Below are 144,179 nucleotides of genomic sequence, written 5' to 3' on the forward strand. Positions count from 1 at the left end.
AACAAATTAATTTTGTTGTGTGTTTTCACTTAAAACATATAAATGATATTATTATATACACCTAAAAATGCAAATATATTAACATATTTATCAAAAATTAATAATAAAATGATTAAATATAAAATAAAGTAAAAATATATATTTTTGGTTCGGTTCGGTTTTTATGGTTTGGTTTTTCATTAGAAACCAAAACCGAACCACAACTTTCAGTTTTTAGAAAACCAAAACCAATGTTTTTTGGTTTTTTCAATTTTCAATTTTTTCGGTTCAGTTTTCATGGTTTTTTCGGTTTGATTTTTGCTCACTCGTAAGCGAAACCATATGTTACTTGAAGTAGTTTGTGCCTTTGTGGTCCACTGGTCATGAATTGTTTTTGCATAAATACCCCCTAACTATTGTGTTTCACCTTGGAAAGTTAATTGTTTGTTATTTATATCATTACAGACAAAGACAATAGTATAAATGTATAATAAGCTACAAGATTAAATTACTTGGCCAAATACATTATATTAACGAAAACTCAAACTATAGCTACAAACTCTAACTATAATCTAATTTTAACAAGTACACTAGTACATTATACATCCAATGTCCACCCACACTCTCTCCTTTAATTGTGTTCTTGAATGTTCATATTTGATTTAAGATCGTTTAAAGTTGATCCAACTTTATAAGTAAAGTTGATCCGACTTTATAAATAAAGTTGGATCAAATTTGATAATTGGAGTAAAATTAATGGTTAAAATTAAAATTTAATGTTTAAATTTTGACCTTTTATTTTAATCCAAAAGGAAAAATTGATCCATTTTTACCTATAAAGTTGGATCAACTTTAGAAGATCTCGATCTATTGTATTTTAAGAATTGGTGATAAAAGTATAAAAGTGAAAATATATAAGGTACATAACAAAAGGGTCGAGATCGAGGAGATCAAAAGTTGTCGATATTCATGCATTTTATGTTTGATCGTGATGTTAAATTTAGAATTAAAATAGTTTTATAAAAAAACAATTTTTTTTAAAAAAAAAGAGTAGTTGGAGCCTTGGAGGCAAACGATCTTCAAAAGGTAAGTCAAGTTGGTGATATGAGGAACGATTTGAAAGTTATAAAAAGGAGGCAAACGACCTTCGTCGCAGCATTGTACATGTACGTACCTCTCAAATGTTTAATATAAATAACATAACCAAACGAACATTAATTTATCTATGAAAAAAATAATGTTCATGAACAAATTATTGGATATTTATGAATATATATATGTATGAATGTGTGTTATATTCATATTCGTTTATTTGGTTAATTAACGAACATCTTTTTCATGTTAGTTTGTTAAACTAAAAAAAATGCATACGAGCGTTATGAAACATATAAATATTTTCGAACGTTCACCTTGTTTATCTACTCATTACTTGGTATTATGGTATAATCTGTTACCTTAACATGTATTAATTTGTTTGTTACGCCACGATGGCAAACCAAAACTTTATGCATGTACTTCTTCTTAACAATAAACTAGTGTCTTATTTTATCCATTTAGAGTTTTGACATGTATTAGTATCTTCATGTATGGATAAAAATAAGATATACACAAATATATAACATAAACTATGAATATTATGATTAAAAACTATTTTAACTAACTTTTTTAAAGCCATAAAATTCATGGTGCCATCATTTAATCCTAGTGGGTGGACAGTATCATTATGCAAATAAATTACATACCAAGTGCATTAATATTGTCTTTGAAGAAAAACCCACCAAAGCTACACAACAACACTCTTGTTTCCTTTTGTTAGCCTTTTCTATATGGCACTTGGCACATGATATATACGAGTAATATATTTATCTAAAGGGTATAAAGTTTTAACAGTTTGTAAAAGTCAATAATTCATAAATATGAATTACCCCTTGTCACTCTTCAAAATCTCTTTAAAATGAAGGTTAGATAGTAGTTATCCATCTTGGTATTGTTCAATCAAACTTGTAGTGATGAAAGGTTTAGTTATTCAAAGATATTCGAACATTACTAAGATTTGCTCTTTAGGATTATTATAATCATGAATTGTTTTATTGTTTACAAATATTGAAAGTCGATGTAGGACTACGCCCGACAATATCTTCTTTACTTTTATTACCGTATAACATTAGCATTTTTAAACTGACATACTAACTGATCACAACAATGTTGGAACCACGTTAGTGTGACCGTCACTGATCATCTATCATTCCTGATATGATAATTGACGATAACTGAAATCCCTATGTCTAGCTAAATATATTATGGGCGTATTTACTCTTAGAGACGTAGTATAGGGTTTCCCATTAGGTGATTGTAACTAAGAGGACTAATGGTACACACATTAAACACCAGAAGGGTTGAATGTGTAAATACTAAAGGGTTGAATGTGTAATTACTCTCATTATAAATAGAAGGTAATTAACCCTAAGTTAAGGTTAATCACACACACATAATCCCACACAAATTCGTGTGTTTACTCTTCTCTAATTCGTGCATCATGTTTCAGCCGAATTTATCATCCCATTATTACTCAATCACCTTGTTATGGGAACCCGAAATCAATAGCAATTATGCTTCAATGTTCTTACAGGTTCCACAGGACGATTGGGGATGTTTTATTACTCGAATCGAATCATGTTTATTCCAACAAACAATTCACTTCTTTAATCACTTTATTTTACACGTGCATATCCATATACATCGACTAAGACACCCCCCGACGTTCCAAACCGACAAGTCAAAATGAAGAGGCAGTGCCAACGACTCACAAAACCTAAAATCACTTCAGTCAAACCAAACTAGGAGGCAATCAAGAAGAAGGCAGGTAAGATAACTTTGGATTTAGACACTAATCGTACAAATAAATCTCCAATTAATTACGGTCAATAGCTTCAGTTCAATTAATTACTTTTTGGATAATAATTAGTTAGAGCTTTAACTTGGTATAGTAAAACAAACTAGGAGGCTAGTCTTTAGGTCACTTTTGACCTCGAATTGAAGCTTGATCATATATATCTTTATCATGAGCTATAGATCGATGAAATGTGGAGCTAATATGTTTGCTATATTAGTTCATTGATCACACTATCTTTATCATACACATGAATCTCTACATGATCTGAACCAGGAGTCAATTAGACATTCAACATAATATATACACCAACACGAGTTCTTATACCCTACTCGATCGATATGAAGACACATTCTGATGAATAATTTAATGGTGTGGTGGTGGTACCAGTTGTAAGTTATAATGGAGCACTAGGAAACCAAACCCTATTAAAAAGGAAAAGTCGTGGTCATTCATTTGTCAAAGTGCATATATATGAAACAAGACAAATTATACTAGAGAACCTATTTGACTAACCCAATCGGTAATTTTATCCTTCACAAAATCGGCTGTTTTCCGATTTCCGAAAGTGATGGCACACAATCGGCTATATAGTATATATTGATATATATATATATATATATTTTTTTTTTTTTTGGTTACCTATTTGACTAACCCAATCGGTAATATACTTTCATATCATGTACGTATTTCTTTTTATAAATCATGCTTGGTAAAGTCTAAAAAAAGTTGTTGCTATGAAACATCTTCAATTCAAGATAGTTAGTTTTGAGTAAGTAACTAATTTTCACTTGTGATCAGTGATCGTCAAGTAATTAATATATAAGCCATCTATAGGATAGCATCGCTAATTCTTAGTTTAGATGTGATCTTGATGTAGTCATGGGGCTAGTCTATGTTGGAATATGATCACGTAAAATGAACGTATGTCCGAAAAGTATTTAAGCCTACGGGGTCACACCTCAACGTGAATGTAACTATAAATTAATTAATATATTAAATGTGATTTATTGATTAATTTGATCACGAAAAACTAACGGAGGTTCGTTAAAAGAATTAAAAGTTAACGGTACTTAATTAACGGACTTAACGAAGAAGATTCGGAATTAGGAAACAATTAGGAAACCCCTTGATGTGTGAAAATCTAGTTAAATTAAAATCCTATAAATACTCCGAATCGTTTACCACACACAATCGGGCAGTGGACCCGTTCGTATGTAATATAGATTGAAGTAAGTAAAGGTTCGTTCCACAGAGACTAATAAGAGTTAGCGAGTTTTAGGTAATTTAAGAAAAGAGTTTGGTTTTTAAAGACACCACGTCATATTGATTTTAATTTAAAAGTTAGTTGATTGAAAGAGTCAGAAATTCCGTAGAATTTATCGGAAAGAAAATTGTCTTAAATCAAATAAGATGAGAAGATCATCCACTTCGATTCCATGATACACTTTATTTATGTTGCATATATTTAAAGTACCAATTCAAATATGTTGATTTTATAACCGAGAACTAACAAAGACTCACCCCGTACCCGTCAAGTTTGTTACTTTATTAAATTCCCTTAATTAACTAGTTCCATTACTAAGACCGGTACCCCATGACGCCTTTCATAACTTTCCTAGCCAATTAATTGTTTTGGTTAATTAGATAACAATTGTGTCTATTGATTGTACCCAACCATTAACCCGTTAACCCTTATTAACTATCAATTACTTCCTACCGTACCCGTCATAGAATCAATTGCTTCTAACCAAGCAATCAAAATAACTTCTACACAACCTAGTTACCACTGAAGTTATGCAAAAACTATCCGCAATTGAGAGTTAAATAACAAAGAATTAATAAGCTAAGATTACGACACAACGTTAAATCAAATCAACTTGAATTCAAAAGATTTATGCAACCATTATTCAATGTATCACTTCATCTTAGTGGATGACGAATTATTTAGCTACTCATAATCAAAAACAAAGAACAAAGAGTAAAAATATAGAAGAACATATTGTACCAATGTGTAGAAAACAAGTAAACGCTAAGAAAATCGACAACCGAATGCTTTGGAGATCACGAACAACCCTTAGACCTTGATGGACGAAAAAGCTGCTAAGAATACCCCCAAAGAACCCTTAAGTCGACTAGAATTGATTGTGTGTCGAATGGGAGGGTTATGGCCTTGTATTTATAGAGTTTGCAAGAGGTCTTCACAAACCAACCTACAGGTGCGACGCACCAAGCTTCAGGTGCGGCGCACCTGACCTTGTTACCAAATTTGAAACTGCCCGATATGCGACGCACCACAGGGTTGGTGCGTCGCACCTCCCTGCTTTCCAACTTCTTCCAAGTTTCTGAATAGAAAATGCTCCGCACCTCCTAACATGGTGCGACGCACCAACCTTGTTTTCAGCCAAAACTTGTAGTTTCCATTCCATCTTCACTCGTATGCGTCCACGAACCATCCCAATGCATCTTAAAGTCTTCCAACAGCTGTTTCTAACCATTTTACCTGTTCTAAGCCTGAAATCACTAGCAACACCATCAAAGCATCGAATATACATATAATTTACACATAATTAAGCTTAACACGTCTTTGAAACGATACGAGAATACGCATATAAATGGACATATCACCCCTCTAGAATGTTCTATAGGGGGCCCGGTCGACTAGGGCTTAAAAACCCTCAAGACTTGGTTATTAAGTTTCCTAATCCTATAAATACAAACCTATGTTTATTTGTTTTACATACAATTAAATCCAAAGGGTTTTTCTCTCCTCTTTTCTCTCTCCCTCTCTCGGCCGAAATCAAACCCACAAAGGGTTTTGATTTTCGGTTCACTTAGCTAGGAAAAAAGGTTTTCGGGTTTAAGCAAAAGGTTGTTCGTGATCAAGTACTAGCATACACACGTTCCACCGTTGAGTGTGTAATCGTAGAGAGGTTAAGTTAAACCTTGTTCTTGTCTTCAATCTCTCCATTATAAGGTACAAATTCTATTCGGTTAATTAGTTAAACTACATAGATCTTGTCTTCCGTTGCGTGCTTTGTGATTTGTTGTGATAATTAGTTATATAACCCAACAGTGGTATCAGAGCCTACTATGTATGTTTTTTGATTACCAAAAGATCAAAACTTGAAGGGGGGTTAGGGTTCTTGATCTTCAATTTTCGAATATATATAATTGTTTTTGTAATTTAATTACATTATTTAATAAGAAAAAGGTTTTATTTAATATATATATATATATATGTGGTTCGAAAATTTTTTCCAGAAAATAAATAAAAAAAAACTTTTTTTTAGGGTTCCTAATCCAAGTTTTGATTAATTACATGTTTATGTGATAAATTGTATGTAATTATGTGTTGTACCTTTATTTTTAATTGTTAAAAAGAAGTAAAAATCATGAATTTTTCATGCAAATCATTCATGATTCTCACTTACATATATTGATATGAAATCTTGATCATTAGGGTTAATTATGCTAGATAATTGTATAATTAATTGTGTGGCAATGTGAATTTTTCGTATAAACTTTCTGTTTTGCGACAGTTTACTAAAAAATTCATATCTTTTAATCCATAATGAGTTAGAAGTTGTGCTTTGAACTGTAGATTATCAACACATAGGGCTAAAACTTTGTAGTTCTGGTAGAAATCTGAATCTGACCAGAAACAGGTCTAAACAGGTCGTGAAGCTACTGGAATTTCCAGAAAGCTAACTACGTGATTATATGATAATAGTTTGTGTTGTACATGTTTAAGGCTTACGCAATCAAGGCGACTTGATGTATGTGGTCCTCTTCTTTGAAGGGGGAGCCAGATTAGACATAAATAAACCATAGTGACATGTTTAGGTGGCCTACCATAACTCGTTGCATGCTTAATAGTTATAGCTTATAATTTTGCATATTTATTGAGATATAAATTGTGATGTAAAATTGTTTTGAGAAAAGATAAACTTGACTAAGCAATATCGAAATAAAAGATTTTTTAATAAAATTGGAGTCCTACGACCTTGAGATACACCGGCTCACCCATTTGAACAAACTCTAAGAGAGGTATAAGCCGGAGTGCGCTAGCCTTCTAAAAGGGCGGGTTTTTAAATCGCGTTTATCGCATACCTTTGCCCTTGCGCTTCTTTGTGCGTTCAAATGGAGCTACCGAGCTCTCTTGTGTTGCTAAGACTATACAAATAATTTTATTAAATATTATGTTTAGAAGATATGCATGAATCTTCTAAACATAACTTTTTGATCACATATCAAATTGTATGACCCAATAAACTTAAGTCATTGTCATCCAATTTGTCAAGGACACATGGGGTCGTTATTTTACTCACTGGTACACAGTGGTGAAATGACGATTGCATGGCAAAACCCATTCACTGGTACACAGTGGTGGTTAATTTTGCACGTTCTTAGTTGGACGACTTAAAGCGAGTTAAGCGGTGAGACCTTGACCCGTGGCAAAAGATGGGACAAAACATGACTACTAAAGATCGCTTGATGAATCGAGCGTCTTACGTAGGTCCCATACTTTCTAGGAATTGCACTTGTAATGCAATTACTGATCGTCACTTACCTTTTGAGTGCAATCATTTCTAGCAGATCAACTGATGAAATGGTTGCATGTCAATTGGATCCTAGCCTTGATGAGATTAATTGTTTATTCCATAAACATTTGGGTAATTAATTTCTCAAGGATTGATTATCGAAAATACTGATTTTTGAACTTAATCTGTTTTGTAGATGGCGATGAATCCCTCCACAAACACCAATACTTTTCGGCAAAAGATTGAAAGGAAAAGTCTTTCTGGACAAAACTCAAATGATCTCATTCATAGACCGAGAATGGTTCTAAATAACTATGAAGTCCTTGATGAGGAGAGATTAGTTGTTCCTGGAATTGGTGCTGCAACTAATGAGTTGAGTGCAACCGATACCGCGGTTGGAAGGCAATATTTGTATGATTTGCATAAAGCAATTCTTAGCCTACAACACAAGCAAGGAACACCAGTTGGACCTCATATACTAAAATTGAAAATGTATTTTGAGGAATTGGAAAAGCTGGATAATGCTTATGCTCCTCCATTTATGATTGGAATAATTCTCAAGTCACTTTCTAAAGACTTTGAGAATTTTGTGAGCAATTATCGTTTACATGGGACGGGTAATACCGTTACTGAACTCCATGCTATGATAATTGAGTATGAAAAACAGCTTCCAAAGAAATTTCCAACACCCCAAGTTCTTGCAAGAAAAGGGGGAAAAGTCCAGAAAAGAAAACAATCAATCGCCAAGGGCAATGAAATGCCTTTAACGAAAAGGGGTACAACGACTAAAGACCAGAGCTGTCATCATTGTAATGAAGTCGTGCACTGGAAGAGGAACTGTCCTAAGTATCTTGCCGAGCTGAACTCGAAGAAGAAGAATACTAGCGGCGCTAGTACTTCAGGTATCTTCACAATTGAATTATTTTCCTTAACTAAGCGTAAATCGTGGGTTTATGACACTGGCTGTGGAACTCACATCTGTAATGAATTACAGGGGCTTAGGAAAAGGAGGAAACTGAAGCCCGGAGCTTTGCAGTTGATAGTGGGCAATGGTCTACCAGCAGCTGTTGAAGCAATTGGAGAATTTCATTTAGTTCTTCCTTCCGGTTTAATTATTGTTCTAGACAATTGTCATTATGCACCTTCTATTACTAGAGGTGTTATTTCAGTTTATTTGTTGAAAGACAACGGATTCATTAATGTTTTTAATGATATTGATATTTCAGTTTCTAAAAATAATGTTCATTATTTTGATGCTATTGCTTTTAATGGTATTTATGAAATTGATATGCGTGATTGTGTTTCCAATAATTCAATGTATAATGTTAGCAAAGAAGCCAAGACTGACTTGGACTCTACCTATCTTTGGCACTATCGTCTGGCACACATTGGCAAAAACTGCATTGAAAGACTTCAACGTGAAGGGATCTTAAAATTGAATGATGAATCATTTGATAAATGCGAGTCATGTGTTTTTGGCAAGATGACACGAAAACCCTTTAAGCATACGCCAGAAAGGGCTAAAGATCTTCTTGGACTCATTCATACCGATGTTTGTGGCCCATTTAGACATATGTCAAGAAAAGGAGCTAGCTACTTCATTACTTTTACGGATGATTTCAGTCGTTATGGTTATGTTTACTTGCTTAAACATAAACATGAAGTCTTTGAAACATTCAAAGAGTTTAAGAATGAAGTTGAAAATCAACTCGGAAAATCCATCAAGATTCTTCGTTTGGATCGAGGTGGTGAATACTTAAGCCAAGAGTTTAAGGATTATCTTAAAGCGTGTGGCATTGTCCAACAACTTACTCCTCCATACACTCCTCAGCATAATGGAGTGTCTGAAAGGAGAAATCGAACCTTGCTAGACATGGTGAGATCAATGATGACCCGTACAACTCTCCCATTTTCGTTTTGGGATTATGCTCTAGAGACTGTTGTACGCATTCTCAATATGGTTCCAACCAAGAAGGTTGACAAGACACCGTACGAATTATGGCATGGTGATGTCCCTAATTTGTCTTACTTAAAAGTCTGGGGATGTGAGGCACTTGTGAAGCGCGATACGCCTGACAAACTTCAACCCAGAACTACTAAGTGCATCTTTGTCGGATACCCTAAGGAAACGATGGGTTACGACTTCTATGATCCCGCCAAAAACACTGTTCGTGTTGCTCGTTATGCTGAATTCTTTGAAAAGAAGTTAGTTCAAGAGAACAGTGGGAGGATTGTAGAACTTGATGAGATTCAAGAGAAAGATGGGTCACCTTCTGAAGATACTAGCAATCATCAACTTGGGGGGAAAAATGTTCAAAGTGATGAACCTCAAGTCGATGATAATGAAGCGATTCCACTTCGTAGGTCCGAAAGGACAAGATGTCCTACCGAAAGACTATGTCCGATGGTAGAAGAAGACGTTGTTGGAGATCTCGATGAGCCTCTGAATTTCGAAGCTGCATTATCAGATCCGAAATCTGATAAATGGCTTGAAGCTACGAAGGTGGAAATGAAATCCATGAAAGACAATCAAGTCTGGAGCTTGGTTGATCTTCCACAAAATGCTCAGACTGTTGGGTGTAAGTGGATCTTCAAGAAGAAGACTGACATGGATGGAAATGTACACACCTATAAAGCTCGTCTCGTGGCAAAAGGTTATACTCAACGTTTCGGCGTTGATTATGAAGAAACATTTTCTCCAGTCGCAGACATTAGAGCTATTAGGATTCTCTTAGCCATAGCTGCGTACTATGATTTTGAGATATGACAAATGGATGTTAAGACTGCCTTCTTAAATGGTTACTTGGATGAAGAAGTCTATATGGATCAACCGGAAGATTTTATTGATCCGAAACATCCCAACAAAGTATGCAAGCTTCAAAGATCCATTTATGGACTAAAGCAAGCATCAAGAAGTTGGAATAAACGGTTTGATGAAGAAATCAAAAAGTTTGGTTTCGTTCAAAATCCCGATGAGCCATGTGTATATCGCAAAGCTAGTGGGAGTAATGTTACTTTCCTTGTCTTGTATGTCGATGACATATTAATCATAGGAAAACACGTTCCAATGTTGCAAGATGTTAAATCCCATCTTGGAAAGTGTTTTGCCATGAAAGATTTAGGAGAAGCAACATTCATTCTTGGAATCAAAATCTATCGAGATAGATCAAGGCGATTAATTGGACTAAGTCAGAGTGCTTATATTGATAAGATCTTGAAGCGATTCAAGATGGAGAACTCTAAGCGTGGGTCTATACCTATGCAAGAAAAACTTAGTTTATCTGTCAAACAAGGTGCTTCTACACCTAGTGAGGTAGAGCGTATGAGTAGAATTCCTTATGCTTCGGCTGTAGGATCTATTATGTTGGCGCAAAACATCGTAAGCCGATATCAACAGAATCCCGGTGAAAGCCATTGGATTGCTGTTAAAAATATTCTGAAGTACCTACGAGCTACTAAAGATATATTCTTGGTGTATGGAGGAAATCCAGACTTAGAGCTCAAAGTGACCGGATACTGTGATGCTGGATTTCAAACTGATAAAGATGACATGAAGTCTCAATCAGGATTCGTCTTCGTTTTAAACGGAGGAGCTATGGAATGGAAAAGCAAGAAGCAAACACAGTCGCCATGTCTGCAACAGAGTCTGAGTACATTGCCGCCTCAGAAGCCGAAATGGAAGCAGTCTGGATAAAGAAGTTCATTAGCGGGCTCGACGTGATCCCCTCAAATGAATTACCCACTGATTTGTACTGTGATAATACAGGTGCATTAATCATTGCCAACGAACCCGGAGTTCAGAAAGGTGCCAGGCATTATGCTAGACGATATCACTATGTTCGAGAGCAGATCGAACTAGGAGAGATCAATTTACTCAAAGTTCACACAGATTTTAACTTAGCTGATCCTTTCACGAAAGCTTTGTCTAGGCCCAAGCTTGAAAGGCATGCCGATGGCATAGGACTTAAATTAGCTAGTTATTTCATGTAAATCTGTTGTTACGGTATTTGGATTAGGGATGTTAAACAACTTATATTTTCTATAATGAAATAAAGTACTTGATATGTTTGATTTCATTCAATGTTAAATTGTGTCCTATATTTTCATGTTTAATCCTTGAATATTTCATTTAATATTTTATATATTATTGAATATTCTAAATTGTCCATTGTCGATTAATTATATGGGAATATAATTAAACGAAGAAAAATGTGAGTGATTGGTTATATTCTTGGAATATGTAATGGATGGATCCCACCAAACTCACATGATATCCATAGCGGATGCATATCGGACTACCCCACTAACGAACTATCACTTTATGGATCATCGTCATTAAGTGAAATTCGCAAATGGTTACTTTTATTGATCCTTTGACTTGAGACACAAGTAGGTCAGCATATATGAATCGTACTTACTTGATATAGTTCTAACTCACCTGAATAAGGGGGTACATAAAGGGCTATTTTCAGAAAGCGTCGTGAAATATGATGACTGACATGTGTAGTCAATATAGGATTTGTTCCTTCAATTTGAAATTGAAGTATGATACCGTTTGGCGCCCTCATTAGGACTAATTAAGATGTTTGCATGGCCGTGCCCAAATAAATCCAGATTGTCCTCGATTATACTTGGTAATCATTAATTAGTTATAGAATGAGAAACATAATTGTTAAATTATGAAATGATCTCGATCTATATTCATATTTAACAAAGGTATCTGAAGAAAGGGATAATAAATGTCTTGACCATTTAAACAGTACTTAAATGTTTTTGGGAGCATTGGGGTGTTGCTAGACGCTTACCAATGTTATTACCTTCATTCGTTACGAGCTCAAGTGGGAGCTGTTGGAATATGATCACGTAAAATGAACGTATGTCCGAAAAGTATTTAAGCCTACGGGGTCACACCTCAACGTGAATGTAACTATAAATTAATTAATATATTAAATGTAATTTATTGATTAATTTGATCACGAAAAACTAACGGAGGTTCGTTAAAAGAGTTAAAAGTTAACGGTACTTAATTAACGGACTTAACGGAGAAGATTCGGAATTAGGAAACAATTAGGAAACCCCTCTAGAATGTTCTATAGGGGGGCCGGTCGACTAGGGCTTAAAAACCCTCAAGACTTGGTCATTAAGTTTCCTAATCCTATAAATACAAACCTATGTTTATTTGTTTTACATACAATTAAATCCAAAGGGTTTTTCTCTCCTCTTTTCTCTCTCCCTCTCTCGGCCGAAATCAAACCCACAAATGGTTTTGATTTTCGGTTCACTTAGCTAGGAAAAAGGGTTTTCAGGTTAGCTAGGTTTTCGGGTTTAAGCAAAGGGTTGTTCGTGATCAAGTACTAGCATACATACGTTCCACCGTTGAGTGTGCAATCGTAGAGAGGTTAAGTTAAACCTTGTTCTTGTCTTCAATCTCTCCATTATAAGGTACAAATTCTATTCTTTGGTTAATTAGTTAAACTACATAGATCTTGTCTTCCGTTGCGTGCTTTCTGATTTGTTGTGATAATTAGTTATATAACCCAACAGTCTAGCGATTAGTTGCATCATTTCGCAGATCTTTAATTAAGTTATTAGTTACATACAACTATGTATCATCCTCCATTTATTAATTCTTAGTTTAGATGTTCTTTGATTTTACGGTAACAAGTAAATTATTAATATGATCTTTTTTAAAGATATATCATTTTTCTTTAACCACTCAACTGGTCTTTACATCATACTAATATAAAGTATTAAATAGTCTTTCTTTTATATTACAAAATTATATAACAATTTAATTTCTATGTTGAGATTGAGTTCGCAGCCTACAGACCAACACAGTATAAGTATAAACTATAACAAGTTTAACAACTTAATCAATTCGCACATGATAGGTTTGTTGCCCATTGACTATTTATATTTTTCGGTGAAGACAAAACTTTTGTCTATTCCTACATTTGATTTACAAAATGATAAACCAAGGAATATATTTCTTTTATAAAAAGGCATGATTTATATTTGTAATAATAATTCTATTTGGACTAGGGCTAGGATAAATATAGTATTTGTATTTTGTGTCCAAAAACGTGTCGACCGAATTTGGATTCACTAAATTGGGTCCACAGGAAGCTACGTAGACCCTCTCCCATTTTCATGTGTAATTTTGGGTCCGGCTACGTGCATACTAGCAATAGACAGCTTTCAATTTTTTTTTGACCAATACACCAAACAAAAATGGGTTGCTCATATATCGGTCCATATACCTTCTAATTTTTGCATTTTTGACACTAAGTAAAAAAGTATGAAGCTTGGTTTTTGTTTGTGCATTTTCACGTCATATATTATTGATATAGTAATGAAATGAAGAAATAGGTTGCATTCCATTGATAATGTTTGATTCAAAACAAGTTTTAATTCCAAAAAAAGAGCATATTTCAAACCCATATAAGGGTTGATAAGGGTTGATAGTTGATAATTAAATTGATTCTTATTGTGAAGTATTAATCAAAACAATCTAGCATAAAACAAACAACATGATTTATATCAGTGATAAACATCTTGACCTCTAAAAACAAAGGTTAGAAATTTAATTTTCATCCAATACAAAAGTTGAAAGTCCTTTTCTATCATTTACTCGTAATTAAGTAGAATCTGAAAGTAAGATCTCTTAACCTCTCTTATATAACGTCGAGTTATTAGGACCAAAAACTCGTAAAATATAACATGATCAATTCTTTTCTTTCCTTAAGCTACACAAATCTATCACATAACAAACTTAACTTTATACCAATAATAATAAATTAGAATTCTCTTATGAGATACAGTACATAAGTATAAATATGATACTTAAAAAGATCATAGCTTTACGTTGTTAAGTGGTTATACAAAATCGATTTATACAAACTATCATATCTTTTTTCATTAACAAAAGCGATTTATACACAACTTGAAGGACCACAAATATAACTTCAAATTTCTTAATCATCCCAACCAGGCAACTACTAGACCACCATTTTTCTTCCCTCCACCGACATTCTAAATCTATGAATTCCCAAAATCCTTCTTTTGCATTTTCATCGTTCCCTCAATTCCCAAAACCCCATTTTCACTAATCTTAATTTCTCCATCGATTTCTTTCCATTTTTCACCAATCCAACAATATCTCACTTTGTTTTCATCTCAAATCCCATAAAGCTACAAACTTTCATTCAATTCCTTACCAAAAACCCCTAAATCCTTCTGACCCGATTAAAGATCCGAATTTATCATCAATGTTTTACTTTTTTTTCCATTAAAGCTTCAAACTTTATTTCAATTTCTTACCAAAAACCATAAATCCTTCTGACCCGAATCAAGATCCGAAATACCCACCAAGATTTTATCATTTATTGTGTACAAAGTTACAAACTTTTATTAAATTTCTTACCAAAACCCCTAAAATTTTCCGACCCGAAATCATGTTGGATCGGATTTTTGGGACCCGCCGGACCCGGCAATTCCAACGGCTTTTACGGAATGGTAAGGTAACAATCCTATGTCTTGTTCTTACAATTGTCGTCCTACGTGGCAACTTAGGTGCCGGGAAATTCGGAACCCCAGAACAGGATTTTAAAGAGATCAGGGAAACCTTTTATCAGTATCGAGGAAAGCGATCTGAGCCTCGCCGTGTTTTGGAGGAAATTCAGACTGAAACGACGTCGTCTGATGGTAATGCTAATAGTAATAGTAATAGTTATGCCGAATTTGATATTAATAAGTTATTTGTTGATGAAATTAGTAATGATGATGTTAAAAAGAACCCAAATGAGCCTTATAGTATCGGCCCGAAGATATCGGATTGGGATGAACAAAGGGGGGAATGGTTGAAACAAAATCCGGGTTTTCCGAATTTTGTTAATGCGGGTAAGCCTAGGGTGTTGTTAGTAACTGGTAGTTCCCCCAAACCGTGTGAGAATCCGGTTGGTGATCATTACTTGTTGAAGAGTATTAAGAACAAAATTGATTATTGTAGGGTACATGGGATTGAGATTTTTTATAATATGGCGTTGTTAGATGCGGAAATGGCGGGGTTTTGGGCCAAGTTGCCGTTGATTAGGAAGTTGTTGTTGAGTCATCCTGAGGTCGAGTTTTTGTGGTGGATGGATAGTGATGCTATGTTTACTGATATGGCGTTTGAGGTACCGTGGGAGAGGTATAAAGATAGGAACTTGGTGTTGCACGGTTGGAATGAGATGGTGTATGATGATAAGAATTGGATTGGGTTGAATACCGGGAGTTTTTTGTTGAGAAATTGTCAATGGTCGTTGGATTTGATTGATGTTTGGGCTCCCATGGGGCCGAAAGGAAAGATTAGAGAGGAGGCAGGGAAGGTTTTGACTAGAGAGCTTAAAGATAGGCCAGTTTTTGAAGCTGATGATCAATCGGCAATGGTTTATATATTGGCTACACAAAAGGATAGATGGGCGAATAAGGTTTATTTGGAAAATCATTATTATCTTCACGGTTATTGGGGTATTTTGGTTGATAAATATGAGGAAATGATTGCAAATTACCATCCTGGTCTTGGTGATCATAGATGGCCGCTTGTTACTCATTTTGTCGGTTGTAAGCCTTGTGGGAAATTTGGTGATTACCCAGTTGAAAGATGTTTGAAACAAATGGATCGTGCATTTAATTTTGGTGATAACCAGATTCTGCAGATGTATGGGTTTACACATAAATCACTTGCTAGTAGGAGAGTGAAACAAACTAGAAATGATAGTAGTAATCCTCTTGAAGTGAAGGATGAACTTGGTTTGCTTCACCCTGCATATAAAGCTTTCAAGGTACCGTCATCTTGAGTACCGAATAGGCTGCTTTGATGTTTGAATTAGTTTGTTGTTTCCACGCATGAATTGGTATCGTGCCCTAAGTTATGATACATTTGGATTTTGTGTCGTTCTTTTATTTGTCAAAATGTCATAGCCTGTTGGTTGCATTGAAATTTTTCTTGTTATTAGCCACGTTTAATTTATATATGGAAAGCAAACAAATAGCTCGAGCCAACTTTGGTTACATGTTTATTATCTAGACTACTTTAGCTTGTTCTATGTAACCTGTAAACATTCTGAAATTGTTCTTCAATTATTTCAGACATTAGTTGGCTTAATCCCATTACTGTTAATGTGATGTTTTGTAATGCCAAATATGAAATGTCTAATTCTTACTTTCATTGTATTATTATTGTTTCACTTTGGTTGGTCCTTTTAATTGATGTCTATGGTAATTGGTGACTGAGCTAATGATGGTAGCAATGAAATGGGAAATAAATCGTTTATTTGGATGAATTGATTATTGTATCAAAGAAAACCATTTCTCACATGTTTGTGTCAATTTTCATTCACTAATTTGACTTCTTTCTTGAAATGTGAAGAATCTTACAAACATTGTTCCAACTTAGGTTTAACCCACAACGTCGTGGTTGATGGAATGATGGGTCACATTCACCCTGTATCCTTAGGCCAAAAGCCTTTTTGTACGCCAGTTTGACTAGTCCGCTGAGAACAAGTTCGTACTGCTAATCTTCATAGGAGTCCTAGCTTCTAGGCTAAGCTGTCATACTTTCTGCTAATCTGGTAGATACATATATCAGCAGGTATCGGTTGGCCGTAAAAAGAATAAGATTTTTTGGATTCGGAAAAGCTGATAAACATTTGTTGTATCAGTTTAGAACGGTCATTTGTCATTTCATTTCCTTACTAATAGAGTTGTTATTATGAATTTATGAAGCTGTACTTAGTCTGCAAATTCAAGCAACAGGGGCTTACAATACAACAGAAAATAATGACAGAGTATAGTTTTGATAGTTCTTTTATTTTTTTTTATTTATTATGAATGTTGTCAAATGTCAGGGTTGGATCATACCTCATGCTTGTTTAAGTTAGAGAACATGGTGATCATGTAGTGGACTCAAATAGATCTTGATTCATTGCAATCATGGTTGACCTGTCTAAAACTCAGATGAGATCTTAGATACATGAAATTTTGAAAATTATTCTTGTGATAGTATACTAATATTGTTGCATTTGAGTCAATGGGATCGGTCCAATCAAAGAGAGAGTGCTCATTAGATAGCCAACATGATGTCCATCTTACATCAACTGCACATGATAATAGTAGTTAGAATTCATGCTAACCCTGTTGACAATTTGGCATGTGATTTCTTCAACCGCAAACATAATTTCACCGGAAAAGAAGTAGCAAGAAGTTAAGATTACAATACATAAAATTAGCCGAAACAAAAACTCCAACCTCAATAATGAACACCTAAAAGTAAACCGCTAACTGGATGAACAACTCCTAGAAAACGCCTTAAGAAAGAACCACATTTGGATACTGCTACTTTGAAGACAATCCAAAACAACATAGTATGTGATTCATTGTCACTCAGCACCTGGTGCAGGACATCTGTTAATTCGTCCGTTTGCATGTCAAACTCAAAAGGATTTCTGAATCGGCTGTAAGATCTACAATTATCTGAATTAGACTCTGAATGTGCTTCAAAGATGCATTTCTTGATAAATTGTGTCCCAGGAACCACATGTTATGATCATGTTTCTTCAATGCTCCTTGATTATAATGTCCTTGATGCATCTCTGCCATTGTCGTTGACCACAACCGTAACACACCTTTCCCTTGTTGCTCTAAGTTTGACATAGCAGTTTGGATCGTCAACACCAACATATACAACCGTAACACACCTTTCCCTTGTTGCTTTAAGTACTACCATTTCCCGCAGTGATGCTATTCCGGGAATGCCTATGTGATTGTGCACCAATTTTGAAGAGGAACACCCTTAATTCTTAAGTAGCCAGGCTAATTGTGTAGCATCTTCCTTAATTTCTTGGCTCTACACTCTACTCCTAGCTCACTCGTAGACCAGTTATATAACAATTACAGGCTACAACGTCATTTCTTTCTATCATCGCAAAAAAGAAACCTTATAACCAAATTAACTCGACTAGTCCTCGAATCATCCCTAGTCAAAGAACAAAAATGAAGGTGGTTCAACCCTAGACATCTTTAATATCTAGGGTAGTCGAGTCAAACGAATTTGTAGTTATCAAATACCTTACGTAATGACTTAATTGTGTTGCATGTGATATAAAATGATACCAACGATAGCCAATCCTATGCTTATGGGCTAAAAGTGTCTCACGCAGATGCGGTATCAAAAAAATATTTTAGAAGGGGAAAATTTAAAATTCCATGAGAAACAAATCTAAAATAGGACAAAATGTCAAAAACCTATAGGAAAACTTTTAAAATATATAACAAAATTTAAATTTCGAGCAGATTATTAGCCACCCAGAACAAAAAGGAGAAGAGAGGGTTTCAATGTTAATTTTGTATTTGAAAAAATATCGTCAATAAGGGATGAATTTATATTCGAAAAGTGACAAATGTTTGTGAGGCATTAGAAAGAATGAAAAGTATATAAGTGACTATTTAAGAAGTTTCGTCTCGAGAGTATTAGAAATTCGAATTGTTAAAATCAAGATCCTAGCTTTGAAAAACAAAATGATTCTATCTAGCTAACTATTTGACCTAGAGTTATCTTTCTTATCCTTGTAACCAAACACACCCTTTTCTAGTATCACCCTTTGTAAACCAACATAGCTCTTCAAGGCATCGATCAATGTAACTTGTTTCTTTTCATTTACAATTTACTTTTTATGACTTCTATCATATATGTGCAACAGCAATTTGACTAAAGGTGACGACGTAAACGTCTACAAGGTCAATTTATGAGTGTAAAATTTGAATTTTAAATGTGCAATCGTTTATCAAAATCCGCAAACAATGACATTTGGTAAATATTAGCATTTGCGTATTAACAAAATATTAATGCATGTACCAAATTTGAATAGGAATCCGTAAGCCTTGTAGTCGGTGAAGTTCACAAAAAGAAAGTTTATGTACATACGAATAGATATACTAATTATTTTTTAAAGATAATTATATCAAAAATAAAAATAAAAAAGTTTGAGTTGAGCTCTAATATACTTGCTAAAAAAAAAAGAAAATTGACATCCCATCCGTGGCTACCAAAAAGTTTTTTTCTTCTTTTTATATAATGAATGGGCTTTCGGCCTTGTTACTTACTTATACAAGTTTTTATTAATTCAAATTCTTGATCATATATAAATTTCTCTCATTTACCAATCAATTTTTAGGCGCTTGAACAAGTTTGTGGTGATCTAAATTCATGACCAAGTTTTTGGTTAGCTAAGTCTCAAGTTTTTGGTTGATATTAAATCCTGATCAAGTTTTTAGTCGATTCAAATTTTTATCAAGTTATTGGTTAATTAATCAAATTTTCCTCATACCATTTTGCTTAGTCAATATAACATTCAAAGTCTAATATAAAAAATGTATAATAAAAACTTTAATAGACCATTCGCCATCTAAATCTTTAAATCATATAACGAATGAGAATAATGTGATGTTATGTACTTGAAACTTAGGTATATAATCTTTTACATGTTAATTCCTTAGTCTATAAAAAAATATGAAGTTAGTTATATAATAAGAGTAATGATATATATATCTAAAAATATGTTTAACACATTCAGTTGATGATGACATATGTACTTTACTCATTTTTTTTTAATCTTCAAGATCAGATTTTTTACATATTTTTAGGCTTATTATTCAGGCATATCAATATTTTTCAAATTATATATAAACTAATTTTATGTTTTTTTTCCTTTTAGGTGTGTTACCATTTTCTAAAATAAAAATAAAATAAATAGAAAAAGATCAAGAGTGAGCCAAAGCCAAGAAACAAAGCAAGCAACTTAACAAGCAAAGAACAAAGAGAAAAAAGAAAAAGAAAAGCGTAGTGATTGCATTGCGGTTGCGGCCTCTCTCTCTTTAAAAATCTCCCTCTCTCATTAACCCCATAAACCCTAGCTTCTTTTTCACTACCCCCCCCCCCCCCCCCCCCCCTCTCTCACACACACACATATATATATACACATATATCTAACATATATATATATGCACACACAATCTTGAAATACAGATAGATATAGATAGAGATAGGGATACAGAGTGAGATTCAAAAATGGATACGGAAAATCTGAAAAAGACCACCCATCAAGATTTCACTGTTGAATCAATCACTTTACTCGCTTCTAACCCCACCAAGCTTGTTTCTGGTCCTCTTTCCGCTGTTTTCGGGTCGGGTTCTGGCTTCCCGGAGCTCCAGTTTTTGTTTGAGTCTGAAGGCCAACAAGCTCTCCACTTTGACCTTCGAACCACTAAGGTGTATACACACACATACATATATATATATAATTGTAGTATAGTATATGTATGTATTAATGGATAACTGACCAATTAGCTGTCCCTCAGTGAACAACATGATAAATTGTGAATCGCATAACATTATGCTTATAGTAACATTCGGGTTGCGATACGAACCCCTGACCTCTATTTTTATGCTGCGTGTCCCCCATAGAAACCTAGAGGAATGTATTAGATGTGTATATATGTTGTCAATATTTGATAAAGATTTGAAATTTATGATAAAGTTTGAAACTTTAGTTGTTTATTTGAATTCTTGTCAATCTAGGTGTTTTTCTTGATGTTTGTTTAAGCTACAATGTATCGAGGAATTAAGGCATTGATCATATGTGTTTTTTTAGTACTTAATGTTGGATTAGGGTTTGATGTGAATCATTGATTTAGTTTTGTAATTATGATGGTTGAATGCATTTCAACATTGCTATTCTGACATTGTTATACTGAGTGCTTTTTATGTCAGAATCCACCTTGCAAAAGTATGTGCTACTTGAGTTGTAAATTTGACTACTTTTTTCCTTGAGTTGATTAGATTTCATGTTTTGTGTTGTGGGTCCCTAAGTTATGGATGATAAGTTGAGTGAAATGGATTAAAGTTTTTTTTTGGTCTGTCTTGTGTTTTTTACACTCATTACTGTTTTTGGTGTTTCAGCTTCTCAGCTTAGGTGAATTACAATCACTTTGTGTATCCGAAGGTTCTGAAATCGTCAAAGAGGTATTTGTATAACTTATGTATTTACTTATTTTTTAGTTTATTTGTTTAAATGATAGGTCAAAATGATTTACTTTGCCAAATGCATACACTAGAACATGACTATTAATATACTTACGTTGAATCAGAAACATTATTCAAAGGGAATCACAATTCAGTTTAAGGAAGAGGAGGAAAGTAGATCTTTCCATGTCGCATTTGAGCAATGGAAAAAGAAAATAGTTATTCAAGGTTTGTAAGCATCATACCGTATCTTGAAACTCTTGTTATTTAATCTTATCTTGTGAATTTATATTGCTTCTTTTTGTAGGATCAACTTTACCAAATGGAACAGTTTCTTCTAAAAGCAAGTTTGATGATAAGATAGAACCATCTTCTGCTAAAATGTATTTCCATTACTATGGGCAACTGCTTCATCAGCAAAATATGATGCAGGATTATGTGAGAACAGGTCAATACACCACCTTGTTTTCTTTTTGAGGCGTGCCACATTGTGCTTATAATATATGTTAAATTACCAATTCCTTATTAAGCATGTGGCTCATGAAACTTTTGGGATCTTAGCTAAAATGCATGATAAATGCTTCTTTTTTAGGATCCTACTATGCTGCGGTTATTGAGAACCAAGTAGATTTTGCCGGGAAGGTAGTGGTTGATGTTGGTGCTGGAAGTGGCATACTATCATTATTTGCTGCTCAGGTAATCGGTTATAGTAAGACGATCTACTGGAGACAGTATTTGGATGTGCTTCACTGCTTATGTATTTTGAAATTGTAAAAATCAGATGTTTTAGTATTCGGGAATTTTTTGAACTATACAAGAATTAAAACATAAAATGACCAAAAAAGGTGTTTGGTCAAAATGGATATTCTGTGCTGTGAATTCACAGCAAAACTTCTACCAATTAGGCTGTAAGAAGAGTATATAGGTAATTTTATATTTTTATTTCACTCGTTGATAATCAGCAGTTTTGTTGTGGTTTTAATCCGAATTTGAATAAAACTGATCATTACAACTTCAAGTCATGATAATAAAGATAGTTGGTTTCTAAGTGCAATTCCAAGTACCGCCTTACAGATTCACATACTCCACTACTAGCATCATATTTGTGATGTCATGTAATGACTAACCACACTTTTCACTTGTTAGGCTGGTGCAAAGCATGTTTATGCCGTGGAAGCATCTGAAATGGCCGACTATGCTCAGAAGCTTATTGCCGGGAACCCTTTATTGGGACACCGAATTACGGTCAGTACTCTTACTACAATTAAGTTACTTGTAATGTCAGATGTCTTATTCTTGGGGGCACGTTGTAATTATGTAGGTTATCAAGGGCAAAGTTGAGGATGTAGAGTTGCCCGAGAAAGCCGACATATTGATATCGGAGCCTATGGGTAAATTCTTTATGGCATTTTTTTTTGTAGAATTGTAATGCTGTATTGTCAATTGGTTGTTTTTAGATGTTTCCCAGTTATCTTCTTTTTTCTTTTGACAGGCACCTTGTTAGTGAATGAAAGAATGCTCGAGTCCTATGTTATTGCAAGAGACCGGTTTCTTGTTCCTAATGGGAAAATGTTCCCAACTGTTGGAAGGTGATATAACTTAATAATTGCGTTATTATTTCATTATTACCAAATAGTCTGCTTAAGCAAGAAGGTTGAGATACAACCTTGTGATATAAACCTGACTCTTCTATATATGCCTTTTAAAGAGTATGCAGCTATGCCTTTTAAAGTGTATTGGATCGAAACACATACTTGATGCTTTTTATCACATCTTTTTTATTGGGTTATTTCATATTTGCAGAATTCACATGGCGCCATTCAGCGATGAATATCTCTACGCTGAAATTGCAACCAAGGTATGAAAAGCTTAATCGTTGTTGTCTGAATTGTTTATTGTGACGATGTTTTCTCTGATCTTTATAGATCAGCAGTACCTTGATATTATGTGTATAAAAGGGTTTCGGTATTCATTGCTGTATTGCTGGAATATACATAGTTAATTGTTGCTTCTTGTTATGCAGGCTCTATTTTGGCAGCAGCAGAACTATTATGGGGTTGATTTGACCGCTTTACATGGAACTGCATTCCAAGGATATTTTTCACAGGTTTGTTCTCCTTTCCATGCAATAGAAAATAGGGCAACACATATGGGATTGATGTCCCCAAGAGTTTTTCTAGAAGCTTGTTATGTTTTTCTAGAAGTTGTTCTGCGGTAACTCCTTTTTTTTCTTCTTTTCCTTTTGGGAAATTGATGTCTGTTAGAAAGTTATTTTGTTCATATTCAGTTTTTTTTCTTTTGAAATTTATGGTTCTTTAAAAAGTATGTGTATCACTGATTAGATCAAGAACGAACAGGGATGTAGTGTCACTAGTGTGCCATTTGATTCAATAAGGAATGTGTTGCTAGTATAATTGAGTTCGTGATATATATTCAATTAGACTACACACTTTCAAAAATGGCATAAACGATGGTGATACGGTGTATATTTTTCACTCATCATATTATATTAATTGCTGAGATTTATCTATGCCCTAAATCTGATGAGGCTTACAATGTGTTGGTGTATTAATGCTATTTGACTTCATGAATGCAAGTCTTGCAATGTTTTAACGGTATGAAAAGTGGCAAAGCAGCTAGGAAGCACACCTCTACTTTGGAACTGAAACTTAGAATGGCATTAGCCATTGGCATGGAGAAGTTGGGGCAATGCCCACTTGAGCTGGTTTGTTGATCTTTAATTTTAGTGGTGGTAATTAGAACCCATACATATGAATACGGGTTCGTATGAATTGTAATTTATTAAAAATGGCTAACAGATTAAACAGAAATTATCTACAAGGAAATTAGTTCCAGTGGGTCAAATGACACCGACAGTGTATTCAGATGCTTTTAACTGCTTAAATTGTTAGATCTACAGACTCCAATAGTTATTATAATAAAATATAGTATTTCCTATTGTATTCATTAGTATTTATGGGTAGATTTATAGGAAGTCAAAATGTGTTTTGCAGGTCAATATTAATTGTCATTCTAGACACTTCTGTTTCTCTCATTTAAAGTAATATTGTGTTTGTTACTGTTTGCAGCCTGTGGTTGATGCTTTTGATCCAAGGGTATTGGTTGCTCCTGCAGTTTCCCATGTGATTAATTTTACTACAGTCAAGGTATTCCGATATTTAATTGTTATTAAGTAGATAATGTTACAGTTTGATGTGCTGACCGTCTTCAAGATTCGGTCTAGAATGTGTTTTCCATAGCTGAACTTGGTCTTTTTGTGACCTTCAGCGTTCAAAGATATTGTGCTATTATAACCCCAACCTCTTGCACATAATAAAACACAAACTTATACTAGTCACACATTTTGAATTTGAGTGTTTTGTTTTAACCACAACCATTTTTTTGCCCGTTTCAAGTTTCTCACCGAGTGAACCTGTGTAATCTTATGTTCAGGAAGAAGATTTGTATGACATTGACATTCCGTTAAAATTCACAGCTTCTGTGGGCACAAGAATACATGGTTTGGCATGTTGGTTTGATGTTCTTTTTAATGGCAGGTTATAATTTCATGCTTATAACTTGTTATCTTGGCTTCTACATCTCGCATAATTTTAATCGTTCTCTACTAAATAACTCTATTAATTTTCTTTGACATACAGCACTGTACAAAGGTGGCTGACAACAGCTCCTGGTGCACCCACAACACATTGGTACCAACTACGTTGTGTTTTGTCTCAACCCATATATGTCAATCCTGGGCAAGAAATTACTGGTCAACTTCACATGATTGCACACAGTGCTCAGAGTTATACGATTAACTTAACCATGTCAGGTTGGTTAACAAGTGTTTTTTATGTTTCTTTTGCCGTCTGCATTTGACATGAACTTACTACTACCGCCAAATATTTATTATTTAGAATTTATGACAATTACTCTATTCAAGCACTAGAATGTGGCATTTACAATTTGAAGTCACAATTATCATATAACTTTAATTAATCCCATATGATAATTTGCAAGTTGTGTTGTGTAGCTAAAATGTGGGGGCCTGGTGCTGAGCAAGGAGGAATACTACAAACATCAAGCTGTAGATTTGATCTAAAAGAGCCATATTATCGTATGTCCCAACCTCAAGCCTACTCAACGTCTCAAGATCAGCAGCAGCCAAATCAGCTGTTACAGTCGCAGGTATCGTTACCTTCAAAACATACTCCAAGTCTCTTTCTCTCTCTCTCCTCCCTATCTCTCTCTCTCCCTCTCTCTCTCTCTCTCTCTCTCTCTCTCTCCCTTTCTCTCTCCCTCTCTCTCTCACCCTCTCTCCCTCCCCCCCCACTCCCCACTCTCTCTCTCTCTCTCTCTCTCTCTCTCTCCCTCTCTGTGTGTGTGTGTGTGTGTTGCTGTTTTTTGCTGCAAAGGATCGGTCAAAGCTTGACTATACTATGTTTAGTGACTGTCGGTTGCAATATTTACAACCCTCACAACAAGATGTGTCATGTGTGACGATTTACTTATTAAAGTTAAAATTCTCGGTTCTTGCAATTGTTCCAACTTAATAGTTAATACTTAATAGAGCCTTTAGGCTACCCTGTTTTTTACATTTTTACATGCTACTTTTGTAAATTACGAGACTATCCGTTTTTTAAAGAAGAAAACAGAAGCTTTTGTTTTATGTAGGCTCATAGGCATCAAGTCATATGTTTGAATCCCATTAGGTGCTGCCAGTTATTTGGGGTCACACCCATGGACCATAATAACTGCTTCCATGGGCGGAGATAGTTTGGGTTGGGTTGGCAGAAACACTTTTTGACCACATAAAAATTCTAGAAAAAATGAAGTGTGTTAAACATGATTGCAATAACTATACTAAGTTAATAAAAACAATTTAAATAAATTTAGGAGGTTTCACGTGTAAACATGCACCCTTGGCGAGCTTTCAGTCGTTTTGACCTGTTCTTTTTTAAACTGATAATTTTACCCTTATGTTCCATTAGAGAGAGAGTTCCAATTGCCACCATTCGGCAGGGTGACTAAATTTCGTTAACTCAAATTTCAGGATTTACAGCTTCAGTCTCTGGATGAAGATGGACCTGACTTTATCCAACAACCTTTAAATGATTCCAGCGTCCAGATTCACTGACTCCTTTTGGAAGCAATGCATTTTTTTTGGATAAAAGGTTACCCTGGTTAGCATAGAAGAAATGCATTTGAGACCCACACATGGTCAACACAATCCATCATGTAACATTATACAAGGCACCGCAAAAATGTCAAGCTGGTTATTTCCAAGACAGCCCTTCACTCTTGTGTATCATTTCAATGCCTGTAAATTAAGTTGAGTTGGTTGACTTGTTTATTTTTTTAGTGTTAGCACCTCCTTTTGCTATAAAAGCTGACAATAATTAATTATTTAATTTAGCTTCAGTAGAAAGTCGAGTTTTGTGCCAATGAGTTCATTTGCTCGCTTGTGACATTTTAGAGAAAAAAAAAAAAAAAGACCAGTCCTTTCAGTTTTTACTATTTTATGGTCCTTTTTGGTGCTGCAAATACCCTTTGGAACGTAGTTTCTTGGTTTTAAAGGCCAAAAGAATCTTGCTGGTGCCAGTTCAGACTGTTTGCATCCCTTGAGACCTCACAAAGTGTAGAGGATGCAATTCTATTGCATCTGCAACAGTAATTTCTTGAAGTTGAAGCTCCTTGTAGCTTTGGTGGATTACCTCCCAGATCATGTACGCTTAACATACTTGATTTTAAGACAACTGTGGTACCGGGTCAGGGTCTCCCATTACCCTTCTTTTTTACTTGATTTTAAGACAATGAGCGACAATAAGCAGTGTAGTATGCCCAATGCTAGACTTTGTTGGTTGTGTATATTTAAAAAGATCTATAATTACATCGAACAATACACACTAAAAAATTTAATAAAATACGACTTGCCTATAATGCTTCTTATATGATCCAGTCATCCAACACACCTGCTATTATTTTTAGGAAAATACTATCAAGTAAAATTATCATAATTATGGCAAGTGCATGTTAATAGTGGTGTACAAAAACCGGTTTTTACTCAACCCGATCTGAACCTGACCCGGTTTTTTGGTCAACGGAATCAAAATAGGGTTTGACCCAACCCGACCCGGTTTAAAACTGCTTTGGGTCAAACTTTGACCGGGTTTTGTTTGATCAAAAACCGAACCCAACCCAATCTCAACCCGGTTTCAACCCAATAAAAAAAAAAAACGAAAACCCAAACCGGTTAGTAACAGCCAGGTTGGACCAAACCCGGTTGTTGACCAGTTTTGAGTTTGGGTTCCAACCCAGTTTTTTATACACCTCTATGTGTCATGGAGTATTGGAGTCGGTATTGGAATAACATCAATCCATCATGTATTGTTTTAAAAAGAGGCAAATATAATCATGAGATCTGAGAAGATCAAAATTTGCACCCCTCTATCCCCATGTGATTTTATGTACCTTTGTTGCTCATATGACATTGGTGTTAATTCCTGGTTTGGTGACTTGGTCCGTTCAATTATGAATATTTTTATCCATTTAAAGATCAATCGGATGAAGATTCATGTTCCTCTTAAAAGAATGACATGCATTTCAAGAATTTAATTAGCAAGCAACATTTGAAGTGGATATCTGAGATTTATAAATCTTGGGTGGAGAAAAAACTGATACAAGAGTAAATTACATTTTCCGTCCCTAAAGTTAGCACGTTTTTTACTTTCAATTCTTAAAGTTAAAAAATATCAATTTGTATTCCTAAAGTTGGCAAAGATTTGCAATCGTGGTCCTTCTCATAGACGGCGTTGATTTTTGGCCGTTAACGTGCTAAACACGTGAGGGTATTAATGTTTTTTTCACTTTACACTTGAGCGACTGAAAACGCAAAACGTGCCATGTTTAGGGACGAAAATTCCAATTTACTTTGTCTGTTATCATCATCTTCATCTCATCTAAATCCAACAGGCACTTTTATTGGTCATCTTCTCCGGCTAATTTCCGACACATATCTGGCAACAACAAAATTTTTCGACGGGCAAATGTCAAATTGTAACTCAAAATAAGAAATATTCATTTAACTCTAGCCACAACCATCGTTGGCCACCACGTAACAACCCTATTCACACCACCTGAAGCACAATAATGCCACCACCTATTCGCGACAGCAGGAAAAGTTGCCAAAAAACTGAAAATCACGATTTCTCTCTCGTTGCTTCGAATCGGAACACGAAACCAATACCAAAATGTTCAGAATTGAATTCCAAACAAACTCTTGCCTATTTTTTTTGTTCAAAAAGCTTCACCGGAAAACTCAACAATTCGGTGGGACAAAAAAAATTCACAATTTCTTGTCCGTTTATTCGAATTAAAACTCCAAACCGGTACCAATATACCTAAATTAAACTCCGCACAAACCCAAACCAACAAAGATCCGATTTTTGCCCCATTACTTGATATATATTTTAATTTACAAAAGCATTAAAAGAATAAATTTCAATTTTCGTCCTCCAATTTGTCACGTTTTTGTACTTTTCGTTCCTGTCAAAAAGTAAATGTCGCTTATCACGTGTTGATCACGTGGGGTGAGTTAACAGAAAAATTTAGCGCTAGGACCTTAATTGAAAAAATTAGCCAACTTTAGGGATGCAAATTGATATTTTTTTAACTTCAGGGATTGAAAGTGAAAAACGTGTTAAATTTAAGGGGAAAAAAAGTAATTTAAAGGTGATTATTCAGACATTGATGCCACAGTAGCACTCCTAGTGTGTGCTTCATGCCTTATCACTAATAAAAATCAAGCTAAAATGCATACAACTATGCCAAACTTCGCAACACAAAGCAGCACTGAGATTTTTTGAGAGCAAACTATCAATGTTGTAACAAGCTCCATGATACAACATTAGTTAAAAGTGGTTTTCATGCCAATCCCAACACCAAAGAGAATGGAGTACCAGAAACAACTTGCACTAGTACTTACAATCTTAGTGGGCATTTAATATTATCTTTTTTTTTTCCTTTCAAAATCCTATCATGGCAAGGAACTCAAACAAGGAACCATGTGGGACTTTTACAATCAAAAAGTACCATGAACCGTGTATATTGAAGACGTATAATGTAACACATTATAAAGAAGAGAGGTATAAGTTGTAAAAAGACATCAATAATGAAAATACAATAAGAATTCTATTGCAGAAACATTAAAGACTCTGCATCCCAGATTGTGTTTCATGATTTAGTTGAACTATGTAAATGTTAAAAAAAAAAAATTGAACTATGTAATTTTAACTGATAGAGCTCGCTCAACTCTAATGAGATCAAATGTATTTCCTTACCATGAAAATGCAATCCGTTGTTTGGACAGAAAAATGCGGCCAGAAGCACGTGCAATCATAGTATTTTCTGCTTTGATTTGATTTTCTACTTCACCATCATTACACTAAAACAAAATTTAGATTATCGAGTTAGAGAGGTTAAGAGGTGGCAATATTGACCAATCTGTTAACTAAGAGGTCTATTTAAGTAATGTTTATCATAACAAGTCAAATGGATAGATAAAGTAGCTGGAAAGAAAAGTCCCCCCAAGTTATTTTTAGATGAGTAAATTACACTTTTTGTCCCTGAAGTCGATACGTTTTTTACTTTTTGTCCCTTAAGTGAAAAAATTACAATTTTGACCTTAAAGTTGGCAAATTTTTTCAATCATCGTCCCTTGTCAAACGTCGTTAAGTTTCAGCCGTTAAGTCGGACACGTGCAAAACACGTGAGGGACTGAAACTGCAAAAAATGACAAGTTCATGGACGAAAACTGAAATTTACTTTTCTGTTGTCATCATCTTCATCTTCTCCGGCTGACTTTTGTCGGAAAATACGCCGGAAAACTTAAAATGCCGATATTTCACTCGTTTCTTCGAATTAGACCACGGAACCACCACCAAACTTCTCAAAATTAATTTCCGCACGAATTCTAACAAAAAAAATCTTAAAATGCCAATATTTCATGAAATGTAAATGAAAAGCATCGTAAATGAAATTTTAACCAAGACCCAGTTGACCAAAAAAATCAACAAACTAGCATGGAACTTATACGAACTGGCAACTTTAAGTGCGAATAACTTATAACCAAAACGAGATCCAATGAATCGGTTGTCACACCCGAATTCTTTGTACCTCAATCTACTAATTTAACTATTGTAACAACTTAATAACCTTAACGATTGACCTATAAACTATATCGAAATTCTTAAGATGAAACTAACATCTAACTAAATCGCCAAAAATGAAAGGTAATGAATCGCTATAAAACTTAACATAATACTAGATGAATATGGAATAATGAATGAGGCACACCATTGGTGTCTTAGTGAGGAGCACGTACACCTAATCCAACATAGACTTATTTGCAAAAACAGAAATATTGCATTCTTGGAACAAGCTAAATCGTACACAAATATTGCTCAAAATCATTGTTATGGGTATTTTGAGTTTTCCGGCAAGTGTTGAATCTGAAATCTTTTGGTTATGATTCGTGCGGAAGTTAATTTTGAGAAGTTTGGTGGTGGTTTCGTGGTCTAATTCGAAGAAACGAGTGAGATATCCACATTTTAAGTTTTCCGGCGAAATTTCTAGACGACAGTCAGCCGGAGAAGATGAAGATGATGAAAACAGAAAAGTAATTTTCAGTTTTCGTTCCTGAACTTGTCATTTTTTCAGTTTCAGTCCCTCACGTGTGTTGCACGTGTCCGACTTAACGGCTGTCCCTCACGTGTGTTGCACGTGTCCGACTTAACGGCTGAAACTTATCGACGTTTGGCGAGGGACGATGATTAAAAAAATCTGCCAACTTTAAGGTCAACATTATAATTTTTTCACTTTAGAGACAAAAGGTGAAAAACGTGCCAACTTCAGGGACGAAAAGTGTAATTTACTCTTTTTAGATCAACCATGAACAAGAGTTGAAGCTTGTGACCAAAGCTAACAATATCACTTTGGTGGATGGGTCTTACAAATAAAACATCCAAAATCATCTTAATCAGAATTACCTACTGAAACTATATAACCTTCGTAAATCATTTTTCACACTAATCTATTCTATAACTTTGAATAAAATGTGTTTTGGGTCTACTTGGCCCATACAAAAATACACCCTTTGTGATCCTTTACCCTAGCTGTCCACATTTTTACCTCTAGAAGGATTGTAGAACACTGAATACAAAACTATTATTGTCAAGAGATTACCTACATTTCAACTCACAGCTGCAAGAGCAGGAAGTGGCTGCCCAGCAACAACATCATAGCAACGTTTACAAAGTGTCGGATGATCAAGAAAAGAGCCAACTTGAGTTGAGAAGTTCCAGCATCTTTCACACTTTGAACCTTCGGCACGTGATACACCAACCCATATTTTCTTGTCTCCTTGAATTAAATATTCCCCAGAGTATGGTATATCTTTGCTTGGTGCGTCCTCCAAGGCAGAAAGAATCTCAACCTGCAGTAAATGCAGTAGCCAAATTTAACACTTCAAATGGTAGACTGGTAGTCAAACATAAGATTAGGAGTTTAGGTTGTATTCTAATAATCAAAGGTTTTAGCTACCAGTAATAAATTTGAAAATGGAAAAAAGTGATCGCGGGCCATCCCTACCCGCCCTGCTTCACCAGTTACCAAATATAATAAGTTTCAGCATAACCTGTTTAGACTCGTTTAGATTCGGTGCAGTGAGAATACCTGAGATGTTATGAATATGCGGTGCAGTGAGTCTGCATCAACTTTAGCTTCACACATCTTCTTTAATCTCACAGCAAGGTTATCATCAGAACTATGGAGGTACACCTTTGCCTCCAGGCTAGAACCAATTAGTTTGCCAGTTCGAGCAGTCTCCAATGCTTTGTTTACCTCAGTTCTCAGCTACCATAATCATACAAATTAGGAGGCAGTGCTACAAAATTGTTTAAACACAAATAATAAAATAATCACACTTCACAATTACCTCAAGTATTTTCCCCCATAAATCAATTTCTTCTTCAGGGAAGGCAAACCATCTTTCATTTACTGTGGGCCATTTTGACTCAAAAACAAACTTGGCTACCTCATTGTTGTCAATATTATACTCGAATGGGAGATTTTGCCACACATCCTCCGCCAAATGAGGTAGTATTGGTGCAATTACTCTCGCTATGGAGAGTAGATGAGCTGCAAGCACTGTTTGACAACTCATTCTTGTGAAACTTGAAGCACCCCTGAAGTATAATCAACATTTCAAAGTCAGAACTCATCTGCCTAAAAAAATCTCAACATAGTAAAATTAAGATTAGAGAACAAAGTTTTACCCAACATAAAGGCGATCTTTGGCAACATCAAAATAGAAATTTGAGAGATCAACAATGGCAAACCGTTGAATGATCTGAAAAGGAACACACATGTTTATCATGGAAAATATAAGGTACCTTTCATTTGAGAGATGTGGAAAAACTCGAAAGTGAGATGACTTTTACCTGGAAAATTTTGAAGAACTGATAGCTCTCGTAGCTTTCTTTGATATTTTTCACAACATTTTCAAGCTGAAACAGAGCATGCTGATCAATCTCAGGAAGTTCCTCATATGCAATAGCATTTTCAGCCTGCAAAACAAAATAACGATATAAGAATGCATGACCTATATAATAATACATAAAAATCACTGTGAACCTACTAAGTGTATTGTAAAACACAACATACTCTCCAATCATGAAGATTTCCCAATAGAAACCGTAATGTTCCTCTCAGCTTTCTATATATGTCAGACATTTGACGGAGGACTTGCGGACCAATAAGAACGTCTCCTGTATAATCTACACTTGAGACCCAGAGCCGAAGCACATCTGCACCATAAGATGGTGCTTCCTGGAAAAACAAATTGGAAATCGTTAATGAATATTTTAATGGATTATCATTACTGATATTCAAAACAACCGCTCACCTCTTGATTCTTCCCCCCTTCAATTATAGTACGTGGATCAACGACATTGCCCAAAGATTTACTCATCTTAAAACCCCTCTCATCTAAAACAAATCCATGGGTTATAACCCCATAATACGGAGCTCTTCCTGCCATAATTATCAAAACAATAACAATAAATATATTGAAATGAGTAATGGTAGACTGGTAGTTGCAGTGAGAATTATAACAGCAAAGTAATACCAAAGCCAATATCTAACAGAAAAAATCAAAAATTACAATTAAGGTAGTACAACTCAATGCTCGATTAAGAATCTGCTCATAGTTACCGTACCTTTTGTTGCAACACTAGTCAGTAAAGAACTTTGAAACCAACCCCGATGCTGATCGGTACCTTCAACATACAAATCTGCAGGATATCTTAGGCCATTTCTAGTTTCCAAAACAGCAGCCCAAGAAGAGCCTGTAATTAGCTCATGTTTAAAAAGTCAGATTACCTAGAAGCTGTGTTCTTATATACGACATAACATGTGAATGGCATAGCTTGCATTATCATCTATAACAATTTTGACATAAATAAATGATGTTTTTTGGTCATGGTCACCAGAGTCCTGGTATCTATGAACACTTGCAGTTTACATTTAAGCTCCAAAAATTCTCAGAAAATGACATCATTTGCATACAATTAGCAGCAGTTAATAAGGAGTATGCTATGCTCAACCTCTACTAGCCAGAAAGATACCTGAATCGAACCAAACATCCATGGTATCAGTTCCCTTTACATAATTAGATGCTTTATCACGATAACTTTCTGGAAGCAACTCTTCTACAGACATGTACCACCATGCATCGCTACCCTTTTGGGAAATAATTGCTGCCAAACAAAATGATCAAAAGATACATTTCATGTTAGTTAGTCCGTACTTGGCAGTGAACTAACATACAATAAGCCAGAGAAAGATGTTCAAGCACATAAAATAATTAAGGTGATGTGCCCTTACATTTTATATGATCAACAGTCTCTTCATTCAACAAAGGTTCCTTTGTCTTGGCATGATAAAAGACTGGAATTGGGACACCCCATGTCCTCTGACGCGATATACACCAATCTGAACGGCTGGAAGTCATTGTAGAAATTCTGTTTTCTGCCTGAACGATAGACATTATCTCAGATTAAACTGTTAACCATAGATCATATAACATGAAGAGAACAAAAAATAATCAAAAAGATAAATCAACTCCTCCCTGTTATTCAAAGAATGATTGATTATTACAGGCAAATTTTTAGAAATAGCAAACTGGTGTAATATTACTAAAAGCACAACCAAGAGTCAAATGCAAAATGAGCGAATTTCTAACATATATGCTGTTATCAGCTGTTGAGTTAAAAAGGATCTACATTTTCAACTCCAACCAAAGAAAATGTTTAGTATCTCAGCGGGCTGATCCTGTTATTCATTTACTTATTCCGAGTGTATGCCAAAAAGTTAATTACCTTAAATGCATAATGAACTCCATTCATCATTTTTTAGTGATCTTTATAAAACTCTATATAAGGAAGTAAGAATCTAAAAGAGTATTTTAGCCTCTATATAAGGAAGTAAGATTCTAAAAAAGAGTATTTTAGCCCTCGAGCGACCTGCAAATCTGATGTAGCAGTAGCAGGTAAAAAAATTTAATTGCATAGAAACCAATGGGCTTGACTGGGATATGATTTGCTCCTAAAAAGGTAGAAAAACAATTTATGTAGTTTTAATAAATTCTGCTTTTGAACTTCATGTATGCAACATAAGAAACTTAGTTGCTCTTTGATTCACGATTCTCCAGTTTACTATTATTCGACTGTTCTGCAGTTTATCTCAACTTGTTAAACTCATTTGTTAGTTTCATCCCTGTCTCTTTAGTTGATTGGCTATATGATGATTGTGTTCCACCTTTTAGATAGTCTTCATGGTGTTTATACCTATGTGATACTGTTTTGTTTATGGTGTTCCGGTTTCATTCTCATTGTTGCTAATGCAAAGGGACTTTCTAGTTGCTCCATACTTCAGTTCTCGTATCATAAGAACATGGAACCAGATAAAAAAAAATCCTAATTTATAATACATTGTATGAACTTCAAACAACCGAATCCTGGAAGTGATCAGTTTTCAGTTACCAAGATATATATATTTAAACATATATATATATATATATATATAATATATTCTTGTACCTGTGATGGGGTCCATGTTACTTGGTTAATCGCATCCATAGCAGCATCTCTAAATCCTTCAACAGACGCAAACCATTGTGCTGTTGCCCTAAAAATGGTTGGTTTTTTGGTTCTCCAATCATAAGGATATTTGTGCTCTAATGAGAACAGTGACAATTAGATTAAATCATTTTGATGTTATTAAAGAGTGCAGAAATTTGATATCGCTTGTCTGGATGAAGGATATGACTTACTGTATGGTTCCACCATGATAATTGATGAACCTTCATCCAAATGATCAATTACAGCAGCATTTCCATCACCTAATACATCAAGCCCACTAAAGATCCCAGCTTCTTGAGTGAACTTTCCTTCATCGTCCACTGGGGATACTATAGGTAGACCATATTTTAACCCAGTTAAATAATCATCCTGCCCATGACCTGGGGCTGTGTGGACCAGCCCAGTTCCTGATTCTGTTGTGATATAATCTCCTCCAATGACAACGGGACATTCTTCCCCACTTATTGGGTGTGCATATCTATGTACACAACACTAGGTTAGTAAGTAATTAATAAACGCTTTAAGCGCGATTAAGCGTTAAGCGTTCCTAAGCGCTAGCTTAAACGCTGTATTGTACATTAAGCGTAGAGTGTACATAAAGCGTGCGATTTTTAGCGCTTTTTCAATAAGCGCTAGGCGCTAAAAAGCGTAAGATTTTTGAAAAAAAAGCGTTCTAATTTTTGTATTCATCTCCTTGCTGCTGTAAAAAGTGAAGATAAAAGTGATTAGGGCTCTTAGTTTAACCTTAGAACCTTTAAGCAACCTACTTTTGAATACCTATCTGGCCATCTTCTGTGATTTTTAGTTTCTAGCTGTTCTGTTGTTTTGCTACTTAAAGGTGCCTATGCTACATAAAAGAGTTTTTGATATACATATATAATGGCATTGATGGTATTTTATATATAATGGTGTTTTAGTATTATTTATGTGTTATAAATACTATATATAATTTATAATATTTTCATAAAAGTGTGCGCTTCGCGTACGAAAATCTCACCGATTTTCCGCTTAGCACTTTACGCTTCGGAAATGGACCTTATCGCTTTTGTGCGCTTAACGCTTTTTAAAACCAAGGTGTCAATTTTGTTTCAAATTTTAAGGTTTTAAGTACTTAGAACGTCAGATATAATAACAAAACCTTATGATATTACATTCTGACAACACTGTAATAGTTTATATAAAATGCTTTGGGAGGCTTTATGCATTAGAAATAGACTTTGGGCGACTTTCAACACATTTGACCTGCTTTTTCTAAGCTCCTCCTATTATTCTACCAGTTTGAAGTGATAGAGATAAAAACATAGCCAGAATTGATCGATTTACAAGTAAATGTTGAAATTGTCAGCTTTAATCCAGACATAACGTACCTGCAATTTTCAAGATCTGAACCCAAAACTGTTTTTTTAACAACAAGCTTCACGCCCCATTTGGCTTCCAGTGTTGGCACAAGGTCCAGTGCAACAATGAAAAATGGTATCAGTTGGGCTTTCAAAACACTACCAAACCTTCTCTTCCCGTCTTCAGAAGATGAAGCAACCTCAGGTGAATGGGGCTGTAATTCAACAATTGCATACTGGAGCTTGGAATTCACTGCAACAGCTGAAAAATAACAACAGGAGGTACAGATAAACATGTGGATATATGTAGATAAATAAACTTAAGTACATGAGCACATACCAGCATTGGCAGGAATAGTCCAGGGAGTGGTGGTCCAGATTGCAAGGGACAATTTGGGAAGAAATTCATCAAGTAAACCACTTTTTGTTGGAGTATTTAATACTTTAAAAATTGCATACATGCTCTTTGAAACATGGCCTTCCGGATACTGCATGAAACTTTCCACGTTTAATAGTAGTAATATAAGAACTACCAAAAGCATATGAAAGACGTACGAACTTTCATTTAATTAGTCAAGTAACAAGAACTGATATTAAACCTAAAAAAGGTATGTTGATCCAGATACCTCTAACTCAGCCTCTGCAAGAGCAGTGCGGGAGGAAGGACTCCAGTGCACTGGCTTTCTACCACGATATATGTACCCTTTAAAAACCATCTGGCCAAACACTTCAATCTACAAAGCCAAAGGGTCGGATAATAATAATAATGATAATAATAATAATAATAATAATAATAATAATAATAATAATAATAATAATAAATACAGTAATATACGAGCAAATAGAAAAGCTTCAGGTGATACCAATTTTTAAAAAATTGACTATGACTGTAAACTGGTTACCTGAGCAGCCTCATATTCTGGATCAAGAGTGAGATAAGGATGATCCCAGTCAGCCCATACTCCAAATCTCTGTGGTCAGACAGTAAAGATACTTAGTGTTCTATTAATTCTTAATATGATACTCTGTAGTAATAACAAAACAATCAGCATCATCACCTGAAGTAGTGATAATTTAAAAATGTAACCAAAATTTGGATTTCACAAGTAAATTAGTAAAACATTTGACCTTATGTGGGAAATAACAAATTCGGAAAGAGAACCAAGTGTTGCTCTTTTTCAGTTGTATGAGTTGGTAGTATCAAATATTAACTGACCTTGAATGATGCCATTTGTGACTTTACAGTTGCTTTGGCAAATTTAGCTGCTTTGGCTCTCAACTTTATTGGTGTTAACCCCTTTCGAGCATCTTGGTCCAATGACTGCAACACTAAAACAATTCAATACGAAAGTACCCGTGGTTAAAGCTAGAAGGTACAAGAAAAAAATTAAACCAATGAAACCAGCAATGCAGTTATCACTTGCCTTTTAACTCTATTGGTAAACCATGGCAATCCCAACCAGGAATGTAATGTACATTATAGTTTTGTAGAAGCTGTTACAAAAGTAACAAAAAATAATAAAGTTGGGATACATATCCATTGTATATTTGTAGTTTATACACATATAAATCATATTAAGTACTTTACATAGTATATCACAACTATTGCAGTGTCAACTGAATGTTGCATCCATACCTTATACCGGTTAATAATATCCTTTATAATCTTGTTTAATGCATGTCCCATGTGTAAATCACCATTAGCATAAGGAGGGCCATCATGAAGAACAAAACTTCCCTATTAAAAGCAGAAGTAATATCAGATAAGATTAAAGAAAGGAATCTTATAGCACAAAAGACGAATTTTAAGCTTCAAAACTGACCCCATTATTTTTTTCAGCAACTTTCTTAAAAATTTGATTTTCATCCCATAATTTCTGGATTTCTGGTTCCCTTACAGCAGAATTTGCTCTCATACCAAAAGTTGTTTTAGGAAGGTCGACAGTATGCTTGTACTTTCCATCTCCTTGCTTTGTTCCTATATAATGGAATACAATAATCAGAATGATAAGGAAAACATTTAGATTTTTACATGTCTGTAGTCATATTTACCAACTACAGAGCTCTAAAAAAGTTGTAATCAAGTATGCACCTTTGGATTCTTTCTTGGCGGCCATTACAGGTCCACGAGACCTTCGCTTTGACTGAGTGCAAAAGGCTTTTCTAGGAGAAATATAGCAATATGTAAAATGGAAGATAGATGAAAGCTCAATGGACGAGCATCTTCGGAAGTCAATGATGTTAAAAGAAGATGACTTTCTAAAGGATGAGCAACTTCTCAGTGATAGAACCTAACAGTTTTTGTAGAACAAGATCAGTTAAACACTATGAAGCGGGCAAGAAAAATTATGACACTCAAAAGTTATGGAATTTCAAAAGACCATATGAAACAATAAACAAAATTTTTCATTATTCTGATCTGAAGTATATGCATACTTTAATAAAAGGAAAGTTAAAGATGATATTCACATAAAAAGGCTTTTTTTTAAATATTATGCATTGCTAATCGTAACTATTAAAGCTATAAAATTTGTATGTATGACCTCTTTTTGTACTTTCGCCCTGCTCATTAATTATATTATATACCGACTTATACATACAAATATATGAAGTTGATTCATCCATACACACAGATGCAGACAGCTTAAAAAGTTCACCTTTCAAACAATAATCTTGAAACAAGTCATGGAACTAACCCATGTCTTCTCTAACTTAACTTGCTCTAAAGTTATCTTGATATTTCACCAATTAAGTCAAATTCGATCAAGTAATCAAAATTTGACAAATCCATAACTAGAAAATACTTCAATTAAAACCGAATAAGCAATTTGCAGTGCAATCTTTCACATGGGCATTTCATCAAACACTTGGCATGCAGCTAAATTAGCACGAAAAAATATTATTGATTATAGACTTACTGTATGAGAAGATTGCATCGCCATTGTAGCTGGGGTTTGATTTGTATTTAGGACTGTGGGTGTTGAAGGAAAGTGTTTATAGGTTTTTCATGTTTTGGTTCATTTCATTTTTTTCAAACAAAGAAAGGAGAGGGCTTGGTTTTTGGATAAGTGGTAGCAGGGGAGTGAGTCTCTGTGTGCCCCCAATATCTTTAGATTCTAATTCTATCACACGAGTGTACAACAACAACAACAACGGCCCGACTAAATTTTGGTTAAGTTCCAACTTTATTGATGATATAATAAAAGGGAGACTAAATTTATTGATGATATAATACGAGTGTATTTTGGTTAAGTTCCAAATTTATTGATGATATAATAAAAGGGAGACTAAATTTTGAGAATAGTTTTTATTTTTTATAAACTTATCTGGTGTCAAATAAGATATTATAAACGGCACATTAGTATCACATCATTTTATTCGTGTTAATTATAACGATGTAAGTTATTATATTTAGCTTATGATCTCTGTATGTGAGAGATAATATATATAAAATGTCTTTTCAAAAATTCAGTTGTGTGTGATGTTATCCTAGATCCTACGAAACCAACCCAGCTAATCTCCAATAGTGGATCAGGATCCAACCCGGTCAAAAAGGCTAAAGATGGTATCGATTTTCCACCCGCATAAATTTTATGTGAGAGATAATATATATATATATATATATAAAATGTCTTTCCAAAAATTCATTTGTGTGTGATGCTATCCTAGACCCCACGAAACCAACCCAGCCAATCTTTAGTAATGGATCAGGATCCGAACCGGTCAAAAAGGCTAAAGATGGTATCGATTTTCCACCCGCATAAAAAAGATGACCAATTCAACACATTTTAGTTTATTTGTTTGTTTCTCACGTGCATCCGTCATCTATAACCATTATGTTACAGTTACTTTTTTATAAGACAAGTAAAGACCACTTTTCCCTTCAATTTTACATTATCTTTTATTATATAAGTTGTATTTGCACTTTAGAATAAGAATAAGTGAATAAATATTTTAGCAGTTTTATTTATGGTGTGGCATGCTCTATCAATGTGGTGCTTTCATTGCATCTCAACATGCCTCAACGCAATATACTTCCAACCCAGAAGATCCAATGCAATTTAACTTGATAAGTTCGATCAATTCCTCGCATCGAACTCAACCAACTTTCAAAAGCCTGAATGAATTGCTTTCAAAACCGTTCATTGACACCACTTCTATCCACAGCCAAACTGCAACAAATTTCCAACACCTCCAAAAACCAAAAACAAAAAATCACCATCTTCCCTCTTCACCTTTGGATCCATACCCTCCACCAACGACTCTCCATCTAGGCTTTAAACTAATCTCTGTCACCCCAAACTTCAACTCACCACGTTTGATGGGTCTAACCCATTATACCGGATATTTCAAGGTGAAAACTACTTCTCATATTACTAAAGAAAATACGGGGAGTAAAAAGAGACTTTTTGCACTATAATATTTCTTCACTTATTCAAAAATGCAAGTACAACTTATATAGTAAAAGGTAATGCAAAAATGAAGCGAAACATGGTCCTAACGTGTCCTATAAAAAAAGTAATTACAACATAGTGGTCCTAGATAATGCATGCTCGTGAGACCGGAGATTGGCTGGGTGGTTTCGTGAGGTCTGGGACCACATCAATGTGTTTGGGAGGATGGGTGGTGTCGGGGGAGTGGATGATCAAACCATCATGTACGAATATATTAAGAGCTCTTCTGGGTGTAACCTCCAAAATTATATGTTGTTACTATAGAATTTTTGTAATAAGCAATGCTATGGTGAGAAATAAATCTTTACTAACAAAGTTTAAAAATCCATGTGTCAAGCAGATATGAATGTATTTCTTTTCCTTTTATTCATGGAAAATATTTTGTTTCACATATCGCATTAGTAGTCAAATATATTTTTTATATGTAAACTTTTTGAAACTATATGTAGAGATATTGAAATGGTCTATCTAGATAAACTACCTTGTCTAAACAAATATTATTATTGTCAATATTATCTATTTATTTATTTTAGTTGAAGGAAATGACTTATTTATGTATTTATTGTTTGAGATAATCGTACTAAAAATTTGATGGTTATCAAAGTAATTGTCAACTAACTACATCAATACCTAGCTAGGTGTTGCTAACAACACCAAAACTATTCCCATAAAAGAAATGTATTTAATTATTATTCCCATAAAAGAAATGTATTTAATTATTAGATAAGGTGTTTGAATAAGAGGTTTTAAAAAATATATATTTTTTTAAGAATCAAACCCACCACACTGGATATGATCAAAAAACATCACCTTTGGTGTATTTAGGGTGGGGGGAGTACCTCGCCATTTCTGTCCGCCCTCTTTGATTTTTCAATAGGTATCTGTCCTCTCCTTAATTGCAGGGAATATCTCGCCACCCTTTCCCGCCCCTTCTCATCCTTTTCTATTTTATTTATTTTTATTCAAATAATAACTTAAACTTTTTATTTAATTAATAACTAATACAATATTAAACTAACACAACACATAAATAAACTAGTATCGATGTTGGGACTACAATCTAAAGTACGAAACTACACTGTGTTAAATGTAAATATGTATGTATATGTGATTTAGGAGTATAGATTTGGATATTTGTTTAGAAAAAAAAACTAATAAGCAATATAAAAGACAAAAAAGAAGAAGAAAAAGAGAGGTTAAGTGGGCCAAACTTTTTTTTTTTAATGGTCAACGGTCATTTTAAGCGGCAACAAAACTGGCACCATGGTCACCAAAACCCTCCCCTCCCTATAGGTACCTGTTGCACGGAATGGTGTTCAAATAGGTACCTATTCCCTCTCCATGGCATTCCGTGCACCCTTATATATCCCATTTCCATTCGCTTTCCAATGGCAATTTTTTATACATCACATATATGATCCATATGTTGAACACAACAGTGGGCAAAGTATCTAGGATACTCAACACATGACTTCCAAGTTCCAACAAGAACTAGCTAACAATGATCATAACTAAATTTACCAAACCAAACCATTATATAAAACAAACATTTAGAAAAAGCTTCCGTTAGTAATAAAGGCATAAAGCCCCATATCATTTTTTAGTTCATCACTACATGATTTACAACCCCTTAATTGTGCCCGAAAGTTGGTATATAATAAGCAGGCTATATAAATTAATGGCTAACCTCGTCATAATTAGAGTTCAAGAATCAACTTACGTTATCGATGCAAACGTAGTACATCAACTACAAAAGTAAACTGTTAGACTACTGTTCTTATCTCGAAAGCTGAATTTGCAAGACGTATTTCCTTGACTAAAGATTATCATCAAACAATCATCCGTGCGGGCATTTTGTATCCAGAGACCAACCAAATGTTCGTCTAGGAATACAGGCGACAAGCAAGAGACCAATGCTTATTTCCAAGAAGCTTCACACGAAGGCTGTTCTCTTTGAAATAAGCCTTTTTACGTTCCATGCTACCTTTAGTAACATCATATGAGTCGCTAAATAGTTCATGTGGTGAAATATGAGCAGATTCATCTTCATTTGTCTGATTAAAAGACACCAAGCCCTCCAAGTAACCTTCCAGATTGATTATGTCTTGTTTATGATTTGCGTGGTTCTCAACGAGCCACACTGGATTAACCATGTGCCTATCACTGCCTCCAAACCTAACAATTTGTTCTTGTATAAAACGGCATCTTTGAAACATGAATCCTCCTGATGGATCATCTGGAAGATTAGAAGTGGCATGGGTCAGTGCAATGATAGCATTGTGCCACACCGAACAACCAAGGGAACTTGTGATCAATCTCAACAGTTGTGAATCAATAGCATCTTGTGCATGTATATTTAACCTATCAACATAGAGCAAGACATCAGGGATGTGTGTTCGGGTGAATCTTTTTATAGACCTTAGAACTCTTGTGTTATAAGATTGCTCAGAAGGTGAACAACTAAGGCCTGGTGTGTCAACGACTCTTAGTTGGATTCCTTCTATATTCGCAACTATCTCTTGTATGGTTCTTGTCCCTGGATTGAATGCATTTGTCAAGGCTTTCTTTTGACCAAAAATAGAATTTATAGTTGCACTTTTACCAACACCAGTCTTTCCGATAACTAATATGGTAAATCGATGGCCAGACTTTTCATTACTGCCTTCTCCATTGACTTCCATGGCCAGCTGCTTTTCATGGGCTAGACTTATGAACTTTGCCTTTATTGGTTGCATTCTCACTTGCGTTTCTTCTTTTCTTTCTCTTAGCTTTTTCTTGGATTCATCCTGATAAGAATCAAACACGACCTCTTGTTCACTTTCATTGATAATTCCAATTTGAGTCCCACCGATTGAATCTGAAAGAACCTGTCCATCAGTTCTTTCCACGATATCAAAGCTCAATTCATTCGATTCTGAATGCTTTACATTAAAACTTTCTATTTTAATCTTATTGATTGAATCTGAAACAGCCTGTGCATCAGTTCCTTTCAATATATTAAAGCTTAACTCATCCAATTCTGAATATTTTACATTAAAACTTGCTATATCTATCTCATTTTTTAAATCTGAAACAACTTGTTCATCTGTTCCTTCCAAAATATCAAAGCTTAGCTCATCCAAATCTGAATGCTTTACATTGATAGTTCTGCTTTCAATCTCATCATATGAACTTGAGACAGCTTGAGCATCTATTCTTTCCAGATCAAAGCTCACTCCATCCAACTCTGAACACTTCATTACCTCATTCAAACACTCATCTTTACATCCCTCATCCAACGTCGACTCAGCAACAGATTTCAAACCGTCGATATCATCATCAAGAGACACACTGTCAACCAGCAACTCATCATCTACTACATTTTCACTTTCACCTCTATTCAAGACCCCAACTTTAGAAACCATAACAACCTTATGCCCAACCCCATCATCCAAATTTCTCCCGGGTTCCAACCACAGACACTCATCAACCGAATCAACGTCACTATCAAAATCACCACTCAAAGGAGCAACAGGCATACTCAACTTACAACCACTACTACTTTCGTCACACGGGTATTTCACAAAAGGCCTAAAGATTTCAACTTTATCACAAATCCTATCTGGGTGTTTCACAAAAGGGCTAAAGATTTCAACTTTATCACAAATCCTATCTGGGTGTTTCACAAAAGGCCTTCTTAATGTAATTTCTTCCAATTTAGAACTTTCTAACACAATTTTTAAACCATCATTTTCTTCTTCAGGAACACTAGTATGTTCATCACCATAGTTACTAATATCAATACTACTACAACTGCTATTAAAACTACTAGTTCTTGAATAAACATTATCATCATTGTTAATGGATAAACAAAAATCAGAATCTGAATCTATAGTAAGGGGAGCTCTAATGGGCATAGAATAAGAACCTGCTAATGAAGTCTCTTGTGTTGAATCTGCTTCCATGACTGTTGCTAACTGAGAGTGAAATTTAAAATAAAAAAAAGAAGTTGGAAACAGGAAAAAAAAATGAAATTGAAAATCTTGGAAAGTGGAGTTTGAAAAACAGTGGATTTTTAGGTTTTTGAAGTTTGGGGTTTAGGGAGAATTTGGTGGTGTTTGCAAAGATTATTATTTTGTCTTGTTTAGATAAGTGGGGATGTTGTGTCTCCTACTTTTGGATGATGTGTCTCATTTTTGGTCCAAAGGATGCACCAATGACGGTTTTTATTTTAATTTTAATTTTATGTGTGATTTGGGAAAATTGTTTAACTTATATGTATACGATTTAATTCATGCATCATTGCAATTGTTTATAGTTTTTTGACTTTTTCTACCTTTAAAGTTCGACGGATTGTAAGAATTGAATGTTCGAATCTGGCTTTCGTGATGATATAATGATACGACGACATTTGACTATTACATTACCTTGATTGTAATTTGACTGTAATACATAAAATCCATATATCTTTCTACATTTGACAAAAAAAGAATGAGAAGCAAACCCGTCTCCAACTATTATTTAAAAAATAAAAGTTTGACAATGTAATTTTAATCTTAAACATCAAAATCTATTAAAACATTCTTAGTACAATCATATTATAAAACAACTTTGGTATATATGTAAAATCTACTTTTTTTTGTTTTATTAAAAAAAAAGTTTTTTATAATCGTATGAAATTATAATCAATTATTCTCATCAAAAAACCAATTCACTTGAATACTTTGGCCATGGTTTTATATAGAAAATGCTAAGGGAGAGTTTTATTCTTATAAGCTTCAATCACTTGGTTAGTTTTCCTTTTGGTCGTGTTTAATGGTTTTCAATTTTCAATTTGTTTGATATCATGGTTCAATCCATTTGATTGTATGTAGTTGATGAACCATTCCTCAAGAAAGACCATCAATGATGACGACTCCCGTCCGAGGCAATAAAAGAATTGGGCGGAAGGTCCCATCCCTGGATACCAGATACATGGCAACAAGGAAAGCGGCTAATTGGCTCCACCTCTGAAGGCGCACCATCTCATGATTTTCGTTTTTGAAATACCGCTTAAAGCATTCTCGATGAAAAAAAAATAAGAGAAAAGGGTTTGGCTTACCATATGCGAATTGAATAAGCTTATTTCATTCATTTCCCTTACCAGCGTAGCATAGATAGGACCTTCTAGGCATGAAATATGGGACTTTGTGTAGTTTTCTCGTCATGACTTTGTGTAGCATGTAAGTCATGGTAACCATCTTCATTTGATAGCCATTTTTAGAGATCCTTTATTCTATTTTTTATTTAAAAAATGAAATAATTGTATAATCGTCATTAACCCCATTCAACCATTTCACATTTAGCGAAAAGAAAAATAAATCATGTTAAACTACAATTAAAAGAATTCACATAAGGTGAGATCTGAACCCTTTACATTCAACTTTATTTTTCATGTCTTTCATCATTACAATATTATTATAACAACCTTACAATATCATAATTCAACCAAAACAATGTTGGATTTGCAAACAAGCCTTTACCTAACCAATTGTAATATAAATCTAGAAATCTTATGTTTTATCTTACAATAAAACCAAAAACAAATAAAAAATATACAATGTTACGAAAATTAAAAAGATATTTTAACCTTATCCTTCTACAATCAAAATTAATTCAACATTATAAATCTCATTTGTTCAAATTATTTCAATGACAAATCTTTTACTTCACATATTGTTACACATTGTTTAGTTTTATATATATATCAAAAAGTTGCACATCAAAAAAAAAATTAATAAAAATCAAGTAATCACTTTCATACTGGTTTATTCTTGAACATCACAAAAAAATAGGTACACACTACAACAAGACAAGTGTCATCATCATCATAATAATATATCCAATTCCTATCCAAAACACACAAATCATCATATGATCAAAATCATGTGTTCATCTATTTGCGTATCTCCGCCTTTTTTCGCCACACTCATTTCTTCTTCTTTTTCAGGCAATTTAAAACCTTCACTCTGTTTCTTTAGAAACAGTAACAGTTCTGTTATACCCAAATCCAAACACACCCTTTCTTTATCTTTATCATTATCTTTATCTTCAATGGCATCTTCCACTTTTCAAGTCCATGCTTCATCCTCTACTGGTATCCCTTTTCATTTTCATTTTTTGTATCCAAATGTTAATGCTTTTGTTGTTGACTTATGGATTTATGATTAGTATAAGTATATATATATATATGTATGTATATATAGGCAATGTTAATTTGGTTAAATTATTGTTTTGCATTGTAATATTGTATCCAATTATGAATATTATATAATTTGTATGCAAATTGGTGATGATGATTATTTTTGCAAGTCCCCCCAAAAGGTGTAGATTGCCAGGAACATAGTTGACAATATGTGAATTCTTGTTGTAATGAGGTTGTGTTTAGTCCAACCTAAATTTGAACCTAGCTATCGACACAAAGAAGCGATTTTGGGAGACACCCATGTTTAAAGTAGCATAATTTAGTTTAGTGTAGTTCAGGGCTTGGTCCTAGAAAGAGTCTGGTGCCCTTGGATATATGCTAATATACCTAGAGGTATATATCAACAGGTGGACCATCCATGACAGGTTGACTTAGAAAAAAGTACACATTGGCGGGTTAAACTTTAGGCATTAAATTTCAAAAAGGCTAAATTTAACGGGAGGTTAAGTCAAACCGAACCCAACACAAATAAGGAAACAAGTCAGTTATGTCAACCTGTTTAGCCCCAACCCCTAGTCTTATGGGAAATTGCTCCTCTTTGTGGGGGGTAAAAAAGGCACTAGTTTTGGACATTTGGGAACAAACTGCACAGAATTGTAATGTATTTAGACATTTTTACCACTACCAGTCAATGCAACATAATTTTTTTTTAACCATACAGTGTAAAAGATAATTTTAATCATTTATGTCAACATATTTACTAGTTCTGGTTGGCATTGAGTTCGTTGTAACAAAATAACAAATTGTATACTTCAATAGGAAATGATAATTATGTTAAGCTGAATGGTGAGAAAAAAGGTATGCTGTGTAGATCAGTAATAATGTGCAAGTATGTTATTTATGCGTGAAATTGGCATCTAGTTGTTGAGTCAAATACACCTATTAACGAGTATGGGATGTGTGCCAATTAACCGTTATAGAGAGATGATAGGGTATCAGACTATTATATATTATTTGTTACTATATTTGCTGAACTTATCTTTTATTATTGATCTTACTTTTCAATTCTGATGATTCTCACTTCCAACATCCTTTATAAACTTGATGATACTGAAGATGCAGCAAGTGAAGAACTAGACAGTTCATCTTCTTCCTATGTTGGAGCAAGTGATTTGCTGATTGTTGGACCAGGTGTTCTTGGTCGCTTAGTTGCAGAAAAATGGCGTGAGGTTAGATAAACAAAATGTTATTTTCTATAACTTTATTATAGATCACGTTTTCTTTGATTTGGCTTTTGTTATTGGACTTTAACGTTAAAGTTGAGGAACTTACAGTTCCTTTTGTTTACTTTACAGCTTAGGTAACTTAAGAATGTAAAAAGTAGCTCATCTTACTCTTGTTCTAAACTTTTTGCTATAGCTATTGCTGAAGGATGCTGCCATTTTGCTTTCAGGAACATCCAGGATGCCAAATTACTGGGGAGACGGTTACAACTGACCACCATGATGAACTTATCAAAATGGGGATTACTCCAACTATAAAGGGAGTTAAGAGGGACCATAAATTCCCTTTCGTGATTTTCTGTGCCCCGCCTTCTAGGAGTTCAGACTATGCTGGTGAAGTCGGGTAATACACATGAACTTCCCCCTTTAATATATTTGCAACATCTTTTAGTTTGGGATGTGTCATATTAGCTATTAGATTTCTTTTACCGGAGAAGTATAAAGTAGCAGTACTTTTTTTTTCCTGTTGCCATTATTTCAAATTATTGATGAGATTGATATAGTCCAAGGTTGTCTGTGTTATGTGCTCAGTGGAGCATCGAAATTGTTTTGTGCCAGAGGGAGTACTTATGCTGTAATCAAGTCGAGTTTCTGATTGTTAAAAGCATTGTGGAAATCTATATAGTAATTAATAAGGCACAAACATTACATCCATCTTCACGCACTTTGTTTCCCAGTACTTCTAAATGGTTGCCACATCTTTTTAATAGTTATAGCTACGTTCCCATTTAATTGACAATTTCTTCCATCCAAGTATTTGAAGATACCCCCAAAGCTTATACATTAACAAAATCCATTATCTGTGTTTGTTTATGAACAAACAGGGCAGCTGCATCACTCTGGAATGGTGAAGGTTCTTTTCTGTTTACTTCAAGTTCAGCACCATACGATCGCTATGACAATGGAGATTGTTATGAGGTGGCACATCTAACATAGTTCTTTCCGCTCCTAGCGGAATCTTTTCTAACCTTGTATTACATAGTTCATAATTTAATATCATCATTTCCGTTTTTCTGCAACATTGTGTTTTAAATGACTTTCACGTTTAATGAGGCATGCAGGACAGTCCTGTTGTACCAGTTGGGAAGAGTCCCAGGACGGATATTCTTTTAAAAGCAGAGAAGAGTGCTTTGGATGCGGGTGGATGTGTTGTTAGGTTGGCAGGACTCTACATATCCTTTGTACCACTTGAATCTTGCTACATTTCATATATCCAAAGTGCATCTACAAATCTCTGTTATTCAGTCTTAACTCTTTAAGCACAAAGTAGATAGAGGAATGCACCTATATTACTTGCGAGTGGGAACTGTTGAAGCCAACCCAGATCACCTTGTCAATCTCATCCATTATGAGGTGCCCTTACTTTTCCTATTAAGTTGACCCAAATTTCTATGTTAAAGTTGTAAACTGGATGGGTTTTGTGAGTTGGGTAAATCATCAAGACGAGTAAAGTTTTGTTATGCAACAGGTGGGATTAGGCTACACTTTCTGTCTGTTAAAATATCAATAATCTTACATACATATAGCTCACTTACACTAATTTGTAGTTTTAAAAGGTTTTACTCATTAAATATACACTTTAGGTGAATCTTACCTATTTTTGTTCTAGCAGCCGCTTTTCATCTGACAGTTTTACATGTTAAGTGATAAACCCAAATGTGACCTTAATATTTAGTTTAGCGATTAAAATTGGCATCTCTATGCTTGTGTGATCTCATTAATGTTCACATTATCTGATATGGAGTGAGTTTTTCTTCATTTTTATTTTTGCATCCCTACAGGATGCTGCCTCTCTTTCAGTTGCAATTCTGAAAAAGAAACTTCGCGGTCGGTTATTTTTGGGCTGCGACAATCATCCTGTATCCAGGTTTGTTCTTATTTTCTTTCCATCTCCATACATGGAATGTATATCATATTAACAATCTTGATTTCACAGACAAGAAGTGATGGACTTGGTTGCTAAGAGTGGGAAGTTTGAGAATACGTTTGTGGGCTTTACAGGTAAAGTAACATAACGAGAGATTTTACTTTCGAAAAAGAGAAACTGATTACATAAGTTTCACGGATTTTATTTGCATACCTCAACAAAGTATATTTACCAATTACTAGGTGTTGTAAATTGTAACCACAAATTTTATGTCCTTGATAGTTGACGACACATGTTAATTCAATTGTCTTTCAGTTTGTTAGTTTAGATTACATAAGACGGGACTGATGTAATTTGTCGGATTATGTAACTGAAATATATAGGAACTATATTTGGGAACATAGAAATTTATGAAGATGATGCTTGTGCAGGCACAGATGGTGTTCTAGGTAAAAAATTGAACAACTCAAGGACACGGGAGGAGATAGGATGGGAGCCAAAATATACAAGCTTTGCTCATTGTCTGGGGGTCGCCAGTTAACATCACACAGTTTTTGTTTATTTTTTCCCTGGGCAATTTACCTGAATGGTTGAATCAACAGGGGGGGGGTGGATATTCTATTTTTTGATTAACGATCACCGATTATGCATACTTTTGTGCAACCAAATTGTGCTAACATCGGGAAGTATGACTCCTTGATAAATATTGTACTTTACATTAACTCAGTATTTACTCATATATGACTTGTTTAGTGATTTGAACTTCTAATAGTGGATATACCTATGACACCTATCTGTCGACTGTTACAAAAAAAATTGTCACGTAAACAAGAAGGTAAGCAGACTGTGAAGGGTCATGAGGATAATAGTCGGTTGACAATGTCCCAATGCAATCATATTGTTGGTTTTTAATATGTTCCTACTGAGAAAAATAAACACAGTATCAATGTGTTTATAAGTTATCTTCCATTTTAGGCAGTGTATTGTCGTGGGGACACTGACAAAGGTTGTAGCAATGACAGGTGGTGACTGGTGGCGGGTTAGCTGATACGCAAGTGGTTTTATTTAGGACAATTATTCATTTTTATTGTAGATAAATTTATTGCGATGGATCTTTATATATAAAGAGGTGCGTGGTAAAAGCGTCCACCAGACATTCTAGAAGAAAAAGCGTCCTCCAACGAAGAGAAAATAATCCGCAGTAGTAAAGGCTATACTGGGGGAAAAAAGACTAAGAATGTACAAACATAAATTTTTTTTATTCGAGAAACGATTAAGCATCTTATCTTTTATGCCTACAAACATTCTCGATCCTGTGAAAATTACACTTGGCTATTATCATTATCTTCGATGGCATCTTCCACTTTTCAAGTCCATGCTTCATCCTCTACTCGTGTCCCTTTTCAATTTCATTGCTTGTATCAAAGTGTTAATGCTTTTATTGTTGACTTACGGATTTACGATTATTAGTATAATTATTTATATATGCAATGTTAAAGTGGTTAAATTATTGTTTTGCATTGTATCCATTTATGAATTTTATTTAATTCTGGTGCCACAGTATGTCATAAATCACATGTATAATGCCTTCTGTCTATGTGATATAACATCCAACAATAATTAATTATAACAATTCTCACATAGTCACATCGCGTCAGGAAATAAATACTTAATCTATACTATTTATATAAACAAACTACTCCAAAAAAATTTAACATTCTACCTTTAAAATCTCTAAATTACCCTTTTAATCTATACTACCATCAAACACTTTATCCCTAAAATTTTAAAAATACCCTTAAAAAACCCTTACGCGTGTCCCTTCCCTTCCCTGAAGTTACTTACATAGTATACCCAAAAAACACACATGCGTTACTGAATTTAATAATCAATCAACATAAAAAACGTTCACTCTAAAACAACAACGACGGTTTGTACTTTCAGTCGGACTAAAAAACACTTTACTTGAATCATACATTCATGTAATAACACGGTACCAATACTTAACCAACGTTTTTTTCCTATGCCCCGCCGCATTGCGCGGGTACAAGGCTAGTATACATATATGAATTTCTTTTAATGATAATTGATAATGTAAATAAAATTAACTTGATGCATTAAAACTTGTATGTTGTAAAATTTAAATGGGTTGTCATTATCATTTTCTATATATATACTAGTTTATCAACCCGGATGTTACCCGGGTATTATTATGATATTATGTTATAGATTTATAAATTTACAAACATTGCTGACTTTAATTAATTGAAAAAAACCGATAAACTAAATGTCGAAACTCAAAAAGATTATATATTTGATTGAACATTTCATGTAAAAAATGAATTAATCGACAATTATTATTAAATTCTCTAATTTACCCTCTTAATTTATTTATTTTTTAAGTTTTGTAAAAACACAATTTTTCTCTAAATATTGATATTTAAGAGCCGAGTAAACCATTTTTGAAGAAAAGCTTGAAAAATAATAAAAACACTAATTTACGGCTCCGTGTTGTGATGTATGGACTGTTCCGGGGTGAAACAACATGAAGAAAATCAAAACTATTACTGTTGGACTGTCCAACTTCAGTGTGAAGATACGTTTTTTATAAAAAGTTGGATTTATATTCGAAATAGAAAATAAAAACACATTAGAATCAAAAATTGGAAGATTTGTAACAATCACGTATTTAAAATTCCGCGTGCCAAGCCTTAACAATTTATTATTTTACGCATTTGAAATTATAAAATACTTGTTTAAAGCATAAAATTTCATGATATAACTATGACATCATAATCTTTTTTCAGAAAAAAGGAATTGACTTATACAAATAGTTATGGTAATGCAACATATGATTATTTTTTTTTTTAAATATATGATATAATCAAAAGTTTGTTGTATTTATAATAGAAAAGAAATATATAGACTATATTAATCAAATGAGAAGTTGTCTTAAGGAAAGAAGGGAGAGAAAATCCTATAAACCAATCAGAACGTAAAATGTGGCCTTTTTTTATAAAAAAAAGCGCGGTGATATTTTTGTAAATAATCTGACTTCAAACCTAAGTTGACTCAACCCCAAACTGACCTCCCAAGCTGACCCAACCCCAGGCTGACCCAACCCCAAGCTGACCCAAACAACAAGCTGACTCAACCTGACCTAAACCTCAAGTTGACCCAACCCAACCCCAAGCTGACTCAACCTGACCCAGACCCCAAGCTGACCCAACCCAGAACTTAAGCTGACATAATCAACATTTGTGTAGATTAATCTACATTTGTGTAGATTATGTCTAAATTGTGTCAAGCTGACCCAACCCCAAGCTGACTCAACCTGACCCAGACCCCAATCTGACCCAACCTGACCAAGACCCCAAACTGACCTAACCCAAGTTGACCCAAGATGACCTAACCAGACCAGACTCCAAGCTGACCCAACCTGAACCAGACGCTAAGCTAATCCAACTCAAGCTGACCCAACCCAAGCTGACCAAGCTGACTGAGAGCCCAAGTTGACCAAGATTCACAAAAGTTTAATTTATTTACAAAATTGCTCCCACACTTTTTTTTTACACATGTCGCGTTCTGATTGACCAATAGGACCTTCTTTCCTTAACACACCTTTTTCGAAAATCCCCACCCTATATATATATATATTTTTATATATATATATAAGACATAAGATAATATGAAAACTAAATATTTGTCGTGAACTATAAGAACTTTTATATATAGAGACAAAATTGTAGCTAATTTAAATAATGAACAATTATCTATATATATCTAAAAGTTCTATCAAGCAAGTGGAAAAATTAACGTATTATTGACGATTTATCGATTAGTACTTAATAGATGTAATTAGGTTCCTTTAGAATATTTAATGTGCAAATATAAATGATTAATATATGAGTTAATAATATAGGATATTAGATGAGTTAATAATAACCAAATACCAGTAAATTAAATATTAAATCATAATGTCTTAAGTAAAATACTAAATAAATGTTTACTTTAGGTTACTGATTGAATCAACTTCCATTCCATCTTCTCATCCCCTAACAGTAGTATACAGACTATACATCCACGCACATTAACACACATATGCATAACACATTCTATATCTGACCGAAGAATTCATCAAACACCAGTCCTTGATGCAACTCGGAGTCTCCTTTGAATGATCACCAGCACACCAGAGGGACACTAATTACATGATGTTTCGAAATCGGATTTTTAATTATGCTTTCATCTTCACCCGAAGTTGCTTCTTTATTCTCCTAATAAACAGGTAAGTCGGATTTTTTTTATTTGTTTTTAAATTTTGCAAATATTCACTGTTGTTCCTAATTTATTTTAATTTAATGTTACATGGTTTTGCTAGAAGGGAAAAGAACTCTCGGTGTGTTTTTAAATCAAAGGCATATCTTGGTGTGTTTGTGGGTGTGTGTAAGGAGAACTTTACAATAATTCAAACAGTTATATGCTACAAATACATCTGATTATATTGTTGATTATGATGATAATATTTTCCATTTTTTATATATTTTTTTTTACAGGATGATTAAAGAATGAAGAATGAAGAAATTGAGGATTTTGACATGAATAACAAGAAGTTTGGGGTTGTCTTTTCTTTTTCTATTTCTAAAGATAAGACTGTTTTTATTCTTCTATTTTTTCTATTAACCAGACTGGTTTATTGGTTGGGAATCTTAGGTCTGTGATATTCGTTTTGAGATATGGGGTATGTTTGTTGATTTTTTTGATTTTTATATACAGTTTCTTCAATCCAAGATTGTAGTTTCAAGTGTAGATGTTGGTAGATGATAGTTTGAATAGTGAAGATAGATAATTGGAGTCATATAGATTTAGGGTTTGTTTGACTATTTTTGAATATTCGTTGATTAAATTGAGTTTTGGAGTTTATTTGTTATGGATCATTTATAATTTATACTAACTAATATTGTTTATATTATTTTGTTTTGTTTTGTAGGTTTTAGACATGGATTAAATTTATGGTGGGATTTGCAGTTACAAATTTGGAATATGATCGAGGTAATCTTTTGTTTTTTAAATAAGGCTTCCAACCCATCGTATTTTTTGTAACTGGAATATGAAGCTTGCAACCCATCGTCATCTCTTGGAATGGGGTCATGATAAAAAATACAAGGTCGCTTCCATTTATATGTCATGCATATTTCTGTGGTTTATTGTCCAATTAACTTTTGATGATGTGGTTTTTCCCCAATTTAGTTGTTTATGATTGAACTTATTTACAATATTCCGGTTTCTATGTTTTTGCGAATGATCAAATGCTTAAATTTATATGATTAGAGACGGTGGTAATAAACATGCAAGGCCAAACCAAAAGTGAACTCACGCTTAACCAAGTGGACACCACAACAAACAAATAGGACATGCAAAAAAGTATTGACCAACATAACCATCCCATTAACACCCATGTGCAGTAGCTGCAAAAACGTCACTACCAAGGCAGATGGGAGTTTGAAACCAATTGTTCCAATCTAGAGCCACAGATGATGCATTTAAAGGTATGTTTCAGTCACATAAATGAGAAAAGTATAAGTGAATAAAACTTAAATTAATCTTTTTTTTTGCTTGATAATCTAATATCTTTCAATGTTTGTTATATGGATGGTCATTTCAAGACACAAAGAGATGCTGACATGCCACAACTCAAAGGCATGTACCATCGACTCCCATCATCTCTTAGGCTTAAATTAATCTTCTTTTTAAAAATAAAAAAAAAACTTTCATAGTGTATAATATCTAAAATTGTTTTCCTTTTTTTAGGTTCTAACCATGCATACGAGGCTGCTAAATAATTGACTCCAAAATGAACCGATGGGAAAGCCTTTCCAAGCACACAGGTTAGTGAAGTTTTTCGATCTTATACAAGGGAGTTGGTCATAAATGGGATAAACGATGATATGATGAAGAAAACTTCAAACATGTTGATCAAGTGTAAACAATCTTGGCAACTGAACAAGTTCCAAAACCAGATAGGATTCTTAATTCATATTCTCTATTAGTTTCGTTCCTTTTTATAAAGTTGTTTAAAAGTAGACATTACTTCACGAGGAAGTTGAGGTACAAACGACCAGGATCTATTACTAATCAAGTATGTTGTAGATGAACCCAAACCACAACCTGTAGCTTCAAATGATGTTTCTGAACCTACATTAAACATCTATGTTGAATTATGTTGTTGCATTATTATATTTCGACAAGATGTGACAATAGAGATGGATCCGTAAGTCATTTGTGTTCCTCTGTGCAGTGGTTGGCAGCTTCAAGTGACATAATGGGGATCATTGGGGGATGATATGCTGAAGAAAAAGGAAGACAACCCGTGTGTCTATGCCCTCATCCTCACTTCGATGAGCGCAAAAAAGTTTCTTGGTAAGTTGTCCCATTATTACATGAATGTATTATACTTTTATGCGAGTTGATTGTAATAACTCTTGATGCCTTATAAATTTATTTAGCTTTATTCAGTATCATTTTACCTGTTCACGCCATCTTGAAGTAAAAGTTTTCTGCATACAATGAGCAATATATTCAAGGTTCATCTTGACGTGGGGGATGAAAGCACATGCACCGTTATGGTTATATTTGACGAACCGACTGAGAAATTGATCAGGAACCAAGTCACTAATAAAACAAGAGCAACGGGTATGCATATAGTTCTTGAAATGAGTGTTGGCATATCTTTATCTAATAATCTGCTTCCGCCTGTTTTGTGAAAAGCTGTTGAGATCAAAGGGCATACCTACTATCGGTTTGGTGAATGCGAGAGCTTACCTATGTTATATTCGATATCTCTCTTGGATCTATGTTTACCCGTAATCTTTGAAAACTATTCATCTACTCTTGCTGGTCAATAATTTCAGGTGCCTTGATGATTCAGACTAAGAGATTTTGGTTGGTCATGGGTCGGAAGGAGATCCAATTAGAGCCGACATTCCAAAGAATGGAAGGTTTATCTCTTCAATCCTGTGTGTCCCAATAACTAAAGTGTATTTTTCGTTAAAAAAAATAGGTTCGTAGGGTGAAAAATTAGTGTTACTTTCAACTTTGGAAAAGATAGGTGTGAATTTTGTTGTTTACATTACTCATATATATTTTACCATCTGGTACGCAATGTAATTATATGTTATATATCAGTGCGGTGGACGGCAGATTCGTGTAACATGGTGGGTTAAACTGGGGGATCAAATGATAAGAAAAGTTACAGAATCCGAGTTCATATTCGGTGATTCTAACTTGTATGACTGCAAAGAAGATATGGGTAAGTTGGTTTCATACACGTGTTTCTGTTTACGTTGCCTACTATACCACTCATAAAGGTTGTATTTCTACATGTTTTGTAGGTGAATTGGAGGTGCCAAGTTCATCATCAACGCAGATAATTGATGGTGATGATGTGCGTGCACTACAAACCTTCAAATCGGCTCTCAGGTTATATGCATACTAATTTAGACATAACATTCCCCGTCATCTATGGATTGCGAATCTTATGTTGTGGGGGTGTTCCTTTGAGTGGCAGGGACCTAAATCAGGTCAATCTAAATACAATTCATAAAGTCCCAACAGTGAACACACTTGCTGAACTTTTAGAGTGGGGACACGATAGGAAACGTAATTTGTTCCCTGATGAAGAGGTTTGGTTTCCGTTATGGCCTTTACAATAACTGTGAGTAATTAAACTTATGATTTGTGACCTTTTCTATGTATTTCCTGGTGTAGATGATTCTGTTCAAAACTACAATTGAGATGGTTGATGTTCGAATAAGGAATGAGTGGTACCTGATCACGTGCACAATGGCCTGTGTAGGAAGGGCCTAACCAGGGATGATAGTGGGTTCTGGTGTGCAGGATGTAACACAGCTCTGACATATCTGCGTATCAAGGCATATTTGTGTTTGGGTATATTTTTCATTATTATTGAAATCATGGTATAGGCTTTTTTGTTATGATGTGTCTTTTAGTCCATTAAAATGATCTTGACCTTGCTTCATGTTGGGTGGAATAAATACCAGGTTTAAGATTGAACTGGATATCAGGGATGAAAGTACATCTACAATTGTTGTTTTATTTGATGAGCCCGGCGAAAGGTTGCTTAGCCGAACATCAAAGTCGTTAATGGATGAAGAGTTGCAGGTATGAGCATCACTTTTTACGCGGTTACCTCACTTACAATAATCTTTAAGATGAAAGTGTACCTTCAACATGCCGATTTTTAATGGTTTTTGTAGAGGATGACCCAGGTGAGGTGATGTTGTTATGCCACCTCTTTTGCTGAATCTGATTTGTAGCAAACATGTGTTTGAGATCAAGGGACGGAACTACTCCAATGTTGAAGAGTGTGAGGCTTTCAATTGTTCCCAAGTTGTCATGCCTGTTCTGGTGAGCAAAACAACTGAATGGTCCAGTCACTCCAAAGCCAGTGAAATAACGTTGGCAACATCATCAATTGTTGTGCAGACGTCTGCAAAGATTGCTACACCAGCAAAGAACACAAGATACATTATAAGTCTGTTACATGAACAATCAAAACTTTTGACATTCGGTGAATTTGATACAGCATGACAAGGTTGTTTCTTCATGTAACGAATGCAATAGCAAAAACAATGGGTTCTATTGGAGAATATTACCTTTTGTATCATAAATATCCAAACACAAACAATTCAGTTATACTTGGACTACCACATTTTTTATAGGTATAACTTGGGTAGAATGTGACATACATGTCATGTATGAAAGAATGGAAAAAAAAAAAACAAAAAGAAAACTAACGGATTGGCCCTTCAAAGAAAATTACTTCAAACTTAGAAGAGAGTTATAATAATAGAACTACAAATTTTTTTTATAAATGAAACTGGTACTTAAATAAGTTAAATTGCCTTTAGTACTAGAATGAGCAAAAACTGATTAACTTCCTATGCTAATAAGTACTTTTGGTCTGTTTGGCTCCTTACCAGGTGTCTATTTAGAGTTATTAGTTGAGAGTTACACTTTTCAACCAATATAACATTCTCTTTGTCGTGTCTAATATACACCCACATAATTAGGATACACCAAAAACATTCGCAAGCAACGGCACTGTAGTAATGCAAGGAGAGAGAACAATAACTTTTGAAAGAAAAAAATTGGATTTTACAACATTAATAACCCGGCTACTTAACTGCTTTTCATGTTCTTAATGAAAGAGAGCTTAACGGTTAGAAGCGGAATGATTGGACAAAGCTGAAGAGATAGCCTTCATAGGTCACTTAATAAAACCACATTTTGGTACAACACAACAAGAAAAAGTTATTAATAGGTCACGACCAACACCACTATGTTCGGCCGACACAAAACACGAACAATCCGACTTTAATGTATGGATCGGTCCTAGGCATTTTGTAAGTTTGACGGTTTGCGTTTTCGTAGTGTCATAAGAAGCGTTCGACCCTTTGACAAGTAATTTTGTTTGACTCTTATGTGCATTATTTTATGGAACTTGGTTTTATAGTCTAATTTGATTTGTTAATGTATAAGGTATTTGTGAACTATGCGTATGTGTACTTTGATTTGAAATAAGTTTGTTAAGGTAATAAGTTCGTTCTTTTAATATACGTCTCCGCATTTGATATTATATTTCAGCTTTTGTCATATCCGTTTACTGGACTTTTTACTCAGCCGTATTCATTTTTCTTTCTTATACGACAGGTTATCAGAAGGGCTTTGAGATCGAGAGAGTGTGTAGATAGAAGTGGACTTAGCACCCCTGGCTTTAGAGTTGTATTTCAAGCTTTAGAAGTATTTATTTTAGTTTATCAAGTTGACTTTAGTTTGATTTTGAATAAGGTTAACGCCTTTTGTCTTTTAGTTCTTTTGATATCATTTTGTATTGTTTAGAAAATTCCAAACTATCATAAGAAAAAACCGCTAAATAAAAGAAACGTACAAAATAACCCGTGAAGCCCGGCCGTGCAACGCACGGGCCTTCACTCTAATTTAAAATGAAAAAGCTTCTTGAATATCTCGTTGGTTACCAGCGTAATGAGGAGTTAAAATTCTTGAAATGAATTACACATTAATTAATATGTGTACGTGATGAATTTTTTTTCCCCTTAAACCATCATTTTCATTTCTTGTTATATTAATCAAATAAGATAAGAAGTAGGAAGGGATTGGAATTATTCAAAACTACATTTAATCCTAAAATAAAACACAAATGTTTCTTTTGATCTTAAAATAAACACATTCACACTGTAACACATGTGTACAATGAAACACACATGATTTTTTATCCCAAAGTAATTAACACATGTGCATACAACTTGTACACGCATACCTCATAAATATGATCGTTTACATGTGTATAATCCAAAGATTTATGGTTTTTAAATCTTTTGAATTTTATAATTCATTTGTTTACAAGTTTAAAATATAATCACATATTGTAGCCCATATATCATTAAAATATATACATTTTTAAATGTTCAAATACAAAATTTTAGACAAATCATATCTAAAATAAAAGGTAAAAAAGAATACTGTTTAATCAATTTTTTCTTTTAAATTCTTTTATAAAAAAAGCGATATGTCTCGTGAATTTTGTCAGGTCAAAAAAATAATTTTCATCAATTAAATTAAAGTTAATAACAAAGTTTTGACAACTTCAAAATTAAGTTCATAATTTTCTCAACTTCCATAACATAAATCTAAATCGTGTGTTTCCTTCTTTTTCTTATATTTCTATTACTAGTGTTTAGGTCCGTCCAATGGACGGGTAATATCAGAATATATTAATTAAAGTTAAATAAAAAAGACTTCAAGTATATTAAATCGATAGCAAATAAAAAAAATCTCTGAAAATAAAACATAAAACGAATCATATAAGGCAAAAGGTTGAAGAAGTGTGTTTATAGTTAAAACGGAAATAAACTAATTGAAAACATATATTCAAAAATAGAGAATTCGTAGCATGAGTTATACAAATTAAGTAAATGACTTATGTTAAGTTCAAATCAACCCCTTTTCTTCAACTTTAGTTAAATAGAAAATTTATAGTTTGTTATATTTAAACTTAAGACAAATACAAACAATAATTTTAGACTATAATTACGAAAACTAAAGAAGAAAACATATGAAAATTAACTCCATATAAATATTGAATCTAGTTAACCCTTTTTTCCTCAAACTTTAGTTAAAAGAAAAAATAAAAAGTTTGTTATATCTAAACTTAAGAAAAATACAAACAACAATTTCAGACTATAATTATGAAAACCAAAGAAAAAAATATAATTTGAAAAATACATATCAATTCATCAACAAAGACCATCTCGAACGTTTTGATTTTTTTTCGGGTTGTTCCATTCTGAAATAGTTCATACATGCATAACACGAAGTCATAGATGATGGTTAACATGTGTTGGCTTAAGATCTTCAAGATGAACTAATGTGGTCTTATTTTTTGTTTTTGAAGAAGAAGTCATGATGAACCTATAATGGATTACAAAATAATAACATAAGAATTTGTTAAATAATTATAATATAATAATAATGATTAAATATATGAACAAAGTATATAATTAAAAAACCTTTTGGTTGTAGGCTTTTTCAATATATGGTCGTAGGTTTTTGTTTTTGTTTAGAATATGTGAGGGTTTTTTCTAGGTTATATACATATATGTGTGTGTGTGTGTATATATATAGATATAAATAAATAAAGATAATAATAATATAATGTCGGCCATTTGTTTATTTATTAAATAAATATTAAAAAAGTGGAGAATTAATAAGGAGAAATGATTATATTCAAAGAGGAAGATTAGGGGTGCCAAATGTACCCCCAACCCTTTTTTTTAATTATATTATAAATAACACTACGCATTTTTTGTAAACTTTAGTTTAAAAAAAAAATTTAGTTTGTTATATCTAAACTTAAGACAAATACAAACAACAAATTTAGACTATAATTATGAAAACTAAAGAAAAATATATAATTTAAAAAATACATATCAATTCATCAACAAAGACCATCTTGAACGTTTTGATTTTCTTCGGGTTATTCCATTCTGAAATAGTTCATACATGCACAACACGGAGTCATTGATGACGGTTAACATGTGTTGGCTTAAAATCTTCAATAGAAACTAATGCGGTCTTATTTTTTATTGTCGAAAAAAGAAGTCAGGATAAACCTATAATGGATTATAAAACAATAACATAAGAATTCGTTAAATAATTATAATATAATAATAATGATTAAATATATGAACAAAATATATAATTATAAAACCTTTTTGTCGTAGGTTTGTTTCAATGGTCGTGGTTTTTGTTTAGATTTAGAATATGTAAATGTTTTTTCTAGGTTATATATATATATATATAATCGGCCATTTGTTTATTTATCAAAATAAATATTAAAAAAGTAGATGATTAATAAGGAGGAAGGATTAGGTTAAATGAGGAGGACTAGGGTCGCGTTTGGTTCACAGAATCTGATGAAATTTGATGGAATTGGAATTGAATTCCATTCCTTAGTGCGTTTGGTTGCACAAAGAAAAGGGAATCTCATTCCATAGGAATGTAAACATTCCATCATTTGATGGAATTTCCATTCTTTGGGGATGGAGGAAGGAATTTCATTCCTTCCATCACTTGAATTTTCAAAAAAAACAAAAACATTCTGTCAAATTCCATTCCTTCAAATTCCAATTCCTTTGAAAGATTCTATTCCTTCCCAAAACGTTCTGTGAACCAAACGCGCCTTAGGGGTGTCAAGTGTACCCCCAACATCCTCTTTTAGTTATATTATAGATGCCCTTTTCACAATTTTATTTGTTTGTAATTAATTTCAATTCAAAATTAGTACATAATCCTATCAAAAGATTCTAACCCTTGATCTAAATGATCAAATGGACAAAAATGGTTCTCGATAATTATTTGGTTCTTATAATATCTTATGAGGTTAGAATTCAAAGTTGTTTTTAACGCATAAATTGGGTAGAATGAGGTGGTACATCATGAAAAGCTACTTATATGCAAACAACTCAACAATTGATATAATAAAGTATATTACAGTATCTATCTATATCTATATCTATCTATATATATAATAAAAAAAAAATCGAAGTTTAGTTTTTGGTTTATTGCATTAAAATTGTTGATTAATATGTTTTATATATATACATATATTTTTATGTTGCCGTTCTAATTAAAAAAGTAAATATATTTTTATGTTACATTTAAAAACCTTATTGCATCCAGGCCGATTGAATGGTCACCGAGTTCGTTAACACGGACCTTTGAAATTCTTACGAGGGATTAAGGAAACCATCTCTTTTAGGTGTGTTATTAGAGAAAAAAAATAAATATTAAATGATGACTCATTAAGTAAAGACTAAGGCTCTATTCTTGAGTTTTATTTGGAGGAGATAAGAAAAGAAAGGGTAAGAAATTTTTAATTTTTGCATTCTCGAGTTTTTGTTTTAAAAGAAAGGGAAAAATAGAGTGTTTTGATTCCAAAACTTTCTTGTCACTTTTGGCAAGATTTAAAAGGAAAAGTGGTTAAATTATTATTATACCCCTCAAACTTATATAAAGGTTTTAATTACTACAAGACTATAAATGTAAAATTGTATCTTTTTACCCTTTCTTTTCCTTCTCTTCTAACTCAAGAATATATTCAACTATCAACTTTCTTTTCTTTTTCTTTCAACTCGAGAATGCCTCTTTTTTATATAATTTTCTATCATTTCTTCCCATATTTAATCTTCTCTTTTATTTTCTTTTAATAAAAACTGGAGAATACATAGTAAAGAAATGCTTATTTCCGGTTACTCATTGATTAGACTTCCATTCCATCTTTTCATATTTTTCCCCTCGTAAACTTTATCTTTACTACTTTATAAAGCAAAAACCTATTTCTATTTTTAGAATGTTCTGCCTTTGAAATACCGAAAGTGTCCTTGGACATTTTATGTTTTTAATGAATTAATTTACAATTTAATCTTTATCTTCTAAAATATTTTCACTATCACCTTTACATCAATCTACAATCCTACACCATTTGACACCGCTGCCACCACCAATAATATCATCACCGATAACACAAAACCGCCGTCCCCGCTAACGCCGCCGCATTGCGTGGTTACCATACTCGTGTATACTGACGATGACTATACATCCAATCCAAGCAGATTTGCTCGAAGAATCCGTAACCAAAGACTTCATCGGTTGTTCGAAGATCATCAAACACCAATCCTTGATGCAACTCGGAGCCTCCTTTGATCGATCACCAGCACACCACGGGACATTAATTGCATGATGTTTCGAAATCGGGTCTTTACTTATGCTTTCATCGAGTTGCTTCTTTATTCTCCTAATATTGGATATGCAATAAGTTTTGCCCTCAAAGTGTTTGATGTTATGTCTCAAAGAAACAAATGGTATGTGAACAAGGTTATTTTCTCTGATTTTGATTTTTGTTTACTGTTGTTTGAATGTTGAGTCTCATCTCTCCTTCCTTATGGCACATGTATGTTTTTTACAAGGTTCATAGATTTTTCTTCCAATTATATCAAATAAGGTGGTTTTATTTCATGTAATTCTTAGTCATTTTTTTTTTTTTGGATTAAACTGAATTTTCTGATGAATAATCTTGACCAAACTCACCTTTATATACGCAGGCCTTGTAAGAAGGCTGCAAGGGGTGAGGTGAAGCTCGGTCATGATTTTCTTTATTGGTTTCTCCTGTCCAAGTTTCGACATCCCAGGTATATGTATATATATTCTGACTTTATTTGAGGTTTTGTTTTCAATTATTAAATCTTTTTACACAGGTTATGCTTCCATTGAAGGTGACTCCCCTTTGTAAAAGATAACAAATAAGCAGGTAATATGTTTCACTCGATGAAACTTTTTGTTGTTTTCCGCGTATTGAAATTGTTCTCATCTGTACAAAGTGGATTGTTCAGATTTTGCCTTTTCTTTAAGTAGGATTTGTTTGTTTCTAGAAGATTGTTATTATTGGTTTGGACTTTGGATAGGTTACATGTGTTAATTGTATCACATTAGGTTATTAATTATATAGCTTTTTTAGGTGAATCCGTGTATGAAAAAGTTTCCCGTAAACTATAACTTTATTGAGTTTTCAAAGATTCTGACCAATGTTGCATGATTTTTTAGATATTTTATAGAAGCTTCATATGAGCAATACTTACTCGAGGGCCATCCTGCATATTGGGCTTTTAAGGTATCTGGTGATGCTGCGGATCAAATGGGAACACTATCCTTTGCTGTAAAGTGTTCCAAACTTGAACTTATTTTGCATTTTATTACGACAATGGTCGTTTTTCAATGTCAGTAATATATACTGCAGTTTGTGGTCACAACATTTGCCTCCCCATATTCTATATCAGATCATTAGAAACTTTATTAATGGGAAGTAATGAGTTGAAGGTAACCGTTTTGCATTAGAAACTGTAGTATGGAGTATGTTTCACTCGGGAGTACGAATCGTCTAATAATTTTTAGTCACACTTATATTGACCAATTATAGATAAAACACAGCCTGCATTTGGCCCAGTCACAAAACAATAGGTCCAAATTTCTCTCTTTGGTGACTATCGTGACAATCCCAGTTATAACTCTCGGGATTGGGACTTCATGCTCATTCGATAATGGTTTTAGCACTTTCTGATTTGTAGGTGTAGTGCTGGCAAAGATGAGGATGATTCAATTATAAATTTTCTCTGAAGAACGGTCATTGGGAATGGTTAGTTTTCTTCCTTTGTTTAATATATTGACATCCGTTGTATGTTACTTTCTATAACTCTTTCAAGTGATGGGTCTGCTTGAATCTGTATTGGATTGAATTTGGATGACTAAATGGATAATGTGAACCAATGAAATGTGAACCAATGTATATGTATAATGTTAATATTCGTTATATTTCCATAGTCTTACAAGGTGAGACAATATACCCATTATGTAGTTCTTTCGACTATATGTTTTTATACTTACTAATTTGTTGGTTATGAGTAAAACATAAACTGGTTTGCCGTGGATGTATAAGATTGTATAAACTTAGTACTGGGAATGTATAAGATTGTATAAGGGATAGAGCTTTATAGTACTGAGTTCACAAATTAAAGTCAAAATATATTCATCCGAGCTCTGTGCCAAAGCTGTGGTAGATGGCAAAGGTTCTTTAGACTGTAAGTAAAGTCAATCTTTCTCCTTTTTTTTTTCTTACCAGTTCCTATATTCAATATAGTATCTATACATTTATCACATATATCAATAATCTCAATGTATAACCTGTTTTGACTCTTTGCCCAACCCACGCGATCGACCTATTTTGCATCTCTATTATGCATCAACTTTCACTTTACAACTTTGTGTACAGGGAAAATGCAGACATGGACAAAAATTGTTTTATAGTTTGAACTCTGGTTCTGGTGGCTTTCTAAATTTGCTTTCTTCTTAGGAAAAAACGGGCAATCAAGAAAAATGAGGCAAAAATATCAGAAAAAGAATAAACGCACGGAACACTACCCTAGAAAATCAGTTACTTAATATGGACATGGAAGTTTAGTATCAAGAGGTAGCTATATGATTGCCTATGACGGGATTTTATAAGTAGTACTTTATGTCAAACAAATAGATTAAGAAACATTTATTAACTATTTAGGGAAGTAGTTGAACCACTCGAGTGTTGCTCATAGTTTCTTAAATGGTTAAAACTTCTTACGTCACTTTTTAAAGATAGATTATGATTTTTTAGGTGATGAGAGATTGGTCAAGCGTCGGACCCCTTTGTACATATACTCGAAAATAATCTGCCTTGACCCCTTAGACAACAAGAAATATGGAGTCTGTATAATTAACCTGGAAGAGATTGTGGTATGGTGGAGTTTAAATACATAACGCAAGAAAGTATACATGAATGGAGTTTCTACTGAAGACGGGCTTTCCGTAACTTCAGATGAGTATGTTAAGTATCATGATCTAGGAAGTGGTGAAAACAATGATGATATGAAAGGAAAAGGTTGGTTTTTTCAGCGTATTTTATAGTATTTAGATATATTTATAGCTGCTTACGTTTTGACTATTTGTCATTTTCTATGTTGTTGCTTTGTTTTAGTAGAAAATGTTGATGCAAAAGGAAATAGTGGACAGAGCTAAAAAGAGAATACGTTGTTAAATGATGGGAAAAAGGTTTGATCTTTGCTTCGACTATATGTTTTCTTGTGGTATATAGGTGTATTTAGAATTAGTTAGTGAAGCTGGTATATCCAGAAAGCAAATATCTCTGTTTACTTTCTCCAGGTTTACGGGGTATTTATGGAGCTCATAGATTTGCTTGATTGATCAATGAAGTTACCTTGGGTGGTTATTTGAGGAATGTCATTTTAGTTGGTGAATGATATAAACTTCTTATCTTATGTTTAGTTTAAGTAGAGGCATTGTTTTTGTTTTTCGCATCTACTTCCCATTTGATGTCGGTCTTGAATAGATCATAGAAATAATTGCCTTTTTATGGGTCCTATGTCCAGGCTGGCATGCTTATGGTGCAATAGTTGCCTTATATTGTTACATGTTTTCCTAAATACAAAATAGCATTTTGAGCTTTTTATAATCTAGATTTCAGTCAATGGCAATAGGATACAATAAAATATTGTAAGTTATAAATTTTTTTTGTAAAAAGCTAATAGTTTATTACTTTTTTTGTTTTGATTGTTTGCTAGGGAGAGGCTGGTCGTGCAACTCTTGATCATGATCAAGATGTAGTATTGTAAGGACATTACAAGGATGGAAGGCAATAAAGAGATGAAAGATCATTTAATAAGGGCTAAAGGTTACTTAGCTTTTCAATACCAACTAACAATGCTCATTAAATGAAGGAATTATGATTACGAATTAAGGAATTAAAGCGAGCCATGGGAAAAGTCACTAAAGATCTTGACATATCTAAGAGGTTACCTATCATTTCTTTTGGTTTGTATTCATGATACTAATATACTATGGAATACAGAGTATAAATGATTCATTTAAACTGGAAGGGTCGGCTGGGCTTGGAATTGGGTCAAAACGGGCTGGTTTGGCTAAACCGTAGTATAAAAAAATGCTCTTTTATATAACTATTATGTACCCAACCATTTTGTAAAATCCTAAAATGCTATCCAAACATAGTAATAGGATTTTATAAAGTAAATTCTATTGACACTGTACCTGTCTTTTTGACATTCAACAAATTGTGTGTCTAAGTTGTTGTCTTTTTATTTCCTTTACAGTCACGCAGGTGCCAGGTTGAAATTATCCATGTACAACTTTACATTTCCGAGAGGAAAGTGCAGGAACAGTCTTTCCCGCATGGATGGGAAAGTCTGGTGTGATGCAATGAGGCACAGGGGTCTCCTTTCCACCAGTGAGGTACATTTATGCTGGAAACTTAGCATAGTTAGGTAGGCAAGAATGTTGTGGTTTAGTGTCTATAGATACGTGGTAACAGTTACAAGTTAAGTGTGTGTTATGAAAATAGAAATGCCAAGCCTAGTGTTAAAGTTTCGTGTATTACAATTCAACTTGCCTATGAAAGCATCCACCTAAAGGGTCCACATTGTAGCGATGTCATTCGCTTCTAGACGTGTGGATTATAAATATGAGTTCTAGCATGTAAGTATGGTCTTCGTGCATTTTTATGTGTTCTTCTCTAATAGATTTGTAGTGTATAAGGTTATATGTCTATAGAGTGTTATAGTGTTAACACCTGCTGAGACACCACATTCAGGATCGAGCTGGACGTTAAGGAATTGACCATACAATGATTGTTTTCATTGATGCCACTGTGGAGAAACTAACTAAAACAACAGCACATGCACTTCTGAATGGTGAAACTGAGGTAACTCTCCCTTTTGGTGCTTATCACTCTATGTATAGGGTATATGCAATCAGGCTACTGATATTATATGTGACCCGCAACAGGATACGAGTGATGATTCGGTCATCTGGAAGCGTTTGCTATCCCTGGTGCAGCACACACCCCTGAAGCTCAATTCCGGTACATATACTACCAATATGGGGAGTACCAAGGTTTCAATTGTTGGGTAGAGCTATATTTAAAATACTCATTGGATATAGGGTTTGATTCTATAATAGTGTCATCGTGCTATCATTTATGCTCTGTAAACGCACGTAAGAGTAATACTGTGTCCTCAATGTAAGATGGAATCTCAAAACTGTACATTACAAATGTTTTTAAGTTGTGATCAAATTTATGATAGAATTTACGAGGAACTTAATGCATTTTAATTCTAATTGTTATCATCTTTGTATATTGTTAATCATTCTTCAAAGTTTAGTGAAAGAACGTGATCAAGCTAATTTCTCATTCATTGTTTAAGAGTTGTAACCGATTTTTGAAAAAACTGAGTGATGGAAAGGTGTTTTGATGGTTCGTATGGTATTCATAATGATATATTATGAAGCTAATTAATGTTGTCATAACTTTTTGTGTTATTTTCTATATTTAGTGATTGATAGAGTTTGTCGAATGAGTTAGAGATGCAATTATGTTCATTAACTTATACACTTTCATTTAATTTAGTGGCAGGTTTGATAATTAGGAGTGCTTTTGGTTTTCTTATAGTAAAGCTAATAACATTCGGTATATTGTTAAAAAAATAACGCACTGGCCAAAAAGGAATTGGTTCATCATAGCAATTGTGTCTATTTAAGCTCTTTTTAATATAAATTGAAAGCTAACATGGTATTAGATTATATTAGAGTTATTATGTTAGTATAAGTAGACACTATAGTGTGACAATCTAATAGTTGTCTTTTACATAGGTTGGTATTTGTAGACGATTTTTTTAAAAAGGTAATAGACTGGTTGTCATTGATGGTATTGTTCACAGATGGTGCCAATCTTCTGCTTTGCAAGACATGGGGTGGTTATCTTCATTCTTGATCTTTTGCTTTGCAAGACATGGGGTGGTTATCTTTATTCTTAGGCGTAGAAATTGATCAACTGATCATATTATTTTGCGACAGCAAAAGTATTTTATAATTTGTCTATAGCCCTGATTGGCAATACATAAGAAATTAAAAGCCCCAGCCCCGAAAAACTCTTAAAAGCCCCAAAAGGTCTTTAAAATAAAAGCTTGTAAGAAGAGAGTTGAAAAAAAAGCCCCAGCCCCTAGCCCCAACGTCAAGCTCCAGCCCCAAGCCCTTAACTATAGTCTCAGCTCCAAGCTTTTGTGCCAAACATACCCTATATCTCACGTGGCTTCAATTAAACCGATAGTCATTACATTCCAGTCACAAATAGATAGAAAGGCGGGGGTTTCGGATCCACTGTAGCCGTGTATCGTACGGGGTTGCACTCTGGTACTTAATAATTAACAAGTTCATCTAACAAACTTCAAATCCTATTTTTATCTAAATGGTTAATATGCAACCACCTCTCATCAATCGGTAATATTTTTTAATCTATATCATATATGAAAAATTTATTGTTATTATATGACATTTTTTTTCATATGAAATATTCTAAGGTTTGGGTTTCTCATATTGTAAATTAAGGTTTTCAGATAATTGATATAAGTAGCCGCAAGCAACAACAAAAAAAATAAACCACTAAATAAGTCTGAACAATGACATTAAAACAATAATACAATAATCCGGTCTTTCAACAAGGTAAGCCGAGAAAGTCGGACAGTGGAAATTAATTGGCAGATAAAATGTAATTAATTATTTAGCAGATAAGATGGATGATTAACCGATTAACAACGCTCTCGAGCCTATCGATGTACTAATTGGACATCGTTGGTCCTCGTGATGATCTCGTATCCCATTGCACTCATTACCGTCACTTGGGAACCTAGTCCCGAGTTATGATAATAGAGATGATAAATCTGCACATCCAAATTACAAATCGTCAATTGGAAGATCAACTGACACAAACTACCTATATATATCATTTACTCTTATATATATTATATATAGATATATAGATTTGCCAGCAACATATTTAAGCTTACGAAGCCCTTAAAACATTGAATCTATAACTTGGTTATGACATTATAAAATGAACAAGTCGGTTCGAGTCACGAATACAAACATAATAAAACATAATTTAAGGGCAATAATGTTTAAGAGCGAAAGTCTTGATAAGGATTAAGGCTTTAAACAATTGTTTCAGAAATTCTCATTTCTTAATATTATATAATACATTTGTTTATATATAACACTTCAAAGTTATTATTCATTTTGCGGTGACTTGTTTTTTATCAACTTACGTTGTAGAAATCCATGTTTCATTTTCTGATTTTCAATAATGCGGGGCTAATGACTACCCTAATTACAAGGAGGAAACCCCACTAACCATAAAAAAAAAAAAGAATGATAAGAAAAAAACAGATCCTAATTATAAAAGGAAAGATAAACATCGACTTGGACAACATACCTCATCATGGAGTTCTTGAGTGGGAGCCTCCAACATATGGTTCTCTATATTTGCATCTCTCAATTTCAACTGAGAAAAACGATTGATAATTTAACAAAGCATGTAAATGATAATGTGAGGGATACTATAGCAAAACACTGTAGCTATTAAGTACAATACTTATAGTGTATATATATATTATATATATATATTAGGTTTTTTACCCGCACGATATGCGACTATTTAAAATAATCTACGTAAAAAGAATAAAAATGAACATGAACTAATATATAATAATACATTAAAGCATATAAATTTTTTGAAAAATATAATGATGTATAAAGCACATAAAATTTAACAACTCAATTACTTTTTATATTAAAAGTCGAAAAGAATTTGAAGATGAAATCAAAAACCAACTTTTAAAAAAAATATGACAATGATGTGATGTGTCGACACAATTATGTAATCTATATATGAAACTAATGTTGGTTTTTAGGAAACAAAATCAATTTTATTTTTTACATACCAATATATATTTAATATTTTTTATTGCATAAATAAATAAATATTGTGGAAAATTATAGAGATTTATCCTATGTTGCAAATTTTAAAAATAGTTTTAAATTAAAGAGGGTTTTAAAAAGCTAGTATTCCTATTGTTTTAATATATATATATATATATATATATATATATATAGGGTAACACTCCGGTGATAACACTTTTAAAATAAGAACGGTGAGAACACTTAAAAACTATCATATTGCTTAACTAATTATCATTATTTAAGTGTTTAACAACACATTGATCCGTTAAAATCGACAAAATCACATTTTTTTTGTGCATCCATCTTGGATGCATATTCATCAAAATGATGCATCCAACAAAAAACTTGAGTTTTTCGATTTTGATGGATCAATGTGTTGTTAAACACTTAAATAATGATAATTAGTTTAGCACTATGATAGTTTTATGGACTTTTAATGCATCAAAATGTAATTTTTAAGTATTCTCATTTGTTCTCATTTTAATTTTATTCTCATTTGAATGTCACTTTATATATATATATATATATATATATATTTGGGCTTTATTCTAACAGTAATATTTTGCTGGATTATAAAACATGTGTTTTAGGGATAATCACTTTGTACCCCTATTGAAGACAAAGTTTTTCAAAATTTTATGCGTACGGTGGTCCGAGAAGAATATATACACATTTGTTAATCTTTTATTTTGTTTATATCTTATGTTCTTATCTACCACAAAGTCTTACTATTTAAACATCAAATTGTATTACTTTTAAATTATAAAAAACTATTTTAATATCCTCCCACAAAAGTTAAAGAACATGTTTCTTTACTTTTTTATATATGCTATATGTAAAGTCTTTTAAGTTTTGATATTTTAGTATTCATCCAAAAACTTCCATATCTCTAATTTCATTCGGACTAATTTATATCAACTTTCCCTAATTGATTATGATCACAATACAATAGTCAAAACTACCTAAAAAAGTTATAAATGTAGGATTGAAATCTTTTAAAGTTATTCTAAGATTTAAACATCAACTTTAATTTTGACTATTGAATTAAATGCAATGGTTGAGGTTATTTCAACTTCACCTATGAAGTTGGAATAACATTGGAAAATCTTAATCCATAAATGTATTGAAAGATAGGTCGGAATGATGCAGAAGGCAGTGTTCATCTTAAAGTGGGTTTTGAACAACCTAAGACTATCAGGAATGGGACAACTTTGGGGCTCCCTACATGGGGCGACTTTCGACATGTGACGGAAGCTTCCCAAAAGAGTTGTCCCTTCTTTTTCTTGGAGTGAGACAACTCTTTGGGGTAGCCCCCTTTAAGTTTTTTTTTTTTTTTTTACTTTTAAATTACTAAATTATATAAAAAAACATAAATGTATTAAATTTTTCTATAAATCACTAACACAACTAAACAATTATTCTAAACATTTAACATTACAACTAAACGATTAAATTTGTTTAAACTTTGGATTGCTTCGTACCAATTCTCACTGTTCCACGTGATGAAAAGTGTTTCCACATGCCCTCGTGTACTCGGCCATAGTTCTTTCGACCATTGCACCGTGTTCACCGTCATGAGCTTGATTCAAACGGTTGAACATCATATCGAATACATGAAGGTTTGCGCGCATGCGGCGCCTATTAGAGGCCACCGCGTCCTCATTTCGATAGTTTGATGGTTAATTTTCATAAGTGAGAAATAGACGTGTCACTCTCGACCAAAATATACGTTCCCGTTGGTAGTTACCACACAATGGGTCGCCTGACACCTTGACCCAAGCGTTTGTTAAACTCATTTTTTCAGACCGAGTCCAAGGCATTTGATTATAGAGAGGTAAAATGAAAGAATGTGTAAAATATAGAGAGAAAAGATGGGTATAAAATGAGAAAAGATGGGTTGTATTTATAAAGGTAAAAAAAATAATTTAAAAATGGATAACGGCTAGAAACTGGGGGAGAAAGCAAGTATTTTGGGCGGCATAAATTCATCACACAACAAAAAAGTTTCCTTTTGCAGCCCACCAGAGCAATGTACTGAGTGGCGTTAAGACAGCATAGGGCGACAACCGGGCAAAAGACCCCACTCCGATCAGTCTAATGGACTCGATGGCTTTTCCCATCTCCGACCAATATAATCAAACATCTCTACTTTTATTGTTTTTGTTAAAAAACAAATGTCATTTTTCAATCACCAATTTTAATAAAGAGTGGACCCGATATAACTACCACTTGTATATCTACGAGTAACTCAAATCAGCTATTTTGTTTAAATTGGAGTTTAGACAAAAATCCCTTTATAATTTTATAAGTGGGTTGAAAAATTAAAACTACATTGAACAAGGAAACTTAAAAATCCGTATAATTATATAAATATGTATCTTAAACTTCATGTTGTAATGTATGTCTTTACAGAACTCAATATATGTCTTTACAAGCTAAGATATATTAGTTTTTTAGTTGCATTTTGTGATTTCCATTTTTTTAATTTTTTCATTTCCTATATTAATGGCGTTATAAATGTGATCCATTTATTTTAGTTTTCACTCCTGCCACAAAAGCGTGGAAAGTTAATTCGTTACTAATCAAATTCACATCAATAAACAAAAAGATAACTAACTTAAAGAATAAACGAGGAGGACCATACCTTTCTTCCGTCGAAACCCATCACCTCGTAGTCCTTATAGCTCGGTACGACAACCTACAAAACCAAAAGATAAATTATTTTCATAATATAAACCCGATTTGAAATATCCATAGAGTATTAGCTAAGGACATGGTGATTACATACCTCACATTTCTCGTTGGATGAGCAAGTTACATCCAACTTTGTTCCGAGGAACAAACGCTCGCATTGGAAATACATATCGTTGTCCGTACGCCTTGAAGTCAAAACCTACACGATTACAAAACAAATCAGTTTGTAAATTGTTAATTGAAAAAAAAAACTCTAAACATACACACACAAAATGAAACATATTTATATAGGGATGTGCATGGTCCAGTTTGGACGGTTTTAGCCAAAAATCTCAACCAAACCAATACATACGGTTTCATGATTTTTCAAACTAATCCGTCCAAATTGTTATGTCGAACCAATCCAACCAAAACCAATTAATCCGGTTTGGTTTGGACGGTTAAGCGGTCTTTTATTTTTTGAAATTAAATGTACAAAAGCATAAAATAATACGTAGCATCTAAGATTCGATATCATGACATAACAAAATATTCATAAGTCTTATAAGACAAACAAACATAACAATTTAAGATTCGATATATATCATGTCTACAACTTTGACAAATAATAAGTATATACAATTTACATTATTAACTATTAATATAGATATAAACTTACATTTATTAAAAGTAAATGGTCCGGTTTGGTTTTACCGGATTGTATAATATCTAAAACCAAAACCAAAACCAAGCCATACAAATGGTTTATGGAAAAAACAAACCGACGGTTTAAAATTTTGATTTAAAACCAACCAATCCGTCCAAATACCCCGGTTTAAATGGTTTAGCCGGTTTGGACTAAACCATGCACATTCTATATTTACATATCTATTTTACAACAAAACTAATAAAAATACATAATTAAAACAAAACTAGTAAAGTTAACATATAATAATATATACCTTGTATGGCTCTCCATTAAAGCCACAAAGGCATTTTGTTGGATATCACTTGCTACTACTGTTTTCATTTGAAGAAGCACCTGTTATGTAAGTGTAACGGGTACTCAAACAATTATGTCAACTAAATGAATAAAATGCTCGGTATTTGCTATCACAAAATTTTAGTATATGGCTAATTGGCTCCATTGAAAAAAAAAGAGCAAAAATGTAGTGGTATATAACTTCTATTTTAATAGTGTACTTGTACTCGTTAGTAAGCTTCATTGACTCGACTGATATGAATTATATCGGAATTTTTAAGTGACCGAGACATTTTTAGTAATAAGATTTAATATTTTAAATAATATAGTTATTGAGTTCAATACTAATATATACCATAATTGAATTTCCTCTTTGCCAATAAATTTAAATTTTTTGCATAGGATGAATAACTTTAGAGGGATATGGTGTTTATAGGAATTTTTCTAAAATAATTTGTTAAACTAGTAAAACCAGTGTTGAGAACATCGGAACACTGACGTTGTACAAATGAGCCGAGTCCCGCCTCTATAACACCGTTCTTGATATATGTGTGGGAGTTAAGAACGGTATTGTAGAAACAAGCTAGTCGTCGTTTTTTCCTTACTATGAGTGGTGTTGGGGTCAACAAGTTTCAAAGTGTATGAATATTAATGTCAAAGTATGAAATATATAGTTACATTTACTTACACACTTCATTAATGGTTGTTCAGATAAATAAAATTAAAAAAAAAATTTGGTAGGTGATGCAAAGGTAAGAATTGATTTTTGTTATTGAATTTAAAGTGAGTTAATGCTAACCTTTCATTTATTTCCTGTCGCACTTGCAAGAGTTCATTGAATATTTTATTCAATTTCATTTAATACAACCTACTCACTTTTTCAGTATCAATAATGAAATAAAGAGAATCAGCCTTAAAAATATAAAAGATGAGCCATGTATATCACGAACGGTGTTATAGAGATCGGACTTAACTAATTTGGATAAGGCGAGCGTTCTCAACACAAGTTTCGTAGTTTTACAAGTATTTTGAGAGAAATTTCTAAAAACACCATATATTTCAAAAAAATTCTCATATTACACGACTTTTTTTTTTGGATATATTATTATATTACACTAGATTATTGCCCGCAAAATACGTGGGGAGCATATAGATTGGTGGTTGTTGAGATTCCGATTAACATTGACTGGACCGATGAAAAATGGATACAACATCTATTACAAGTATTGCTAAGTTAGGTTTCCAAATGTTTGGATGTCTTTCATGTATCCAAATATGTCTACATTTTCATTGGGCTTGTGGTTTAAAGTTTTTCTCAAATAACTTAGTTATCCGTTAAATTTTCTAAACATTTTAACTATCAATCTATACATCATATGTGGTTCTAATCTAACTTAAAGTTATGCACATAATATCTTTGCAATTTTCATACAATCATTCTTTTGATACATAGTTGTGATAGCTTATTATAAATTTTTTAATTTAATTCTTTATTAACCTAATATTGATTGAGTAATTATTAAAAAGTTATGTTAGTCTAATAGAGAAGAAACAAATATAGGATAGAGATTCTTTAAAGTTGTACCAACTTCATAGGTGAAGTTGGACAACCCTTGACCCTTTGATTTTAATTCAAAGGTTGATATTCTACCAACTTAACCTATGAAGTTGGTACAACTTTAGAGTCAATTTTCTTTTATAGGTCAACTTTAACATCTTCCACGATTTTAACTCACACCCCTTTATTCCACTCTATTTTTTTGAAGTGAGTTCATAACCTCATTATATTTGTTTACCTTTTGGGGTGAGATATATTTTTACGATGAACACAAATAAATTAAAACTTTGTCTACATGGTTAATTCTAAGTAACTCGGTTGTTTTTTTCTCTCTAAGTCCTCAGTTATCATGAAACGTTAATTATTGGATATCAACGTGAATATGTGGGATAAAACTATTTGGGGTTGACACCCCCTATTATGGATAATGAAAATCAATCTAACTCGTATGCTTAAAAATTAATCTAATCACAAGATAATGATAAATCAACATAACTCATATTATCAAAAATTAATCTAATCATAGTATAATGACATTTGAAAGAATCAAGACTCAAGAGATAAGATTAAAAAAAAGTGAAATTTATATATAGGTTTTTAAAATTTTTAATTGCTTTTTTAGCATAAAAGTTAAATTGATTTATTATTTATTGGGTATTCAAATAACTAGTAGTCGTACTTCTTATTATAGCTCAGTGGTTGAGTACTAGTTTTACATGTCAGGAGTCTCGAGTTCGAGACATGGGAAAGACATTTAAAGGATTTTCACAAATAAAGTCCTCCAGTGACGCATGTTTGAGTCCTGCAGAGGGGGCACGGTTTTACCCCAATTAGATGTCGTGCATTCGAGCGGTTTAGTTGAGAGTTTTTCCTCTTACTAGGTATTGATTATTGAGGGTGATGAGGCTTTATAACGCGAACTCAGTTAATAAAGTGTAATCTAGATTTCCTGTTGCAAGCAAATGTCTACGCCTTTAAAAAAAAAAAAAAAAAACTAGTAGTCACTAGTCTGTACTAACTTGGTTGGACTTATACGAGAACAAAGCTTACTAAAAATTAATATTTATAGGGCCCTATTATTTTCATCCCTCCATAGAACAATATCTAGACTATGGACCACAAAACAAGAATATTTAGACTATGGACCACAAAACAAATATTTATTTAATGCAAGTACTACTATACACAAGTTTATGCATGTAATGTGAGTAGACGTCACATTTTTCACATTTATCTATTCTTAACACAAGTTTATCATTACCCAACCTGCCTTTTTTTTGCTTTCCAGTTGTGCTCCGTACACACTTATTACACACAAAAAAGCAAACAACAACAAAATTACGTGGCAAAGAAAAAACATTCCATCAAAATAACAATAAAAACCAACAAGAAAGAAAGACAACCTTCGTTGTTGCAACTAGAAAGAAATAACAATAAAAATCCATTAATGTTAAGAGAGATTCTTGATGGCTTAAAATGGATAATTAATGAGATAGTTTTTTTTTTTAATTATTTTTAATCTTAACATTCAATAAAATTTCATTAAAATTGACTAGCGAGAGGTGATCACAATTTTTCATTAAAATTGACTAGCGAGAGGTGATCACAATTTAATATTATAGGTGGCTATAATACACAAAAGAAACATGGTCATCTGACCATTGGTGGCCCATGATATAAGTAATTTCCCCTATTGTCAATACAACAACATTTAGATACCTAGTGACTAGTTCAACTGATCAGAGACATCCTAGGTTTTATTCAAGATTTTGAGTTGGATCCTTAGGAATGACAAGTCTTGAGGTTTTTTCCTCCGAATACTTGTAACGGCCCATGGTCAACATCTCGTTGTCTAGGATACGTGCAAGACTTCACCATTATACGGTGAGGTTTCTCTGATGTCACATATCCACTAAATGTTCGGAAAAAAACAAGAATATTTAGACTATGGACCACAAAACAAATATTTATTTAATGCAAGTACTACTATACACAAGTTTATGCATGTAATGTGAGTAGACGTGACATTTTTCACATTTATCTATTTTTAACACAAGTTTATCATTACCCAACCTGCCTTTTTTTTTGCTTTCCAGTTGTGCTCCGTACACACTTATTACACACAAAAAAGCAAACAACAACAAAATTACGTGGCAAAGAAAAAGCACATTCCATCAAAATAACAATAAAAACCAACAAGAAAGAAAGACAACCTTTGTTGTTGCAACTACCGACCCACATCAAAAAATCCAAGAAAAATGAGAAATAAATCAAATTTGGACATAGATGTAACTAATAAAGTCACATATTTGTTTTTATTATTTGTTTGAGTTACTTTATGACATTACTTGATTTTGCTTTTATATGGTCCCCCATTTTTGTTTTTATTTGTTTTTATTATTAATCGAGGATCGCTCTATATTTTGGGTTTAAGAGGGGTGGAGATAAGATAAAGTTTAAATTTTGCTAAGCTTTATTCTCGTACAAGTCCATCACATTAGTACGGATTACTATTATTTCAATAAGGGAAGTGATAATTGTATCACAACCTTTGATTGATTTACAACATATATGTTTCACGAACTTGAACAGTGTGTTTAAAGGTTATACTGTGTGATAATAAAATCATTATTTGTGGTACGGATATCACTTCCCTTTCAATAACCCCATCAATGATGCAAGGAAAATATAAATCAATTTTAAAAAACAATTTTAAATTTTAAAAATATTACATGTAAATTTTGTTAGTTTTTTCTTCTTAATTTTATCCTTTGTTTTTTTTTTTAAATGTAATCATCTTATAATTAGGTTCATTTTTAAACATATAAGTTAGGTTGATTTATCATTATCGATATTAAAATTAGATTTGAAACTTTATAACATAAAATTGTTAACACAACATGACTCGACTTGTGTTGTGTTTGTGTGTTAAAATAAATTACACGATTATTTAATCTTAACAGGTTCGTGTCTATGAGCTCAAAATGAAAGGTTAGATAAGAAATGAACAAATAAAGAGAGATTCATGATGCTTAAAAATGGATAATTAATGAGATAGATTTTTTTTTATCTTAACATTCAATAAAATTTCATTAAAATTGACTAGCGAGAGAGTAAAAGAAATACACAAAAGAAACATGGTCATCTAACCATTGGTGGCCCATGATATAAATACTTTCCCATTATTTCCATCCTTCCATACAACAATAGACGGGGCCAGAAATTTTTCTAAGAGGGGGCAATTTTAAAATTCGTTTGTCATACTTATAAGAGTCGTATCCGATAATTTAAAAAAAAATGGACCCTTACTCGAAAATAGAGAATGGACCCTCAAAATAATTTTGTACCTCACACCGAGTGTAACGTTCATATTTAAAAGTACCACTTTTTTTAATAAATAAAAATCACATATGTCGGACTAGGTCTTATTAAATGAAAACATATCCAATATATAATGCAAGAAACCAAAAAATATATTTTTATGAAATAATTAGCTTGTATTATATACTTCCTACATAACGATTATGATTATTACATTGTTGTTTGTGATAAAGATATATAATAGTTTTAATGAAAATAGTTTTTTCGCAAACTACATTATTTATGTACTACAAATATATACCCAAACAAAAGAAAAACTTTTTTTTTCAACCCTTTTTCCATTCTTTCTATTAAAAATCAAAATTAACAAAAGGTTTTTATTCTTCCAATGGAGAGATCTATCTCAAAATTAATGCTTCGGTAACCAATGATTTCGAAAGAATAAGCTTATGATAACAAAGGTAACATTTTTATGTATTTCTTATTTTTTTAAAAATATTATAAATATATCATTTAAATTTTAAAAAATTACATTGTACCAAAATTGGAGTGGGGGCAGCTGACCCCACTGCCCCCAAAGTGACGCCGTCCCTGATTTAGACGTCAATGATTAGTAGTATAACTGGTCAGAGGCATCGTAGATTTTACTCAAGGTCTTGATTTCGATCTTTAAGGATGACAAGTCTTGGGGTTTTTTCCTCCGAATAATTGTAACGGCTCATTGTCAACATCTCGTTGTTTAGGGTACGTGTAAGGCTTCACCATTATACGATGAGATTTCCCTGATATCACATATCAACCGAATGTTCGAAAAAAAAACTAACACACTATGGAGCACAAAACAAATATTTATTTAATGCAAGTACTACTATACACAAGTTTATGTAAGTAATATCAGTAGATGTGACATTTTTTATATGTATTTATGCTTAACATAAGTTTATCATTACCCAATTTGCTTCTTTTTTTACTTTTTTTATTTTTTGCTTTTTAGTTTTGCTTGTTTGCTTTTTTGTGTGTGTAATCAGTGTGTACACAACAAAACTGAAAAGCAAAAAAAGAAAGAAAAAAAGAAGCAGGTTGAGTAATGATAAACTTGTGTTAAGAAAAGATACATGTGAAAAATGTCACATCTGACATTACTTGCATAAACTTGTGTATAGTAGTACTTGCATGAAATAAATATTTGTCTTGTGGTCCATAGTCTAAATATTGTTGTATGAAGGGATGAAAATAAGACCATCTTTAACCCTTAGTGTTTTACCGGCGTTTTGAGATGAAAACGCCGAACTTCCGGCGTATCTGGTTAAGGCCGACGGCGTATTGGTCAGCGTATTCGATCGGCGCAGTGGCCACCGCGGTGGTGATTCTCAGTGTATTGAATTAATTATTGTTTTCATTTCGTTTTTTTCTTTTTCTTTTCTTTCGTTTTGCTAGTATGAGGATGAGATAGAGATAAAAATGGTTTGTTTTTATTGGTGGAGTTGAAATTGCAGGTCGAGGTGGTGTGGAGAAGATGAAATGATCAGATCTATCTAATCTTCTCTATGGGTGATATTATATCTAATATGTGAAATACCAGATTTACCCTTGTTCCAAAATAGTTATACAAATGGCCGACTACACTTGTTTTTTTTAATGTAATACACGTTTATTAAATTTGTATGAGGTTGTTTTTGTTATTTTTAATAAAATGTTTAAATGATATGATTTTAATCAAATATAATATACTGTATTTTTTAGTTCGAGATAAATGATTATGTGACACTAATAAATTGGAACTTCAATGTGAAGGTTAATGGTAAAAGTGATTCGGTGTGATGAGTCGGTGTATTGGTGATATGACACTAATACACTGAATATCAGTGTGTTGGGTTAAAGATGGTCTAATAAATATTTGTCTTGTGGTCCATAGTCTAAATATTGTTGTATGAAGGGATGAAAATAAATATTTGTCTTGTGGTCCACAGTCAGGAATCTCTCTGTATTTGTTCATTAACTTCATTTATCGTCTCTCCAGTCCTCACTTATACTCTCAACAATAGTACATTGGCTTCAATGGAGATAACTAGGGCTGTTAATTTCGACCCAACCCGAAAAAAATCAAGTTAGGGTTGAGTATTTTCGACCCACCATCCCGCCAACCCATAAACCCACCAACCGGATTTTATTTTTTGGGTTGGGTCCGGATTGGGTTGTTGGGTTGTCAGGTCGACCCACCAACCCAAACTCATCACTGCTTGCCAACAACTCAATCACATCACTACTTGCCAACATCTCAATCACACATTATTATACCAACAAACTACCAGTTGGAGTATAAAGTTGGTTAATAGTTATCACTGTTATCCGTAAATAGTCTTCAATAGATATCGACAGATATCTATTGCATGATAGAAATCAACACAAGCAAGCTAGCATACACATTTCATAATTACACGTATTTGTCCAATAAAACAAACTAGTTTTGGCACAGCTAGTAAAGAAATAAAAAGTGTTTTGAACATTATTTCCTCCCAAAGAAATAATATAAAAAGGGGCCACGAAACTCACATCAACAAACAAATAGTAGTGCAAAGTCCAAAAAGATCAGTAGAATCTACATCACACATATATAACAAGTTACAATTATGAACATGGTCAATAACTGTCCAATGTAACCCGTATTCGATGAAATACACATATGGCTACTTTCAAATGAGTTACAACCTGATTTGTCATATATTATTAAGTTACAAGTCACATAACTTAATATAGAATATTTGTTTTAATGATTTATGATTAAACTCTACAAGCTCATATTCACTGGAATTTTTGGTAACTTTATCAATTTTTATTCTGGATCAAACGAACTAACCAAGACCTTTAATTCTTACCACTGTAACTTTTGTGTGTTAGATACTTACATGAATTTTTACGGAATTTATTTTGTACGTTAACTATTTTTTTAAAAATTCGATAATTACAGACTAGTCAGAAAAGTCACTGTTTGCGCACTAAAAAGTTTTATAAAAGTTAAAGACCTATAAAGCTTCAAAAAAATCCATTCTTTTTGCTATCAACTCTTAACATCTTAAACATGTTCCTGGAAAAGCATAAACTTCCAGTTCTTAAAATTGACCAAGATATGACTATTTGAAGTCGACTCAAATTTGTTCGGAAAACTCATATTTGCGCAGTTTTCTTATAAAATTCGTTTGACAAACTTAAACTTCATATTTTGACACGAAACCACTTTCACCAGAAAGTAGACTTCCTGAACTTAATTTTTGACACCAAAATTGTGACTTAACTATCTTCCATGACCAAGATACGACCTTTCAAAGTTAACAAACTGAACCTGCCCAGATTCTGAAATAACTCAAACTTACTGTTTTAAAGACTTTACTACAAATAAATATTTATATATAAACTTTCAAATCTTCCAACACCTATATATATCTGTTATTATGATTTCCATGTCTTCATATTTAGATTTCTTATATTATATAAATTGTTACACCACAAATAATACGTAAACTTTTAACATTAATATGATTTATACTTCAAGCTCTTGATTTAACCTTAAAAAGACTTTCATTAGTTATTATAAATTTTGCCAATATATATATTCATCAAATAGGTTACTTAAAATAAAAGATCAATAGATATTAAGATATATTTATATATATGAAAAGATAAGATAAGTAATTTACCCCAAGATTGATGATCACTCATCAATTAAGTACCTTAACAAGATGAATATAATTTATGAGAATTTTACCATATATTTTAAATGATGAAAACCCTTTTCAAAACATAGTGAAAATTATATAAGCTTACCAAAATTCCAAAGAGATCTTTAAGATTATGCTTTCCAAAATATGGATTATAGAACTTTGATTTTGGGGTGGTTTGTTTGGGTCGACGGCAGGAAGTAACCAAAAGGGTTTTACTTTAGAGTTTTTGATATCAAATAATAAGTGCTTATATCCATGATTTAGGTGTTTGAGTTTGATTATAGTTAGAATAGAAAATAAGTTATTATTATATTTAAGAACTAGATTATTTTCCCGCGTAATACGCGAGATAAATATAGTAACCTTTTGTAATAGCCTAATTAGTAATTATTACATAAAACATGTTGATATTAGATGTATATTGTATACTAGGTTATACCCGGGCGTTGTCCGGAGCTATTTTAGTTCTCATTGATTTCTCATAAATAATATACAACAAAAACGATTATAGAATTCAGTGACAGAGCTACACGGAGGACAAAAGTGGTTGTAGCAACCATATATTGTGTATAAATTTCTATATTTTCAGCACTGTTTTTTAATATTAGTGTAATTCAAAGCTAACTGACCTCCCACCAAAGCATACATTTAGAATCTCCTATGTTCGTCTTGACTCAATTTAAGATTACTGGTATATTTTATACACTAAAAAGTATGTTTGGCAAAGGAAGTTTTAGATTTTAGATGAAGCTGTAAGCTGTAGCATTTAAACAAAGTGGTTATCTAAAGCTTTTATCTTCTAGATATGTTTTATATGGTTGCTGTAGCAAAGTGGCTACTTCAAATAGCGTTTCACTTTGGAGTTTTTTTTCAAATAAAAGTTAAAGCTAGTTACATCTAAACAAAGTTTTAATACTATATGAGCTTTTAGTTTAAAACTAAAGTTAAAGCTCCTGAAAATATCTTAAAAGGCTTGTGACAAACATAGCCTAATTGAGCCCAAATTATGTCTTTGTCACTAATAAAACATGAGTAAATGGAAATATAATTATTTATATATACCCAACATAATTGTATATACACATGTGTTGTGTGAACTGATTATTTATAAATAGTTGATGATGAAATCGATATATTGATCTATACTATTTTATATATTAAAAAAGCATTAAATTTATTATTATAAATTGTATATAAAAAAAATAATTCGATATAAGATTTCTATATAAAAAAGTAACAAACTTTGTAATTATTAATTCGATCATTCATGTGATCGAAACCATTTGAACTATGTTTATAAATAGTTTTACCATTCGCAAACATTCATGTGTACTTTATTACTTTGTTAAAAAGATTTTTAATAGATAGAAAATATATTATACAAAGCTATAATGTACGATTATGAGAACAAAAAGGATAGGGTAGATAGCATAGATAAACTAATAATCGGATACTTTTAGTGACGAAATGCCAAATATGATAGACAACATTGAAATGTATACGGCTAAATGTAAATGAGAAATATTTAGTAAAATGCAATTTGTAATTAAAAATATCAATTATTAAAATGAAATGTCATATTAAATGTAGTTGGGAAATAATATCAGAAATGAAAATCTAGTCCACTGGCAATGCGTGCATATGTTGTTCTACATTCATAGGTTCGAAACCCATTTGTAACATTTAACATTCACTTGAATGGCCACTATGAAGGCTGACTAAGTAAAGTAGGTGTTGACGTGTCTTTGTGTAACAATCATGATTCTTGACTCTTTGACTTCGTGTACATTTTGACTAAGTATTTAGTTAATCAATATATGTTCATGTGCAATTTGTGGTTTAGTTGGGTTCAATGTGTTCAAAAAGGTCATTTATCATTTATTTAAAACTAATGTGCTAGTCGAGATCATTGTTAGTACTAATCGACTATTATAATTTAGATGATGTCTAAATTAGCTAGGAAACATGATATGGATCCTCCATGGGTTATACCCAACTTATGTGTAACATTCGTGAATTTCGACCTATTTGACTATGTTTGACTTTTGTTGACTATGTGGTTAATTGTAACGCTTGTGGTGTTGGACCCATTTACTTTCGTTAATTATGTATGTGACATCTGCCTTTTCCTTTTTGGATTCTTCATTTGTGTGTATAACTCGTGTTTCTGATTCGTAGAGTAATAGTCTAAATAGACAGAGTTAGACTAATTCGTAGAGTAATAGTTTAAATAGACAGAGTGAGACTAATTCTTGGCATTATAGTCTAAGTGCTGGAACCCCACACCCCCTTATCTTAGACTTAATTTCCTCTCACCCATCCATTTCTTATCTTTCTTTCTCTCTACTTTATGCAAGAACACCCAAAAACACACACTCTTGCATCTCTCTCTCTCTAGAAAATCATCATCACTTATTGTTATTAAAGCTAGATTAGTGAAAGAATCAACATCATTATCATCATTACTACATCATATCAAAATTTTGAAAGTCAAAGTGCAAGAAAACTCCATATATAACTTAAATTCGGATTTGAGGCCTTGTTGGTGATTTTGGTAAGTTAACTTGTCTCAATAACATCATTTTATATTTATAAACTCAATTCTAATCTTATAGAATCATTTTGAGTCATTTTTCCAAGTAAAATCATTCTTGGGTCAAAATTAGGGTTCTAAGTGGTCATATGGGTCAAAAACCGGGTTTTATACCCAACTGATGATATGGGTCGAATTTTTGTAGTGGAAACTGTTTATAATTATGTTTCAAGTCTAACCTAAATAACCCTTGGTCGACTTTTGGGTCAAAAGCTTAATGGGTCGATTTTAGGGTTTACAACTTGGATAATTTAGGTCAAATTGAAATTAAGGCTTAATTGAAGTTATGGAATGATTTTTAAAGTATGGGTTAGTTTCATAAACATTACTTATCCCAAATTATGCTCAAAACATGTCTTAACACTCTTTAAATCGTGGTCTAGGTCGAATTAGGGTTCTTTCAAAAGTCAAAGTGGGTCAAAAACGGGTTTTGATGATTTTGTGAGTCATGGGTTAAATTCCGGAAGTGGGATATGTTCATTGATGTTATTTCATGTCTAATAAAGCATAAAATTCAGTTTTGAAGCATTACAAACCGGTTTCAAGTGTTTAATTAGAGTTTGGATGTTCTTGGTCAATTTTGACTTTTTGGTCAAACCATTCTTACCTATGTTGTTGCCCACTTTTTTCCTATATGTCTTTAACTCGTTAAATCCATGTCATAGTCAATTCCTAACATCCCCCAAATCTCATATTCGTCCAACAAACATCATTTCTCATGATCGAACGAATCCCGAAAAATGAAATTTATGAACGTGTATTGATATGCATATAAGTATAACTATAGGTTGTGAACGTGTGACGAATATTGTACGCTTGTGATCATTCTTAACTTGAGTCTTGACGATCAAGGTGAGTTTCGTAGCTCCCTACTCAGTTGAGATTCGGGCTGAAAAGTGTACAACTTTTGTGTGTTGACTTGTTTGAGTGTGCAATTATACATTTCCCTTGATTTATGACATAGTTCAACTGTGCATATGCTTGATTTCCTTGATTGATGACATGACTTGATTGGGCATATGTTTGAGTGTCTTGGGTGATGACATTAGGAGGGCAAGAGGACAATGATGGACAATGTGTGCATGCGTGAAAACATAGGACTTGTTAGGATACTTATTGATATCATTATTACTTGTTCTTGCTTACTTGCGTAGTCTAAATACCTTGATGTAGTTCATTATGTGAAAACACGTGTGAGGGTCATTGAGGACAAGGTTGTTATGGAGACATTAATTGATTTATGGATTTACCTGTTGGTGACGGTTTTGTATATGTGCAATTATGTGATTTGTTGTAGGGTATTGTATATGTATGTTGAGGTGTTATAGGTTAGTTGTGTATTATGGAGGACGGTAAGCCTTGAAAGGTTGGAGATGTGGTGGGAAGGCTGCGGGTGAAACTATATATAAGCATCAAAGGCCTTTCAAAAGTAGTATCGTACGAAGTATATACACATGGTGTTTTTGGTTATGTGTGGACATTGATGGTCATGGATGAACAACTTATGTGCAATTAAGTATAATGAGGTGCATGATGTGCAATTGAGTACAATGAGGTGCAATTGAGTACAATGAGGTGCATGGTGTGCAATTGAGTACAATGAGGTGCATGATGACAATACAAACGGGTACTTTAAGTACTTGAATGACATTTTACGGGTACTTTTAGTACTTGAGGACATTATGGACGACATGGGGACATTGAGGGACATTGGGTACAAGTGTGCAAATCTTAGATCATGTTTGGTGTTAATTTTGTAATGGTTGATTGGTATGCGTTCTGTTCATTCTTTCCTACGACTCACCAACCTAGTGTTGACCTTGTTTAGTACACTTTTCAGGTTACCAAGAGAATCCAAGGAGGTGTCGGATGATTGATGTTTATGCTAGAACTTGGGCTTAGACTTACATGGATCCAGGATTCATTTGCCCCCTTATTTTGCATTATGTGTTACGTACTTGTTTCCTTAATGTTGGATTCACCGAATCCCTTTTATTCATATAGTTTATGAACTACAATAATCCCATGCATACGCTATATCTTTTCGGTAATATTTCGAGCCTAACTCGGGGTGTTACAGAATGGTGGCCCATGCGTGGTCGTAGAGAATTAGGTTGTTTGACCTAGACTACGGCTTAAGTAAAAACTCTTCATATAGCATGCATGGTTAGGAATTTTGAATGCAATGTGAATTGTATGAACCTTGTAAGTGTACACTAAGAGTTCGTAGGCAGGATCGTTATACGTAATGATATGAGTACAATTGGACAACGTGTTGGTTTGAGATGAGTACTATGTGATCAACGTGTTGTTTTGTGATTAGTACAATGTGAACAATGTGTTATGTTGTTGCAAGTACAATGTGATGAATGTGACAACATCCGTACAATTGGCTTGGCGTGATCAATGTGTTGTGTGGTGGTTAAGTGCATGAGGTCAATGTGGTTACTTGAGGTCAATGAGGTCATGTGCATATTGTTGGATTGAGATGATTTGAATTGGTATTGTTTGATTATTTAGGGCAAGATGAAGTTATGGCATTAACATGATATAGTATTGTGGCAACCCTAAAAGAGCATGATCAACTATTTTATGGTTACCCGGTATTATAGCAAGTTAATGACATCACGGATTGCACACGTTTGGCTTGGAGTATAATAAGGAACCGATATGCTTAATGGAAGTTGATTGGGTAAAAAAATATTAAAATAACATCGATTGGCATATTTTAAAAAATATTTAAATATAAAAGTCAAAGTTTTAATATATAGATTAAAATGTTACTAACAAAACATAGTATACTAAATTTGAAACCATAATAAAAATAACATCTAATATTGAAAATGACGTAACTCTCGTGTAACCACGGACCTAAAATCTAATGTTTAGTCTAAAATATAAGAATTTGTCACTTTGTAATAATTTTTTCCTTTGATATTATATAAATATATGTATATTCGCTTATTTGTATTATAAAAATATAAACAAAAACTATTATCATTTGAGAAAATATTTTTAAAATGTAATCATTATTCAATTTATTGGGAAATACGGATAAACAACATTGAATTTGATGTTTGTTTTTATATTAAAATTCACAATTTTACATATAGGAATTTGTAAAGTACATATAGCATTGAATAGGAAACAAAACACCAAATTCCCATTAGATGAGTTGGAAAAGACATGTGCCTCCTTGTTATAAGACCTAGGTTCAATTCCTGGCACAAACATTTATTTTTAAAAATATACATTACACTCTTAGATACCTGTGTGGAGGCTGACTAAGCAAAGTAGGCGCATACGTGGTTGCTGACGTGTCTCTTGGATCGATATGGTGACGACACGTAGGAAAATGCTGGCGTGGCGGACTTAGGGACCGCCACGTGAACACTTTGAGATAGGCTTTTATATATATATATATATATATATATATTATCTTAAAAAAATATTAAAATGAATGTGGTATTATAATTAATTTAACATGTTACTTTCAAAAGTAAATAGTAGTTAAAACAAAAGTAAACTATAAATTTTGTATATTTTTTCAATCTGGAACAATAATATGTTTGTATTATTGATGCTTGGCAATATAATTTATATATTAGACATATAATTTATAGGTATAGAGTCAATGATTGTATTGTATTTTTTTATAATATTTATTCTTAACCATATACTGGTATATTATTCAACTGGATAATAATATTGTGTTTACTTAATAATAAAATGATATAATACAATTATTTCGATTTAAAGGTTTTAACTAAAAGTTTGAACTCATCTAACGGTCTTTATTTCTCCATAAAAGAATTTAGTAATTATAAACATATTAAGCTTGTAATTAGATTATTTTCCGCGTAATACCATGATAAACATATTAAGCTTTCATAATAATTAGTAATTATAAATAAAGGCATGTTGAAATATGATAATATAAATATTTTAAAAATGTTTTTGTATTAGAGATGGTTAATAAGATAGATATTATATATATCATTGTATAACGATAATATAAAATAGAATATATATTTTTCTAACAGCAAAAAAAATATACTCGTTAACGAAAAATGATAATGTTAATATTTAAGAAAGTTTTCTTTTAGTAAATGATTCGTAAAATATGTTTGTTATTTTGTTATATAACAACGATGTAAAGTTAAATATAATTTATTTAATGTAATAATAAAATTCTCAAAAAAACATTAATTTTTTCCTTTTATAAAAAATAAAATTATTAAATTAAATTATAATAATTAACTATAAAATAGATCAACATGATATGACAATGACCAACGCCATTAAATATTTATCTCACTTATTTTAAAATAAGTGTTCATAATAAAACTCACACCCAATTATATAATTATAACATAATTATGAGATAACAACTTTATCGTTAAATTTTGAAAAACAATATTAGGGCTAATAATGTTTTACAAAATGGACATGCAGTAATACCGTTAATTTAATTAAGCTAGCACTATTTAGATAAATAAAAGTGAAAATGTAACATTTATTTTGGAATGAATAGAGTGATATATTTTTTAAATTAAAAATAATAATAATATGTTTGTGTTAGTAATGCCCACTCATATATACTATATTATAAAAAGAATAACCTTTTTTATTTTTGGTAATGTTGAAAATATGTAATATTTTCATTTGGCACCCCTTAAAATACTTTCACATACATTACTTTCTTAACATTAATGACTAAATTACACTATCAATCCTTAATTATTTTAAAATATGTTCATCAACCCTTTACATCAATTATATACACAACTCAACGTCGCTCCATCACCAACCGTCGCCCAACTACCACACCGTTGCCGTCACGACTACCGCCGCATCGCGCGGGTACCGTGCTAGTTAAAATTTAGTGTTTATCTAATAGTATCATATAAAGCATTTTGCCCATTTTTCTAAATTTATTAGTTATATTATATTACTTATAGTCAAGTTATTAACATGAAGACTTCAAAACTTTGAGTTTACGATCCGAAATCACAATGCTATTTGCCGTTATTCACTATGTTTACAAGTTCAGATTTTGATACGATTCTAAAAATTTAAGGTAAATTCAGAACTCTAACTAAACATATGTTGTATTTATCATTATTGTTTATTATAATTTAGCTTCGATCATCGATTTAATTTAACCACAGTTTATTTCATACTCACGAATCATGAATGGGGCATATTCAAATTTTTTATTGTAACATCCGTCACCAAAACCGGTACTTTATTATAGCCTCTAACTTAAATTCCAAATTTCTTGACCAGTCAATGTGCCTATATAGTATAACAAGTGTAGAATTTTGGTGAATAAAATCAATAATTATCAAAGTAATTTTTATAATTAATACAAGTAAAGAGAAGTTGTATTTCTATTAGAACTCTTGTTAAATTATATATTAATATATCCTAATTACATTTAAACTCTAAAACACTTATCCTTATAATAAACAAAGAATTATAACTTAATTAGAACTCTTGTCTTTAATAAATTATTGATCTTAATTTTAAACCAACTCAAATACTTCTCTCTACAAATATATATATACATTTTTAGTTACAAAAAAGAAAACTAAAACAAATTTTCCTTGTTGATGCTGCCATCGATCTACATGCCACCCAAGAATAAAAGTTTCATAATCTATTTAACACAAAGTATTAATCCTAAAGATCTCTTGGATTTTGGTATCTAAGGAGTGATCATCAATCTTGGGGTAAATTACTTATCTTTTCTTTTCATATATATAACTATATTTTTTTTTATTGATCTTTGTTTATAAGTAGCCTATTTGATGAATACATATTATGACAAATTTATAATAATGAATTAAAGTTTTTTTTAGGGTTAAATCAAAAGCTTGAAGTATAAATCATATTAATGTTAAAACTCTACGTATTTATTGTATCATAATAATTAATGTAATTAAAGAAATTCAATTATGAAGGCATGGAAATCATAATAACAGATGTAAATAGGTGTTGGAAAGATTTGAAAGTTTATATATGTATATTAGTTGTAGTAGTCTTTAAAACAGTAAGTTTGAGTTATTTCAGAATCTGGACAGATTCTGTTTGTTAACTTTGAAAGGTCGTATCTTGGTCATGGAAGATGGTTAAGTCATGTTTTTAGTGTCTGAAATTAATTTCAGGAAGTCTACTTTCTGGTGGAAGTGGTTTCGTGTCAAAATATGAAGTTTAAGATTGTCAAACGAATTTTATAACAAAACTGCGCAAAACTGAGTTTTCAGAACAGATTTAGGTCGACTTCAAATAGTCATATCTTGGTCGATTTTATGAAATGGAAGATTAGTTTTTTCCAGAAACATTTTAAAGATGTTAAGATTGTACAGTAAAAATTTGGATTTTTTTTGAAGCTTCGAAGGCCCTTAACTTTTGTAAAACTTTTCTGCGCGCAAACAGTGAATTTATTAACTAGTCTGTAATTATCGAATTTTTAAAAATAATTCAAGTACAAAATAAATTCTGTAAAAATTCATTTAAGTATCTAACACATAAAAGTTACTGTGGTAAAAATTTAAGGACTTGGTTAGTTTGGGTGATCCAGAATAAAAATTGATAAAGTTACCGAAAATTCCAGTGAACATGAGTTTGTAGAATTTAATCATAAATCATCAAGACAAATACTCTATATTAAGTTATATGACTTGTAACTTAAAATATGACAAATCATTTTATGAATACTTTGAGTGTAGCCATATGTGTATTTCATCAAATGCGGGTTACAATGGACGGTTATTGACCATGTCCAATAATTGTAACTTGTACATGTATATATGTTGTGTAGATTCCAGTGATCTTTTGGACTTTACACAACTGCTTGCTGATTGAGGTGAGTTTCGTGACCCCTTTATTTTATTTATTTGGGGGAAAATGATGCTCAAAACACTTTTTATTTCTTTACTAGTTGTGCCAAAACTTGTTTGTTTTCTTGGACAAATACGTGTAATTATGAAATGTGTATGCTAGCTTGTTTGTGTTGATTCTATGATGCAATAGATGTCTGTTGATATCTATTGAAGACTATTTGAAATTTATCGACCAACTATATACTCCAGTTGGTAGTTGTTGGTATTACAGTGTGTGATTGAGTTGTTGGCAGGAGTGATGGGGATTGTGTTGTTGGATAAATATGATGGCATTGATCAGTATTTGGATTGCATACAGGCTGCTACATGTTTATATTTACACTATTGTCCAAACCTCATATATCATGCACAACAAATTCATTTGTATTCCTTTAAACCTACGAACTCACCAACATTATGTTGACATTTTCGAGCATTCATTTTCAGGTAATAACAATGCTTAAGGAGACTGAGTATAAGGAATTTAGGAAGACCAGTAAAGAGATCCTTCATGGACTCCTAAATTGCATTTGAACATTCAATACTATTTGCCACTTCTTTTGCTATTTGAGGCGTGTTGCCTAGACTTATCCCGCTTGTGGGAATCACATTTATTTGGATTTCATTTAGTATAACTCTATTATAAATTCCATGTGCTATGTTATTTCTTTTCGTCATATCCTACGATTCCGCCTAAGGTGGGGTGTGACATTTATGATACAATATATATAACTACCGTACATCATACGAGTATTAGGACTAGTATATATATAACAACGAAAAATAGAGAAAAGAAGAAAATTAAAAGAAGTCATCTTTTTTTAGGATATCTTCTTAAATCAATATTGAATAAATTTTTAAGATTTGCTAAATATTATATTACGTTCTTATTTTAATTATAATCTAACTTGCCATAAAATCTTAATAATAATATGATGGAAACAATATGTAAAGTTATATGTATTAGCCATAATTCATTAGTGTACGTGCATGATGATCTTTGTCTCAAACACCTATTTACATATTACTATTTGAAAAAACTATTTCCATGTTTATACGTATTTAATATAATATATTTTATATTTAATTAAATACATATTGTTATTCCTGACCAACTATATAAATTAAAAGACTAATGTTGTATTAACTTAATAATCAATTTGGTAATAATATAATTATTTTGATCTAAGAATTGTGATTAAAAGTTTGAGCTCATCTAACGGTCCTTATTTCTTCATAAAAGAATTTAGTACCTTGTTATATATATATTAGTAGATCCTGTTGGGATATAACCCCTTTAAACCGAGATTTCCATGATAGCCTTTAGGATATTGTGTTCATGTTGGATAATGACTCACTTGTATGTATTTAATTTTCTTAAAGTATCTAGTATTATCATTATCATTATAAATGAGTTGAAATGGAATTATAAATCATTTTTGTTTCTGGTCGACTTACTAGTTAGGAGGTCATCCTCCATAATTTTGATGTAGTGATCTTATTAAATTTAGATAAAATTTCCATCTTATACGTTATTGTTATTATTATTATTATTATTATTATTATTATTATTATTATTATTAACTCATCATATATAATTGTTGTAATTTACTCTAATGACTATAGCCTTTAAGTCACTACTAAGTAGTGTATAGAGATTTATCAACGTCTAAAAATAAATATGACATATAACCATATGTCTAAATATCAATGGGAAAAAAAACTATAACCGTCTAAGTTTAGGAAAATTGAGTAACTAATCCTAAACTAATGGAATTCAAGTAATAAAAGCCACATATTGGAATGATCACCACATTTCCATGTTTGTTATACTATATAGGCACACGACCAGTCAAAAAATTAAGAATTCAAGTTAGAGACTCTAATAAATTATCGGTTTTGGTGACGGATGTCACACTATTGTAAGTATATCCCTTTACTTTTAAATAGAAAAAGGAGATTATTAGTTGTATTTCTAACCAATATATTTCGAAGTGAGCATATAGTATAATACCCGGATAAATTATATTTGCTTAACTATTTACTAGAATAATCATAGTATTAATAACCATAAATTATAAATAATAAATAGATATTGGTAATATATATATATATAGAGAGAGAGAGAGAGGAGAGGTTATTTGAGAACCCTTAAAAAAAAGAACCTCTCTCCACCCTTGGATAAAAAAAAAAGGATGAATTAGATTAAAAATAAAAAAAACCCCTCCCAACACTAGAGGGGTATTTTTGTTACTCATTTTTTTTTCTTTATCTCTTACTTTATTAAATTAATACCCGGATATAGTATAATACCTAGATATTTGCTTAACTATTTACTAGAATAATTATAGTATTAATAACCATAAATTATAAATAATAAATAGATATTGGTAATATATATAAATATATATATATATATATATATATAGAGAGAGAGAGAGATGAGGGGTTATTTGAGAACCCTTACAAAAAAGAACCCCTCTCCACCCTTGAATAAAAAAAATTGGATGAATTAGATTAAAAATAAAAAAACTCTTCCCAACACTAGAGGGGTATTTTTGTTACTCTTTTTTTTTTCTCTCTCTCTTACTTTATTAAATTAATAGAATTTTATCTAATTCACTACAAAAAATTTATCTCACAAACCGTAAATCGTTAGACGAAAAGAAAAACATGGGTAGTCTTAGAATTTCGTCTTCTTTCATTAGAGATGTTATTCGACATACTTTTGACGACTTTTTAAGTTTCATTTTTTTTTCTCATCGCGTTCATCTTACACATGTGTAAGTTATTATTCTTTGATGTCCTACACATGTGTAGAATGAACCTTTTAATGGTTTCCACTTCTCTTACACATGTGTGGATGAATGAACAAATGTACACAACAATGAAGGTTAAGGGCGGAGCCCGTCAATCCACGGCGGAGCCATGGTAGCCAAGAGTGGAGCCCGTCAGTCCATGGCGGAGCCATAGCGGCTAAGGGCGGAGCCCGTTAGGTAGATCACCTATCACCGGTCACCCCTTGTGACATATCACCCTCTATGACCTATCACTCTCAATGACCTATCACCTACACTAGCTTTGGTTTATGAATATGCTTAAGGGCGAAACCCGTTCCGAATCATATTTTTTTTTTTCAACCTACACATGTGTAGGATGAACCTTGTAGTGGTTTTTACTTATCCACACACATGTGTAATATGAACGTGATGGAAAAAAAATTAAAATTTAAAAAGTCTTCAAAAGTATATCGAATTACATCTCTAATGAAAGACTACGAAATTTAAAGACTACCCATGTTTTTTTTTTCCGTCTAACGATGTACGGTTTGTGAGATAAAAGTTTTTTAATGAATTATATATTTTTATTAATTTAATAAGAAGAGAGAGAAAGAGAGAGATGTGGACTTTTTGATGATGACAATCATGCATTTTTTGATCTTGATGAATGTAGGACTGAGATTGATTCTCGCGTTCTTTATTTTTTAGTGGTTCTTAAAATAACTCACCCTATCTATCTATCTATAATATAACTAAAAGAGGGGGTTAGGGATACACTTGGCACCTTAATCTCTCTCTTTTAGCTAAATACTCTCTCCTCATTAATCCTTTGTTTATTAATTATTAAATCTGTTTATTAATATAAAAATCTTTTTATTCAAAAAATTATAATAATCCTTTAATTATGATTCTCACGCCCAAATATATCCGACCACCACTGTGGGCTCTTACCCCCCTTACTCTCGCCGTCGCTACCACCGAAACTTCCTTCCGCGCATGGGGTGGAGGAGGGGATAGAAGACAGGGTGACAACCACTGGGTAATGCTCTTCTTTTTTCGGTTATCATTCTTGATTTTATATCTTTGTTGATTACAGATTTGATCTTAAATATTACCCCAACTGATAATGTTTTTCCTGGATTTATTTGACCGATAATGCACGACTAAACATCCCATCGGTTAGGTAAGCTTATTGATTGTTAAGCTTTGTTTAAATTTGATTTATTTTAACATCCTCTGCCCTATATTCTTCTCCATCTGCCTTTAAAGATTTCAATTTGATTGTTCTCTGACCATTTTTTAATGGCTTCAACTGCAAACGCTATTCATATGTATCTAATTCATATATTATTATTAATGTTTTCAGATATTGATGTGTTATGGCTTTTGTTGTTGTTTTTGATGGGATTTAATTTGCAGGGGAATCACCTGTTTCAAGAATTGACCAAGTAGGTACATTTGTAAAAAAATTATACTTTTGAATATTCGCTTGACAATATGCTTTTGATTCAAGTTTGTTATCTTAACCAGTTTAAAAATTGTTAGCTTTTGATTTATGTGGATGCTTGCGAGTTGATACAAATCTCCGTGTTACTCTAAATTTTTTTCTTTCAACATCTTTAACGAAATTCATTCAATATGCATATTATATATATATATATATACACATATATATGACTACCATTATAAAGAGAAAAAAATAAGATTACTTTTGATCTAAGCCATTAAAAATAAACCTACAAATCAATCTCCACCTGTAAGAATTGGTATGAAATCTATGTCTCTCATTGCCTCCAAAACATTTACATTATATAGAATACATATGTCCTACAACTTTGGTAATTCCTATAATTGTGCTAATTGATAAACACAGACAACACAGACAATATCCTTTCTATAATACAAATATATCTATTCTATAATCAAAGATATGATACGTAGACTAATACTCCCCCCGAAGTCGAAACGGGCGGTTCTCGGATGTTGAGACTGGAACGAAAGTCGTCAAAAAGAACCTTAGGTAGACCTTTGGTGAAGATGTCAACGATTTGGTAACACGAGGGAACATGCATTACTCGAACTTGCCCTCTGGCTATCTTTTCGCGTACAAAGTGAATTTCCATTTCAATATGTTTTGTTCGTTGATGCTGAACTGGATTGGCAGCCAAGTATATGGCGCTTACATTATCACATTTAGCCAAAGTTGCATGTTTGGGAGCATGGTGCAGTTCAAGAAAAAGATTGCGGATCCAACATACTTCTGAAACAACACTCGCGGCCCCTCTATATTCTGCCTCTGCACTAGAACGAGACAATGTGGGCTGTCTTTTAGAAGACCAGGAAATAAGATTATCACCCATGTAGACACAATATCCCGAAGTCAACCTTCGTGTGTCGGGGCAGCCTCCCCAATCAGCGTCAGTGTAGGCAATGAGGGGGACTTGTGAGGATTTTTGAAGTTGTAACCCAAAATGCAACGTACCTTTGATGTATCGCAAGATACGTTTCAAAGCATTCATGTGAGACGTCATAGGAGAATGCATATGTAAACTAACCTGTTGGACGGCATATGAGATGTCGGGGCGTGTAAATGTTAGATACTGAAGAGCCCCGGCAAGACGTCTATATTCTGTGATATTATCCCAAGGAGTACCTGAGTGCTGGCTCAATTTGTGTTGAGTATCCACTGGTGTTGCTAACAGGTTTGCAATCTGAAAGACCCGCCTTGTCAAGTATTTCCTGGGCATATTTTTCTTGTGACAGAAACAAAGAGTTGGAGTCCCTGGACACGGAGATGCCAAGAAAGTAAGATAGAGGACCGAGATCTGTCATGGCGAACTCTTTGGAAAGTGAACTTAGGAAGCGGGTCCTTAAACTATCAGAAGTAATGAGAAGAATATCGTCCACGTACAACAATAGAAAAGCCATGTCATGACCTTCTTTGAAAATAAAGAGAGAGTGATCACACTCACTATGTCGAAAATCAAGGGTACACACAAAATCCGCAAAGCGTTGGTACCATGCTCGTGGTGCTTGCTTAAGTCCATAGAGAGATTTCTTGAGAAGGCAAACGTGGTTAGGATATTGTGGATCACGGAAGCCCATTGGCTGATACATATAAACCGTTTCATTTAGGTGACCATGAAGAAAAGCATTTTTCACGTCTAGTTGGTGAATCGGCCAAGAGTTAGATAAAGCTATAGAGAGTACTGTTCTGATGGTTGTCGGTTTTACAACGGGGCTAAAAGTTTCCCCACAGTCAACCCCAATCTGTTGAGAACGCCCATCTCATACAAGTCGTGCCTTATATTGTTCAAGTGTGCCATCCGCTCTATGTTTGTGTCGAAAAATCTACATGCTACGGACTATGTTCATACTGGAGCTTTTGGGTACCAATTCCCACATTTTGTTATTAATAAGTGCTCGATATTCATCAAGCATGGCATTTTTCCAGTCCGGGTTGGAGAGGGCTTCAGTAGGATTTTTAGGAAGAGGAGAGATAAAGGGTGTGATGTCGGCATTGAGGTTAAAATGTACTTTGGGTTTAGTAATGCCAGACATGGAGCGGGTATGAATAGTGCGTGATGGTGGGGGAGGCATGGGTGATGGGCTGGTAGGAGGTGTTGCGACTGGTCTAGAGGTTGGGGTTGGTGCAACAAGTGAAGATGGAGACGGAAGGTCCATATCATGAGTGGTGGCTACGGGTGTTGGGTTTTGTTGGTTTGGGGCAGGCGTAGTCCACACAAGAGGGTGAGAATCAGTAGTTAAAAATTCATAGGTGGATGTAGGTTGCGAGACAGTTGAAAAGGGAAAGGTTTGTTCATCAAAAAGGACATCGCGGGAGATAGTGATCTGATATGTTTTAAGATTGTAGCACTTGTATCCCCTATGAGTAGAAGGATATCCAAGGAACACACACGGAGTTGACCGATCCGCTAACTTATGAATTGTGGAGGAAGGGATTAGAGGGTAGCAAAGGCACCCAAAAGTGCGTAGGTGAGTATAAGTGGGGCGTCGATGATAAAGAGAAAATGTGGGTGTGGAATTATTTAGGACTTTGGTGGGTAATATATTGAGCAAATATGTGGGCATGTTCAAGAGCATGATGCCAAAAGGTATGAGGCGTAGATGATTGAGAGAGAATGGTGCGCATTATATTGTTAATGGAGCGGATTTTGCGTTCTGCTTTACCATTTTGAGATGAGGTATAGGGACAAGAGAATCGAAAAGTCATGCCATTGGTAGCACAAAATTTGTGAAAAGATATATTGTTATATTCTTTTTCATTATCACATTGAAAACATTTAATGGAGGTTTGAAACTGGGTGGAAATAAGTTTGGTAAATTCTAAAAATTTAGAAAAAACTTGTGATTTAGATGTCAATGCATATGTCCACAAAAAGTTAGTTTTGTCATCCAAAAATAACACATAATAACGACCCCCTGTAGAAGATAAAACAGGAGAGGTCACAAATCACTATGAATCATATCAAATGGTAAATAAGTGCAGGTAGTAGAATTATGAAATGGAAGTCTAATATGCTTGCCAAAAACACATGGTTCACAAATATGGGAAGATTTGACATTATTGGAAAAAGGAGATAAACAATGTTTCAAAGAACGTAAAATATTGATAGAAGGGTGTCCAAGACGGCGATGCCAAGTATCTTGAGACACAGCCAAAAAAGTTAACTGGAGCATTGGAGACTTGAACCTGTTGACTTGAAGGCAAAGTGAGCGGTATAGGTCACCCGTGCTGTCACATCGGAGGAGTGGCATTCGAGTGTGAAGATCCTTCGCATCAAAACCAAAGGGGTCAAATTCAACAGAAACATTATTATTAGTAGTAAATCGTCGGACAAAGATCAAGTTCTTAACAAGGTTCGGTGCATAAAGAAAGTTTTTAAGAACGAAATTTGGAAAAGGGTGTGATAGGGTGTGACTGCCAGTCGCATGGACTGGAATTGCATTGCCATTGCCGACTATAATGTTTCGAGCATTACTCTGATCTTTGTCTGATGACAGAGGAGGTTTTTAACTTATCTATAGCTTTTTTAAAACGAATATAACTTATTAAAAAAATACGTTTTTATTAATTAACGTGAGTTCACACTGTATAACTATATTAATCCTTTCTGTATCATCGTTAATGGGGTGCTAATTTCTACCGTTTGAGTACAACGACTGGCTTATGACTAAATATGTTTAATATTAATTGAAAATAGCTATATATCTAGTTATCTAGTACTTGAATTACATGCAATTAACCATATATATATATTAAATATATATATATATATTTAATATATATATATATATATATGGTTAATTGCATGTTATCTAGCATGGTACCCGCGCAATGCGGCGGCGGTGGTAGAAAAGACGGTCTAGTGGTGTCGGTGATGGTACTATTGGTGGTGGTGGTAGTGTCAAGTGGTGTAGGTGGAAATTTTTAGAAGATAAAGGCTTAAAGTGTTAAGTATTAAAATAAAGGTTTATGATGTAAATTAATTCATTAAGGGCAAAGTTGGTAATTTATAAAACTCTTTCCATAGTGGGTTTTTATTAAGGGGGAATTTAGTAATTTCGTATGTGACATGTGAGTAACTATTTCTATTTTGAGGGGGGGGGGCATAATTTTTATAAAGGAGTATAGATATAAAGTTTTTAGTAAAATACCTATACAAAAATGTTTGAGTGACTCTCTTGAAGTTCTTTCTGACATGTGCAAATACTCATCTAGTTGGTCGCTAGCCAAACCGTATGCGAGTTGTCGTATTGCGGACGTACATTTTTGTATCGCGGTGAAACCAAGCTTCCCGGCACCATTAGATCTTTGTTGAAAATACCTATACTCCCTCTCCAAGTCATCCGTAATCCTTAAAAATAAAGGTTTATGCATACGGAAATGACACCTAAATTGCCTCGGGTTGAATGTTGGTGTATCAACAAAATAGTCTTGCATCAACCGTTGTTCGGCCTCCTTCCGTCGCCTATCATAAACAACCCTACAATGAAATTCCCTCGGTGGTGGTTCTTCATCTTCATTTTCGGCCGCAACATGTCTAACTAAGTTAATGGCTAACACTACCGCACTTTCGACGACGTCATCGTATTCGTCGGAGCCCATAGAATTAATAAAAGATGATGATGAAGATGAGGAAGAAATATTATTGGGCCCCATAGATGAAAGGGTGAATAATTGTGTGTAAATGGAATAAAAATTTGTATATAGATAGATAGTTGTGAAAATATGGTTGTGAAATATGTGTATATATATTAAATAAAAGGGTGTTAAGTGAAAAAAAAGAAAAACATTAAAAAACATTGAAAGAGCCGTTTGGTTCTCCAACGTCTTTTATCTTTTAGAAATTGAAGGCTTCAGTTATTTCACGCCTACCAATGCCATTTGACCAATAATGCCCAACAGGGCAATGTTCATGGCATTCCACGGTTTTCGAGTACGTTTCGGAGTAAAAAATTGGAAAAATAACGCTGTCTCGTGCCTTGTTGCGTTTAGTCTAAATATTCATTTCCCAAACACACGCCTCCACACTTTCACAGACTCTCACCCTTTTACTCCCTCCCTCCAAGATCCACCCTTTCCTTCCAAGATCCAACCTTCACCTCGATCAATCGTCAATCGAAAATCATCAAGAACATGAATTAAGAACTTTTGTGTTGATTAATTCGTAACTTCTTTGTATTAATTCGTAATCCAACCTTCAACTCTCTATATATATTTTCTGTCTTTTTTATCTTGTTTGGTTCTCATATTCTCTCATGATATGACCAACAACTATATGTTTTGTGAAGTGGAATATATGATCATTTGTTTTTGTTAGTTGATTCTGGTTACTGAAAATTGATATTTTTCAAGTGTGATGCGGGTTTAAAATTGAAGATATATGAGCAAGGTCGTCGGTAATTAAACTTCTGTTTTGTTATCATTCTGCATCATCTAAGACTTTCAAGTGGAAATTGAACTTTTGTTTTGTTATCATTCTGCATCATCTTTGTTGATGATTATGTTAAAAGTATTAGTTATAGAATATATCTTTTTTTTTGTAAGGCAATTATAGAATATATATTAACAGGTACACCTGTTAATTTTCGTGTCGTGTTCGTGTTTGGAAAAAATGACACGAATTCTTAACAGGTTGTGTTCGTATTCGACCTTAACAGGTTCGTGTCTTAACAGGTTCGTGTCTTAACAGGTTCTTATCTTAACAGGTTTCGTGTGACCTGTTATGCCAGCCTTTCCCTAGGGGCATTAGATATCAATTCCCATTTATATATGCTTTTGAATCATAAAGCTGGCATTATAATTGGTTTGAATGGAATTTTTGTGTTCATTGTTTCTAAATTGAATGTAGGATGTGCTATTAGATATTGCTATTAAAGTTGATGGTTTCATATAAATGATGACATTATAATTGCTATTACTGATATATGCCTAAATTAAAGTTGAAAACAAGGGGTTAACTAGATTCAATATTTATATGGAGTTAATTTTCATACGTTTCTTTTTTAGTTTCGTAATTATAGTCTAAAATTGTTGTTTGTGTTTTTTTTAAGTTTAGATATAACAAACTACAAATTTTTTTATTTAACTAAAGTTGAAAAAAAAAGATAACTAAATTTAATATTTGTATGAAGTTAATTTTCATATGTTTGCTTCTTTAGTTTTCGTATTGATTAAGTTGTCGTATTGGTTCTAGGGATTTTGTTGCTTTCACGATGAGTATAATGTTTAATATAAACATTGAACCTTAAGAGTGCAATCTGCCCATAGGAAAATACTAAACCACGAAACTTAATTCATGAAATTTTTTTTTTAATTTTATTCGTACTTTAATTTCAATTTTTTAGCTTTGATTAATATATTTTGAAACTACCTATCCATTGGACGAGTCTGAACACTAGTATATATATATATATATATATATATGAAAGAGATCAAATAAGAATGTTTTTTAAGAAGAGAAGGGAGAGAAAGTTGATTTTTATCTTTTTTCTTCTTTATTTTTTATTTTTAAATTTTTTTTAGTGAAAACCAATTCCAAAAATACACATGTGTAAGTTGTATTTTTTTAAAATTTTTTATTTTTGTAAAAAAAATTTGATCTTTTTTTGGAATGGGTTTATGTTGAAAAAAAATATAAAAATATAAAAAAAAAATAAAAATAAAAAAAACAAGTGAAAAAAATAAAAAATGAACCTTTTTTCCATTCTCTTTTTAAGCTAACTTCTCTTTGGATCTCTACCATATATATATATATATATTATATGGGTTGATTATTGTAAAACAAGTAAGTGTGAAACAAATAAGACAAAATCTCGACCCTTAGATAATGGTAAAATTGATGCACGAAGATTCACGAATTACAAGAATATATATTCACTACAACAAATTTATTGTTTGTACCCACTTCTTCTACGCGTTCACTAAAAATGCGTAAAATTTTATTAAGTTGTTTGCACTTAAATATGTGTACAAATAATCTAAATTAAAAAGTGCGAAAAAGGTTAAAAGTTTCACATTTAAATGTGTTAAGAAAATTGTTTACATACTAATAAGTGTGCACAATTTTAGATTTATACGCGCCTTTAAATGTAAAGATCATTTTCTTCGCGAGGGATTTCTTCGCACTGAAAAATCATTTCTACGCGGGTGAGTTCTACGCAAGTGTGAAGAAATCACTTGCGAAGAAATAATCTCCACATTTATAAGTGCATAGAATATAAAATTTGTACCACTTATAAGTGTGTACATTTTTTCTTCACGCTTTTGGATGTGAACCTTTTAAATTTTTTCGCACTTTTTTATGTAGACTATTTGTACACACTTTTAAGTGCGAACAATTCAACAAATTCTACGAACTTTTTAAAATTGTGTAGAATAAAATGCGTAGATTTGACTAATTTATTTTAGTGATTGATGCACGATGATTTCCATGATGCAGTGATTTTCATAGAAGAGAAACCTATTGTTTTATTTATTTTACTTTAATATACTTTTTATTTAATTATGATACATGTGTGAACGGAAGCAGTATGTAAAATATAGTTTAGAAAATAACACCTTGAATATTGTTTGTTGGTTTGAAAGTAATTAACACTACGTACACGTCTACATATAAGGATGGACCGTGTCCTGAGGTTTTTTCTTTGTTTTTTTTTAATGGCTCTTCTCACTTAGATTGTTGTGGTTAAACGAACTGATGATCACTTAATGATCAGGAAGGTACTACATTCGACCTCTTTGTCAACATTTGGACCGTACATAAGAAATCCAGGCCTTAATTAGGCTCTAGCTTTATCTATAAAACAGCTCTAAATTGTATCAGTTAATGGTGTGAGTCATTATTTAATTATGTGGATTAATGGTTTAAAAGCTGCACGAGGATGATTTGCAAAAATGTTTCTTATGAAATTTGAACTAGAGTTGTTGACATTACTTGTATACTTGGTTAAGAATAGTCATCTTTGATCCCTTTGTAATATAAAGCAAACATGACTATGAATTTTATAAAGAGTGAAACATATTTGTTTGAGCATTAAATGTTAGGCTCAATCACAAAAGAGATTTTACCGTGTTATCCATTTAATACCTCAATTATAGAGTGCAAACCTACTAAGTTCTTCACGAATCTAAGGTGATAAAAGGATAACCTAGAGTGAGAAAGCTTTAATTGGTTTCTCTCTCTAGAAGGATGTGTGTGTTTTTGATGATTGATTGAATATGAATGTGAATGAATGTTGTGTTGATTGAATTGAATGTGCTGACATATAATGATTGGATGTATATATAGGCATGAATTAGGGCAACATCGTATTTTGAGCCCGATATGGGCTTGGCCCCTGAATCCAAAATGTCAGTACGAGGAATAATTAGAACATTCCCGAATTATAATATACTTTTTATATTATGTTCATATGGATATCGACCGATCCTTGTTCCCTTGGTTATAGGATGGAAATAAATTATGCTTGAGGTTTATTTCCAAGGGTAAGGGAACTCCTAAGGGTTGAGGAGAGGCATTCCCAAGGGAAGTTCCTGAGGGTTGAGGAGAGGCATTCCCAATGGAAGTTCCTGAGGGTTGAGGAGAGGCATTCCCAAGGGAAGTTCCTGAGGGTTGAGGAGAGGCATTCTCAAGGGAAGTTCCTGAGGGTATGGCTGGGATATCGGCTAGCAAATGGCTAGCATTTGGCTGGGTACTTCGGCTGGCATTTGGCTCCCTTTCGGCTGGGATATCGGCTAGCAATTGGCTAGCATTAGGCTGGGTATTGGCTCGGCCTTCACACTAGGAAGGTACACCAAACCTTTCGTGTCTCTCTCTCTTCCATAGCCATACCCATCCAACATCCTTTGCTATAAGGTAAATTTTAAGGTGGGTTATCAAGTCCCCCAAGTTCAATTTTAAAATTCTCTTTGAGATTTTTGGAGTTGAACTTTATTTATTTCCTTCCTCTCATCCGATCGATGTTACGGGTTTATTTCTTCCTTCAAATTCGTTTCCTTTGCATTCTTTCTTAGATCGACCCAATCAGTAAGGAGTAAAAGGTGTAGAACCCTCTTATCCGATCGTGGCAATACTTCCATTCCTTCTTCTAGTTGTGGCGGCTAGGGTTTTTTTTTTTTAAGGTACGAATTTTCTTTTTCTATTATTCTTTTGTTATAATCGTTTATATGCTCTCTTGCACATAAAAGTAATTCTCTTCTTGGATCTGGTCTTTTTGAATTTTACTTCTCTAAGAAAAGATCCTTTTTTCTTGAAGACTTTGGATTGGCTTTTGGAATCCAAGAGATAACTCTCTCATCCTTTGAATCGGCATCACCACAAATAGGGAAGAAAAGGTAAAAATTCTTCGATTACGGATTATCAATCTTAATTTTTTTTATTTTTTTTTCATATATGTGATTTATAACCCATATCATCAGTCTATATTCGTTGATTAATCCTTGCTCCTTGCCAAGGGAATGAAAAGAAGTTATGCCAGAGGCTTATTCCCAAGGGCAAGGGAAGGAAGCCTTCCTAAGTGCTAAGGGAAGTTCCCAAGGGCAAGGGAAGGAATTGTCTTATTCCCCACTTAGCTTACTTTCACATCCTTTATGTGAGCAACCAATGAAAGAGACTCAAACCTTATCAAAGCCCTTTTCCCATGCCTTTGCTCTTGTCCTTGCCTTTGCCTAGGCTTCTATAAATATATTTTTAAATATTTATTTTTTATTATATCTCTGACATAAAAAATGGTTTATCTTAGTTGTGTAAATTGGACCACACCTCATCAAGTCCCCCGAGTTCGGGTGTAAGTATTGTCTCTATGTAAGACTTATACTCGAACTCTAGGTTTTTCATTGTTTTATCTTGTATATATATTTACTCCATGGCTTTGTATTGCCATCCTTCACCAAAACGACCAAGGAGATAAAGATTAGACATGCTGAAACCTCCTTCGTATGTTATTTCCACCTTGGTTCCCGGTTGGGAAACGACCAGAATTTGGCTCAGGAAAGGCAGGGCAGCACGACTAGGAATTGGCTAGGAATCGGCTCAGCATTCGGCTGGGATTCAGCTGTGTGCTTCTTTGATTTATATTTCTAAGGAAAATACAAAAATCCCTCCGCTATAACCGCCCAGCCTAAGTTTGGGGTAGGATTTAGGTTGGGTCATCAAGTCCCCCAAGTTTAAGTGTAAGTTTCTCTCAAAAATTTGGATTCAAACTTTAAGATTTCTTTCATGTAGCAATTTCTTTCCATCTGTTTTTTTTCTTTTCTTTTCTTTTCTTTTATTTTATTCTCATCAAGAAGGGTGGATGAGAAGTATTTCCTGGAAGTAAGGGGTTTCCGAGGAGGGGAGCTTATTGAAAGAGCTCTTTGACTAGAGGGTCTTCTTAAAAAGGACCATAAAGATTGTCCGAAAGGAAATGACTTTGTCTCTATTCAATTACAAAGGGTTTTTTGTCAAAAACTTTGCATATTGAGTTTTATTTAATTTTATTTTTAGCCCACGTTTGGGTCGTAAAAATTTATTACTCGCGAGTGTGGTCATTCCCGGTAAGAAGTGTTTTACATTCTATCCAATAAATAAAAAGATGAATAAATTTTATGTGCGCGGCGCTTCCCAATAGGAAACGCTTATCTTATCATCCGATGAATGAATAAGACGTACAATTGATGTGGGTGGAGTAATTTCTTCGGTATCCCTTCATCAACATCACTTCCCGATGAGAAATGCTTACCTTTTTGTCCGATGAACAAAAAGATGAATAAATATATCACTTCCCGATGAGGAGTGCCTTCCTTTTTATCCGATGGATAGAAAGATTAATAAATTTTGTTAGTGTTCAGCCGGGCCCAATTTTGGCTTGTTACACTTTGGAACTCACACTTTGGTGAGACTTTGTCTTATTCGTGTCTGCTTCTCAGTGAGAAGCACTTTACTCCCATCCAGTAGGTGGGAATAATGAAAAATTTCTAAGTGTTGCTAGCCAAGCTTAGCTTAGATGTTCACTTTATATTATTATATTTACGAAATGTCTATCCTTATGGGCGAGGAAAATGAAAATATTTTGAAGTGTTTGCTAGGGATTTGCTTTGTAGTTTTTATCCTTTTTGTAATTTCCACTCATACATATGAGGTATGCCTTAGCCTTTAGGCACTTGGTTTGTCTCTTTCGCCTTTACAAGTACTTGGGTTTTTATAATCCGTGTCCGAAGCTGGCTAGGAATTCTTTCTTCCATCTTAGCACTTGACTTTTGGAATTTTCATTCGGATTACCCTTTTAGCTTGTCTCATAGACAATATATTCTTTACATTTTATTGACCAATTATTTTTGAAAAGAAAATAATATTAATGTTAAGGTTGGGATACATGATCAGACCAACAATCATAGCTGAAGTAAAATGACATGAAAATACTTAAAAGTAAAGTGATAACACATAGCTTAATCAAGATGCTTGAGAAAGTGAGAAAGGAAAGGAATGGTATTCAAAGTAGGGAGGTTGGGATGTTTTATTCATGGACCATGTATACATGGCCTTCAGGCTCTCCCGGATCATCCTCCTCCTCCACCACTTTCCTTTGCCATGCAAAGGTCTTCTTTGCTTGCTTTGCTCCTAGGACTAGGTGCTCAAGCTTCCCTTCATCCAATGCCCTCTTGATCTCCCACTTTAGTTGTCTACATGCATTAGTGTCATGTCCATGGTCTTCATGGAATTCACAATATTTGTTGATGTTCTTTTTCCCGGACTTGAAGGCCATTGGGGAGGGAGGCTTGAAAGTAGCGCACACTATCTCAGTGTTCAAGATTTCTCTATGACATTTGATTAAGTTAACAATTGGTGTATCTTTGATGTATGGTCCAAACCTTTTCTCCCAACGCTCATCCAGACGTTCCTCCCGACGCTCTTCTTGTCTTTGGTCGTGTGACTCCACTCCTCACTAGTCAATCCCCCTCCAGACTTATTTTTCTTTGTGATACCTCTTATTAATGAGGCAGTCTCTCTGGAACGGATGAAATCGAACGCCCTATCAGTAGCCTCCCCGAACGTCAATGGGATTCTGTTACTTAAATCGTCCTGGAGGTCGCCAGGGAGCAATGCCAAAGTAAAACCTGAGACTTGTTGACTTTCTGGAAGCCCAGGTATCTTCTGGCATTCTTCAGTATACCTTGCAATGAAATCCTTCAATGATTCACCACCTCTTTGCCTAATTAAGTGAGCTTCCAGGTGGCTTCTTTGGCGTTTCTTCTGCTGGGCAAATTGAGCTATAAATTTCTTCTTCAGGTCTACATAGTCTTGGATGCTTTTCTCTGGAAGCTTAGTGAACCACTCTAAGGCATAACCTTGTAAGGTACCCGGGAATAAGTGACATGCCACGGGGTCCACCCATTTTTCTGTTAACACGGCTTGATCATAGATGGCTAGGTGATCTTCTGGGTCTCTAGTACCGTCATAAGTGCCGACGATAGTGGGAACCTTCTATCCATCAGGAAAGGCATAGTTTGCTACCCAATCACAAAACCTTGACTTCGTTGCAGACTTTGGTACTGTGGCCACCCTTGCTTGCTCATCTGCCTCTTCTCCCGCGGCTATCTTTAGCATTTTCAACAACTCTTTTGCTTGGTTAGCTGGCTCAGGAGTAGGCTCTACCTGCTTTTTCTTTTTCATCTCGTCCACCAACAACTTCATAATTGACTCCATGCCTGTAGGCTGTGGGGGAGGTTGTGGGGCTAGTTGAGGTGGAGTTGGTCTTAGCGCAACAGAGAGTTGAGAAAACCAATCAGATGGGGAAGGAGGTGGAGCTTGTACTTGTTGAGTACCCTTGGCAGCTAGCTTTATTAATCCCAACAAGTGACTCTCCTGTATAGTCACAGATTGAGAGGAGCTGGCCATTGATTGTAAAGAAGTCTGACCTCCAGGACTGACCGAGTTAACCATACTGGCCATGTGAGAACCTACCTGGCCAGGACCAGAAGATAACATAGTGATAGGAGGTACACTAAGTGGGGGGGGGGGGGGTTGGGAACAAAGATGAAAAGGGAGGCACGGAAGATGAGGGTGTGGAGAAAAGTGGTCCCACACTAATACTACTAAAGCTAGATCCAAAGCTAACCGTGGGTGCCAACCTAGATTCATCACCAGAAACAACATTTGTTGCATTTGTTACCACTTCACCAGATCTAGAAGCATAATCTGAAAATTTTTCACCAACCATATTTTGAACATTAGAAATTTCAAATATTTCCAGATTTATTATTGGAGATCCATCTCCCTCAATACCTTTCCCCAACCCAGAAGGCACAACCTGAGATACAGGAGTAAATTCTTCCATGTGAATCTAAGAAACAAACAACGAATAAACAAGAAAAAAGATGATTTTTTCTTTGCAAGAACACACACACAAAAAAAAAACCGTCAATGATCAGTGGTCCCACGGATGGCGCCAATGTTTGAGCATTAAATGTTAGGCTGAATCACAAAAGAGATTTTACCGTGTTATCCATTTAATCTCCTCAATTATAGAGTGCAAACCTACTAAGTTCTTCACGAACCTAAGGTGATAAAAGGATAACCTAGAGTGAGAAAGCTTTTAATTGGTTTCTCTCTCTAGAAGGATGCGTGTGTTTTTGATGATTGATTGAATATGAATGTGAATGAATGTTGTGTTGATTGAATTGAATGTGTTGACATATAATGATTGGATGTATATATAGGCATGAATTAGGGCAACATCGTATTTTGAGCCCGATATGGGCCTGGCCCCTGAATCCAAAATGTCAGTACGAGGAATAATTAGAACATTCCCGAATTATAATATACTTTTTATATTATGTTCATATGAATATCGACCGATCCTTGTTCCCTTGATTATAGGATGGAAATAATTTATGCTTGAGGTTTATTTCCAAGGGTAAAGGAACTCCTAAGGGTTGAGGAGAGGAATTCCCAAGGGAATTTCTTGAGGGTTGAGGAGAGGCATTCCCAAGGGAAGTTCCTGAGGGTTGAGGAGAGGCATTCCCAAGGGAAGTTCCTGAGGGTTGAAGAGAGGCATTCTCAAGGGAAGTTCCTGAGGGTATGGCTGGGATATCGGCTAGCAAATGGCTGGGTACTTCGGCTGGCATTTGGCTCCCTTTCGGCTGGGATATCGACTAGCAATTGGCTAGCATTAGGCTGGGTATTGGCTCGACCTTCACACTAGGAAGGTAGACCAAACCTTTCGTGTCTCTCTCTCTTCCATAGCCATACCCATCCGACATCCTTTGCTATAAGGTAAATCTTAAGGTGGGTTATCAATATTTGATAGCAATATAATGGTATTATTATCTGATGGAGAATACAAAACTCTATGAACTTGACTTAGGTGTTGTTTATTTAGTGACTTAATAAATAAGTTATGACTTAATCAATAATACTTAATCCATCAAGTCATTAAAAGTGTTTGTTTTTATGACTTAATAAACAAAAAATAACTATGTTGACTTAATCCATACAAACATTATTTATCCATTCAATTACTTTACCAATTCAGTTACTTAATGACTAAAAAAACAAAGAGACCCTTAGTTTAGTTAAAAAAAAGGGGGGGGGGGGGAGGTTAAGTGCAAAAATCGTCCACGTGGTTTGTCGATTTTACAATTTTCATCTCTCCATTAACTTTTTGGCCAAAATCATCCTTGTCGTTTGCACTTCGTTCCCACTTCTGTCCCCACGTGCAAGTCACGTGAGGAGCATTTTTGTCATTTCATTTCACTTCACTTCTTCTCTCACTTCTTTAAAATAATTCAGGTGGTTTGTTATATTTTGCAAAGCTCATACCTGTAGTTAATTTTTTTCAAAACACAATTAAGACATTTATTCAAACACATTGTTAGCATAATCTTTAATTTATATACATATATAGTTGTGAATGTTATGATATGTATACACAACAAATCCTATTTAATGAAGGAGAGTCATGGTTCACTCAAAGGATAAGGATGTTTGTTAACATCAAACTTTAATTTGTTATCGGTACTGAAAGTATCTAACAAATAAAGTGATTGACGTTGTAGGACAAACAAAGTATCCAAATAGAGTAGTTGACAATTCTTTTTTTAACTTGTACAAAGTATGAGAAACATCCTTTATCAACCATCTGTTTCCGATACTTTTTCCTATAACAGAGTTCCTTGTCTAGCAGAGCGAACCATGATTTTGCTTCCTTAAATGAAACTTATTGTTTATACATATCATAACATTTACAACTTATATGTATATAAATAAAAGATTATGCAGATAATGTGTTTGATTAAATATTTGAATTAAAAAAAAAAAATTAACAGAAGGGATGAAAAATACAATTTCAACAAACCACAAGGATGATTTTAAAGAAGTGAGAGAAGAAGTAGAGAGAAATGACAAAAATGTCCCCCGCGTGACTTGCACGTGGGGAACTTAACAGTAGTAGGGACGAAATGCAAACCACATGGATGATATTAGCCAAAAAGTTAACGAAGGGATGAAAACAGTAAAATTGACAAACCACATGGACGATTAATTTGACATCTTATCAAATGCCTGATTAGGAGTGTTCATTAAACCGTCAAACCGGTTAATCCGGACCAAACCTTGGTATTTGGATTAGTTTGGGCGGATTGAATTGTTAAAGTCTGGTCCAGTGGTTTAAGTTTTGAAAAACCGGGTTATTTGGTTCGGTTACGGTTTGAGCAAAGAAAAACCCGTGAAAAACCGAACCGGACCGCACTTCTTACTTTCACAATTCGAGAAGAAAATGACTTTATTTAAAGTCAAAAAGCCTATACATTTTACAAAAATAAACACTTTTATGCTCCAAATTACTTACAGTTTCATTATAAAGAACAAACTTATATTGTAAATTTATAATTAATTATATATTTCTAATATAATCAAAAACTTTTTCAATATGTGGGCGTTATATATGTTATTAACATATTGATAAAGTTTTTACCTAAAGTTCGAATACATTAAAACAAATAGCTTAACCCGTTGGTAATTCTTTTAATATGTATACTTCAAGTTTTAAGTGTTTTTTATGGATCTTAACACAAATCTTGCCATTTATATAAATGATTATATTAAAATAAAATAAAAGAAAAAAAAATCTTGAAAAACCATCAAACCGGACGACTTACATGGTTTGATCTGGTTTGGTCAGACAATATATTTGGTTTGAAATTTATTATAACCAAAATTACCGGTTTGATTTGAAATTTAGTCAAATCGGTCCACGAACACCCTTATCAACACCCCTACGTCTGATACAATAATACGGTACTCATTATTTATTTATTTTTGCCTGAAATCAAAGTTATTATTGTCCATTACTGATTACTAAGGGCAAACAACTAATTACTAATGCTGTGTTACCCGATAAAAAAAAGTTTTCTTTTCGGGAAAACATAAACATAAAAATAGAAGATGCTAACTAATTGCTTTGATACAGTGGTTGGAACTTTTGCTTCTAGAGACAAAGGTCAAGGCCTCAAGGTTTGATCCTCATGCCCAGCATGGCTGAAGGTTCTTTTCTACCTTTGGTAGAACCTGGAAAAAGTCTTTATACTTTAGGTAGGGGTAAGGTTGTCTACATTTCAACTACCCCATACACCGTCAAGGATGGTATCTAGGACCCAAAACTCATAAAAGACAACATTGGGAGTTACTTATAAAATGGAAGATGCTACAGTTTTGGGACGCTAGGAGGAAATACTAGTATGCTTATAATTTGTAATTACATTATAAATTTACTATTCTGTTTATTGATTATCCTGTAAAGTTTTAATCTTATGAGACGAGTTGTGATGCAAGTATGTATACAGAACTTTTGTAAATTAGGATGCTTCATTCTCATCCAAGCTTCTTCCCAAGATTCCCATTCGTACGGCTTAAAAAGACTCATATCACAATACATAACATGAGAGTAGACTCGCGTTGAGGTTCCCATAGGTAGTACATATCCTGTAAAACAAACACTAGCTATACCTGTGACAAGCAATAATTTTATGATAAGAACAAAAAAGAAAAAGACATAAATTAAAACTAAGCTAATCTAAGAAAACAAAAATATTTTTGTATTTTTTGAAATTTTTGAAATTTTTGTTGGGTTTTTTATATTAATGAAAAAAAAATCTAAACTAACTTAAGCTAGACGGAAAATAAAAGACTGAAAAGTAACTTTCTCGTGAGTAAACACGAAAAAAGGTCGAATCACAAAATCTCACTAAATTCCTAGATAAATAGTTTCCCGGCAGCGGCACCAAAAACTTGATGTGTCGTTTGTGTATAAAGAAAAGTGGTCAAGTTTTAAATTTATAAGTCAAGGAAATACCAAACTAAACACACACTCACGGACAGTGGATCATTTCGTTTGTAATATAGCTATAAGTAAGACTAGGTTCGTTCGCAAGGACTATGTTTAAGAAATAAGTAAAACTAAGTAATTCTAAGATTGGTTGGGGTTTTGTGACCAAGTTGTCACGTTGATTTTGAAATAAGTTAATAAAAAGATCTAGTTAGTAATTCTGAGGAACTAATCAAAAGAAAGTTATTTTAAACAGGAAGATTAAAAGTCATCTACCTCGAGTCGATTCCATGACATGTTTCAGGTTGCATAGATTAATACAATAGTTGAGATCTAAATAAGTCACTAGAATTGGTCACGTGGGTACCACCCTTTCCGCTAACAAATCTGTATATCCTACCCAAATCCCCTAATCGATTAGCTACAAGTGTGAGTACCACCCTATCCACCTATAGTTGTCTAACCAATTAGCTTGTTTAACTATTTAAATAACAATCTTGTCTAGTTGACTTACCAAGCCATTTAACAGATTAATCCTTATTATTATTATACCGTTCACTATCATACCATGACCTAGCGATAATCGTTTATACCATAAACAATTAAAATCTTATACGCACACAACGGGTACCACCACAAAGCATACATACATCATTAACGATAATAAAAATAAACTACAAAGAATCAATTCATTAAGATCACGACAAAACGTTAAGTGTACATGCAACCTTCACATAATCATGTCACGTCATCTTAGTAGATGATTAAATATCTAGCTACTCATAATAAAAGAACAATCACAATCAATAATATATAAATCCATAACGTACCAACATAGAGATAGAGAATTGATTGATGTCGAATTACCACACATCTCTATTGCGGCTGTGACTCTCGCTCACTACGTACACCACCTCCTTCTCGATTGATGATTATGTTGTTAAGGATTGTTGTTTGATTAACTGGATGATATGAGGGTGTTAGAAGGGTTTAGATCTGGTGAAAATACCCTAGAAACGACCCTAGGGTTTTAGAGGGGTATTTATAGGTTTTCGGATAAACCCTAGCTGAACCGACCTTGGGAGCGGCGCTGGCAGAAGTCCCAGCGGCGCTGGTAGAAGTCCCAGCGGCACTGGCTGGCTCCCAGCGCCGCTGGGCATGCTTTCTGGGCGAGGAGCGGCGCTGGTGAGGTCCCCAGCGGCGTTGGTAAGCTTCAGGATCACTTCCAGCGGCGCTAGAGAGAAATGAGCGGCGCTAGAGGATTCAGGTTCAACATGAAAGTTGTAGATCTTTCTCTTGCCTTTCCGTGGATAGCTTACTCGTCAGAAACTGAGTCCGTATGAAGAAGTTATACCCAAAATACTAACACGTGGTTATAGGCTTCATGTCAACACAAGTTTCTTCATCTTAAATCTTCATTCTTGACCCGAATCTTAATCGAACCATCATTTATCTTCTTTTAAGTCTTTAATCATCATTTCTTGACGTCTTCCTTCATGCCACGTGCAATGAACCTGAAATCACATATTTATGCCAATAAGTATCATAAGTTCACTCAAATGACTATAAAATGACCAAAACTAGTGCGGTAAAAGTCTATATAATTATCGCTCATCACCACTCCATAAACCCCAAAATACAAAACCTGTAACGAATCTAAACTTGTATGAAATATACAACAAAAACAAATATAAATAAAAATTAACCTTATTTATTACCATCATCTTTTGAAAGCCTGTAAAATAAAAAGGAAAAAAAAAGATGAGAAAAGAAATTCCTTTTTTGTTGATTGATAGTAAGAAAGTTGATTCAAAAACATAATCCACAATCAAGAAACAAGGGATGAAAAAGTAAAAAACAATATATCAAACAGATGAAAATAACACAAAAAAAAGGAGAGGGAGATGAGACCGGTGGAACCGGTGGGTGGCTGATCGACATGATAGTGGTTGGCCGGAGGAGCTAATGAATTGATATAAAGAAGTTGGTTTGTTTGCCTACGTACCTTTAATTTAATTGTAGGAATACAACCAACCAACCATGCATTAGGAATACAAAACAACCATGGATCGAATATATATTGATGTGAACGGAAGAGAAATATAATATAATCATTTACTACATACATAATAACTATCATTAATAGGAGTGATAATTTAGCTTTAGTATTGATTCATCCATTAGTTAAAAAGATATAAAGATAGTTTCTGATTAGACTGTTCCAACTATTCCATTAGTTGGCAATCTATCCAATTCGAGTCTCCATCCCAGAATGTTTACTTTTTTGGGGGCAAGCGGGTTCCAGGGAAAAACCCAATGATTGGGTCCATAATTGGCCCTCTGAAGTTGAAGCTTCATGGACTTAGTATTAAAGATGCCGGATGGATCGTGACTCCAAGACCAAGAATTTCGTCTACTTGTGAGTTGTAAGGTGGAAATTCGAGAGAAAAGTTCCAGGAATTACTGAAGCACAGGGCCTCTTGGAATAGTCCCATTCCCAATTTGAGAAAGTGCCATTGCCGGTGCATCTATCTCTTATCAAGCATCCTTTGTTTTTTTCAAGATTGAAGAGGTCAGGGAAGGTCTTGCAGAAGGGTTCCTCACCGTTCCATTTGTCAATCCAGAATCTGATTTCCGATCCATCGCCCACAATACCTGTAAACATGTTAAACAAGGAGAGATCATTTTCTTCAAAATGGGAGTGAAGTTTGACAATATTAGCCCAAACTCCCGGGAAAGACGATTTAAGAGGGATTGGGGAACAATTCCTTCGGGAGAGATGGATGTCATTAATTGTACGAGCCCAAAGACTATCGGGCTCGGTTTTGAGACGCCACCACCACTTAGATAATAAAGCAAGGTTTTTTTTTTTAAGTTTACCCAACCCAAGCCCGCCCGATTCTTTCGGTAACACAACACTATCCCAGATGACCCATGGGATTTTCCTGCTAAGGGAAGATCCACCCCAGAAGAAGTTTCTGCGTAGAGATTCCAATTTTGAGAGAACACAGTCCGGGGCCAGATACAACGAAAAATAGTAAGTCGGGATACTGTCAAGCACAGAATGAAGGAGAGTGATTCGGCCACCAATAGATAAAGATGAAGCCTTCCAATTTGAAAGGCGCTTTTCGAAAGTTTGAATTACTGGGAACCAATTCTTTGCAAGATTCATATTGGCGCCCACCGTGAGACCGAGATAGGAGATGGGGAAAACCCCTACACTGCAGTTGAGGGAAAGGGTTGAGATGTTGATGCTGTTGGTGTCAAGGTTGATGCCAAAGAAACTAGATTTGTGGAGGTTTATTCTTGAACCAGAAGACAGGTAGAAACACCGCATGATTCCTACAATATTTTCAAGGTAGGTTTTTGACCAGGACCTAATGAAGATAGCATCATCAGCATACAGTAAATGTGAGATTGTAGGCCCGTCGTTGGGGAGTTGTACACCCTTGATGAAACCGATTGAGACGGCTCTTTGTATGACACATGAGAAAGCCTCCATGGCGATGCTGAAGAGAAATGGAGACAAAGGGTCGATCTGGGGGACGCCTTTTTCGCTATTAAATTCTGCCGTCGGGGACCCGTTGATGAGAACAGCAGATCGGGTAAAAGATAAGATTCCACGGATCCAACAGAGCCATTTATTTGGAAAATTCATCTGACAAAGAATAGAGATGAGAAAATTCCAATTGATGGAGTCGAAGGCCTTCTCAAAGTCAATCTTAAAAACAAACGCCTCAAGTTTGTTTTTCTTTAACCAATTAAGTAGTTTTGCGATCTCGGAGAAAAGCCCTGCATTTTGCATTTATTTAACTTTTTTAATCTCAATTTTTATACTTCTGGTTAAGTATTATCATTAATTCCTCTTCGTAAATGAACACTTCGATACATTGCCTGAACGAAATGTAAGGAATTCTTTATGAAGGATATTTATATTGCTTTTAGGTTATATATTCCTGTTGTTTTTCTATATCATATGATCTCTATAGATCGAGCCAATAAACTAGGTATATGGTGAAGCTTATTAAGTAGATATATTGATTTTTTAAATTTTCTTTATCCAAGTATCACACTTAAAATGACTAGACATATTACCCAACCTGCTGAGACCATCCAATTTGACACACCTGCCTTTCCGATATTATATAGTTTGTGTTCTTTCATTCCGTTTTTTTTTTCTCTCTTCGTTTATGTCCAAGCATTATGTATTTGAATTATTTATAATGTAGAAACTGTTGTCTTTTGTTTTAATATAAGCTTCTATTGGATTTGGCTCTAAGTCTCTTTGCACCACCTAAATTGAGACCTTCTATGTCTGGTTTTTGGAAGGTAATAAGTTCTATTTTCATCAATCATTCGGTTGTAAGTTGTGAGTTTTGGCTGTTTTGTTAGATATATTATATTCAATAAATCGTTATTGTTATGATATTTGTAACTGGATTGGTAATTGATGCTCTGTTTAATTGCTTTGTTATATGCTCTATTATGTTGTTTTCTTGATAAAAGAGACAAACATTGTTTGAAGGATAATAATATTGGGGGTTCTATTTGTTGGGTCAGCAATCTGTACACCATTGTTGTGTTTTTATATTTGTGTTCTTGGGCTCAGGCTACAGATTGCTTTAAGGTAATGTAGCTATAAAACTATCTGCTTTCCACCCTTTAATAAAAAAAATACAAGTATAATTGTATTATGTATATGTTGATATATATTAAAAAGACTAGAAAAACATAATCAGTAGTAATTTGAGTTCCAATAAAGATTGTTATCTTTAACTATATCTTCGTAAGTTTGGTTATGAACTTATGATGCTCACTTTTTTTTTAAATTTATTTTAAATGAAGTTATTTTATTAATAGTAATCAAAATTACAATTGGCAGTAGTCACCCAATAAAACTAATTGGGTTGGATCAGTGGTTGGAGCTCATGCCTCTGGAAACAGAGGTCATGAGTTCGATCCTCATGCCCAGCAAGGCTGGAGGTCCTTTTTTACCTATGGTAGAACCTGGAAGCAGCCTCTTTACCTTTGGTAGGGGTAAGTTTGTCTACATATCAACCTCCCCATACACCGTCGAAAACGTTATTGAGACCCAAAACCCATGGAAAACGGCATTGGGAGTTACTTTTACTGGTCACCCAATGGACAAACCCATTGTTGACATATATACATATTCTAATTCTATAATTCTGCTTAACTTTCATTTCTACCCTCTGCCATCTTTGCCAATCCAAATAATAAGTCCAACTACATATTCTAACCTTCTGACATACATCTCTTTATGTTTACTTCCCAAGAATCCTTTAATTCCTCATAAGCACAACATTGCTTAAATTGCAAACTTAATATCTTAAGTTTAATATTTTCTATAATCCTTTCTCTTACTACCACTTTAGGCAAACACATGGGTTGTTAGATGAAGGGACAAGATCCCCCTCTACCGGAAATGTTGCCCATACATGTCATCAGTCGCAACGACAGACATGTCAACATTTCATGAATGCAGGTGAAAATTAACTCGCATGTCATAAATTAATAGGAGTATAGTCGATGCTTAATGTTTACTACCATTTCTTTGTTTAAGCCTATATATTGCACAGGTTCAAGGATAATTTATTGCTAATCCTTAATACAACTATCAAATTGCACGTTCAATCTAGAAATTGTTAATTTGCATAAGTGGGTTTGAAGATTTAGTAATTTGGGTTTGGATCAACATAGTGAAATGATTTTGGTTCTTCAACAGACCTCATTGGCCAAAATTCAATGAAGCTTATAAGCAATGTAGGGTTTTGAGTATTTTTGTTTTCAGTGCTTATAATTACAGTTATTGCTGTATCATACCAACCCCTTGATCCATGGGAATCTTCAAGGGCCTTAACTAAGGTTTTCACCGAGAGTGGAAACGCTATATTTCAAATGGAAAATTTGGTTATTAAAACCGGTGAAGACAGTGGAATAGTCGCAATCAGCCCCTGCATCCCCTGCAGCTGCTCTAGCAGAGACGGATGCAACTGTGGCCCAAACAGTCCCATTGATTGAGAAATCACGGGATAAGATCTTGAATCTACGGATGGTTTGTAGTTTTCTATAATCATACGTTATTGTCTTTTAGAATTTGTAAATTGGTTTTTTATGTCGAATGAAATAGTGTGGATACATCATGTTATCTTTAGCTTGCAGCTCAAAGTAAACAAAGATATGAAGTTTAAGGCTTGAATGTGTTGGGTAAGATTCATGGTTACACACATCCTTTGCAAGTAAGACATGCTATTGCTTAGTAAATGTTGAACAGTTTTCCCTTTTTTGGAGATCACATGCTTTATTAGTGTGTGCTACAGTAAGTTATTATCTCATCTTACTCATCTCTGTTCTAGAATTTTGTTTATGGTATATCTATATATTATGTGTTTTTTGCAAATATATTTATATGCCAGTACGTGTTACTATATATTAAAGTCTGGCCTGCTGTTGCTACTATTACTACAAATGTACTTAAAATTATTAGCCTAGGAACGTAATTTGTATATATATTAGGTCAATGGCATATTGTATGAGAGTAGAGTGGATGATACGTGGTTGATTGTGTTAGGCCAATGGCAAATTGTAGTATGGTTTAGAAGAGATAAGAAGTTTAGTAAAACTTGGGGAATGAAAGGAAATTGTATAAAAGCATTTTAGATTGTTTGCAATTCGATATAATGAAATGTGGCAGATTTCGATTCAATATGGGTAAAGGAAGTGATTGCAGCTTCAAAGGACGACATGGTTTGTTTTGGGACAGGTTAGATGTAAAGATGGTGACTATAATTGATTTATGGGGTTTGGGTTTTATAAACTAAACAGGATTTCCTGTTATATTGATCACTACAAGTTTGACTTTTCTAAGTCAATGGATAAAAATGTTGATTACTTCGTATGGGTTTATATGTATCTCTGCTGAGCTATATGGGCCTATTTGGCAGACTAGCTATTGGCTAAATGGACCTGGAGATTTAAGAAGTGGTCTAGTTTGTGGAGAGGCGTAATTATTGCATTACATGACACAGAAGGGATGGGGTGTGCTGTGTTGAATATCTCTCAATTGTGTAAAGGGGTCATGGGGGATGGAAAAAGTATCAGATTATGGTTATGGGGATATGTAACCAACCATTAAAAGATTTTTTCCCGAATCTCTTCAAGCTGGAAAATATATAAAAGAGTTAACGGGATGGGCTACTTGAAATTTTTTGGCTTAATGATCATGTAGATAAATGGGAATGGATTGGAAGGAAGTACAAAGAGTTAACGGTTAGTATAGTTAAAGAGGGTTCAAAATATGTAATATATTTTTGTGGCTTGCCACTATGAACCGGCCGGTACTGACCATGATGGCCCTCAAGGACAGAAATTGTGGTTTTGACGATATTGGTCGTTCACTTTGCGAGTTTGGGGATGAATCAGACCTAACAAGGTTTGATCAAATCCCTGTCTATTCAACTACACAGTATAAATGATGTCAGCTTGGGAATTTAGATCAATATCAAGAATTGTTGACATGGGCGGATAAGGATTGGCATGCTAAACCCTTTTGGTTATTAATCTGTAGAGGCAGCTGAAGTACTATTATTTACAATATGTTACATTGATTTGTCTTGATGTTTCTACCCACCATGTTTTTTCTAAAAAATCATATATCGTATAGGAGACTTATTGGAGACAGTAGATAACGATCTGAATTTGTATGCCATATATTTGAGATTTATAAAGTGTTATTTATATTTCCTATCCACTTGCCTAGCTGCAGTTTATAGTGAAGTTTCTACGTTAAGCTTTTTTCCTTTTCAGTTCGTTATGTGAATTTATGGTTTGCAAGAATTTTATCTATTCTAAAATAAGGTAACCCTTACAATTCACTCACTTATGGCTATAACGGTTTTGCATTTGATTTTAATCAAAGCTTAGGAAGTAACTAGCATGAAGCAATTTTCAGAATTGTGCTATTCAACCTCTATCAATCATCTTAGCAAAACTTAAACTCAAAAACTATGGATTGCAAACCACATTAGCATAGAGGTGCTTCATTATACAAAGAGTAGTGTTTAATTACATGATTAAACCACATGAGCATAGAGGTGCTTCATTATATAATGAGTGTTTTGATTTCTATGGTTTTCGAAGTTCGAGTGTGATTAAATAAAACTGGCGTGCTTCTTTATATGATGAGTAGTGCTTAATCAAATGGTTAAACCACATGAGCATAGAGGTGCTTCATCATATAATGAGCTCTTTTTGTTTTATAATTTTTATAAGCACTGTTTTATGTTTACTAAGATGTTAGTCTTATACTTATGAGCTTCACGTTGGTAAATATTGAATCTCAGAGCAAATTTTTGAAGGATATGTTATTTCAAAATGCTATATAACTTGATGCAGAATATGAAAAGTTTTCTAAGAATATGAGTTTAGTGATATTATCCCATAATTTTAATTCTTTATTTCTTTTCTTCGACCGATACTGTAATATCAATTCAATTGGTATGTTCATATGGTTTTTCCTACATGGATTTTTGATAAGGAAACTAGCCATATTAGCCACAAATCTGTGACTATCCTTGACTATTTGAACTTAAGTCCTATTTTAGAGAATTTTAAACTTGACGGGATTCGTGTTTATGTCTATGGGGTTGGATTCATGTTTATCTTTCTGGGACTTTTTGGTATGGAGATGTGAATATGTGGTGCTGATGTTACTTCACGCGACGTAGGTCAAATCGTTGTATCTGAATTCATCTCACTATGCTAATCATGTGCAATCAGGACAATTTGCAATTTAGGTTGCTTTTTTTTTTGCTCTTCATCACCACCTGCAAGTTAAATTTTTAGTTGAGCTTAATTAGTAATTTGGTGTGGCTGCTAAAGATTGGTCTAATGGTGTCAAATATGGGGTGTGATTTTATTGCCCCCCCGACACATGAAGTCAATCTGCAACGAAGTACTTGACAACAGCCAGGTAGGCAGGAAAACCTCCTTTACTTTATTATGCATCAACTAAAGAAAATGTACATTAGTAACATGCCACTAAAAGTGAAAAGTATGTGGTTAAACCATTACTCTCCGGCCAGATGAAGTCGCCGGACCCGCAACCTTCAGCCATTATCTTAACAATGTTCCAAGCACCTATAGCATGTTAGGAGGTTGAATAATCCTACATTATGATACGAGTATGACATTGGATGGAAAAGTACAACAATTAGGTCCAAATATACCTAACGCTGTAACAGAAACACTGGTATAGAGCCTGAGCATACAATATATCTGTCATGGCTTTTTTGTTGACAACCTTATCTTTTAAAGGCTAATCGTTTCGTTTTATGTGCAATTGTCTAGTCTGAACGTACAATGCTTCAGGAGTAACATCCCACATGTGTCGATAGTCTTGCAATAGCAAACCTATGGCTGGCCCATTGGAGGGTTCAAAACGTAATGTGGTCTGACAATAAAAAAAACATACAACAGCACCACGCAGCAGGATGTTTGAGGCCTAAAATTGCGTATGTTGGTGAATTTTATCAAGGGAAATGGATAAAGTGCAGGCATATTGTGGCTTACAACAAATGCAGAGAACCCCCAAGTGTCGGTTATGCAAAGAGATAAAGGTTTTATGTTAAGTGATGCTCTGCTTGCAATTTAAAACTTGGCCTGAGTTTGCATTGTAGGCTTAATTATTTCAATTTGTTAACTGAAACATTCAGGTCAACCATCAAATACATGTGTTGGTTGGTTGTCAGCTAGCGGTGGCGAAGCTACCCAAGAAATCCACTTGAGGAAAAGCTTAAAGGAAGGTTTTATTCTATCCTGGTTATTATACTATGCATACACAACGTATATAGTGTAGTATTTTCAGTATCTGATTTGACGTTTCTTTGTGTTTTTCAAACTCAAACCATATAAGAATTTAATCAACGAGGTCATATAAAATACACTTTCACCTCCTTAGGTAATTACCTGACTCTCTTAGGTTTTATCTTCATTGTATTTTTTTTCCTGTTGGCATCGTGTTAATAAGGTATATAAAGTTTTTGTTCTACAATATATTAACAACGGATTCACTAGCTACAGAATAATAGTTATTAGATCTTTATTTAGATTACTTTTAGTGATTTTATATATAGTTTTCATATGGACAGAGGTAATGAATGGTCTTTAGTTATATGAAGTTATCATCTATCCATGAAATTGCAGCTCTTAAAGAGGCATTCAATTATGAGATTTTGGATTTGCCTTTAAGCAGGTCATCCACTTTTACTAATATATTTAAATTGATGCTTTTTTTAGGATTGCCAACACGCATTTTGTTCTTTGTGGGATCTTTCAAAAGAGTGGGTCTGGGCCAAAGGATGGTGAATTTTCTGGAGTGCCATTTGTTGACGAGGAATTGGAGGATGATGAGCTGGTGATGGTCCCCAAGCAGGATTTTGCTCAGGTGATGATGATGACGCGTATCTAGATGCAGATGAACTTGAGCAGGTTTGGGCATATTTACGTAACCTTCATTTTTTTGATATGCTTTTATTGATCCTTAGCTTTCTTTTTTTACTGGTGGCCAGGGCTTGATTTAGATAGTGAGATTTCTATGTTGTGTAGTTGATTTATCACAATTTTTTGGATCTGATTGGATGGTTTCTTTTAAGAAGCTCATCTAACCAATAAGTTTATGTATCATTAATACACTCTCTTATGCGATATCTTTATGAAATGCTAATGATTTATTTATTTTTCTTGCATATACAGTTTCTTTTTGTTCATACTTTTGGTTAGTGCTTTCGTTTACCTCAAATTATTGGATTAGACATGCCAGATGGACATCGCCCTCTTCCAATAGAATTTCAAAGAGGTAGATTAAACGCTACTATTTTCTTGGAGAGATATTGACCTGCTACAAGAATGCGAAGATTAAAAGGTTTTCCTTTGTAGCAACTAAGCTCGTTTAGATAAGTTATTGTCAAACCTATATCTAAGGTTCTATAATGGGTCAAAAACTGGTCAAAAGTCATTAAATTAAGTTAACGGCGTATTTAACAAATGAGATGAAATCTAGCCCCCTTATAACTTTGTTGCATTTCTTGAAGTCAATTACACACTCATATCATTTCTATATGTGTATGCTGATAATAATGCTTAAAACTCTACTGCGGATGTTCTATACTATATGACGCATCGAGATAAATTTTTCCTGCTGGTCCAAGCTTGATGTTGCTTTATGTTATTTTGGTTGCTTCAGGCTTTTTCGGCTGATCATATACCTAGCAATGATCCTGGGCTAACCATATACCTAGCAATGATTCAATAGTTTTGGATGTTTGTCAAATGAGTATGAGATTAAAGTTCTCATGACATCTTTTGGTATTCAGTAGAGGTTGCCATGTGGGTCAATTCGGGATACGTTTTACTTTTAGAGAGTCAATCAGATAACTATTCATAGCATAGTTAAACATATATGCTGAAGTGGGCTAAGAATCACCCTAAGGAAAATACACCAGACTTGCCTTTTAAGTGCATGTGAAAGTTCAGTGATGAGTTAAGTAGTCATAACATTTCATATTTAAAAGAAGAAATAATATAGTGGTATATTATGACATGTGATGTTCAAGTCTGGTTTAAAAAAATATTGTTGCTGTCATGTTTTGATTTGGACTGAATATATTTTTCCCTGGGAGATTCGTACGCTATCTATTGCGGAAAATATGTGTTTAATGTTCACAGTTGCATTCCTATTTGGTCAGCGTATATAGAGATTGGCGTGTCCGCATATGTTTCTTGAGGACGGGTCCTTATATATATCCCCTGGGGAACTGCAGGCTTACAAATTTAATTTACGACCTGTTGCGAGTTAAGCCAACATGACATTCATTTGCAATTGACGACTGAACAATGAAGAAAGCATGTGACTGTATTGATTGTTGCTCCAAAAGACATCAAGTGAGAAATAACTACAAGTATATATCTTTTAGTGACAATGTGGCTTTCCTGAAATTCCCAAGATATGAGATTTAGTTGGTTATTTGGGAAGGTTTGTAAGGGGTGTTGCATAATTAAAGTAGACAAAAATACATCAATACAGTTGTTTATCAATCAAACACAGAATAACAAACTAATTATTATGAATATGTTTTATTATTATTATGAGCAGTCAAGTGAATATCAAGATGATAAACACTTGTACAGAAATAAAAACAACTCTTAAAAATTATTGAGACAAATAATCAAATACAGAAGAGAAAATTGTGTATGAATTTTGTTGAATGAATGAATTGATCGATGATCTAATCAGCCAAATATATCTCTTGTAACTTGATGCACCGACTTAACTTTAAGTCCCTTGAGAATCTTTCTTTGACACTTCCAGTCCTTCATCTTTATTTCCTTTATAATAAACAACCCTGCACAAGATCTTAATCATACAATAAGTCCTCTTTTATGTTTAAACATTAAACTGTATAAACATTTATATAAATTTAACATATCTAACCACATTATTTTAAAGTGTAAGAAAATACCTAATTTATTTTTTGTGAGAACAACTAGCATGGTGCCCGCGCTACACGGCGGTGGCGACGGCAATGCGATGGTGACGGGTGACGACGAGTAGTGTAGGCTATTCATGTAAATGTAATTGATATAATTATGTTTAGTGTAGTTATTTTAAAAATTAAAGAATCGGTGGTGTAATTTATTTCAATAAGGATGTTTTTAGTATATTAATGATGATAATTAAATTAGTGAATGAAAAAAGATGATTTAAATAAAAAGAGGGGTATTTTTGTCATATCGCCTAATCTAACTTTCAACATTTCTAAAATTAAAAGGAGCTATAATTTATATAAGTATGTATAGATGAACTCTATTTTTAAGGCCCCGGTTACGTTGGTGGATAAGATGGAAGCCATAACCCGAAAATTTCTATGGGGAAGTTGTGAGTCAGGTAGATAGATACATTGGGTTGCTTGGGAGAGAGTCGCCTCTCCTGTAAAATTGGGAGGGCTGGGTTTATGCAAGTTTGGGGATATGAATTTGGCTCTTCTCTCCAAATGGCTATGGCGTTATAAGATTGAAGCGAACGACTTGTGGAGGAAGGTGATTGATGTTGTTCATACTACCAAAAGAGGATGGCATTGCGTTCCTTACAACAAGTATCTCCCATATACGTGGAATAATATTTGTTGGTGCAGTTTCTCTGCACCTATTATTATCCGCTGCAATGCAATTGAGGAGATGGGCTATATGATATTCACGTGTACAACTCTATGTCTCTATGTGATGATGTCTATGAGACGTTGTGTATAAGATGATGTCTATACTACATTAAACTCTATGAGATGCTATCTATGCTACATTAATCTCTATGAGATGATAATGTAGTGTACGTGTACTTGAAGCCCAAGTCCAGCCCATATATTATGAGTCAGTTATATATATATATATATGTCAGATATGTCTAGGGTTTCAGTTAATGGTTTTAGACTAGTCAGAAAGTTATTCACTGGAACGGGGTAGAGATCTATACCCCGTCCCACCACGATGTATACTCATTTGGTGCTTGTAATCATATGATTAATGATAATATATGAGTTTTACATCTTGTTTCTATCTCCTGTTCGTATACATTTGTTTATATATATATGTGTGAATGTTAAAAGCCTCAAGATCGGATTTAGGTGGATTTCGCACACCTGGTTTCTTACAGATCTCGATGTTTAAGGGTCAATGGGACCTTACAGAATTTTTTATTAAAATTTACAAGATATCAAGCTGATGTGTAAAATCTAGTCTTAAATTTATAAACAAGAAAATACTAATAGTTAGACTTCTACACACAGACAGTGTACCTTATCATGTATAGTAAAGCTATTAGTAAGTCCAGGATCGAACACAGGGACTGATTTAGAGCAAGCGAGTTTAATGCAGTTTTAAAAAGAGTTTTGGTTTTTAAAGACACCACGTCATCTTGATTTTTGAAAGCGCTTAGTTAATTTGAAATAGTTAGTAATTCCGTAGAATTAATTGAAAAGAGAGTTTTTTAATATCAATATTAATTAAAAGATTATCTACTTCGACTCCATGAGACAACTTATTTAGGTTGCACTTAAATGAAGAACCAATTCAAATATGTTGATTTTATAACCGAGAACTAACAAAGACTCACCCCGTACCTGTCAAGTTCGTTACTTTATTAAATTCCCTTAATTAACTAGTTCCATTACTAAGACCGGTACCCCAAGACGCCTTTCATAACTTTCCTAGCCAATTAATTGTTTTGGTTATTTAGATAACAATTGTATCTATTGATTGTACCCAACCATTAACCTGTTAACCCTTATTAACTATCAATTACTTCCTACCGTACCCGTCATAGAAACAATTGCTTCTAACCAAGCAATCAAAATAACTTCTACACAACCTAGTTACCACTGAAGTTATGCAAAAACTATCTGCAATTGAGAGTTAAATAACAAATAATTAATAAGCTAAGATTACGACACAACGTTAAATCAAATCAACTTAAATTCAAAAGATTTATGCAACCATTATTCAATGTATCATTTCATCTTAGTAGATAATTAAAGATTTAACTACTCATGGCAAAACAAATAAAACTAACAATTATAAAATAAATAAAATCCATAATAATAATAATTGTGTAGTAATATAGTCTTGTAATTAAACAACTATTAATAATAAAAGAGAATAGGAATCGAACGAGTGCAAGATGCTACGGATGAATTATGCTGCTTCACGAATAGTCAAAGGCAGAAAGCCTTTTCGCTTTTGTCTTTTGCGGCTGATTAAGTCGAACAAGAATCAATAAGAACCAAGCACCTCACGTAAACTCCTAGTTTTAGTTCCCCTACGAACCGACCTTTATTCCAATTCCCTAAAAACTAAAAAAAACTCTTACGTACCAAAATTCCTTACCGAGAGCACCTTCTCTCAATTCGTAACTCCCCTCCAATTCGACCGACTTCTTTTTAAACCTCGACTTCTCTTCTTGCGGCTAAGAAAGCCACCGAAAACTCCTCCCTAATTCGTACCGACCTCCAATCCCTCCTCAATTCCCTAGTAATTCGTTAGCTAGATATATTCTCCTCTGTTCTGCGACTAATGTAATATATATATAAGATTGATATCTTGAAGCCCATGTGAACAATGTTCCACCGCCTCTCTCTATTCTTCTTCCGGGTTTGACTTACACGAAACAAGGGTCAGGCCCACTTTTGGGATGCTGTTGCTCGCACAAGACAAAGGCTAAGTCCATTTAAAATGTGTTGATGCAAAATTATGGGTTAATGCCCACGTACTAATTCAAATTGAGCTGCTCCTTTATTTCTTTTAATAAAATCTCTTGAATCTTCACCATTTGATCCTCTTTTGTGATGTTTAATCATTTGAACCTACAATAAACAAAGTATATACTAAATATCAAAAGTCCATTAAAATAAACATAATTTAACTATAAAAGAAATGATATCGCGTAAAATCTATATGTATAAAATAGGCGCTATCAAATTCCCCCACACTTAGGCTTTGCTTGTCCTCAAGCAAATTCAAATTTCAAAACATTCATTCCCTTGGTTCTCAATTGAAAAACATGACATTATTCCAAAAAGAAGCAAAACCATAAGAATAGTTAAGCAATTTAATCTTAAATGAAAAATTGAAATGTTTGACAATATTTGAATGATCCATAAGCCTAGAAAACACGACTAAGCACTTTAATCAAATGAAAGAAGGACATCTCAACTAACTTTCTCCAACTAACAAACTATTGGGTTGAAATATCATATCAATCACTCGAAGCCTAGTCGTGATGCATATATTTTAACCATAGGCTTATAATAGAATCGTCCCTATGTCGCCATGGCACAAGTACCATATAACGTCTATCAAAAAAGGTAAATAACATGGTTGAAATGTACAAAGGCTCACAAGGGTATTTAACAATGTGTATGGGAATTTAGGATATAATTGGTATTAAAAGGAAATAACACAAAGTTTAACATATAGTCTAGTCCAACACAACCCATATCACTAGTTGCCATCAATCCACAAACCAAAAGACGTTCTCCCGACATTACTTCCCAATAGAATGATAAAAACCAACACCATTGTGGTGTATGACCTTCTAAACGACTTCTAACCACCATACATACCAATGTTAGCTTTAACGAACTTTGCTAACTTCAAATGAAGATATAAACAATTTAAGAACCTTTTGTTGGTTTAAACTTATGTACCAACTCTACATTTATTTTGCCAAAGAATAGGGAAATACCAATTGATAGTCCAAGTTCTTCTTTTTCTTTTATTTTTTCTGTTTTTCATTCTTTTCATTCTCTTTTTCTTTTCAATGAACTACTTTTACCCTATCTAATTGGTATCCCCTTTTTACAATTTTGAAATACATTGACAAATCATAACTCTTACTAATTAGAATAATCTAGACTTAATCCATAATTATGACGAAATCAATCTACCCCAATAAACGGAAATATACCAACCCGACACAACCAAGACAACTCCAAACCATCCAACTAGTATAGGAAACTAATGACCATCCAAGGATTTCGACTATCGGTATGATGAGGATAAGTTACATATTTTGACTTCTCCACCAAAACCAAGTGAAATCTCAAAAATATATCGAACTAATCTTGAATATATTTTGACTTCTCCAAAAATCAAAAAGATCATTTTCTAAACTTAAACAAATTAATGTCCATATTAGAAAATCTTCTTTTAACAAGATACTTCAAGCAACAAGTCTCGTATAATCCAATTAAGGACCATATAACCCACGATGTAATCATCAGATGCTAAACAAATCTCTCGTGCAATAACAACCCTTTTGACACAACTGACTGACACCACTATTAAACGATTGAAATGATAGAATAGAAATAAAGATAAGTATTAAATAAAAACTGTAAATCTAGAACTATAACTATACAATTTATTATTTAAGAGATTTAAGTTTCTGTTAATTAGATCAGTTTAGCAATTACATAAGCCTGCGGGTGAGGAATTGATCCCCTGATTATTAGTTATGAACAGTGACTCAACAACGATTACTGGTATGTTTTTCCTCTTAAACACTCGGTACTTCCAGTTTCCTTTAGATGTGGCACTTTCGTATTACTTGAGCCAAGGACAGTCACCATGTAACCTAGTAAGTTACTCATGCCACACTTTAGTTTGCGGACTTATGTGACCCACATTAAGATATACTTCCATAATCGAGCCAAACACTAAGATAACACATATTCAATATATATTCAAAAACGTCCTTGAACAAACCATGAGATACTTTTTAGATTATAACATTTAATATCTTGTGATTTAACTTTATATGTAACAACCGTGACTTTTGACCGTTGACTATTTGTGCAACTTGGCTAACAATTTAGTTAGTAATAGAATTTAAGTCTTTTGGGGGGTTCATTTATGTGCAATGTGTACATATAGAACAATTTGTCGTGCAATTTGGGGCTTGTGTGTGTGTCGAGATCATTAGTTGTGCTAATCGATGCTTACAATTTGAAAACAATTAAATTAATAAATAAATTTAATGACTTTTGTAAATCAAGGTAGAAACTTGGGTGAATAAGGGAGCTTTAGCGAAACGTTAAGTTAAAATACGTTTGTGAGTTCGTTTTGGCACTTAAAGGGTTAACGTTTAGCTATTTGTCGAATTTGGCGGAGCGGGAGCCTATCCTTTTTGGAACTTAGGCCGGCCTCCCCCCTTCCAATTCCTCCTCCACCCATTTCATTTCTTATCTTTTCTTTCTTTCTTTTCTCTTCCAAGAAAAACACAAACAAACACATATATATCCCTCCCTCTAGATTTCTACCTCTTAATGGAAGATTAAGCAAGTTTTGTTGGAGGTTTTCACCATCATCATCATCATCTTAATAACATATCAAAAGATTGAGTCTTGAAAGTGCAAGGAAACTTCTAATCGGGTCAAATTCGGGTTTGAGCTTTTGGTGTAAGATTGGTAAGCTAAACTCATCCCAAAATCATCATTTATGTTTATTAACTTGTTTCTAGTTGATTTCAAGCAAATTTGGGTCACAAATTGGGTCAAAAGGCATTTAGGGTTTTTCTAGGGTTTCAAATGGGTCAAAACAATTTCTAACCTAGATTTGATGTTTTGGGACAAGATTATGATATGGGTTATGTTCAATGATGTTAAAATATGGTGATTTATGCATAAAAATGTGTTTTGGAGCTTCCTTAGTCGATTTTGGAGTCAAAAATCTGCCAGTAGGAGCACGGCCGCTCAGACAGACGCTCAGTGTTTGTGGCTGCAGTTTTCCCATAATACAGATGCTCACACGGCCGACCGTGCGAGCGGCCGCAATATTTCTGTTCCTTCCCCAACTTTTTCGTTCGGTTATTGGTCGACTTTTAATGATCCAAAACTTGTTTATTGGTCTTATATTAACATACTAAGGTTAACAAAATTGGTTAAACACATTTCTAAACACTTTGATTTTCAAGTGGAAAATTGGTGCTAAGTCACTGAACCGTGTCTAACCAAAACTCTTTATTTGTCATTTAAACGTTCTCGAATGACTTATAAAACATCTTTAGGGTTGTGGTATAGTATAACTAGTATTGACCATGTCTCGTATTGTGACATATATTGTTAGGTTGTGGACTTTTGAGGACCATTGGGCATTCGTAGCTTGATATTAACTTGCTATTGCCGATCAAGGTGAGTTCGTAACTCCCTACTCGTTTGAGATTCGGGCTGAAAAGTGTACAACCTTTGCGTGTTAACTTGTTGTTTGTGCAATTATGTGTTGCCTTGATTGATGACATAGTTCAATTGAGCATACGTTTGATTTCCTTGATGATGACATGACTTGATTGTGCATATGTTGAGTGTCTTGAGTGATGACATTATTTGATTGATGGAATTGTTAACGTGTAAATACGTGGTTGTTATATGATTATTGTATGTACGTGTTTGGTTGACTTTTAGGTTAGTTGTGTATATATGGAAGACGATAATACCTTCGAAAGGTTGGAGATGTGGTGGGAAGGCTGCGGGTGACCCTATATATAAGCATCAAAGGCCTTTCAAAAGTAGTATCGTACGAAGCATATACACATGGTGTTTGTTTCTGGGTGAACATTGATGGTCATGTACAATTGAGTACAATGAAGTACATTATGTACAATTGAGTACAATGAAGTACATTACGTGCAATTGAGTACAATAAGGTACATTACGTGCAATTGAGTGAAATTGAGGGACATTGATAGTCATGTTTGGCATTATAGAACTTGTTAGATACCTATGGATATCATTATTACTTGTTCTTGTTTACTAGGCGTATTCAAAATACCTTGCGTAGTTCATTATGTGAATACATATGTGAGGGTCATTGATGGACATTGATTGATTATGGATTGTTCGAGTATGATTGATTTATCTATGATTAGGATAGTTGTACATACATGGAAGACGATGATACATTTAATGAGTTGCATATGTGGTGGGAAGGCTGCGGGTGACCCTGTATACAAACATCTAAGATTCCTTAAATGTAAAGTCGTATGACATGTATGTGCATTGTGCATGGTTGAGTTGATGGACATGATGGATTTGATGACATTAAACGGGTACTTACATACTTGATGACATTAAACGGGTACTTACGTACTTGATGACATTAAACGGATACTTACGTACTTGATGATATTAAACGGGTACTTATGTACTTGATGACATTAAACGGGTACTTATGTACTTGATGACAATATCGATGACAATAGGGGGACAATGTGTGCATGTGCAATAAACGGGTGCTATACGTACTTGATGACATGAGAACATTCGAGGGACATTGATGAACATGTTTGACATTTTAGAACTTGATGGATATTTGTTAATGCCGACATTCTATTTTCTTGTGCATTATGTGTGTTCTAGCTATGGTATAATTGTGCAATGGATACATGTGGGTCCAGGTTGCGCTACGAGCCAACCTATATTGAGTACTTGTGCCTTTTAAGGACTTACTGTAAGTGTGTTCCTTGTTCATTAGCTTAGTTCATATTGTGAATGGCTTTGGCATTAGATCCTCGTCATTTGCCCCTACGAACTCACCAACCTAGTGTTGACCTTGTTTAGTACACTTTTCAGGTAACCTTGTGAATCCAAGACGTGATGGTTGATAGATGTTTGCGCTAGAGTTTGGGCTTGGTCTTACATGGATCAAGGATTCATTTGCCCCTATTTGCATTATGCTTTATGTACTTGTTTGTTGATGATGGATTCACCGAATCCCTTTATTTTCATATAGTTCATGTTGTACGATAATCCCATGTATACGCTATATCTTTTCGGTAGTATTTCGAGCCTAGCTCGGGGTGTTACATTATATGCGTTTGCATTTCATTATATATAAGGAACCCGTGATTTTCTATGAGACCTATGTAGCGAACTTTCTGACAACCTATCCCAAGTTGTAAGCTTTAGGTAGGCTAGGTATACAAAGATACCCCAAGGACATACTTGTCCGAATCTCAAAGACCACATTAGCCCCTTAATTACTTTCATTTCATTTGCATAAACAGAATAACAATACCACATTATGCTTTTATGCTCATGGTTTGTAGAGGTTTTTGCATAGATACTGAATATATCCTATAATAATGCTAGATCTTTCACAGAATTTAAGGACCAGATCAATTCATTTCTAAAAATCAAGCATTCTCAGCCATATATCTGAATATGTTTCCCACAAGAACATTGTATTAATTTAAATTCAGATTTAAGGAAACTTTGGTACTTTGTGTCTACCGATACATCCTAAATTGTAATCACTGAACTGAGTAGTTATATTACGATTAAACAGGCTTAAAAGCTAAAAATATCGTCACGTCTAATCTTCTGAATGCATCAACTTATCTCCCTTAATCTATTTCTTCTGTTTTCGATTTTTCCATTTTTTTATTTTTCTGATATTTCTATTTTTTTTTAATTTTCTGACACTAACTATATACAAACTTAAACTGGTAACTCTTTTTGTAATTTTTATGACTCTAGCTATTTACAACTTAAACTAAGACTCTAAATAAAAATACAAATAAAAATGGAGTTCTTTGAGAGATCTATTCAGCATTCTTCATACCATTAAGAAGAATTAGCGTTTCAAAGCGAGACTTATCTAATGCTTTAGTATAAATATCAGCTAAGTTATCATCCGATGTAACCTTTTCCAAATGAATTAAATTCTTTTGAGCATAGTCACGTAAAAAATGATGTCTAATATCAATATGTTTGGTGACTTTATGCATGACAGGATTATTAGTAATATCTATGGCTGACTTATTATCTATTCTCATAGGAGTATCTAGAAAATCCATACCATAGTCACGCAATTGTTGCTGTATCCAGAGAACCTGAGAACAACTACCAGCAGCCATATACTCTGCCTCACAAGAAGACTGTGCAACAGATGTCTGCTTCTTACATTGCCACGAGATTAGTCTCCCCCCTAGGAATTGACACCCGCCAGTGGTAGACTTCCTGTCATTGTTACATCCTCCAAAATCCGAATCAGTATAAGCTACAAAGTCAAACGTGCCACCTAGAGGATACCATAGACCAAGCCCTTGGTGACCTCGTAAGTAACGTAAGATACGTTTGGCTGCAACCAAATGCGACTCTTTCGGATTTGCCTGAAACCTAGCACACAAACAAACAGCAAACATAATGTCAGGGCGAGAAGCAGTCAAATACATTAAAGAACCAATTGTAGCACGATAATAAGTTGCATCAACAGGTTGATCTTTAGGATCATTAACTCCTAATCCATTATTAAGCTGAATCGGAGTACCATAAGTCTTAGAGTCTAACATTTGAAACCTTTCTAAGATATCATCGATATACTTAGACTGGTGAATGAAAAACCCATCCTTACACTGATCAACCTGCAAACCTAAGAAGAACTTTAACTCTCCCATAGCACTCATTTCAAATTGACTCTTCATGCTTTTCTCAAAATCTCTGCACATTCTCTTATCAGATGACCCAAATATAATATCATCTACATAGACCTGTACAATCAAATAATCCTGCTTACACCACTTAATGAACAATGTGTTGTCTATTGAACCTCTACCAAAACCATTATTCAACAAATGCGTTGACACTTCTCATACCACACTCTGGCTGCCTGATGTAATCCATAAAGAGCCTTATCAAGACGATATGCTCTTATTGGATAATTAGGATCTTCAAACCCAGGTGGCTGAACCACATACACTTCTTCTTTAACTTCATCATACAAGAAAGCACTCTTAACATCTAACTGATACACCTTAATACCTTTAAAACTAGCATAAGCCAAAAACAACCTTATAGCTTCAATCCTAGCAACAGGTGCAAAAGTTTCATTATAGTCATAACCTTCTCGCTGTGCACACCCCTGAACAACTAACTTTTCCTTATTTCTAGTAACTATCCCCTTTTCATCTCGTTTGCACTTAAATACCCAACGAGTTCCAATCGGTTTTTTATTTCTAGGCACATCTACTAACTCCCAAACACCAAGCTTTTGGAATTGAGCTAACTCCTCTTGCATAGCTTCAACCCAAGAAGGTTCCTTAAGTGCCATCTGAATATTCTTAGGCTCCACCTGAGAAATAAAACATTAATATAAACAATCGGTGATAATCCCAGTATCCTTAACTTCACAAAACAAACTAGTCATCTCCTTATTCAGTTGATTCCTAGTTTTAACTGGTTGAGACACATCTCCAAGGATATTTTCAGGTGGATGAGCTCTATTCACTCTATTTTCAGGAACAGAATCAACAGTAAGATTTTCTCCTAAATTTGTCTGAATCTGCAGCTCAGGAGAACCAAAGTCATCATCAGACTCATCTGAAATAGGATCATCATCAGGCAATGGAACCTTAGAAGGAGTAGTTGGAGTAGTGTTCTCGGGTTCATTAACTTCTGAATCTGTACTCTTATCATTGTTCTTACTACAGTCACCAACTTCAGTAGTTGATTGAACTTTGGCTGAAGTAGTATCAACATTCTGTGAAGGAGTAGGAATAGGAGCATAATCCAAATGATCTCTAAGTAAGATCACATCATCTGCTGTCTGAGAACCTAGAAAAGAAATGGGACCATTAAAAGAAGTAAAAACACTATCATAATCAAAATTCTTATCAGAACCTGAGTGTACTGCAGGCTTATGACTAACAATGACAACATTAGTTCCCAAATCAACCCTGCCCGTTTGTTTATTATACACTCGCTTAATTGTAGTACCGGGTTTATATCCCATAAAAAAGCCTTCTTCAACCTTAGAATCAAACTTTGGTTGAGAAAGATATTTCAAAAACGTGCACGGTACACCAAAAGGCTCGACATTTTGCAAATTGGGTTTTCGATTATGTAAAAGCTCATAGCAAGTTTTATCAAAACGTTTAACAGTTAAAACCCGATTTAAAATATGACAAGCTGTATTCACTGCCCCCCCCCCCCCCCAAAAAAACATAGTAGGAAGTCCTGAATCAGCAAGCATTGTCCTGGCAGTCTCTATCAAGGTCCTACTTTTCCTCTTAGCAACTCCGTTCTGTTGTGGCTCGTACGGTGCACTGAACTGGTGTTGGATTCCTTTGGATAAACAAAAGACTTCCAGTGTCCTATTCCTGAACTCAGTATCGTTATCACTTCTGATTCTCTTAACTCTAACTCCATAAACATTTTCTGTCTCAACAAAGAAATTGACCAGGATTTGTGCAGTTTCATCCTTAGAGTGTAAAATGACCACCCAGGAAAATCTAGAGTAATCAGCAGTAACAACCAAGCAGTAGTACATCCCACCAATACTCCTCACATTCACGGGACCAAAAAGTAACATGTGAAGTAACTCAAATGAGGTGGCAATAGAATTTTCTTTCTTCGGTTTGTGTAAACTCTTGTGTTGTTTACCCTTCAAACACGGTACACACTTATCTTCCATTTCAAACCTTTTCATCAGAACACCCTCAACCAAACCATGTTTCACAATGTGATTTATCTTTCGGAAATGAATGTGTCCCATTCTTCTATGTCACAAAAGAGATCCAGACTCATTAGCGTTACTTAACAAACACACTGGTTCCTTCGAATTATCAACACCTAAAATCAAACCATAGATATCTTTCTTCCTAGGAGCCCTTAATAAAATCCAGTCATCAGGAATAACATACCCAGGCTTCAAGATAAGCGCTTCTTTGTCAGTGAAATGGACATTATTACCTTATCACATATCTGAGAAACACTCATAAGATTATGGGATAGTTGTTCCACATAATTGACTTTCTCCATTGTAATTTTCCCATTGATGACATCACCCTGTCCTGAAATATTGCCGCCCTTAGGACCAGCGAAACTAACATAAGAACCATGAATATCTACATAGATGGACAAGAGTTTCTTGTCCCCTGTCATGTGTCGGGAGCATCCACTGTCAACATACCAAAGACGGATAGGCTTCCTTGGTTCTCCCTGCACAATAAACAAAATAAGTTAGTTTCCATAGGGCACCCAAACCTTTTGAGGTTTGGGTTTACCATTCTCGTCCTTCATAATCAGCTCAGTCCAGTCCAATATCCATTGCTCCTTGAAGGTGCCTTGGATACATGCTGACTCACCATAGGTCTCTTACCAAATGAAGAAAAAATGACCTCTTAAAGGAGAAGACCTAGGAGAGTGAGGACTATACCTAGACTGAGTCTGTAACCGATCATAAAAATTATTAGTAATTTCATTTCTATTCATAGAAGATCGATTATGAATCACATGATTATTCTTATGTTCAGATCCACCAAACGAGTTATTAAGAACTCTGCAAGGTGGAGAACTCCTCGGGGGGGGGGGGGGTATGACATTAACTTTAAAAGCTTTCTATAAGATATTAACTTCAAAACCTTCCTATAAGACATTAAACCTTCCTATAAAGGATTACCTTTAAACCCTCCCATAAGACATTATCATAAAAGTAGAGTACAATGGCTGCTAATAACAATTCTCTGAATGTTGCACTTATCAACCAACTTATCATGCACGACCATGAAGCCGGTCGTGGCAACTCTCCGCCAAAGTTGTTCCGTATGGAAAATTACTGGATGTGGAAAAGACGATTTGAAGATTACATTCGTCTGACTGATATAGATATGTGGTTGATGGTAACTCAGGGATATGATTGGCCAACTTTTGAGAAGAATGGAGTGATTGTAAAGTATACTTATAGTGAAATGCCAGATGTGGAGAAAAAGAAGTATACGGTTGAAGGTAAGGCCCTTTTTACTTTAACCATGACCTTGCCTCAGGACAGCGTACATCTTTTTAAGAAGTATGCAACCTCGAAAGAATTATGGGATGCTTTAGAAAAGTACTGTGAAGGTGATTGTTATGCCTGGAAAAATTTCAAGTACCAATATCTTGAAAGCCCAAGATCTTGACATCTCAGGATCTTGACACAACGGAACATTCGGAAGATATACTAACGTATTGTTACACATGTTATTATTATTTCCTCTTGAGATATACATGCAGAGCTGATATTATTCGATATCTCACATGGAGAAATACCTCTAACGGTACAAAATCAAGCATACGCGTAAAGAATCTCTTCAACACGCAAAGAAGACTTAGTCCCTGATGTGTAAAATCTAGTCTTAAATTTATAAACAAGAAAATACTAATAGTTAGACTTCTACACACAGGCAGTGAACCTTATCATGTATAGTAAAGCTATCAGTAAGTCCAGGATCGAACACATGGACTGATTTAGAGCAAGCGAGTTTAATGCAGTTTAAAAAGAGTTTTGGATTTTAAGGACTCCCGTCACCTTGAATTTTGAAAAGTTAGTTTAAAATTAAAAAGAGTTAGAATTCCGTAGAATTTATTGAAAAGAGAATTTGTATATCAAGATTAATTAAAAGATCATCTACTTCGACTCCATGACACTACAAATTCAGGTTGCACTTAAATGAAGAACCAATACAAATATGTTGATTAATAACCGAGAACTAAAGAAAGACTCACCCCGTACCCGTCAAGTTCGTTATTTTATTCAACTCCCTTAATTAACTAGTTCCATTACTAAGACCGGTACCCCAAGACGCCTTTCATAACTTTCCTAGTCAACTAAGTGTTTTGGTTATTTAGATAACAATTGTGTCTCTTGATTGTACCCAAACATTAACCCATTAACTCTTATTAATTATTAATTACTTTCTACCGTACCCGTCATAGAAACAATTGCTTCTAACCAAGCAATCAAAATAACTTCTACACAACCTAGTTACCACTAAGATCATGCAAAAAGTATCCGTAATTAAGAGTTAAATAACAAAGAATTAATAAGCTAAGATTACGACACAACGTTAAATCAAATCAACTTGAATTATAAAAATAGTGCAACCATAATTCATTGTATCACTTCATCTCGGTAGATGATAAAATATTTAGTTACTTATAATAAAACTAATAAACATTAAAACAATAATTAGGATAGAAGTCTTCATATTATAGTCTTGAATTACTGTACGTAACTGAAATTAAGTGCAAATAAAAGCAAAATAGAACCGAACAGTAGAGGTTTACGGCTATAATGTCAAACTCAAAAACTAAGAAATCTTCCCTTCGGCTGCTGTAGCTCACGATCCGAAGCTAACATGAGCTTTTTAATGCGGCTGCTTCACAAACACAATAAGGCAAAACCTTTTGTCTTATTTGGCTCCTCTAAAATTGTCGACCTCCTGTCGTCCAAGTTGCTCCCCTTAGATTTCGTCTTAAGCGAACTCCTCATGAACCGACTTCCTAAAAAAACCACAAGCACCTCTCGAATTATATATAGTTTTGATGCCTGCCGACCTCTCCTCCTAAAACTAATTATATGCTATATATATAGACTTGTTGACTTGATGACTACGTTTCCTAGCCAACCGACTTCCATTTTTCTGCCGAGCTCCAACAAGACAAGGATGGGCCAAGCCCATGTATGGCTTCACATATTGTTGATTTAATTAAAAACCCAAGTAATTGGCCCATTTGTTTTTCTCGACTATCACCCACAGGACTACAGGAGCACCACATCCACCAAATCTTCTTCAATTTCAAAACTAACATTAGACATTTATTTAGCTTATTTAGCTTTTCTGCCTATGTGAAGGGGTGATCACAAGTCCATGCCATTTTATTTAACTTTTATGCTCCAATCTTTATCTCTTCATAATAAATCTTCATTTAGCCCATTTACGACATATTTCATCTCATAGACCTATAATCCAATAAAATCAAATGTTAAGTATAAAAGTCCATAAAATGATCACAATTTAAATATAAAAGAGATGATATCGCTTAAAATATATATGTCTAAAATAGGCGATATCAATCCCCAACATAGTCGGACTTCAAGAGGAATTCTGCATGAGGAGAAATACAGCAACGGTCACTTGACCAGTCAAGATCTTCACCAACGTTCAATGACTGAAGACCTGGAAAATCCCTACAATATCGGATAGTTAGTTTAATTCCAATGTTATAAATAGAAGAGGCTTGATCGATCCTAGGCACTTACTTTCACCTGCTATCATTCACTTGTACTCACACACTCTGCATATTTCGCTACTTACACACTTAGAAAGATCGATCAACCTGCTTCCACCAATTGTATCCATTTCAACAATAATCAATAAAAGAACAAGACAGGAACGATTGTTTCCTCCCGGGGTTTTTATGTCGGCGATCCTCTAAGGATTAAGGGCTTTTCCTCATCAACAAATATCGGTGTTCTTGTTCTCTACTCTTTATTTTACGTTTTACTTATTTGATTCTTGCATAATATCTTGTTTATCTTAACATATCTTGCATAATTTACATTAGTTTGCGATTACATTGACCCTCTTTATTATTTAGTCGACATAATCTATTTTCAAAAGTCTTTCTTTGCAACGCATCTTTGTAACTCAACATATTTTACTAAGCACAC

The 144,179-nt window shown here is 33.7% G+C and overlaps 5 protein-coding genes and 3 long non-coding RNA genes across 16 annotated transcripts; 6 read left to right on the plus strand and 2 right to left on the minus strand.

Moving 5' to 3' along the window:
• Nucleotides 1-14,439: 14,439 nt before the first annotated feature.
• LOC122599825 (xyloglucan 6-xylosyltransferase 2-like) lies at nt 14,440-16,626 on the plus strand. Its single transcript, XM_043772412.1, has one exon. The coding sequence runs from the start codon at nt 14,868-14,870 to the stop codon at nt 16,248-16,250; it is 1,383 nt and encodes a 460-aa protein (XP_043628347.1). The 5' UTR covers nt 14,440-14,867; the 3' UTR covers nt 16,251-16,626.
• Nucleotides 16,627-20,441: 3,815 nt separating this feature from the next.
• LOC122600526 (probable histone-arginine methyltransferase 1.3) lies at nt 20,442-26,917 on the plus strand. Its single transcript, XM_043773255.1, has 15 exons — nt 20,442-20,719; nt 21,410-21,472; nt 21,598-21,700; nt 21,780-21,920; nt 22,065-22,168; nt 22,619-22,717; nt 22,794-22,863; nt 22,965-23,061; nt 23,276-23,330; nt 23,496-23,579; nt 24,562-24,639; nt 24,926-25,029; nt 25,132-25,304; nt 25,506-25,660; nt 26,526-26,917. The coding sequence occupies exons 1-15, from the start codon at nt 20,519-20,521 to the stop codon at nt 26,607-26,609; spliced, it is 1,611 nt and encodes a 536-aa protein (XP_043629190.1). The 5' UTR covers nt 20,442-20,518; the 3' UTR covers nt 26,610-26,917.
• Nucleotides 26,918-29,576: 2,659 nt separating this feature from the next.
• Nucleotides 29,577-40,146, minus strand: LOC122599203 (isoleucine--tRNA ligase, chloroplastic/mitochondrial). 2 transcript variants are annotated; one of them, XM_043771668.1, is made up of 23 exons: nt 39,926-40,146; nt 39,100-39,298; nt 38,831-38,985; nt 38,644-38,745; nt 38,432-38,501; nt 38,224-38,336; nt 37,910-37,978; nt 37,634-37,741; nt 37,348-37,495; nt 37,038-37,269; nt 35,862-36,148; nt 35,629-35,765; nt 34,415-34,562; nt 34,156-34,287; nt 33,748-33,876; nt 33,435-33,562; nt 33,194-33,358; nt 32,971-33,096; nt 32,806-32,879; nt 32,466-32,715; nt 32,204-32,383; nt 31,719-31,964; nt 29,577-29,915 (listed from the first exon to the last, which is right to left on the minus strand). In XM_043771668.1, the coding sequence occupies exons 1-22, from the start codon at nt 39,947-39,949 to the stop codon at nt 31,722-31,724; spliced, it is 3,219 nt and encodes a 1,072-aa protein (XP_043627603.1). In that variant the 5' UTR covers nt 39,950-40,146; the 3' UTR covers nt 29,577-29,915; nt 31,719-31,721. The 2 variants fall into 2 exon arrangements, with proteins under 2 accessions (XP_043627603.1, XP_043627602.1); XM_043771667.1 differs by lacking the exon at nt 29,577-29,915 and having other exon boundaries at nt 31,538-31,964; nt 39,926-40,143.
• A 7,208-nt stretch (nt 40,147-47,354) lies between these two features.
• Nucleotides 47,355-51,530, plus strand: LOC122599520. Its single transcript, XM_043772047.1, has 9 exons — nt 47,355-47,576; nt 48,741-48,853; nt 49,078-49,250; nt 49,732-49,825; nt 49,969-50,079; nt 50,171-50,260; nt 50,689-50,774; nt 50,844-50,908; nt 51,206-51,530. The coding sequence occupies exons 1-9, from the start codon at nt 47,366-47,368 to the stop codon at nt 51,313-51,315; spliced, it is 1,053 nt and encodes a 350-aa protein (XP_043627982.1). The 5' UTR covers nt 47,355-47,365; the 3' UTR covers nt 51,316-51,530.
• A 6,159-nt stretch (nt 51,531-57,689) lies between these two features.
• LOC122601680 lies at nt 57,690-58,640 on the plus strand. The gene is made up of 5 exons (XM_043774421.1): nt 57,690-57,772; nt 57,960-58,083; nt 58,166-58,253; nt 58,342-58,456; nt 58,542-58,640. Exons 2-5 carry the CDS (start codon nt 58,011-58,013, stop codon nt 58,638-58,640), a joined length of 375 nt encoding a protein of 124 aa, XP_043630356.1. The 5' UTR covers nt 57,690-57,772; nt 57,960-58,010.
• Nucleotides 58,641-64,989: 6,349 nt separating this feature from the next.
• Nucleotides 64,990-70,115, plus strand: LOC122599940. 8 transcript variants are annotated; one of them, XR_006323964.1, is made up of 12 exons: nt 64,990-65,236; nt 65,477-65,563; nt 65,630-65,682; nt 65,976-66,087; nt 66,497-66,564; nt 67,198-67,395; nt 67,576-67,839; nt 67,936-68,009; nt 68,540-68,769; nt 69,086-69,224; nt 69,583-69,693; nt 69,777-70,115. It is a non-coding gene; the product is annotated as an uncharacterized LOC122599940 (long non-coding RNA). The 8 variants fall into 8 exon arrangements; XR_006323963.1 differs by having other exon boundaries at nt 67,198-67,839; XR_006323970.1 differs by having other exon boundaries at nt 67,198-67,839; nt 67,939-68,009.
• A 1,307-nt stretch (nt 70,116-71,422) lies between these two features.
• On the minus strand, nt 71,423-72,396 carry LOC122602364. The gene is made up of 2 exons (XR_006324229.1): nt 72,259-72,396; nt 71,423-71,707 (listed from the first exon to the last, which is right to left on the minus strand). It is a non-coding gene; the product is annotated as an uncharacterized LOC122602364 (long non-coding RNA).
• Nucleotides 72,397-98,212: 25,816 nt separating this feature from the next.
• On the plus strand, nt 98,213-98,912 carry LOC122602067. Its single transcript, XR_006324152.1, has 2 exons — nt 98,213-98,481; nt 98,718-98,912. It is a non-coding gene; the product is annotated as an uncharacterized LOC122602067 (long non-coding RNA).
• The last annotated feature ends 45,267 nt before the right edge of the window (nt 98,913-144,179 follow it).

Source organism: Erigeron canadensis, chromosome 5 (genome assembly GCF_010389155.1).
Source record: "Erigeron canadensis isolate Cc75 chromosome 5, C_canadensis_v1, whole genome shotgun sequence".
NCBI classification, from domain to species: domain Eukaryota; kingdom Viridiplantae; phylum Streptophyta; class Magnoliopsida; order Asterales; family Asteraceae; genus Erigeron; species Erigeron canadensis.

Coding starts and splice junctions, on each gene's coding strand:
- LOC122599825 (XM_043772412.1), top strand. CDS start 14,868: ATGTTGGATCGGATTTTTGGGACCCGCCGGACCCGGCAATTCCAACGG.
- LOC122600526 (XM_043773255.1), top strand. CDS start 20,519: ATGGATACGGAAAATCTGAAAAAGACCACCCATCAAGATTTCACTGTT. Junction 23,062..23,275: donor ATGTTCCCAACTGTTGGAAG/GTGATATAACTT, acceptor TCATATTTGCAG/AATTCACATGGCGCCATTCA. Junction 25,661..26,525: donor ATCAGCTGTTACAGTCGCAG/GTATCGTTACCT, acceptor CTCAAATTTCAG/GATTTACAGCTTCAGTCTCT.
- LOC122599203 (XM_043771668.1), bottom strand. CDS start 39,949: ATGGCGATGCAATCTTCTCATACA. Junction 38,746..38,830: donor TTGCTGAAAAAAATAATGGG/GTCAGTTTTGAA, acceptor TGCTTTTAATAG/GGAAGTTTTGTTCTTCATGA. Junction 37,742..37,909: donor CAGAATATGAGGCTGCTCAG/GTAACCAGTTTA, acceptor TTGGCTTTGTAG/ATTGAAGTGTTTGGCCAGAT.
- LOC122599520 (XM_043772047.1), top strand. CDS start 47,366: ATGTGTTCATCTATTTGCGTATCTCCGCCTTTTTTCGCCACACTCATT. Junction 49,826..49,968: donor ACAATGGAGATTGTTATGAG/GTGGCACATCTA, acceptor TGAGGCATGCAG/GACAGTCCTGTTGTACCAGT. Junction 50,775..50,843: donor GACAATCATCCTGTATCCAG/GTTTGTTCTTAT, acceptor TTGATTTCACAG/ACAAGAAGTGATGGACTTGG.
- LOC122601680 (XM_043774421.1), top strand. CDS start 58,011: ATGATAAGAAAAGTTACAGAATCCGAGTTCATATTCGGTGATTCTAAC. Junction 58,084..58,165: donor TGACTGCAAAGAAGATATGG/GTAAGTTGGTTT, acceptor CATGTTTTGTAG/GTGAATTGGAGGTGCCAAGT. Junction 58,457..58,541: donor ATTTGTTCCCTGATGAAGAG/GTTTGGTTTCCG, acceptor TTCCTGGTGTAG/ATGATTCTGTTCAAAACTAC.